Below are 144,179 nucleotides of genomic sequence, written 5' to 3' on the forward strand. Positions count from 1 at the left end.
AACTTTCATATAATAGATCTCATACCCACTCATTAAATTCATTATACTACACATTAAAACACAAATTTCCTGCTAATTAAATTAACAAATTCAAACTCTCCCTTCATAGGTGTGGTCGAAACTTCCCATATAAAAAGCACACATGTTCCTTCAAATTTTCTTCCAAATACTACTTGACCCAACCCTTTTCATGCCAAAAAACATAGTTCTAAAATAAATATTCAATTCAAACATCTCTACATGCAAACTCAAATTCCATATTGCATTTCATTACACAAATCATCTCAATTCTACCAAGATTTTAAGTCAAGCTTTAGGCTAGGATTCTTACCACTTAATCTCTAGAAATCAAGAAGAAATAAACAAGAAAATCAAGCTTTTCCTTCACCTCCTCTTATTCCATTTAACTTTCAAAACCCTTGCTTGAATCTTGTAATGATCCTCTTTAAACTTGTTTTTTTGTATGATTTTCACTTACCCATATTTTAATGCATTAAATCTTACCTTACCCAAGTGTTTTCTCTTTATTTTCTTCAACAATCAGATACAGTGACTTTTTTTGCCATTATAAATGTTCAACTGTTATTATATAAAGGGAGGGGGAGGGTATTTTTTAGTTATTTACAAAAATAGCCCTCACTTGTACCTTTTTAATTTTTTGTTCACATAAACTACCCAACTACTGCTTAAATTGCAACCCCTTCTCAAAGTCAGATTAATCTAAAATTTTAAACCAAGGTAGGATAATAATATGTCAAGAGTCCTCTTGTACAATTTCAACTCAATCCAACTATCAAATTAAAAGTTAAGTGTGATAGAATAGAATTAGTCAGTAGGTGGTTTTATACTAAAAATTTAAATTTTCTTGTTCCATCATTACATCAATATCATCAATTATCCCAATAAATCCATAAAAAACATTTACTTATTTTGAACTATACTTATTTGACCTTTTCACCATTTATTTTATTTATGATTTTTTTACCGTTTCATTTTAACATTACCATTTATTTTTAGTGGTGCTCACACTATTTTTTTTTTTATGTAAGTGCTTACATGGTTGCATATCAGGAATTGATGAGTCAGCCCAAGAACAAGAGTTGTGGTTTGGGAAGGATTATGATTTAATCACCCAAGTACGGTCTATAGATCTAATGTCTTTTAGATGATTTCACAAAAGAAATTAAAGGCATGGAATGAGTAAATTTAAACATATGAGTTGAGTTATATTATTGATAAATAAATGAATATAAGGATCATCAATATGAAGTGTGTGCTAGAATAATAAATGGTTGGAGAAGAGTTAATAGTGATGAGCTAAAAAAATAGATAATATGGTCTAGGAAAGGCCAATAGAGAATGCAAGGAGTTGTGTATTTAATGATAGCAATTATGGAATTAGTTGCAATGAATTGCTAAATGTTGAAATTTATTGCATAGTACTAAATTGCTTCTATAAATTAAATTGATAGCTAATTCAATATATATATGTGTGTGTGTGTGTGTGTGTGTGTGTTTCATACCCATACCATTTGCCATCACAACAATAATGGTGTAGCTACTTTCTTTTGTTATAGCTAGCCAGACTTTATTTCCATCATCTTTTGTTATGTATGTAAAATGTTGTCTTCCTTTATATACTTTTGGGATAGTAATTAATGAATGTATACTTGTAATAGATTTGGACTATTTGTATATAAATCTATAATTATAATAGCTTAGATTTAATTATGCATGCATCATATATATTAGATCTAATATAAAACTTATTATTGCATTGGATGATATAAATCAGAGAAATTATATGGATGTAATGAAGTATGGGTCAAGTTATGCTTGAGGTTACCTATGGAATTTTTAGATGGATTGTTTTACATGGTGATGAGAAATTGTGGTTGTAATGTTGAGTTTTTGCAAGATTAGTGCTCGAACTAAGTTTTGGATAGGAACCGATATCGGAGAAACTCCACATAAATTTTATTGAATCGGATAGATTATTCATTTAACTAAATATTTCATTACTAATATGAAATAGGACCTAGGAAAAATGATAGGGATATTTCCTAAGAAAGAAAAAGAAAAGATGTTTACTAAATGGATAATCCAATACATAAATGTACGTAATCACACTAAGAAAAGATAAATATCATTGATATTTTATCTTGCCAATGTATAATATAAACAATGGAAGTAAATCATCCTAAATGAAAAGTCAAAGAAAAGAAAATCATCATTTTAAGGGTTTACAAAAGAAAAAAAGATTTTATTATGAATACACTATGATTATGAGTAAATTGCAAGTGAGAAATATATTCGGTGATGTACAAAATAGGGCTTATAAAAAAATGGTTCTATTTTTCATAAAAGTGGTTTGATTTTATGTTATAAAACTGCTTGTAAATGTATGGGAGTCACAAATTCCCTTCAAAGATTCATTATCTTCCCTCATCTTCCAATATTGTTATGTTAATTAAAGATCAAAATAATGAAAACAGGCAAACAAGGAAGGAAATTCTTTGCATGAATCTATATGACCACAAGGTTGACCTACAATTAATTCATTGTTTTCTTTTTCCCAATCAAGCTTATGTTTTGTTTATTTGCTTTTGCTTTGTTCCATTCCAAGCCAGGCCTTGCGTTTGTCAATTCTGACCTATTTAGTGGATGATGGTATTGGAGTTGCCCTAAATGCAATAAAAAGTTGGGTGGGACTGAGAAGGAGCCAATTTGCAGGGACCGTGATGCAATTATTGATTTGTATGTTCCTTGGTTAGCGAACTCTTTTAAAACTTTTAATTTGTGTTTTCACTTCACTTAAATGTTTTACCTTTTTTGTTGTTTGTCGCACGTGACCCGCGCGGCGTCTGTTTGGCGATTTTCGTTATGTTTGCTTTATTCGTTGGGAGTCGCCACCTAGTATTTAATTTAGGGCTACTAGGAAACCCGTGTGTGCTGGTCTTGTCAGAGATTCACGGGTAAGGGACTGGTTGTGGTTATGGAAGGTATTAGCACCCCTAACGCACCCTACCTGAGGTAAGCTGCTTCGTGGCTTTGATGTGTTAAAGAATTAAAAATTGTCTTTTCATCGAATATTAGAAATACGACTTACGTATAAGTTCGTAATCCTTTATCGTGAGCAAATCAAAATATTAAATTCTTCTTTTGCCTTTGCGATTTTATCATAAAATAAAATAAAATGAATAAATAAAACATCCATAAAACAAATACAAACACACACCTTCACTTTTACTATATTTTTTCCTCTTTTTCTTTTACATACACACTACAAATTATAAAAATTCAACAACTAAACAAAAATTACATTAAACAATTTAAAAAATTACAAAATAAACCCCCAAAAAATCCATAACAGTGTTGGGAAGCCTTCTGGAACCGCTGGAACAGTGTTGGAACAGTGGCGGCGCGTTGCTCCACGCGCCGCTGCCGATGAAGGCAACAAAACCGGTGGATCGGGAACGTCTTCCTCTTCTCTGTCTCCCTACGCCGGCGGTGACCTGCAAAACAACCAAAAACGCAGCAAGCAGTTGATTTTAGTTTTTTTTCTTTCTTGTTCACGGATCTGTTTGTTTCCGTTTTGGATTTGCTTTTCTCTTGGTTTCGCCTTCTTCTCTATTTAAGGCGGCCGGCTGGCAAATGGGCTTATGTCGACGGTTGCGCAGCTACTGGTGGTCGGTCTGTGCAAAGGAGAGCGGGTCGAGGGAGGCGGGGGTGACAACTCTGTGGTGTGCTGCTGGAGGCTGGTCTGTGGGCACTGTTGAAGCTGGGTTGGCCGAGAGAGGGAAGAACGACGACTGGCCGAGAGAGCAAGAAGAAAAAGGAAAGTCCTGGGAGCAGGGGCCTTAGATGTGGCTGGTGGCTGTGGCTTGGAGGCGATGTCGCTATGTTCGGCGGTGAGAGGAGACGCTGGTGCTGAGGGAGAAAGGAAATGGGGAAACAATGAAGGTCGGTCTGAGGGGGAAAATGAATGGGGACGCCAACCTTTTTTTGTTGGCTGGCTACGGTGGTGTGATGAAAGAGAGATGGTCGGGGGGCTGCTGTTTGAGGGAGAAAAATTCAAGTAGGGGGGTGCGGCTGCAGGATAGGTGGGGGCGGCTGGTTGGGTAGAGATGAATTTTAAGGTTAGGCTTTTTTGTGTTTTTCTCTAAATGTGTAAAATTGCCCCCCCTTCATGTGTTTGTTGTGAAGCTCCTATTTATAGGCAAAAATGTTGTTAGGTCTCAAACTTGGTCCCTTAACTTCTTTTTTGTAAATTTTGATTTTTCTTATTTTTTGTATTTTTCTTATCAACATCGCCTCGAATGAGGAAAATTGGTGATTTTAAAACTAACGCGTTAAAAGTTGAACGCGTTCTAAAACCTTTGAAAATTTAAATTCTTTTGAGACAATGCTAAAAATGCTAAAAATGATGCAAATATATTTAAAAAATGTTTTTTTTTAAATTTTCGTTGTTTTTCGCTATTTTTGGATTTTTCTGAAAATTTATCAAAACATGGGTCAAAAATTGGGTAGCAACAGATGCCTCCTCTTTACAATACTTACGAAGCAAAACTCCTCAATGTTTTGCATAGTAAGCTTTGTAAAGAAAACTTGTCTTCTTGTCTTACTAACTTGTTGAATGATCCCCTCATCTAAAGACCTTACTCATTTCTTTTTCTGTTTATTTTTCTGTTTATTTTTTTTTTCCATTAACCTGAGATCCCATTTGACGACCTCATTTAACCAAAATTTGTGTGTAGCTCGATCAACCTGAAATCCCATCTGGCGATTCCCTTTAACCAAAACTACCTGAGATCCCATTTAGCGACCTCCTTTAACCCGAAACAAAGAATATGTGTAGCTCGGTCAACCTGAAATCCCATCTGGCGATTCCCTTTAACCAAAGCTACCTGAGATCCCTTCTGACGACCTCCTTTAACCAAAACCAAAGAATGTATGTAACTCGGTCAACCTGAAATCCCATTTGGCGATTCCCTTTAACCAAAGCTACCTGAGATCCCTTCTGGCGACCTCCTTTAACTAAAACCAAAGAAAAAATGTAACTCGGTCAACCTGAAGTCCCATCTGGCGATTCCCTTTAACCAAAGCTACCTGAGATCCCTTCTGGCGACCTCCTTTAAGCAAAACCAAAGAATATGTGTAGCTCGGTCAACCTGAAATCTCATTTGGCGATTCCCTTTAACCAAAGCTATATGAGATCCCATCTAGCGACCTCCTTTAACCAAAACCAAAGAAAAAATATAACTCGGTCAACCTAAAATCCCATCTGGCGATTCCTTTTAACCAAAGCTACCTGAGATCCCTTCTAGCGACCTCCTTTAATCACAACGAAAGAATGTGTGTAGCTCGGTCAACCTGAAATCTCATTTGGTGATTCCCTTTAACCAAAGCTACCTTAGATCCCTTGTAGCGACCTCCTTTAACCAAAACCAAAGAAAAAATGTAACTTGGTCAACCTGAAATCCCATATGGCGATTCCCTTTAACCAAAGCTACTTGAGATCCCATCTAGCGACCTCCTTTAATCAAAACCAAAGAAAATGTGTAACTCGGTCAACCTGAAACCCCCTTTGGCGATTCCTTTTAATCAAAGCTACCTGAGATCCCATCTGGTGACCTCCTTTAACCAAAACCAAAAAAAATGTGTAAAAAGTGGTCTCGTTGTAATGGGTGACCTACCTAGGTGGAAAAAATATGAAAAGCGGTCTCTTTGTAATGGGTAACCTACCCAGATGGAAAGAATGTGAAATGCGGTCTCGTTGTAATGGGTGACCTACCCAGATGGAAAGAATGTGAAGTACGACCTCATTATGGAAAAAATATGAAGTGCGGTCTCATTGTAATGAGTGACCTACCTAGATGGAAAAAAAATGTGAAGTATGGTCTCATTGTAATGGGTGACCTACCCAGATGGAAAGAATGTGGAGTGTGGTCTCATTGTAATGGTTGACCTACCCAGATGAAAAGAATGTTAAGTGAAAAATATGAAAAAATAGGACTTACGTGGCGAAGTCCTGAAGAGATGACAGGAGAAAGGCTGCAAAACTTGGTCCTTCTTGATAATTCTTGATCGCAAGGTTTGAAAACTCGATGCTTCCTGATTGCATGCTTGATCTTTTCATTTCTTTGAGATTTTTCTAATGGTAGGGTTCATCTCATCTTCTTTTTATTCCTTGATCAAAACTGATTATTTGTTATCATCAACGCAATGCTTCTTTCTTTTTCCATAATTTTGCTGGACCTCATTGAGGATTTTTCCTGCAACAATTCAAAAACAATTATGCAATGTTTTGAGGTTAGATGACATGCATGCATTCTTACCTGATTTGGAATATAGGTCCCCCTTCTTTGATGTTCCATCGTCATAAGGTGCCTTTGTTTGCATTCCAAAGCCTTCTTTGTCCTTCTGATCTACCGGCTTATCCATGTGCTAGTCATCCACTCAGTTGTAAGTGTCATGCCTATCCTGAGCTTTCCGCGATGATTACTCCTCTCGTTGTTTATCAAGCATAAGTGTGCCCCCAAGTGTGGTGTTGTTTGATTCATCATGAATGAGCTTAACCGATCTTCTGGATTATCCTGAGAATTGTTCTCTCATTGATTATGCGCATCGTGCCAACACCCATCAAGATTGTCAATCAGTTCTGAACTTGCCACAAGTTGAAACAATACTCTTCAAGTATATGTTATCACTAGTCTTTTTGGAAACTATCTAGTCGTCCAAACATGCATCTCATAGCTTGCAGTACAAGGCTCATCGTTGAATGCTCAATGTTCTTCTTAATAGATTCCTCTTATCTTGTCGAATCAGATTGCGAAGAGAAATGTATTGGCCTCATCAATGATGTTCAATTTATCACCCATATTCATGCAGTGAAGTGCGCCTTTGAGCTCCAAAACAGATGGTCTCACAATCAGTCTTGGTGGTGTGCATCCTTTCAATGTTCATTCAAATGCACTCACACGATAACCTCTATCAGGAGTCAGCCATGTTTAAGAGGGTAACCTAAGATGAAGATATGAAGATGTCCTTCAAGTGCAACATTGTTCCACAATCAGTCTTGGTGGTGTGCATCTTTTCAACATTCATTTACATTCAATCGTGTGTCCACATCGGTCGATAACCATGTTTAAGAGGTTAAACCTAGATACAGATGTCCTTCAAGTGCATCACCACTCTCATTTGCTGCTAGAGTTCACTAGATCTTGACTATCTTTGAACAATATTGCCCCCTAGTGTGATCTGAATGTGCTCGTTCATTGATTATCTTTCTTTGAACCACATTGTCCTCCGTTCACCGATTCTTTATTTAGTCATCTTTCTTTGCCCCCCAGCTGATCTGAATACTGCTTATTTTTCCTTTTCAAGGTCCACTGTTTTTCCCCCACGTGCCTCAATTTTTCAAGGAGTGTTGAGAAGAGTTGATGTCATTTCATGTCAAGGATTGCGTAGACTTAATCAATGTTCTTCTTTGTTTGACAATCTTTCTTATTCTAGAATCAAATCTCATACTTCAAAGGTCATGTCTATTCAAGTCTAATTGTTGACATGAAATCAGAGAGATATCAGTTTTGGAAAAGATCTTTTAAAAATCAAGCTTTTTGGTCAAAGACCCAACACACGTCATTCAATGTAGTCCTTTGATTGTCTTGTATTTTGAAAACAGAAATCGACCCGTTGTAAGATTAAAATGGCTTTTTTTTCATGGTTTTTTTTATCCATTTTAAACTCTGATTTTGGGTATATCTTTTGATGATCTGTGATGAGGTGACCTTCTGTGGATTTCAAGAAACAAGATGTTCAAGTCAAAACTTGAGGCTTTATCAAGAAAGATTGTTTCTTTTTCTTAGCACCAATTTTATCAGCATGCATAATAATCAGTAGCTTGATTCATGAAGTCACGACCCTTATGAAATAACTCTTCAAGTTTTGAGATCGCCATTTATCGGTTCAGATTGCTTACTTGATTAAAAAGGGCTTTTTAAAGTATGTAATGCAGGCTATGGTTCATGGCTATGAAAGAAAGGAAAATTTAGGCTCAAAAGGTGTTTGAGGGTTTCAAGAACCTACGATCAACATCAATTATTCATCAATATCTTTTCCTCTCGTTGTCTTTGTAGAGAAAGTGACATATAACCTTGTTAATCTCAAAGATCAGAATTCCCTTAACATAGGTCATAATGCAAATCCAACTTTTTCTTTGATGAATAATCAATCTAATCTTTTTTGAAGACACTAGAGGCTTTATCCTAGACACACCAAAAGACATGAAACTCGATTTTTTTTTTAGTGTTGACTTTTGGCATTTGCTGTGTCTTTTTTCCATTAAAACTTCTTTTGCCCTTCTTAGAATTGATAGGCATTCTAATTCCTTTCCACCTTTTGTTTTTTTTCATAGCCTTCCTCAAAGTTTTCTCACATGCCCAGTCTATGGTTTCTTTCTTTTAGCCCTCTCATAATTGTTGGACTTTTGTTCTAAGCCTTTTTTTTATCCATTGATTCTAATCCGTGTCTTCAAAATATCTCTTATTTGCCCCCAGTGTGGGGTGTGATCCTAGTCAAGGTTTCTTTTGAAAAGAAATATTCTATCAGGCTCAAATTGGATTGCAATGGATATATATCTTTAGAAAGTGAAAGGATGAACAAAGATGACCTTTTCTCATTTCAAGCAAGGACAATTAGAACTGATAAATTTTGATCTCGTCTAGTGTAAGGATTTGGACTTGTAAGAATCATGATTCACGAGTCCATAACTACTGAATCCACTACATGTCATTATGCATACTGCTAAAATTTAGCTACATGGTGTGTGGTTCAATCTCAAGTATGAGTTTAAAATGTGTTTGGTAGCGTTATATTGTTTATCTTGACATTTTAACAAATATCGAGTCATTTCTGCAATCAAAACACTTTTAATCTTTTAGGATTGACTAGCTTTAATTTTGCATGTTGGAGTTTGATCAAAATATTTTGTCAAAAAACCCTTTGAAAAAAGCATCTCTTGATTTCAAAACAATAGAAAGACAAAGGAAAGACATGTTTCGTTCAAGGATGAGATGTGACTCCAAAACAAAATGCAAAATGGCAAAAATCCACAGCAAAATGATTAACATTTCAGCACCATTCTTGGATCAGCTTTTCTGGCAATATTTATGCTTGGCCAAGCATTTTCGATCTTTTGTCAATCTGAGGATGTTCTGGTGACAATATGGTTGATGACATCACCTTTCAAGGCTGTTAGGTAATCTTGGTAGCACGCACCACCACCACTACCGACGCGTGGAATCATGTATTGTCTTTACTATAAGAGAAACTGATGACTCTGAAACTCTTATGTCTCTTTCTTCGATTCCTCATTGGTGGTGCAGCAAACAAGCACCAATAGAGGGAGTTGTGCTATGTTGAAGTTTCAGTCTTCTTCATGTTTTTCAGTCTAGTCACGTCTCTTCTCTCTACTCCTGCGTTTTAATTTGTCACTGGTAGGAGAAAATTGTAGATGATCTGAAACTACTGCATTCCTTCTTGGATTCCCCACTGGTAGCTCCACAAACAAATCTCTGTAGAGAGAGCTCTGCTACGTTGAAGTTCAATGTAAAGTCATGTTTTTTAGACCAACATCCTGTGTTGTTGGACTGGAATGGAGTTCACAACAGATGTGGCTAGAAAGAAGGCCTCTGCTCATGGCGTGAAAGGCTAACAGCTATTGGGTGCCACTGCAAGACGTGGAGGCAGTGAACAATTAACAGTGCAGCTGAACCAAAAGGGAGATTGTCTTTTGTTGATTACTGAAGGCATTGTTGCTGCTACTCATGACTGAGGAGAGGCAGTGCCACTTCAATGTTTTGGCCACTGCTGGTAGAGTGTTGAGAAAAAGAGTTTATTATTTTTCCTTGTGTGGGACATGGACTGACAGTGCTTCCACAAGAGGTTGAGCAGACATTCCCTTTCCACTCTTGAAGTTCAGCGTTTGTTCAAGCAGATCGAGTTTAGCTACCTCACATTTGATGCTCTAAATTTCCTTTTGACAAAGAGCCTTATCGGACCCCATTCTTTATTTCTCAACCTTTTCTCAATCCAGTATAGTAGACCTTGGTTGAGGGAACCTACTTTTCATCCCGGTGCATGCGTGACAAATGTATGAACATGTAATCTATATGATGAACTCACCCTTCGAGGGGTGACATATAGTCGTAACTCTTGTATGATGAAACAAGAATCGTGATTCTTGCCCAAACTCTACAATGAAAATTTTCTGAGGGACGGTCATTGTGTCACCCACAAGTCTTGAGTTCAAGATGCTTCAAGAAGGGTTTGCCCTGATGCAAATAACGATAGCACATATAACCTAAAGACAGGTTCTATTCATTATATGAACATGGGTAGGTTTTCTATCTGGTCTCAAAAGGGTCTCATATCTACCCAGTGACGATCTTCGTAAAGACAGTATAGGGGCGTTGTGAGAAATGGTTAAAGTATGTATACCCACCATTAACAAGCAGACACTCAGATATGAGTTGGGTGTTTTACACATCTGAACCCTGACCAATAGTCATAGGGCAGATCGCTAATTCCCCACCTAACTTAGAAGCTTGTGTGTGCTTTCAAAAATAAAAACATGTGATGCATGAGACAATTCTACAAAATGCATGGAAAATACATTAACAAAAAAGAGACAAAAAGCAAAAACTTAAACACATCAAATACATAAAGCTTAGTCCAATATTGTCAGAAACAGTACCTTTCCCAGTGGAGTTGCCATTCTGTCGCAGATGACCCGCGCGACGTCTGTTTGGCGATTTTCGTTATGTTTGCTTTATTCGTTGGGAGTCGCCACCTAGTATTTAATTGAGGGCTACTAGGAAACCCGTGTGTGCTGGTCTTGTCAGAGATTCACGGGTAAGGGACTGGTTGTGGTTATGGAAGGTATTAGCACCCCTAACGCACCCTACCTGAGGTAAGCTGCTTCGTGGCTTTGATGTGTTAAAGAATTAAAAATTCTGTCTTTTCATCGAATATTAGAAATACGACTTACGTATAAGTTCGTAATCCTTTATCGTGAGCAAATCAAAATATTAAATTCTTCTTTTGCCTTTGCGATTTTATCATAAAATAAAATAAAATGAATAAATAAAACATCCATAAAACAAATACAAACACACACCTTCACTTTTACTATATTTTTTCTTTTTTTTTTCCTTTTTTTCTTTTACATACACACTACAAATTATAAAAATTCAACAACTAAACAAAAATTACATTAAACAATTTAAAAAATTACAAAATAAACCCTCAAAAAATCCATAACAGTGTTGGGAAGCCTTCTGGAACCGCTGGAACAGTGTTGGAACAGTGGCGGCGCGTTGCTCCACGCGCCGCTGCCGATGAAGGCAACAAAACCGGTGGATCGAGAACGTCTTCCTCTTCTCTGTCTCCCTACGCCGACGGTGACCTGCAAAACAACCAAAAACACAGCAAGCAGTTGATTTTAGTTTTTTTTTCTTTCTTGTTCACGGATCTGTTTGTTTCCGTTTTGGATTTGCTTTTCTCTTGGTTTCGCCTTCTTCTCTATTTAAGGCGGCCGGCTGGCAAATGGGCTTATGTCGACGGTTGCGCAGCTACTGGTGGTCGGTCTGTGCAAAGGAGAGCGGGTCGAGGGAGGCGGGGGTGACAGCTCTGTGGTGTGCTGCTGGAGGCTGGTCTGTGGGCACTGTTGAAGCTGGGTTGGCTGAGAGAGGGAAGAACGGCGGCTGGCCGAGAGAGTAAGAAGAAAAGGGAAAGTCCTGAGAGCAGGGGCCTTAGATGTGGCTGGCGGCTGTGGCTTGGAGGCGGTGTCGCTGTGTTCGGCGGTGAGAGGAGACGCTGGTGCTGAGGGAGAAAGGAAATGGGGAAACAATTGAGGTCGGTCTGAGGGGGAAAATGAATGGGGACACCGACCTTTTTTTGTTGGCTGGCTCCGGTGGTGTGACGAAAGAGAGATGGTCGGAGGGCTGCTGTTTGAGGGAGAAAAATTCAAGTAGGGGGGTGCGGCTGCAGGATAGGTGGGGGCGGCTAGTTGGGTAGAGATGAATTTTAAGGTTAGGGTTTTTTGTGTTTTTCTCTAAATGTGTAAAATTGCCCCCCCTTCATGTGTTTGTTGTGAAGCTCCTATTTATAGGCAAAAATATTGTTAGGTCTCAAACTTGGTCCCTTAACTTCTTTTTTGTAAATTTTGATTTTTCTTATTTTTTGTATTTTTTGTATTTTTCTTATCAGCATCGCCTCGAATGAGGAAAATCGGTGATTTTAAAACTAACGCGTTAAAAGTCGAACGCGTTCTAAAACCTTTGAAAATTTAAATTTTTTCGAGACAATGCTAAAAATGATGCAAATATATTTAAAAAACATATTTTTTTGAATTTTCGTTGTTTTTCGCTATTTACGGATTTTTCTAAAAATTTATCAAAACATGGGTCAAAAATTGGATAGCAACATTGTTTATTTGACTATTGTAACATTGACTAGTTTTAGTTTTTAAGCCTTTGTGCTTTGGATTTATGGATTCTACTGCTTTGTTGATTTGTTGTAACATATTTCTTTTCTTAACAACATATTTCTTTTCACTTCTTTATTTTTAACCTAGAACCAAACTGCTCTTTTCTTGGAAGTGCAAACTACTTTTCCTATTTATTTTCCTACCACAGAATAACTTTCTGAGTTGTCATTCCTTTCGATAAATAGTCCTATGGTGATTCTTATAAAAGAACATGTTTATAGTGTTGTTTGTTTCTCTATTTTTTGCTAGAAAAATTATCTTTCTAAAATTTATCTCCATTTTAGATTCCATCCTACATATCCATGGGTGGCTCACTCACTTTTCCAACACTTTGCACTGTCACTGTTTTTCTCCCCCTCTTGTTTTAGCTCATGCACCATTTGCCTCCGTGTTGGACTTGTTTTCTTTCTAATTTTTTTAGATCTCTGCATGCTATTGAATCTCTTTTCATCCTTTTAATTTTTCCTTACCTACCTGAACATTTTGGATGTGTTTGTGTGGCTTTTCAAAGGGAATTAATGGCTTAAACAACCCAGATTCTTGGAAAGCTTTTCCATTCAGTCTCCCTGACTAAAAAGATTAATGGATTGATGAATATAGAGAAAATGAGCAAATAAATTAGTCAATTGTTCTAGATTTGCAGGTCATCTATGCTATATATTTAAGAATTCCACTTTCCTTTTTAATAGAGGAACCTTAACAGATAGGTCTTACCTAAATGCAGCGACCTTCTCTTTTGAACTACATGGATAACCCTCCACTGCTATTCTAAACTCCAATGATTTCATATTTAAAACTCCAGTTATGTCAAGCGCACTACATTGTCGCCTAATTAATTTAATTAATTCAACTTTTGAAACATAGGGTTAACTTCTCTCAAATATTTTTTTGTTAGACATGCATGTGTTGTTGATACATAAGGCTGCCTTCTTAGACTTTAGGTCTGCCCTCTTTTCTACTAGATGGACAACCCTCTTTTGCTATTTTCTTACTGCAATTGTAACATGTCTAAAGTTTTAGTGGTGTAGATTGCCCTACCATGTCATCTAATTAATTAAATTGTTGAAACATAAGGTAATGCTCTTTTAGCCTTTTCATTGCCAACCATGCATGGATTGTTGCATCACAGTATTAGCTTCTTATAAGTTTCTAGCTTTGTGATTTTTTATTTCATTTTAATTTTTCATAGCATGCTTGAGAAGATAGACTTCTCAATTAGTCTTCTTAAAAAAAAACCTTAGCTTAAGGATTCCCATTTTAGTTGTTCATGCTTTAGAGGTTGATATGTGATGTGCTCTTCGCATAGTTGTTTTTTTATTTTTTCATTTAGATGCATGCTTTTTTATAGCATATTTCTTGTATTTTATGTCAAAAAAGCATGATTGCAAGGAATCTACCACTCAACAAATCATAGGAAGATAGGTCTTTTCTTTTTGCATAATTACTACTTGCGCACTGTCAATTTATATTTACGATATTTGTTCAGAACTTCTTTCTCCACCTTATTGTTTTGTACAACACATTCATACCCTTTTCTTGATCAATCTAGAACTAACAATTGAAGAAGAAGAATCTGAACATGACTTTCTCACCTTTTCATTGTTCTTTTGATGCAAGATTAATAGCTTTTAAACTTACACCATATTGTTTAGGACATTGATGTGAATCTCATGGATATAAAGATTTAAAAACCCATAGTTAAATTGATCATTTCCAAGAAAGCTAAATTCATACTTGTGATTGAGCTTGACACAACAATAACCTATATTGAGACACCAAGACTATAGAAACTGAACCCTCCAACGCCTATAAAGAGATTTGAACAAGTAGAAGATGTCGTGAAGCTTGGTTAATTCTTTGATAAGTCATAGTAGTTCAATGAAGAACCAAATTAAGAGAATTTCCTCACATGTATAATAGATTATTCTGAATTCAAAGTCTATAAAAAAATATAAATATATGTTAAATAACTCTATATATAATAGGTAAAAACATCCTAAACAAGTTTGAAAAAAAATAACAAAAAAGTTATAAATAAAATAGAAAAAATAATTATAAATCAACTAGGAAACTAATACAATTCCTGCATAATAGCTTTTGGACCTTATCGCATGGCCTTTCCAATTTCTAGCCACTATGAAATTTTAAATCTATATAAAAGAAGGCCTTTAAAATTATATGAATAAATTTTAGCTTCATTCAACAGTTGGATAAAAAAAATATACTTGTCAATGTAAGACTGTGAATTAATAAATATAAGCCCAAAACACCTCTAGTGTCCTTGAATGATAAGGAAACCTCGTTAACGAGAAAATCTACAAAACAAAAGAAAACACAACTTGTTGACATGGGAACCCTTGCCAAAATAATCTTAATTGTTGTCATCTATATTGTCCTTGTAGAAAAGAAATCCTTACTGAATAAGAAGTGCACAAATCATAAGGAAACAAATAGCAAAACTTGTATAACAACTTTTAGATAGTATCATGATGTCTTTTTTCTAACTTTGATTAACCTAATAATAAAACAAGACCTCTTAAAACTTCTGATGAAATTTCAACTTGATCCAACAATCGAATTGAGAGTTATGCTTATTAAAATAAAACTACACATTAAAAAATATTAAGTCAAAAACCAAATTTGATTGTTCAACCCTTGCATGGATTGTATCATTCCCCTTCTTTTCAAAAGGATTCGTCATTGAATCATCAATTGAAACAATAGTAAGATTAAAAGCAACAGATGCACTCACATCATTAGCCTCTAATGTAAGTCTTTGGAGCTCTTTTTTGCTAATTTTTACCTCCAACGACGGTTTATTAATATAGCAGCTTCTCTATCTCATTTTGCATCCTTTTAGCATGTAACTTCTGTCTCTCATTTTGTATCCATCCACACTAATTTTAGAGGGAGACTAAGATTATTATTTGAATAATGTGTAAATGTATGTTCATATGGTTTTATTAGTATAAGAAATTATTATTGGGATAGGTGTTTAGATAAGGATGTGTGAATTTCATGTTGTGAATGTGTTTTAGAAAAGTAGTGGAATATAGAAATTTATGATATTGAGTAATTAGAAACCAAATTAAAGTAGCATTGTTAGTAAAAAATATAAATGAGCATGATTGGTATATATAGGAATTGGGGATATGTTTGAAATATAGGAGTAAGCATGATTTACATGTATAAAAGTGAAGATTTTATTTCAATTGTATAAATTATTGTTAGATTGGACTCTATGTGTGTGGTATTATATGCTAAGTAAATGTGAAGGTTTAAAAAATAACATTTAGAATAAGGTTGTGGTTATTGGTTAAAGAAAATTGTGTATTTGTACAAAGTCTTGTATTATTAGTTTGTGAATTGTTAATTATTATGACTAGGAAAATTAAAATAGAATTATTAGTTGAGATACGATTGTCATGTGTGGAAGTTTAAAATTTTATAAACAGTAAGCGGAATTGTTGAATTGAATTGTTGTTGTTTCTTGGATATTTCACAATAGGAATTGAATATTTTGCGAAGTAAATGGATCATAATCGTGAAGTGTTATATATGAAAAATTAAATTGACTGCAACGGAAAAATTTAATATGATAAATGAAAATAAACCATAATGAATGTGTGTGTGTGTGTGAGCGTGTGCGCACGAGCGTGCCTTAAATGGACTAACATAAATATTTGAATATAAAAATATATAAATGAATCATAAAATGGCATAATGAATAATTCACGATGAGAATTAGACAAATAAGCCATGAATGAGCATGAGTAATAGGAGGAAATGAAAAATAATATGGATGAGCTTTGATTGAGATATTATATGTGGGAATTGAAAAGTGATACTAACTGTTGCGATGTCGCGGTCGCACAAATTAATTACCCTAGCTTCAAACAACACACAAGATAGTATAGAGCAAGCAAGGGGTTGATCCCACGAGGAAGATTCAAGTCAGATTTTTATGCTAGATGATATGTAATTTGGGGGGGGGTTGGACGTTATCTAGGCTAAAGCAAAAGAAAACAAAAAAATATCAAACAAAATTTAATAAAATCAGAAAATTATCAAGAGAACAAATCTTGGATGCAAGCACACTATCAAACAAAATTTAATAAAATCTCACAGTTCTTGAAATCTGAAGGTTTCCGTGTCCTTGCAACCAAGAAAAGGTGTTTAGCCTTGCATGTTTGTTGAACAACTAATCAAAAAGAAGGAAGAATGCATAATTTCATGTTTCTTAGAGGAGGGGGCGTTTTTCTCCTCTTGGTTGGCTGCCCCCCTTCTCTTCTCTCATTCTTTTTATATCCTAGGAAACCCTAGTCTCTATTTTACAAAATAGTCCTCCCTTAAGTAGACTGTTTACATTTAAGTACTTCAATAACTATTCTCCTAGAAAATGAGAAATAGTCTTGCATGAAATCTTCAAGCTTTGACTTAGAGGAGCTAAATTGCTTAAATAAAAACTTGGATATCGGTTTAGATGCTTCAGAATGTAATTTGGACTCGTTTCTTCACGAAACCTGTTTGCTGGCAGAATTCAGTTGTCATCTTTGAAAAATCATATCTTCCTCATATGACATCTTTTTTTACTGCAATTTGGAGCGTTTATAGACCTTTGCGTCAGGAATCCAACACAATTGAGTTTGCATCAATTGGACTTTGTAGCTCCAGATATTCAAGTCGGAATGGTCAAAGGTCAACACTGGCAGATTGCGAGATTTGACTTTAAAGGCTGTGATTTCCATGCTCTTCCTTATTTTATTTTCTTGCCTTAGATGTCCAGAAAGGCATGGATGTTAGCTTTTTAATGCCACTGGAATCACTTCATTTCAACCTCTAGAGCTCACGTTCTGCACAAAACATCAACTGAAGGTCAAATCTGCCAATTATCTCCAATTTACTCCTTTTTGCATCTTTCATCCAAAAGTACCTTCAAAACATAAAACAAAGAATATCAAGGCATTTTATATATAAAACATAGGCAAAACACTAGTTAAATGTGGGTGAAACTATCGAATAATATGGTTGCATCACTAACAAGCTATAAATGACATGAGGAATATCAAAATATACAAATAGAAGTAAGTGGGTTGGAAACAACACAATGAATGATTAGATTAACATACAAAATCAATTGGTTAAAAAATAATTTATAGACATTGAAATAAGTGAAGCAAATGATGAATCGAGGTAATAACCTTAAATGTTAAGGGTGGTATGATAGTCTAATGAAATAAATGATTAAGTCAAGATGTGATCAGATTAAATAAGGGGAAAATGAGATATGAGATTCTAAACTATTTGGGACAATGAACTAGAAGTATTTGTGATGATTTTATAGAAATAATTGAATTAGATTGTAAGTGAAGATTGTAATAGAAATATTCATGGTATCGACAAGAAATTTTATGAAAGAATACTTGTGTTATATTATTTTTAAAGTTGATAAAGTAATCAATTGAAATGAATATTTGTATATTGAAAATCTTATTTTATGTTCCTATGTGTTCTAAATGTGTTTTTCTATTTGTCCATGGTATCTCGAGATCGTGTTCAAATCTTTAAGGATTATTTTATTTTGAGGAAAAGTTTGTAAAATTAGTTAATATTATATAATAAATTATTGTATGTTTATTAAATAGAAATGATGTATAGATTGTAAAAATAATGAAAATGAATTATGAAAGTGGTACGTGGTAAGCTCAAGGCTACTTTATGATATAGAAAGAAAATCCTCTTTCATGTATATGATAATTGGAAAGATGAAAAATCGCACAAAAAGTTCAGAGTGTTATTGGCTGACATAGAAACCCTTGTCAAAATAATTTCAATTGTTTCCACCTAAATCGTCCTTGTAGAAAAAGAATCCTTGCTAAATATGAAGTACAAAAATCATAAGAAAACAATTAGCAAAACTCATATAGCAACTCTTAGTCTGTATTGTGATGCTTTTCTGAACTTCGATTAACTTGAAATGAACTCAATATAAAATAAGACCTCTAGAATTTTTTGGTGAAATTTCAATCTGATCCAACAATCGAATTGAGAGTTATGCTTGTTAGAGTAAAACTACATATTAGAAAACATTAGGCCAAAAACTAAATTTGATTGTCCAGCCCTTGCATGGATCATGTCATTCTCCCTCTCTTCAAAAGATTCATCCTTAAATCACCAATAGAAACAATGGTAAGATCTGGAGCAACTGTAGCACCCACTTTATTAGAATCTTGTTTAAGCCTTCAGAGCTTCTTTTTTTCAATTTTTACCTCCAACGACACTGTATGAATATGAGAGCTTCTCTCTCTTGTTTTGCTTTCTTTCATCGTGCAACTTCTATTTCTTGTTTTGCATCCTTTCAGCACTAATTTGAAGTTTTTCAATTATCAATAAGTTTCTTTGTTTCACCATTAACATTTGTAGCTTGGAACCTCAGTTTCTCTTACCTCCTAGCATTAGCAACCCTTGGGAATTGTCCCTTTTGCTAAGCATCTCTTTTATTTACTCGTTCAAACCACTTATCAAATCTGATATTAATCCTTTCAAGTTGATATTTTATAGCCTGTAACATAAAAGCTTGGTTTTTCTTCTTTTTCGATGGGGATGTATCATTTTTGAAAGATATCATCAAAATCTAAAAATCAAGTTAGTAATAAAATTTTCTCATATGTTTTCGCTCAATAAAATATCACTCCTTATTTGATTTAAATTTAGTTTTTCAAGATAATATATTCACATTTTCATCTTTTACCTCTTATACTCACTTTTTTAGTTCTTTAAGAAAATAATTACAAGAGATAACGACCTTATTTGTTTTTGCATTTTAAAAGTGTTTTTGAAAAAAATTAAATTTTATTTTTTTATTTAAATTAATATTTTTTAGTGTTTTTAAATTATTTTAATGCGTTGATATCAAAAATAATTTTAAAAAATAAAAAAAAATATTATTTTAATATATTTTTAAATAAAAAATAATTTAAAAAACAACTATAACCTCAGTCCAAAAATACTGCATGCCACACCTACACCTCTAGTTGTTTTTTAAGAATAAAAAGCTGTCAATTGATGTTCATTTCAGTATGGCCACCATTAAACACTGCTGAAAGCATGCCACTTAATTATTCTTATATTTCTTTTTTTCTTTTTTCTGGAAGTTGATGGTTCATGTGACTAGAAGAGAAGCTATAATGAGTATTTGTACTTTTGTTAGAAAAACAAAGAGTGGTCATGATTCCTTGTTGGTACTTTTGCACTTCAAGGAAAGCTGAGCTAAAGCCTAATTCTCTGGGCACGATTATTCGATTGGGATTACATTCAACCTCCCATCTCACGAGAGTTGATTAGCATGGATTCTGATATTAAACTATTATTAGACCTAATCACCACTGAGTCACGGAAAAAAAATAGTTCTAAATTGTGTCCTGTAAAAAAAAAGTCATTATACATGCTTAATATAATAAATTAAAAATATATAAACTAATAAATCATAAACAAATTGTTAACATTAATTAAAAAAAAAAAACTGATTTTCTTTGTAGAAAATAAAAAAATAAATTTATATGGAAATGTTTTTACTAGGCTATCCTTTATATTTTCTTTTTCTTTCTCTTATTTATCTTGAAGGTTACTTTTGATCATGAAGTATATATGATCTTCGTTCTTATAAATGTATCATATGCATGTATAACTTATTAATTTAATATTTAAGAAAAAAAATTCTTTGAATTACTCTTGCAGTAATTAAAAAAAATATTCGCAAAGACTTTAATGATTTAAGTTTTAAGTAAATGTTGTTCTCTTGTCAAAATCCCCTTTTTTTATTTATGAATTTCTTTTTTTATGAAATAATGATTTTCTTATTATCAAAATATTTATCTGAGCAAAAACAAAAACTTAAATCAATTAAAATAAATATTTTTCAAAACCCAAATGATTTAAAATAAGTATGAATAAATGTATTTATATAGCCAAAGCTTCTTCTTTTTTATTTGTTTATTTCTTTTTAGTTTTTTAGGGAACACGGTTTTCGTTTTTATCAAAAGCATGGTTATTCAAAAGAAAATTTATGATGATCTCTAAAGCAATTATAAAGCAAAAAATAATTAAAAAATAATATTTTGATTATTTTTATGCGATAGTATAAAAAATAAAAGAATAATTAATTTGAGAAAATATTATAACACTGGACAATAAAGAACATAATAAAATTTATATTCCATTTTCATTGGATTTTTATGCACAACTCTTTTCACTTGAGGTACACTTTGAATTATGGGTTACATTATACTAGTTACTTAGCTATACTAGAAAGATGTAGACCCTGTTTGGTTACGTAGTAGCGTCCACGTTTCCTGCGTTTTCATTTTGCAAGCTATTTGGTTAACAGCTGACCACAGTTTCAACCGCACGAGGCCAACACAAAATTGTGTTCCAAACACAGGAGTAGGAAAAGCAACTCTGCCTTGCTTTTGTCGTGGCTGCTGTTCAGAAAACACTGCAAACAATAACTTCCTTTACCAAAAAAAATTAATTAGCCCTATCTGTTCTCCTCCACTAGTGTCTCCTCCTCCACATTCGCCTCCCAAGCAAAGCTGCAATCGTATCTCCTCCTCCACAGCTTCCCTCGTCTCGTCGCTTTGTCCTCCTCCCCGCAGCTTCCCTATCTCAACCTCAAACAGACCTCAAACTATTTCCTCCCTGCTGCTTTTCCTCTCTAAGAGCTTCTTGTGCTCTCTCTATTGTGCTTGCCTCTGTAATGCCAAGCTCACCCTAACCTCACACACTCACCTTGACTAGCCGATTCCCTACTCTCTACACTGTTCTTCATGCTCTCACACAGATCGAACCCAGTCACCAGTGTTTGTAGCCGAGTGTAGATCAAGCCCATCTGCCACCGATCTGCTGCCTTTATGAACTCCTTTCGTGGTTGAAGAAGACACGCACTCACCAAGGTAATTATCTTGTCATTGTACCTAAAAAACTGCATATATCATGCCTTATCTGCTGCCACAAACATACAAAACGGCTTGCTCTAACTATAATTTCCTCTTAACACTGTTTTGTTTGCCAGAACCAAAGAGGGCATCGAAATCATTCTCCTGGAAAGATCAAGCACAAGCAGTCTTACCAATCTCTATTTCGGTTGCACAAGTAACTTCAAGGCCAGTTACTCTGTTTCGGTTGCACAAGTACAATTAATGTTTAATTTTCAGTTGCTGTGTGTTTTCTGAGAATTTACATGTGTGTAATTGTTACATTTTATTATGTCTATTTCGGTTGAACATTTAGCATCAATGTCAGTTGCTGTGTGTTTTTTGAATTTACATTTGTGTAATTGTTAGATTTTTTATCTCTGTTTCGGTTCAACAATTAGCATCAATGCCAGTTGCTGTGTGTTTTTAGACTTTACATGTGTGTAATTGTTAGATTTATTATCTCAGTTTAATGGGTATAAACATAAAACCTGTGTGAATATCAAGCTACTGAAAATGGCACTGAAGACATTTATCTACTCTATATCACGTCTGATTATGTAATTAAACACATGAGAAAATTATATCTAAGAAATCTCAGCAGCTAATGTTATATTACATAATTGACAGATTCTGCTTAGGAAATGAAAACATTGGCTTGTAGAAACAGAAATATAAATATACATAGCAATTAAAGTGGTAAGCTGATTATGTTAGGTCTATGTTCTTAAATTGCATGTTTTATTTAAGTTGGTGATTTAATTAAGATAGATTATGCATTCAATGTCCTTTACATTGCCTCTAGGAAATTAACATGTTAATTGTATATTAGACAAAACATTTTAACCGAGAACATGGACGATTCTCAATCACAAGATAAGGCTTCTTGGACTAGAGAGATGTTGCACGCTTTTTGTGACATATCTATTAAAGCAATTGAGCAAGGTATGCGACCCAACACACATTTCGACAAAGCTGGTTGGAAATATGTTATGAATTGCTTTAAGGATCAAACTGGCCATGCATTAACGAAAGCACAATTAAATAATAAGTGGGACGGAATTAAAAAAAGATTGGAGAATATGGAAAAGGTTGATTTCTGAAATAGGAGTAGGCTGGAGTGCTGAACTTGGAACAATTTCGGCACCTGATGAGTGGTGGACAGCTAAAATCAAGGTCTGTTTTTTTTCAGTATGTGTAATGTAATAAACTGTTTAATTGAGTGTTGTTACACTATTTTGTATGCATTTTTATCTTGATTGTCCCTTGTTGTAGGAGATACGCGGAGCAAGAAAGTTTAGGCATGCTGACATCGATCCCACATTGTGTTGTAAATATGATATCATGTTTACAAACATTGTTGCTACCGGTCAGTATGTTTGGGCTCCATCACAGGGTCTGAATTCTAATGAAGATGGTGTCAGTGAAAGGCAAACTAACGCAGTAAATGAGGACCCTCATCTAGAGGAAGGTAGTGGAGATTCTGAGGAGGATAGTCTACCAAATTTTGTTGACGATGTCAGTAATATGGTTGCTGGTTTCACTTTTGCCAACAGCACAAGCAATCCCACTAGTAGTAGTGGGAAGAGAAAAGATGTGCAACAAAGTTCACAAAAAAATAAGAAAAAAAAAGGGGTGTCGGAAGGGGATCGCAATTGTTTTCGCGTTTAGATAAGTTGGTTGATAGTGTATATACCAAGAGTGAATGCACATCAAGTGGTTTGGATAAAAAATGATGTAGCATAGAAGAGGTGATGACGGAGTTTCACTCCATTGAGGAAGTGGTTTTCGGCAGTGAGCTGTATTGTTTTGCAACTGAGTTTTTTATGGTTAGAAGTAGGAGGGAAATGTGGGCAGCAATTGGTGATATGGACCGAAAAGTTCAGTGGCTGAAATTAATGTTCGAACTAAGGGCAAACTACAGACCTTGATGTAAGTGTACATTTGATATAGGGAACACTTACAGTTATGTATATTATATCTACAAGCAAGTAAATTTTATTGTGTGTTATATGTTTTGGTAAGTATTGCATGCATTTCATATTTGAAGTGTTGTTTGAATGTATAACACACTTATCATGTTTGATTTTTATTTCAATGAGCCGTTAACATATTGTATGGTTATGTGTTTTTCACAGTTAAAAGATTACAATACCAATCCTTATGGTAAGGTGCACTGCATGAGGTGTTGTTGTGGTTGTGTTGTTACCAAATGGTTGATGCAAATGGTTCTGTCGTTGCTGTTTTTTCCAGCTTTCTAATTTGTAACGTATGATATGTTGAGCAATTCCTTTGTATTTGTAGCTGTAGGATAATGGGTTATGTTTAAGATGTCTATAACAGCTGTTGTTGTACCTGTTACAAGCTGTAATTTTAGGTTTCATGTTGACTTCTATAGACTTGTTTGAATGGCTGAAAAACTTTATGTTGAGTTTGTTGTTTCAGCCTTGAATTGGATATTGTAATTTCTCGGATTTGATGGTTGTTTCTGAGTTGAATGGCTGCTAATTTGTTGAATGTTAGTTACTGTTGTGAATGATTGTTGCTGACTTGAATGGCTGATACTGCTGTGAATGATTGTTGCTGACTTGAATGGCTGATAATGGTTTGAATAGGGTTTCCTGAGTTGAATGGTTGGTCATGGTTCAAGTTGGGGTTGCTGAGTTGAATGGCAGTAAAGATTAGTGGTTTGTGTTGTGTGTGTGTTTCTATTTAAGCTGCATTCTCATTTCAAAACATTTTCATTGGCTGCCAACAAATATTTCAAGCATTCCTACTTGTATTGCTTTGTTTTGAGAAGGTTTTATTGCTGGTTTGACACTGCCACGTCAAGTGCATTGAATTTAAAGGTTAGTTGTTGATTTGAGGGCTGCTGTTTAGTTAATAAAGCTTGATCCTTATGTTTTGTAAACAAATTATGAGATTAAATCTGATAGGGCTGTTGTCTAGTCAATAAAGCAAGTTCATTTATGTGTGTTTCTATTTATAAGCTGCATTCTCATTTCAAAACAGTTTCATTGGCTGCCAACAAATATTTCAAGCATTCCCACGTGTATTGCTTTGTTTTGAGAATTGAAATTATTGTTGTGTTGTAAAATATTGAATGAGTTACTTATAAGTAAAATATGTTCGATAATTAGGGATTGCTCCAACGTAAATGTTTTGGGTTAAGTTAAGGTCGCCATTAACGTTAAAAATATTCAAAACATATTTTTCCATGAACATGTATTTTTACCGGTACTCTGCAGGTTCAAAGTTGATATTAAGTTATGTTTGTAGATATGGATGCGGATTGGTTTAATGCGCTTTTTGATGACCAGTATGAAAATGTTATGAATAATGTTGTTCGGTATGTGTCTGATGGGTTTGCTGGTACAAGTTCTGGACGTGGTTTTGGAGGTAGTTTCAGTGCTAGTTATGGGAACAATAACAATGAGGTGGAGGACGACGACCAAAATCAACAGGATGACGATGACGTTGGCGATTTATTTTGGCATAGAGAGTGTGATCGCACTAAATTAGTAATATGCACTGCTGAAGCACTGGCTTTGTATCACAATACGTATATTTATAAAGAACCATGTATGGTTTCATACAACACTGGAATGCGATGGTTGATTGAAATTTTAAATGGGCATTGGGTGCGTTGTGTAAACATGTTTCAGATGGATGTAGACACATTGAAGAGTTTGTCTTTTGAGTTGGAAACGATGTACGGGTTGAAACCGTCTAGACGGATGAGTGTTATTGAGAAGGTAGGCATGTTTCTCTACACTTTAGCTCTAGGCGCTTCAAACAGGGAAGTTCAGGAGAGATTTCAACATTCAGGTGTCCAAAAATTTCAACAAAGTTCTTCGTTCTGTGTGCGTGCTAGCTGCTGATTTAATCAGACTAGTAGATCCAGAATTCACAGCAACACCACTGGAAATTGCAATGAATCCCAGATACATGCCCCATTTCAAGGTAAAAAATACTTTTTAGAAGTTGTTAAATATTTCAAAAGGTTACAATCAAATATTTAAGTACAATTAAATTGATTCGGCAATAAATTTTTTTGTTTTTGTAGAATTGTATTGGAGCGATTGATGGAATACATGTACGTGCATGTGTATCACAAGAAAATCAAATCCCATTTATTGGTAGAAAAGGTGTACCGACGCAAAATATAATGGCAGCATGTAGCTTTGACATGCAATTTATATTTATGTTGGGTTGGGTGGGAAGGTAGTGCACACGATACAAGAATATTTTATGAGGCGATTGGAAATACAAACATACAATTTCCGAGGCCACCGGAAGGTATTCACCCGCAAAAAATAGGGTTGTTGTTCAGCTAGTCTATTTTTTTTTTCTATGAAAAAGGAAGTAAACGTTAAACAATAATTAATTCTATGCAGGGAAGTATTATCTTGTTGATTCGGGATATTCGAATGAGTACGGTTACTTGGGTCCATATAGAGGGGAGAGTTATCATCTTCCAGAATTTCATCGACGAGGACAACCGGGAAGTTGGGAGGAACTATTCAACCGAGTTCATTCATCCTTACGATGTGTAATCGAATGCACATTTGGAGTTTGGAAGAAAAGATGGCGAATCTTGCAAAACATTCCTGAGTTTCTTTACGAATCACAGGTTAAAATTGTTGTCGCATCAATGGCGCTGAATAACTACATTCGGCGGAAGTCGGGCCAAGATGTTGCATTCAACGAGTTTGATAGCCATCTTGATTTTGTTCCTCCTGATACTTTTCCCGATGTCGTTACACAATCACAACCACGTGGGCACCAGAGGGCGTCGCGTATGGATTATATTCGTGATGGCATTGCAAATAGTTTGATGGGGCAATAATGTTTATTTTGTAATAACAAATAATGATTTTTTTTTTTTGCCGATATGTATTTGAACAAAATGTTTTATTTCCTCTTAACACAAAGAATTATTTCATTTATGTCCTTTTTAGTCATTTTAGGTATAATATCAACCGCAACCACAGTTTTAACCAAACATGTTTTTACCACAATAAAATCAAACCACACTTTTAACCAAACACACAAAATATATACACAAACCACATAAAAAGTGCTTTTTTTAAAATCACTTTTTTCCAATCGCAACCACAACAACTACAGCAAAAACAAACACTCTCTAGTGATGCAAATTGAATTTCTGATACTAAGGATTTAAAATTCACTAGTGGATATTTACACTCGATGGAGCAACTTTGTAATGGAAATCCTCTATGAAAATGTGTATTATTAGATTCATGATAGAATCAAAGTTTATTTCTCTTGATAAAATTAGTGAAAAAACTGAGTGGTTTCAAAGTTTCTTAGAGGATATTCTATATTAACCAAAATTATTGCCAGCATACAAATTATTGAAAATTATTTTCCAACAAAAGTACTTTAACATAAAATATTAACATAATTAAAATAAATTAAAGGTGAATGAAAAATTAATCTCAAACATTCCACATTGAAAGAATACAAAATTTTATTGTAACATATATAGAGAGAAGTTGAGAAGTTTAAAATAGGCCTATAGAACACCAAAGCTTTTAGAAGGATAAGGCATTAGGCTAAATGGGCTTTGGGTTTAAGCCACATATACGTGATCACTAGACTCGAGCATGGGCACGAGTTTGGCCCCAGGCCCTGGGTCTCGAGACCTACATCTTGAGCCTAGGCTTGGGTTTTTGTTTGAAATTGGGTTTGGGTTTGAATTTGATGTAAAATAATGTTTTGGCTCATAAAGAATTATTTTTTTAGCTTATATTTGGACTCAATTTTAGTTTATATTTAGACTTGAGTTTGGGTTTGCTGTAAATTAATTATTTGGATCATAAAGAATTATTTTTTACTAACCCATTTTATTCCCATAAATAAATAGTCTAAACAATAACCTTCCACCTCGTAAAACAATTTATTTTCATAGGAGAAACTTTAGGTTTTAAGGCAAAAAAGTATCATATTTTTTATTCTTTTTATTACAAATAATTAAGGAAAATAGTGAAAATAAATTCTAGTAATTATCATAAAACGTAGTCGTATCATCATTAGGTAATGGGTAGTAAAGGAGAGACACTTGGACTCTATAAGCAAGACCACATGGTATGGGTCAAAGTCTGAATGGCCAAACACGTGTTTTTTTTTTTTTTCCCTTTCTTCAAGTGGGCAGCACACCTCGAAGAAAAGAAGCTTATTTTCATTTCTTTATTCAAGAGGGTCCAAATTAGGAGATCTGGTTGTGCAATTAGTTTCGACAAGCACGCACTATTAATTGTTTTATAATTAACTCCTTGACAATAGAAAGCAAAAATAAAAATAATTATTAGAAACTAATTCCTCCTACCGACAATTCTCGTGGACAGAATCTTTGAAAATATTGTGAATCTAAATTGGTGTCTGTCTTTAGTTCGGAAGTCCCGACATTTGTCGAAGAATCAATCTCATCTTGCATAGATTTTATCTATTGCTGCAATTATACTTTTTAGTTAAACAACTGTATCAGGTGTGCGATTTAATTAAAAATAACTAAAATATTTAAATAAAAATAAAAAACTAATGCCATGGCATTTTAATGTAGATTGTATCTTAAAACACTCAGGACTGTGATAGATTTTGTTCGAGTTATATAGTTTTTTTTTATTTGGTGCTTTCAAATTTAGTTATTTAATGCTACAGTTAATGATTTTGTTCGGTTAACTTTGCAAGGATTTCTCATGATTTTTAAAAAAGATTTCAGTATTAAATTAATGTTTGATTTTATAAAATTTAATTTAATTTTATTAATTAGATATAATTAAAACTACGAGTAAAACATTTGACTTCCAACAAATTCCTGTATTTTTTTTTTTAGTGTAACTGCGGTGTATTTTTATCATTTTAGTTCCTATACTTATTTTTTCAATTTTAAACCTTGCTTTCTAATGTTTTTATATTTTGATCCAAAACTTTATTTTCTTCATGTTTTGGTCCTTAAGATTGAGAGAGAAAAGAGAGTTATTAAAAAATAATGAAAAAAATAGAGGTCAATTCGTCTCATTTTGACTAAAAAAATAAAAAAAGATGTTGTTTAGTCCAAGTTTTTCTCTTAATGAGAGGAGTGTCATTAAAGTGTTTTTGGGCTTTCTATATGAGCTGAAAAAATAGATCAGGGTAGAAAGAGAGTTTTTCCATTGTTTGATTTTTTGTTTTTGGATTGTTTTTTAGGTTTTTAGGTTGATAAATTGATTTTTTAGTTTCTAGAGGTGTTTATTAGGTGTTTGAAAAAAAAAAGATTAGTTAGTCCGATTTTAATCGAAAAAATAAGAAAACTTGGTGTCGAAGTGTACTTTTTTACAAAAAAAAATATCATTAAGGTGTTTTTGGGTTTCTATATGACCTGAGAAAGTAGATCGGGGTGGATAGAGATGTTTTAACTTGTTTAATGTTGTGTTTGTAGATAGTTTTCTGGATTGATAAATTCATTTTTCGAGGGGTTCTATCGGTGTTTTTTAGATGAAAATTGATTGAAAATAGATTTTAAGACAAAAAAATAAACCTTGACAAGTGTCAAAGTCATGCAAACTCAAACTCTTAAAAGTAATGATTCATAGTATAAAAAGTAAAGATATCATCCCACAAAAATACAAGTATTATAACTTAATTACAAGAAAAATTATTTAAGCTTAAATTAAAGCAAATCAAATACAAATGCAAATTTTAAACCCACAACTATGAAAATACAAATGCAAATTTTAAAATTTTAAACCCCCAAATTTTAAACCAAATACAAATGCAAATTACAACTTAATTACACATTAATTTTGAAAATAACTGAAAATGAGTTTTTATTTTATGATCTAAACTAACTAAAATAGCTTAAAAAATTGAGAGAAGAATTTTTACGTTTATGAGAAGCATTCTTCAAGGATAACCAAGTTTTTTTTTTTTTACTTAATTTTTTTTCAATTTGATCAATCTATATTTAGTTGATTTATGGTTATTGTTGATGATTTGTCTTAGAAAACTTCGCAAAGGTTTCTCATAATATTTATAATATTTGTTTTAATTTTATCCTTTTACATGAGATTTTTGTTAATTGTTCTTATTTTTATTTTAATTTTATTCTCCAGCATTTTGTTAATTGAGAATTATACTATATAATTTATTTGGGCTTGTTTTTTATAGGATTATTATAGTCTTCAACAAATATTCTGATATTAGGTTAGTGTTTAATTTTACAAGTGTTTATTTTTTATCATATAATTAAATAAAAAATAGTTTAAAAGAATATTTATTTGAAAGGTGATCCTAAATTGAGCAGGTCAATCTAATATATTATTGTTTTAATATTTTAAAAACAAAAATAAATATATTCTTAATTTTTCTAAAAAAGACTACCGTTAAAAAAACATTTTCTTTGTACATGTGTCAAGCCACTATCTTAATAAATTATTGCACGTTAAAAGGCAGTCCACGACGGCAATTTATCTAGTTTATGTGCTACTGGTGAGATTCTTGATGCAATTGCAAAGTAATATTAAGAAACTAATTAACGTTGTCATGGGAATTCGTGGAGCATAAACTAATTAACCCCATGTAATTGTTTATATATTTTTTTATTTTTTTTTAATTTCGGATTGATTTTTAGTGACATTGGGGGCAGTGGATTGCAGCATTGCATGTGAGGTGAAGGGAATAAAAAGATTGGACACGGGAAAAAAAGTTGTGGTCACAACTTGTTTGTCCACTGACTAGGAGAGATGTTCATCATTGTGATTGGACTGTCTAATTCTTTTATTAAGCCTTCTTTTTTTAACAAATATTCTATAGTAGCAACGAGATCATTGTATCCTGATCGAGTTGTCTATCTAATTTGATTAGGTAATTAATATTAATTAAAGTTCAAAAGGGTGGAATGGAACCACCTAAATAAACAGATAATCACTATTGATTTAATTTACATGATGTAAGAAACTGAAAAAAATTGAAGCATAGAAATGAGAATTAAATTAATTGTAATGTGATATATTCATTTTTACATATATAATAATTATAGGTTAATCATTCAATAAAAATAGAAACGAGAATCAAAGCAATTTTAATGTGATATGTTAATTTGTACATATAACTTTAGGTTAATGACTTAATCTATATAATAAAATATTTCTTTAATCTATTTATATGTTGAATTGAATTGAATTCTAGATATTATTTATAAGTAAAAAACAAAAAATAAGTGACTTAATAATTTAATGTATGTTTAAATACATACTTATTATTACCTATAAATCACATGACTTATTATAGTGAGTTGGCTTGAAAATCTCGTAATGATAGATATAAAAGATATAAAGAGTAGAAAATTAACTTACATTCAAAGATAAAACTAACTCAATAAAAGATATAAAGAGTAGAAAATTAACTTATATTCAAAGATAAAACTAACTCAATAAAAGATATAAGGATTGATTGAGCTATTAATCCTATAATATATAGATGGAATACTGGATATTATTTTACAAGAATTACTTTTAAGATACTATTTTTTCATATCAATATATAATTATAAGTTAATATTGTATCCCAATTAAAATAATATAATACTTTGATGGAATGTTTCAATATAGAAGTTATGGAATTTGAAATTAAATTTTATATGCATCTATATAAGATATAGAAATAGGATTAATATTTAGTGTGTGATTTTTTTATATATTTAAATGTCTTTGTTTTAAATTTTGTCATTTAAGTGTGCAAGTTTTCAATTGTTTTCTCTGATTAAGTGCTTCCATTAGATTCCATCAAATATCAGGTGGATACATAGGCCATGAGAAAATTTCAATTCATTTCTAATCCATTGCCTATAATTTTATGTTTTTTTTTCTTAAAGTGTATGTATTTTTATTTTTATTTTTATTTTATTTGAGTGTGAAATTTTAAAAATTGATAAATTGACTATTGTTTTTTTTAAAAATCTAACAAATTTTGAATTCACAATATTATGTGAGCCATATTTAACCAAGTCAAATAAAATTAACAAATTAATCATAATAATTTATTCAAATTAAAAGAAAATAAGAATAAAAAGCATCAGTGATGATTTTCTAGGTAAATCACAGTTGATCACTTCAAGTACACATGATGAAGAAGGATACCATAGTTACTTTAGAGATGGTAAATGGACGCTCTCCAAAAATTCTTTGATTGTTGCTAAAAGAAACATGTCACAAGCCAAGGTGATTAAGGGGGAGGTGAATGCAATTGAAGATGTCTCTACTAATTTATGGCATAAGTGGCTTGAACACTTGAGTGAGAGAGGCATTGGCATTCTTGCCAAAAAGTACTACCTTCCTTTAAAAGGTATGAACTTGAAATCTTTCACTTATTTTTTAGCTAGTAAACAACATAAAGTTGCATTTCAAAGATTACCTTTATGTTAAAGACTACATGTTCTCGATTTGGTTCATACTAATATTTGCTCCATTATTGATAAGTCTCTTGAAGGTACTTTGTACTTTGTTAGTTTTATTGATGATTATTCTAGAAAACTTTGGGCTATTTGATTAAAATCAAAAGATCGAGAGTTTGATGTTTTTAAGGATTTCTATGTTATAATTGAAAGGAAACTGGTAAAAAGCCGAAATGTGTTCAAGCTAATAATGGTGGTGAATACAAAAGCTTTTTTTCAGAAGTATTATAGGGAACATGATATTAAACTAGAGAAAACAATTTCAAATACTCCACAACAGAATAGAATGACTGAGAGAATGAATATAATCATTGTTAAAAGAATTAGATGTATGCTTTCTCATGTAAAGCTGCCTTTTTGGTTTAAGGCAACGAAGATTATAGTTGTCATGATCAACTTTTCTCTACCATTCTCTTAACTATGATGTTCTCAAGAGAGTATGGAAAGAAAAAAAAAATGTTTCTTATGCATACATAAGAATGTTTGGTTGCAAAGCATTTTTATATGTTTATATGGATGAAAGGTCTAAGCTTGACAACAAAATAAAACAATGTTTTTTTAATAAGTTCTGAAGATGATAAATTCAGCTATCGGTTATGGGATCTAAAAGAGAAGAAAATTATTAGAAGTATAGATGTTATATTCTTTGAAGATCAAACCATTAAAGACTTTAAATAGAAGTAGAAAATAGAGTTTACTAATTTTATTCATGTTAATTCGGATGCAAGACCTACTCCATAATTACCTTTGATGCCTTTTAATCATATGGGAGATTTACAAAGTGATGATAATGATGATTTGCCTTTTAATCCATCAGTTGATGATCCTCAGCTAGTTAATAAAGATGATGATGTTATTATTTTTAGACAGGTTATTCAAGAAACTCTAAATAGGCCACAGTTGAGGAGGCCCACTGGACCTCGCTAAGCTTCCATTAGATCTCCTCATGAGTATGTGTTGGTTACTTATAGGAGAAAGCAATAATGCTTTAATGAAGCTATGTTACATAAGAAGAAAAATAAATTATTAAAAGCCATGAAAGAAGAGATGAAATCCTTGAATGAAAATCACACTTTTGAGTTAGTAAAGCTTTCTAAAGGGAAGAGAGCACTCAAGAAAAAATATGGTTCATGTTGAAAATTGAAGAAAATTGCTCATAACCAAGATGCAAGGCTTGATTGGTTATGAAAGGTTTTGGATAGATGAAGAATATTGATTGTAAAAAATATCAATTTGATCAATATATCTTCAATCTTATTTGTGTTCGGTTTAGTTGTTGTTTTGAATCTTGAAGTTGAACAACTTGATATGAAAATTGTTTTTTCTCTATGGTGACTTAAATGAGAATATCTACATCAAGTAACTTAAAGAGTTTAAAGTGAAAGGAAGCAAGCTAGTTTGCAAGCTAAAAAAGAGTTTATATGGGTTGAAGGAAGCTTCAAGATAGTGGTTTAAGAAGTCTGATTCTTTCATGGTGGATTTCGGTTATGGTAGGACCATTTATGGTCATTATGTGTTTATAAAAAGGTTTTCTAATAGTAACTTTATTATTCTTTTTCAATATATGAATGATATGTTGATTGTTGGCTATGATGTTAAGAGAATCTAGAGTTTAAAAGAAGAGTTAAGCAAGTCTTTTACAAAGAAAGACTCAGGACCAGAAAAAGATATTCTTGGTATGAAGACTACTCATGATAGGAAAAATGAGGAACTTAGGCTATCTTAAGAGAGATATGTTTAAAAGGTACTTGAGATATTCAACATGAATAGGTCCAAACCTATTTGTTCTCTATTTGCAAACTACTTTAAGATAAGTTATAAACAATATTTTTCAAGTGATGAAGAAAAGAATGAGATGAAAAGGTACCTTATTCATTCGCAATTGGTAGATTGATGTATGTCATGGTTTGCACAAGGTCAGATATAACTCATGTTGTTGGTATGGTTAGTCAGTTCCTCTCCAATCTTGATAAAGAATACTAATTAACAATGAAATAGATACTTAAGTATGTCCAAGGTATTTCTAGTTTTAGTTTATGTTTTGAAAGTAGTGAACCTATGTTGGATGGATAAATAAATGCATAAATGGCTGATGATGTTGATTATAGAAAGTTCACATCTGTGTAATTAATGACCTTTATAGATAGAGCAGTTTCATGGAAATCAAGATTGCAAAAGTGTGTTGCATTATCCTCTATAAAAGCTAAATACATTTCTCTTACTGAATAGGGAAAATAATTGTTTTGGATGAAGAAGTTCTTACATGAACTTGGCCTAGGGCAATAAAATTTTGTGTTGCACTGTAACAGTCAGAGTGCAATCCATCTTAGTATGCATCCAACTTTTCATTATCGATCAAAGCCCATAAAGGTTAAATACCAATGAATTTGTGATGCTATAGAGATGAAGTCTTTTGTTGTTGAAAAAAAACATATTGATGATAATGTATTAGATATGATGACCATACCTTAACGAGAGAGAAGTTTAAATTTTATAGAAGGAAAGCCCAATTGAGTCTAAAGGGGGAGAATTGTTAGGTTTGGTTCTTTTTTTTGCCATAACCCATATAAACTAAGAGAAAAAGGGAAAAGGCTTAAAGTCTTTTAGGTCATATAGATGACTAGGTATAAAAAGCTAATTTTAGTTTATTTTTAAAGTGGTGGATGACATACAAAGAGAAAAAGAGAGAAGAGGGTAGTTTGAATAGTCTTTGTGTAATATTTGATAGGCATTTGATTCACTGTTGGATTGAGCTGAGGGTTTGATAGCAGGTTTAGAACATATAACGCTTCATTCTATATGGTTGGATTGAAGATTGGAGGTGTCTAAGTTAGTTTGTTCTTTACAAAAGTGTGACTGTCAGTTTTGTGAGATTCGTTTCAACTATTTCTCTTTAATGTTGATATATTCTAAGAATATGTTGTTCTTAACTATTTATGTTATGGCATTTAGTTTTACCTAAGGAAGAACAATTATGTATTCATCATTATTATTATTGATAATAAAAGTTTTTAGGTGAACTACAATCCCATGGTTTTTCCCTACATTAGGGTTTTTCATGTAAAAATCTTGGTCTTGATTTTTTGTGATTACTTGTTCAATTTGTTGATTGGTTTACCCTATTTTTAATTGCACAAAAAGAGAAAATAACCGGGACTTATGGATTGTGAATTTTGTTATATTGATGTCTTTTCCCAACACATAATACTAGGATTGTGTTTGTTATGGAATAAAAACAATTAGAGACAAAATGTGAAAATAAAATTTAAAGACAAGACTTAAGAGCATTAAAAAAGCAAGGGATAATTACAAAAAAAAAACTATAAATTTTTTTTCACTTTCCCGTTGTACTTTGAAAAATTACATTTTACATCCTCGTGTTTATATATTAAATAATTGTATAAATCTTCAACTTCACGTGTAAAAAAAAGTTAAAAAAATGTTTGAATACTTACATGTTTATTATTATATTCATTTTAATGACTAAGGAGTCATTATATTAAATATTATAATTTTGCCACTGAATTTTTTAAAAAAAACTATCAACTACCCCCTTTTATTACAATTGTGGTCCTCCTTTTCTTTTCCATTACCATATTAATAATGGGATCTCAACTAGTAGAAGCCTACATCACTCGATCTTTCCTCTCCTTCAACCACCGAACACCTGCCATTATTTTAGCCTAAAACCACAACAACCCACTACAATCACAACCTCTCTTAAAAAAAACCACAAATTATGCCAAACTCTGCCAATTGAAAAAACCTAAAAATCTAGCTTGAAACAACACAAAATAATCCAGAAATCACCAAAAATTGCAGTCTCTTTTAATCCAAAATTTACCTAGAAATCACAGCCCTCTTCCTCTCTAAACAAAGCATAAATCGACCCAAAAAACAACCCATAATCTTTGCCATCAACATGTCTCAAAGTAGACACCTAATGAATATTGCAAGCAACTTATCCTCCCTTATCTCATCCACTAATTTTTCAACATCATCAGTTTTACCTTACAAATTGGAATGCTTGCCTTTTTGTATCAAATCAACCTGGGAAGAGTATGGTAGTGGAGAGAGAAGGTGGTATAGTGGAGAAGGTATTTAACATGGTTGATTAGTTGAGAGAGGGATTGGAATAACTATGAAGAGGAATTTTGAAAATGATTTTTTTTTCTAATAATGCAAGGATATTAAGCAGATAATTTTAGAACTTTTTATAGTTTTACAAGGATCCTTAATAGGTAGCAAAATAGTTTCCAAGTGTGGTAATGATTCCTTTAATGTTCTAAAATTATTTTCCTACATGGATTTCTTATTTATCCTAACTACATAAAAAAAAAAAAGAAGGTTAATGGTATTTAATGGCATAATATTTTGGGAGTTTCCATATTCTACAAAGAAACTAAAGGGTTAAAGCTATTACAATGTTTTCCATGCTTATTTAGGAGAGTTAAAAGTTGATTTTAGACCGATTTGTTTTATATGTTTTACGCTAACAAACATAATTATTTATCCGACCGTTGAATCGAGCTGAACTTTTACAATAAATTTTCAGAGGTCTTTTTTTATATTGGGTTAAAATCTCAGATCAATCAAATATCATGAGGCCTTGTGATAAGGTTTAGAAGTTACTATGTAAAAATTGGTTGATTTAGGATTCTTTTTTCTTTTTTATTTAGAACTCTTTTATTATTTTTTCAGAATTGTTTAAGACGTTTCTACCTAGTATAAATAGGTTTATTTAGCTTGTACTTAGGTTTTTGCTTTTGAGTCATAGTGTTTTTAATAAACTTGTGTTTTGCATGATGTAACACTTTTTTCTTTGTTGGGACAAAAAATAATCAAACTTATCAAAGTATAAATGACTTTATAGTGTTCTTCCTTATACTTTTCATTCATGATTGGCTAATCGTTGGGTGAGGATTCATTACAGTGTTGGTGCTTTGATTCAGGTAATCTTTATGTCACATTTCTTATGAAACTTGATTTTTGGCTTTCCAGGATTATGTCAATCTTGCATGTCGATTACGTGACCATGTGATCACGAGATTCGTTTAAAAAATATTTGGAAACTTTGAATGTTGGATTTTCTAATGGAGCGAGGTCGAGAGTGAATAAAGTGTAATTATATACAAGGGCAGTTTTTTTTTTATCTTTTTTTAAAAAAAATTATTTGACTTAGGATATAAAGTGTAATTTCTCAAAGTACAGCGGGAAAGTGAAAAGACAATCAATTTATAGGAGGTTTTTTGTAATTATCCCAAAAATCAATATATAAAGTGTTAAGAATATTTATACAATAGAATAGAATATGGTTAAATTCAAAAAGGAAGAAGAAGAAACCTAACATTTCACAAGAAAATAAAAGACAACTTTTCCATCTACCTTTTAAAAATTATCTTGAAAAAAATGGGAAAGAATTCAGAAAATGAGATGGATTCCATTAAGAAAATGAGATGGATGCCATTACTATTGAAGTATGCGTAATTTTTTGGTAAACATAGGTTGTTTCTAGCTTTTCTTTTCTTTTCATTATTCTCATTATTTTTTTATTTAAAATTCCAAGAAAAGAGAGTTGCTTAATTCCTTTAAAAGTTATTTTGTATTTGATAAAGAAAACATCAAACTTGTGCTTGTCAGATTAACATGTATTTACCTCATTAATTTTAGTTAGCTATAAAAGACTAGAGAGACAAGAAATGAGGTAATCGAGAGCAAAGCTATGGCGAGGGCCTTTTTATTCTTTACTTTAGTTTACTTAATATCGAGTTGCATAAAACTTCATAAATGACCTCTTTATTCTTTAATTTAGTTTACTTAATATCAAGTTGCATAAAACTTCACAAATCATTAATTTCTTTTAAAACTAAAGGTTAGAATTAAATGGTATAAGATGTTAGGTTTGAGCTACTAAAACATCTGTAAAATAAATTTTTATTAGGCTTAAAAGATTATATTTAAGCGTGATTAAAAATAGTTTTAACTTTGTGTTGTGTGAATGTAAAACTTAAAAGAAAAGGGAGGTTTGTTGCGAATATGATTATATAGAAGATGATTATTGATTAGAACAAGATTATTTATCTTGGAATTCAAGGTTGCTTATATAACTTTGTATCTGAGTAACACAAATGGATGATAATTGATATGCTTATAAATTATAATTTTGGACTATTAGAAGATAAAGATAAAAAAGTGACAAACATTCTTTATAAAAGATGTCTTCATTTTAAGTCCTGTGATATGTATATTGTTGATGATGATAAGATAATCACTCTCTAAAGAACAAATGACTAAAAGATGTGCCATTATTTAATGTGTATGTTCTGCCTCCATAATTGATAGCAAGTAGACCAAAGTTAACCTAAGAGGTAATGTATTTAGGGGTAGCAATTGGCTTCAGGGCTTGCCTGGCCGATCCAGGGTTAGGCCTGCATGAGATCTAAATGTGTTTCTTGTCTAGGGGTATTGTCTTATTAAGGATTATCGACACCCCAAGTCTAACTTAGTGGTAGTTTTTGTGGAGTAGTTGAGTTTTCAAGGATTTCGAGGCTTAAATTGACTATCTTAGTTCCAATAAAGCATTAGGCTATACGATAAGCCCGAACGTGAGCGAATGTGAGCTAATTTAAGCCTTAGGATGATTAGGTGAGTTTCATTGTAAATCCCGGGAAAATAAGGTTGCATAAATTGCAAACTAACTAAATGGAAATAAAGTGAAGAAATTCATGCATAGGGTCAAATAAAAAAAATGGCAATTCAGAAATTTTTGGGATATAAATTTTCGAGTGAAATATTTTGAGACATTATAAATTAACCCGAAAATGTTGAGGATTAGATTAAATTGAGGAAAATAAGCTAAACTAAAAGTTCTGGGTTGGAGTTATAAGAAATGAAAAGAGGTATAGTTTGATTATAAGAAGAAAAAGATGTGGGGGCAAAAATAATACACTTAAAGAAAATGGGGTCTAAGTACAAATAAAAGAAATTATAGAGTATAAATACTCCTCTCCTCACCAAAAACCTGCAGCAACCAAAAGGAAAGAAAAGAGGGAGTTTTTGTATCCATTCTTGCAAAATCAAGAGAGAAACACCAAAATTTTAAGAACTCATCCAAGATTAAGGGTTTATAGATGGAATAAACACTTGTGGGCAAGGGATTAACAAGAAAATTTAAACAAGAAGAGAAAAGGGAGAGTCAACTGTCATTAGAGAAAAAGAAAGGAGGGGGTCAAAAATCTTCAATTGGTTGAAGATCGAAACCTTACTTCTTACCGGGTAAGGTGTTCTAAACATGATCTTATAATTCATTTCAAATTTGATTATGAATTGATGTCTTGATGTTGAATTATAGATTAGGGTTTTTAGAGTTGAATTGAGGAAAAAGTATTAGTTGTTAAAATTAAGTTAATTCATGTGTGGTATATGATTGGGGGCATGAAACCATGATAATTTACCTAGAAAATGTAGTTTGTGGATGTTATGTGTGAATGAAAGGGGGTGATGAATCTGGACATGCTCATCTCCTAACTTTCGGTAAGATTTCGAGTAGAAGGATGGGGGAATTAGAATCAGGTATATTGGTATTACTGTACTTATTACGATATTCATGTTTCAATAATATGTATTTTGTTTCAGGTCCATCGCATGTGAGGCAGGAGTAGATTTTAGCTTTTATTCACCTTTTGTTATGTAGTATAGGGGGGATGACCTTATGTTTTGTAAATATGAAAACGTTTGTATAACTTAATTTTTATAATTAATGTTTCGACTTGATTAGATGAATTTAATTTTGTAGTTCATATAATCATGTTCCATGTATGTATGTTTATATCTTTTATCCATCCATAATGATAATTGTTGTTCAATGTGTATCATAAATATTGTGATTGATATGAATAATGATATTTTGTGGGATTGAGACACAGGATGATTGGGTTGAATTGAGTTAGGAGATGCGAGATATTAGAAGTGTAAACAGGTTGTATGTTGATAACTTGAAACCTCCCGATATAGGGGAGACTGCCGAAATTTTGGTGAAAATTTCGGTAAATTTTAATATGAACACCATATATATATACACTCTGTTTATCAGTGAACATGATATTGTTGTTTTATCCCGGATATGGGGATGTTACATTTATGACCCATCATGACTTTGGGTTTGTGTTTCTTGTATTTCTTACACTTAGAAAGTCTTGTTTGTATATTTAATAACTTCTCTCCTTAAATGGTGTGACAAAAATTATCATAAGACTATAAGTTTGAATGTGAGACAATATTCTTGAGAGACTAGTCATATAACAGATTTGGTGTGTGTTTGGTAATGCGGTGCATGATGCTTTTTAAAAGTGTTTTTCAATTAAAAATATATTAAAATAATGTTTTTTATATATTTTTTTAACATCAACACATGAAAACCATAAAAAAAACACATAAAAATAATTAATTTAATGTTTTTTCATGTAAAAAACAGTTTGGAAAATACTTTAAAAAACAAATTGAACCACATAAACAAACACTCTTGATGTAGCCCAGCTTGATATAACAAGCAAGGTTGTCAATTCCGTTCCGTTTCATCTGGAATGGCCGAAACATTTCATACCAATTAAAAACAAAACAAAACAGAATAATTTTCATCTCATTTCAAATCTCGGTCCATTCCATATTTTTCAGATAAATTTCGGTCGGAATGTTCCAGTTTCATTTCACATGTTCCGTTCCACGCTTGAAAAGCCTTTGAATCAAATTGAACCCGGTTCAATTTGATTAATTAAACCACCCAAGTATAAACTATAAAAAACTCTTTTTCATTACTATTTTCAATAACAATATACTAATAATAATATTGAAAATGATTATTACTATTTTCATTAACAATGGTATTAATTTTTTAAAATTAGATTTATCACTAATATATATATGGTTTATATTCATGTTGTTTTTTTCATGTTTATACTTTGTAGGAATTTGAGCAAAACAATGGATGTTTTAGATCCTATTAGCCTAGATAACATTGACCTATTGAATGAATGGATTTGTGAAGAATCTAGCCTTTTTGATGGAGAATATATAAGTTGGGAGACTATTGAAGCACCTTTGTCTACTTTAACTTTAGAGGATGAAGAGATATGTTTTGATAACAAGAATGAGCTTGGTGGAAATAATCAACTATTGAAATGTTTAATTGGTGACTTTCCCTACATATCACCACAAGATCAAGATCCTTATTTCTATTTTAATGATGAAGATGATGTTTGATTTATGTTTCTTTTGTGTTAAAACATTTTACTTTCATAATATTTTGGTATTTTGTTTAAGTTGAATTATTTTAAGTTAAAGTTCTATTTAATCTTGACTATTTAGGAATATTTTAAATTTTGTAATTATATTTGTTTGACATTGTGTTTGTATTAATTTATAATTAATTTATCTTGAATTTGAATTACGTTTGTTGAATTATATGTGTGTGTGTGTACACACACACATGAACAGTACAACCTCGAAACGGCACGCCGAAACGCTCCAAAATCAAAATATTCCATTTCAATTGAAAAAAACAAAACACTTACCGAAACGGAATTGACAACCTTGATAACAAGTGATTTTAAGTAGTCGGGTGTTGATCTGTCACAACTAGACAATGATCTTTACAAACAGATTATGTGAATGGTGTAGTAGATATATTTATGTACTAATGAGATAAGTCTAGACATAATAAGAGGTATGGTTGCTCCATATCAAAATAATGACAAAAAAAACTATAATTTTTTATCTGACCGTTAGATCATACTCAAATTTTTACAAGAATTTTCATAGACTTTTTTCCTTATAATAGCACCTATAGCGCCATGCGGACGTTGAATCTTCAATTATCAAAATCTCGCCGTAGAACCCTAGTTTGGGCTAATTTTGTCACTTTCTTTATTTTATTTAGATTTTATATGTTGTTTTGGATTTTATAGTTAATTTTTTATATTTTTATTTTATTTTCTAGTTGATACATGATTTTTAATCTAATTAAAGTTTTGTGAATCTTCTAAAAAGATATACTTAATTAATATTATTTTAAAAAATAATAAAATTATGAATTTTAAAGTTTACACGTGAATCTCCCATCTCTTATCAAATATTTGTATTTTATATTTTGGTTGTTGTTTTTAGTTTTCACTGCATGCATTTCCTTAAACCAGCATAAAAATTATGTTCTTTTGACTTCCAAAACTCTTGAATAGAGGACTATGATGGTATTAATTTGATATGTTTTAAAATGAAGGGCATAACTCACTTATAAACTCCATGTACCAGAGGTTTTTATTTTTTAAGACAAAATCCACTGTATTAAATTAGAATCATCATAGTCGTTTACTTTTATTTCCATCCATAAAGTTTGTGCATGTATGCATCACTCGAAAAAATCGAAGAAATGAAGTTGTTTTGCTTTTAAAGTGAAAGAAAGTCTTTTTAATTATGAGTTGTTTTTATTTGGGTGCTTAGCTTAGGTAGGTTTCAAGACATAGGATAGGAGTAGTGAAAAGATACATGAAAAGAAAGATGGCGGGGGCGGTGGTGCTTATTCAAAGCGAGTAAGAGAGAGGGAACATTCTGGGATTTGGCTTTTTATGTGAGTGTGTGGGCAAAGCACGCAGAGGTTGCTGTCAAACATGAGGAACAGCTCATCTTTTTTATGGAAGGTTTTTTGGGTTTTGTTGGGTGCATTTTGTGGTATGTGGGGTTTCTTCCTTTCCTTTTCTTTTCTTTCAGTCTCTCTCATGCACTGACTGTTGTGTGTTTAAGCACTTGTTTTTACCAAGCTTATATTTGATATTTTGATTCTTGTTTTTGGTCCTCGACCACAAGCTAATAAATAAGAAACACGGAAGGTGCATGTATGCTTGTGACAGTTTTTTATTGGGAGATTGGTCTCTAGAGAGACATTTCCCAATATGTAAAAGTGTCGAAAATATGACGTACTCTCATGCTTTGATTCTGCTTTTTTGTGTTGATGATCTTCTCAATCAAGTATTGCTGTTTGTTATTTTTTATATTAAGTTCTTACAAATTTCTTGGTTTGCTTCTTCCTTTTTACGTTTTCCTGTTTGTTTATCCTTTTATGAGCATTAATTGAAGCTGGTTCCCATCAAAATTCTACTGTAATTGAAACAGTTTTTGTTTATATTTAAATTATGAGATATGGTCCTTGTGTTGGGAAGTTTTCAAATTCTTGAAGCTGAATTTATGACTTGTTGTGGTAATTCATGAGGTTTGATTGGTATTTATTTATTTTGGTGTTAAATTATGAACACAGATTCTGTGTCACTTTCTTGACTTGATTCTGAAAACTCTTACGTATTCACCTCCACTTTGAAACAACTTTGTTGGTAGTGATGCTCTCTCTTGTATAATCCAATTCCCCTCAAAATTGATGCTTTTTGTCCACTGTTTTGGTGGCTCCCTGAACTAATACCAAGATATGCTGTCTTCTCGTTGCAGGTGTTGTGTAGCTTAAATTGAAAGGTGACGGTAGGGGATTCAGATTTGTAGAAGAATGTGGATTTTTGGGTTTGGGTCCCGAAATTGAAAGGTGTCTCTTTTTCTAGTGTTTCTGTGGGTGATCTATTGATTATATACTAGGTGGGTGTGTGTGTGTGTGTGTGTATACATAAAAAAAAAAAAAGCAAGCAGAGAGAGAGAGAGAGATTATAAATTAATGAAATAAGACTTAGGACGGTGGTGTCAATTTTGAGCAAGTGGGAGTGTCTCTTCTTTTATTTATCATGTTTGAGAGAGTTTAGAGGCCATGTCTCCTTGATTAACCTTCTCTGCCCGGTGTCCTTGGACTCTGTTACCATTTTCGTTAGCAACCATTTCACTTTGTTACAAAACCACACTATCCCCATTTACTCTCTTTCCCTCCTCGACCTCGTTCTGTGGGCAAGATCCGTTCATACTACGAAGCTCGTCAAAACATTTTATTTTTTTTCTTAGTCTTCCTGGCGATTTTAGCTTGCAAAGTTTTGGATTTCGTGGAGTTTGGGAATTTGAATTTTTGAAGGTGAAACTGAGGGACTTATCTTTATTAGGCAAATATGAAATTTATGAAGCTTGGATCCAAGCCTGATTCGTTTCAGGCCGATGGGGACAACATCAGGTAAGTCTTGATAACCCACTTTAAACTAGATGCTAATTTACATTAGGTTTAATCAATTTACCTCCGCTGAAGACCATTAAAAAAAAATTATGTTGTTTTTTGAGCAATTAACTTCTATCTTAGCTCTGTTATCAGGATTTTAATTTTTCCAAGTTCAGTTGCTCTTTCCCAGTTCAGTTTCTTTTTCATATTTGAAGGGTATTGATTCTATGGAAGAGTACTTGTTTCACTGCTTTTAAAATTTTCTTGGTGGACGCTTAGTTATTATGTATTTCGAGGACATTTTAAAAATAAGTCTTGTCAATATCAACTGATGTGGAACAAACTTGGCTTCTAAGTTGATGGAGAGATCATTTCAATCTGGTGCTGTCAACTATGGTTTTAGATAAAGGTTGTCTGTTTCTAGTGATATGCTTCTGAAGATATACGAGGTCTTTAGACTTTCAACTTTGAAAAGCAACTATTACTTCAATGTTAAACATGTTCTAAGTGCGAGTTTGACATTGCAATAGCTTCTCCAATTGCGTTTTAAAAAAATTATAAGTTCTAGTTTTTAATTAAGCAAGTTTTCAAGAAAGAGTAGGATAAAATTGGGATAAAATACATACTGCGCCACAAAAACAAAAAGACTAAACCTTTTAAGTGAGAGCATGCATGCATCGGTTTCTCATTGAACATAACAAATCGAGCCGAGTAGGAAAAGACTTCCATAAAATACTACTTAGATAACATCTGTGCCGGTACTAAGGGCGTCTTATTCATTGAAATGCAATAGTTTCAACTAAGCTGACTTGAAGTATTGTTTTCCATAACGTTTTTCACATTTTACTATCAAGAAAGCATGTTTTGGTAATGGTGTGGTGCCCATTCTTCTTTGAATGTTAGGTGCTATTTGGCAAATAAGTTGTTCTTGTATGAGCCAAAATCCTTCTGTCGTGGGTTCCACTCTCTCTGTTGTGTCCCTTCAGCTCTTAAGACACTAGATTCTCCCTGTACTGCAATAAAATACAGTGTCTGCTATTCCAACAAAAGTTGAGAAGGCATGATTTATCAAATATTAAAGCCCTCTTCAAAACAGTGCTCAAGTTATTGTGTTAACAGTAGTTTATTTCTTTACTCAAATGATATAACACTTAAATATCTTTTTTACAAGAGGTTTCTCTAATATTCCATTTGAACTCAACCTGAAATCCAGAATTAATCCATTCCCTTTCTGCAAAAGCTCGTTCTTGCTTTTTCATATTTAAAACTAAGAAGACGTTTATATCCATGTTTCTCTGTTTCATCACTAGCTCTAGCATTGTTCTATATGAGTTATACAAATTTGTTTGCAACATGATGAGAGAAACCTCTGTTTTTCAGGTATGTTGCAACTGAGTTGGCAACGGACATAGTGATTGATATTGGGGGTGTGAAATTCTCTCTGCACAAGGTATGAATTATTGGACGATTTTAAGGAATAATAGTTGTACATTGAACTATGAAAAAACGAGTTAATGATAATGATTCAATTTCAAAATCATAGATCTTGCTAGGTAGATTGTTCTGGTACTGACTGCCAGGGTTTATGGGATTTCCTTTCATGTTTCTCTAGTTTCCACTGCTATCCAAGAGTGAACATCTGCAGAAGCTGGTTGCGAGCACAAGTGATGATGGTGATGAAATTCTCATCCAGGAGATTCCTGGTGGACCTGCTGCTTTTGAGATATGTGCAAAGTTCTGTTATGGTATGACTGTCACTCTCAATGCATACAATGTGGTTGCAGCTCGGTGTGCAGCAGAGTACCTTGAGATGTATGAAAGTGTTGAGAAAGGAAACCTTGTCTACAAGATTGATATCTTCCTAAATTCCAGCATCTTTCGCAGCTGGAAAGATTCTATTATCATCCTTCAAACCACAAAATCTCTTCTTCCATGGGCCGAAGAATTAAATTTGGTTAGCCATTGTCTTGATTCCATAGCTTCAAAGGCTTGCATGGATACTACCAAGGTGGAGTGGACATACACCTATAACAGGAAAAAGCTCCCATCTGAGAACGGGAAAGATCCTCTGTGGAATGGTGTAAGAAGACCCCAAGTAGTTCCTAAAGATTGGTGGGTAGAAGATCTTTGTGAACTTCAAATCGATTTGTACAAAAGGGTAATTACAACAATAAAAACAAAAGGAAGAGTCTCCAGTGATTTAATTGGAGAAGCCCTGATTGCATATGCCTTGAGAAGACTGCCAGGTTTTAGCAAGGGAATTGTGCAGAGTGGCGATATTACAAAATACAGGTCATTAGCTGAGACCATTGTCCGGCTGCTGCCCACAGAGAAAGGCAGTGTTCCCTGTGGTTTCATGCTTAGGTTGTTAAGAGCAGCAATATTGTTAGAATGTGAAGAAACGGAAAGGAATGAATTGATGAGAAGAATAAGTCAACAGCTCGATGAGGTTACAGTGGCTGATCTTTTGATTCAATCTTCAACAAGGGAAACAACAATGTATGATGTTGATATTGTGCAAGTCCTAGTAGAGAAGTTTGTGGCTCATGAACAGAATGCTAAGAATGCTCTTCTTGTAGACAGTTACTTCCAGGAGAATAGAAGCCCAAGGTTTGCATCAGATGCTTCCAAAGTGCTCGTGGCAAAGCTGGTCGAGGGTTATCTTGCCGAAATTGCCCGAGATCCCAATTTATCTCTCTCAAAGTTTGTCAATCTTGCTAACACGGTATCAAGCTTTGGAAGATCATCACATGATGGATTGTACCGTGCCGTCGATATGTATATTAAGGTAAGTTCCTAAAATTTCATTTTTTATATAAGCATCACTTATTGATCATTTCCTCACTTCAATATATATATGTTGAGATATGCACATAAGCAGTTATGTCATTATGTGTGTGTGAATGCCTAGGTAGATGCGAGATCACCACTTACACATGATCTCTGGATTTTTAATGTTGGTTTATAAGTGCAAAGACTGATTGTTATTGTTGGTGCTGTGGTGCAGGAACACCCTGGGATCAGCAAGAGTGAGAGAAAGAGAATTTGTAGGTTGATGGATTGCAGGAAGTTGTCAGCAGACGCGTGCATGCATGCTGTGCAAAATGAGCGGTTACCCTTGCGAGTTGTTGTACAGGTTCTCTTCTTTGAGCAGATTAGGCAAGCAACATTATCTGTAGACAACAGCACTCAAGAACTACCTGGGTCTATTAGGGCCTTACTCCCGGGTGGGTCTCATGGGAGCTCAAGATCGACAACCAATACAGAAGAGGACTGGGATGCTGTGCCAACAGCTGAAGATGTCAAGGCTTTGAAAGGAGAACTTGCTGCTCTAAGGCTAGGGGGCAGTGGCAGCGATAGAAATTTGAATGATGGCGCCAAAAATGATGCTGAAAAAGTTGCAGCTGGTAAACTGAAAGGTTTAGTCATGTCAAAGATCTTTTCGAAGCTGTGGTCAAACAAAGAGCGAAATGGTGAGATTAGCAGTTCCGATACATCGGGTTCTGCCACTGCAGAGGAGACAAAATCTACCCCTTCAAGAAGCAGAAGGCATTCAGTATCATTGTCAGAACACCCTTAAGCAAAAAAGTAAAGCATGGGCTTGTTGTTGGGCTTGTAAAATTATCTCAGTAAGTTGACCACTAGGGAATTTTTAGAATTCACTGACGATTGCCAGCGGAATCTCCACTGTGATTTTCCATGTAAAAGATGGCTATTTTTTTATTTTTAGCACATTTAAAAAAAATATTGGCAAAATAACTAGAAATGCAACTTTTATAGCTTGTTGCAACTCGGAATAATGATTTTTTTAAAAAAATATTAAATAGAAAAGAGAAAGATATATCGAAACTCTAATTATAACACCACTAATAGCATAAAAAAGATCTCAATGAGAGTAATCAATAGTGATCTAAGTTGGCCACACTTGCCGTTCAAAGATGGAGGGTGGCCTATTTGTTTTTGACAGCAAGTGTAACTCACTCGGGTAATCATTGATAAACTTGTTTGGTATCGTTAGATTCGTCTCGTCGAGATCTTTCTAACGGTACAATAGTGTCATAATCAAAATTTTGGTGTGTCTTCAAGATCTTTTATTTATTTGTTTTCTCTCCTCTTTAATGCCCATTTAATATTTTTTAAAATGATGTTATTTTAAATAGCGACGGGTTATAAAAGTCATGTTTCCCACTTGCGACACATAAACATTGCTATTTTATCCAAAAAAATTCAATTGTGTTATTCCGCCAATATTTTTAATTAATTATGCTAATTTTGAAAAAAAAATCATAAAAGAGATAATGTTGAAACATATGGGGATGTATTAGAGTTTTCACTATCGGGAAAAAAAAAAGAGGGAATTTCCTTAAGTATCCTCGTTCTAAGAGATTGATGCTTTGAAAATAACCTAGTTTTCATACCTCAGCCGACCACCGATGTCTAGTTTATGTTTGCCAAAGGATTTCACCTCCTACTTTCAGCTTTTTACCACACTTATCATGCGTCATCTTCAACATTGATAGTGTCAACTTTTAAGACTCCCAATATTCTGAATCTAAAAGTTCAAAACTTTGAACCTTTTGAATTTAAAATAAAAGTATTTTTATAGCTTGAATTTTTTTAATATTATAAAGATCATTTAAAATTATATTGATGTGTATGAAATTAAAAGTTATAGGGTAATTATGGGTGAAATTAAAAGCAGTCAAGAGATAAAAGACTAATTTGACTTTTGATCAAATCCCAGTTTTAGAACCCTAATTGACCAAGGGTTATTAAAACGACGCCGTTTCATTTAAATGAAACGGTGTGTTTTGGCCAAAATATTTGGTTTTGGTTCAAAACGATATCGTTTTGATAAGTTCAAAAATTAAAAAAAAAGCCACATGACTTGTCGTCTAGCTACTACAAACCTTCTTCCTCCCTAAAGACCTCGAGAAAGTTGGTTTTGTTGTCACCTCCCAAGCCAAAATCACCCTCATCTCTTCCTCGAACAGAACAATGAACGTACCCCCTTACACCCTGCGTGTTGTACTCCTACCTAGAAAAAAAATAAAAGCCATTTTATAGCCTTGAAGATGGTGCTACAAAAAGCTAAAACCCAATGCCCTAACAAGTCAGGATTGCTAGTGTGCCTATTTTGTTGGCTCTAAAACACTGCAAAGCTTGACCTTCCACCTCAATAAATGGCTTGTATTGATTCTTCTACATCAAAGGGAAGGAATGGTTCAGCTAAGGGCCCCTGAAAGGATCCCAGTGGCCCTTTAAAAACTCATGCAAAAGGCCATGCCAGGGAAAAAAAGGAAAAAAAATAGAAATTACCCTTTGAACCACCGATCCTCACCTTTGTTACCAAGAAAAGGTACCAAGGAGGCAACACCTTTAGATAAGGTAAGCTTTCAACTTTGATAAGGGGGTGTAGCTTAATTAGAACACCTCCCTCCGTTTCCATTTTGTTTTCATTGTTATCTTCTGCATTAAGTGTCCATTGTACCTTCTTTTAAAGCCTTTTGTTAGTTTAAATGCAATGGTTGTTTGCATTTTATGTTTAACCATGTCATGCTTTAGTATGAATATGTGTGTTTAAGTGTTGTTCAAGGTTTAGTTTGGATGTTTAGTTTTGTTTCTGAATTGATAAATGCTAGTTTGAGATGTTTGTTAACATGCTTTGATGTTCAGGATAGTCATTAGAGTCTTTATGATAGCATATTTTGAAGTTTGGTTGTTGTTTTGTTTCTGTTGTTCTTAGATTTTTGTTAGTGTTTTGTTATGCTTGCTTGGGCCAAATGCATGTTGTTGATGGTTACGAATGTGAAGAACAACCTATGAAACAATGTTAGAATATGTTTTTGGCTTGTTATAGAACATAGACTGTGCTTGTTGTTTTGCCTTTACATTTCTTGTTGTTTTAATGGTTAAAGTAAGTTGTTTTTAGTATGATTAAACTTTGTTTGCTAAGTTTAGTATGTTTTCTGGGCTCTTAATGCATTGTTTTTTGTCTGGTTGCATATTTGCCATTTTGAGTCTTCTGGGCATTTCTGTATTTTTTATGGGAAATGTTCTTGAGAAGAACTTTGTCATGGCTTACATAATTTAAACCAGTTTTGGTCCATTTCTTTGAACTAACTACTTCGCATGACAAATCTAGCCAGTAATCTAGACTTCTTTTACCTCAATAACATATTATTCATGATTTTAATTTTAGGGTTTCAGTTTCAAACTGAAACCTTCCCTGACCAAATCATGACGTTTTAGTGATAATCAAAATGAGTAAGTGCTAGATTATTGACTCTTATATGATTTATAATCTTTATGTGCCCTTGGTTTTGCTATATTTGGTCGATTATAAGTGTTATGTTTTTTGGGTTTACAAAGAACATTCATAGTGTTCTTTATTTTATTTTTTGATCTGTTTTTTGTCAAAGAATTTTACCATTTTCATGTTTTCTTTTAGTTGAATTTGTTTTTTTAGGTATTTTACTTTGTTTTAGATTTACTTTCGAGTTAAACCAAAGTTTTAAGTTTGGTTCACGGTCAAACCAATGATTTCAGGTCAAACCGATCGGTTTGGCATCAGGTCAATTAAGTTAGGTCTTATTTGTTTGGCAAGTATTTTGATAAATCTTTTCTTTTACTTGAAGGCGTATTTGGCAAACACATCCTTAGGCCTATTTTGACAGCTGCTTTTAAAGGAAAAATAATTTTTTGCCAAATAGGCCCCAAACATTTTCCAAAAATTCTAAAATTCAAAGATCATTTTAAAATTATTTGTGGTTCCCTCACATATTTTTCCAATCATTTCAACTAATATCGGGGCTGTAGATTTATATTGTAAAATATTAATCCGGTATTAAAAATATCCACTTTTCGCCAAAATTCCAAAAAATTCCAAAAAAATTTAAGAATTTCTTTATTTCAAAAATGAAAAAAAATAAGTTTTATTTTGTGTGCATACGATCAAATTCTAAAATTTCCTTGCATATTTCATATAAAAAACAAAAATTACATTTTCATCATACTTTAAAAATACAAAAAACAAATGGTCAATGGGTATCACAACAAGTTTATGATTATCCATTAGGATTTAACCAAAATTTCAAATAAAATAAAAAAAACCTTTTTTTCTTGGGTTTTAGATCGTTTAGTTTTTAACATGGTAAGACAAAAATCTCCTTACTAATGAGAACTTTTCTTAAACTTTATATAGACTTTTCTGGGGTTTTTTAGAATGGCTAGGTTTTAACCTGATGAGATAAGGATTTCTTTACTAACGAAGACTTTTCTCGAATCTTAGATAGACTAACGAATAGAAACACGACTTAGAACAAACAACAAAGCAACTAACCATAGATAGGGTGCATTAGGGGTAATACATCTTCTCCTTGCACTATTATTCCCCTTACCAGACTCTCGCAGACCATTAGGGTTCCTAGTAACCAAAATACTAGGTGGCCACTCTCATTCCCCTCTATATTGATAAAGAACAAGAATTTTTTGTCCTTTTCACCCATATCATTCATGATAACCCCACTCTAGGAGGATAATCGTTGCATACGTGTAACAATGTTCAAGAGGTGGAAGAGCTGGCACTGGTGGAAGTAGTGGTACTGGCACATCTTCTTCTCAAACCACAACACAAACACAAGTAATTCATCTAAATTTGCATTATGAATTATCATTATTATTCAAAACTCTACATTGACTTATCTATGTCTTTTTTGAAATTTAAAATTTGTTGATACTTTATATTGTTAAGTGTTTTATGATAGATGGAATAATTATGGATCATTTTGGATACTATGTCAAATTTAAATGTTTGTGGATGCTTATTGTGTGCAAGCTTGTTATTTGCTTGTTTTTAAAATTTATAAGTCAATTGTGCATGCTTTTATTGTGTATCCTCCAAAGTTTGTGCATGCTTTTAAATGTTTGATGTTGATGAGTTGGTTGTTGACTCTAAATGGTGTAAATGGAGGTGGAAAATATATGGATCAATTATTTTTATGGTTAAGAATAGTAAGGGAAGTAGTTTGAATTTTATAGAGAGGGAAATGAGAAATGTGATGTTTGTTGTTACTGGAAAAAAGGTGTAGGAAATGGCTAAAATTTATTGGTGACAATGGCTAGAATTATGTGTCGAGAATGGATAAAATTTATTGGTGATAATGGCAGGAATTGATTAGAGTGTGATGTTTATTGTTCTGTAAAAGGTGTGGAAAAAGGCTATATTTGTTGATGAAATTGGGTGTGCTAGTATTGATGAGAGAAAATGGGAGAAAGGTTGTTGAATATATAAATTATGGCATTGTTGTAATTATTGTTAAATAAGTTACAACTATTTTTTTTAATCAAGCAATGATCAATTTGAGTTGCATTTTCAAAAAACAATTGCTTCAAGGTCTTTTTAGTCATTTTCTAAAAAGTAATGGCAACCTTGTAGATAATTAAATATCTTTTAGACTATTTTTGGCACACCTATCAGATGATGTAAAATGTTACATGTGTTTCAAACTATAAGATGTAAAGCATAATATTTCAAACTATAGAGATGAAGTGTAATTCCTACCAAACTTTGAGATGTTAAAGTTAGCTTCTCTTTTTTGAATATATTGAAACCTATATCAAATTGGTAGAATTATGTTAGTAATGAGTGGTTTATTTAATGATAAGATGTAATGGATTTGAATCCTAGTACATTGGTAATTGTTTTTTATACATATTTATGTCATAATTATTTTATTGCACTATTATTTAGGAGGATGTCACTCCCTTCTTCTATTACATCTTCATCCAAGCAATCATAAGTATCAATTACCAAGTTGTTTTTTTCTTTGAGTTGTTTTTCTTTGTTGATGAAGATATATAATGAAGCTAGTTTAGCCTTTACGAGAACAATTTGTTTTGTCAATTGGAAGTTAATGTTATCTTTACAGTTTTTAATCTACAACAATTTGTCATTACTCTTGGATATGTACTAGGGGCGAGCAAAAAAACCGGAAAACCGATTAAATCGAGAAAACAGGAAAAAAATTAACCGAAAAAACCGAACCGAAAAAAAAAAACCGATTAAACCGATTAATTTTTTGAAAAAACCGGCCGGTTCGGTTCGGTTTCGGTTTTATAAACAAAAAACCGAACCGAACCGAAACCGATAAAAAACCGAAAAAAAACCGAGCCAAAACCGAGCCAAACCGAAAAAACCGAGCCAAAACCGAGAAAACCAAGCCAAACCGGTTTGAACCGGTTTTTGCCCTAAAAAAACCGAACCGAACCGAAATCGGTCGGTTTGACCCGGTTTCGGTTCGGTTTCGGTTTTTTTTCAAAAAAAAAATTCGGTTTGGTTACTTTTTTTGATAAAAACCGAACCGAACCGAAAATGATCACCCCTAATATGTACCACCAGTGCTTTTTTAATCAACAATGCAACTGATGAAGTTAAAGTCTGGGTAAGTTATGAGGTTCATGTTTTTTATTCGAGGGTATATAAGACTCAATTTAAGATTTCTTTTAAGATATTTAAAAATAATAATGGCATTAAGGTATGATTATCTTAGACTGGCTTGAAATATAACAGATAAACATGTATTAAATATGATATCCGGATGACTAGTAGTTAAATATAGTTTGACTAGAAATCAAACTACTTCAATGTTTGTGTCATCCATAAGACCTAGGGGCAACATGATCCCCCAACAATATATTATTTTTCATAGTGAAAGTGGCCATCATTTTACTTTTTATAGACTATGATACTAATGCATTTTATAAGAATTGACATGTACTATCAGTGCTCATTTAATTGACAATACAATTGACAAAGTTAAAGTCTAAGTAACTTATGGGGTTTATGTTTTTTTATGTAAGGGTACTTAAGACCCAATTTAAAAGTTTTTTTGAGATATTTAAAAAAACAAATGACACTAAGGTATGACTATCTTGGACTGGCTTGAAATATAACACATAAACATATACTAAATATGATATAGGGATGACTAGTAGTTAAATATAATTCCTTATACCTTTTGACATCCACCTCCTTATTACTTTCATTCTTATCGAGGCTAGTAGTGGTCCTCATTGGCGTTGAACTTTTTCAAAGTGATTCAAATCCAAACATTTTGTGAATCTATTTAGTATACTTGGATTGGTCGATAAACATTCCATTTTCACTTTGATTAATTTTAAGTTTGAGAAAAAACATCATTTCACACATCGTACTCATCTCAAATATAGCTACGTATCATTTTCTTTTATCGAGGTATTTAGGCGTTATATTCTCCTAAACTAGGCCTTGGACACCTATCCTTGTTTCCATCTCCTTTTAAAATCTAGAAGATGCTTGTGGTTTTTGACAAGATCACCATCCTCCCATCACTAGGTTTGGATAATTTCTACTATGACTAATGTTTATGCAAGTCATTATCAACTAGTTTTTTAGGCCTAAATATTTTCTCTTGTTGCTAAGTTATCACCTACTCGATTTTAACCCCAAGTCTTCACCCTTTGGAGAATTATATGGCATATTGCATTTATACACCTCATTTGAGGCCTATCTTGTAATTACCAAACCACCCTTTTTATTTACCACAATTCAACAAACTCTAGTCTTTGTCATGGTTGATCAACCCTCAATAGTTACAGCTATAGTGATAGTGGGGAATGGATCATCATTTCTTTTAATCTTCTTGTAAAAAAAAAATAGATGTGTCTAGATTCAAAAGCCTTCTAAATTTGGTTACTGAAGACTATGCAACTATTAGTGTCATGTTTTTAAAAGTCATGTCATTTACAATATCCCCCCTTAATCTTATTAGTAGTGGGGATAGTATGTCAAAGAACCATCTCAACCCAATAGCTTAAACTGTTAGGTGAGTTTCCAAGATACTGTTAGGTGAGGATCCAATATATTATTTATATTATCTCTAACATAATATGATTTCCAAATAGCTTAATTTTTATCCCACGTATCAACTGGACAAAGAGTTTTTTTAGCTCTTTTCATTTCAAAATAATACCCTTTGTTTTCTTTAATTGCTTTAATAGTCTTTATATCTTTGTTATCAGGTTTAATAGCTTCTTAGGCTTTTTAATATCGTGATCTCAAGTAATATCTTATGTTTTATTTTTATGAGTGATATAAGTTATTATTAGACTTTATCAAACTCGTCATCAAGTTTTAAATTAGTAATGAGTATGCACTCACAAAATTATCAAAATAGCTAACAGGGTATATCTCTTTTAATAGTTTCTTTTCTACAATTTTACTAGCATTTTCTCATAACAATCAACATCATTCATAAGGGTGTAGATATCTAAGTACTTGGTTCTTATGAACCTTTTTTTTTCTTTATATTCCTTCTAATAGTAACTTTATGAACTTTTGCTTAGTTATGGTTATAGTGCACATGATTTTCAATGGCCTAAACCACAAGGCATAACTTTCGATATACTCCTTTAAATTCTAAACTATTGTAGCTAAATCGACCAATGTGACCTTTGGTTTTGTGTTGTAGAAGTGCTCATGGAAATGAGTTTCCATCTCATCCAAATTATTGATTGAATTAAGAGGCAATGTGACAAACCAATGGAAAGTTGTTTTATCAATGATGAATCAAACAACCTTAGTTTTACATAAGGGTTGGCAACACCATCACCATATTAGTTAGTGGATTTGGCAATGTATTCTCTAGTTCATTGGTTATCTTTCCTAAAAAATTATTAAAAATCTATAATCTTTATTCTTTTAGGATTGTAGTGCAGCCTGTCAACCCATTTAGATTATAGATGATTATAAGTAAAACTTATTTTTTATCCATCTTCTATTCTCATATCTCTTTAAGTGTTAGGCTAGCATGACTTTATCGATTCCTCATGTCTATTACAAATCAATAGCAAGAGGTTGTTGTGTAAGGAGATTGAGATTTTCTTCCTATAATATATCATGTAGGGAATAAAATTGCCTAACATCAAATTATAGGAAAGGATGGAAGTTCTACTAATTATGTATCTGAGCCTACTTATCAAATATGGCATGCATGGTTTGATTAACCACCACAATGCTCTTATGGTTGGTCATGTTTACTGTGTTATTTATCTCCTTCTAGAGAGTCCTCACATCAACAATAAAAAGATTTATATGACAATAATAGCATGCTCCCTTATAAGCAATAACCTATTGAAACAAAAGGATTAGATTCTCATAATCCTAGATAGAAATGGGAAGTTTGAAAAGGAATCTTAGAGTTTATAAGATGGGACCTAGATGGTCTTTTAACACCTTTTTTCTTCTCATCAAAGTTATTAAAAAAGATTTTCATTGTTTAGGAAAAAAGAGGGACAAGCATACTTGAAGAGTGCAATACAACTGAGAGTCATATGTTACATTCTAGAAGGATGAATCACTCTAAAAAAGGAATCTATTATTTCTCTCCTAATTGGTTGGACTATATTTGCAATGATTTACTCTATAAGTAAGGTCTTTGGTTCACGCCTAAGATGACCTAGCTTTTCTAAAGAAAAGAATAAAAGAAACATATAACTTCTTTATACGTACTCCACTTGGCTTTGGGTTGGGGATATAACTCAGTTGGTGAAGCTTCACTCTTGTAATTAGGTCATTGTGGTTATAGATTGGATGTTGAATTGTCCAGGTGGTAATGATAATATCTTATACCTGAATCTATAGCTCATATTTTCTAACTAATAGGGAAACATGTCACTAAAAGACTATACTAAGACCAATATAGATTGTTAAGAACATAAAACAAGCAACGTGGGCAGTTGGTTAAATCTAATATGGATCATACATGGATGATAGTTGGAGTCAACGACTCTCCTAAGGTTCCTTTGTTTAGGATCCCTGGGGAAAAGAATCAAGTTAGCCCTTGTGAACAACTTGATTCACTATCATCTTTCAACCCTTAAGTGATATAAAAAAAAAGGAAAATCCATGGATTGATCCCATCGTCTCCACCTTGTAGGAATTATGAGATCTCTTCAAAGATGTCTTTGGTATCTAGGGGTCGTGGACCAACCATAGAACCATATTCAATAAGTGAAACATATTAGTTATTTGCTTTCAAGTTAGGAAACGAAGATTGAAGGGCAATAATTCATTCTTAAAACTAGCATTCATAAGAGCAAAATGGTGGGATGGAAAAGGGGTGAAAGCTCCCTCTTCCTGAGTTTCCTCTAGTTGGATCCTCCAAATCTACAAGAATCATTTTAACTCTCTAAAATCGTGTAATTGATAGACTACTAGGTAAGGGAATTTTTTCTTTCAACTGCTTTTCTTTAAGTTGCCTTTTCTTTTATCTATAATGGTAGAAAACTTTATAGATTCAATAGCAGTAGAGTTGTGAACAAGAGTTGTTCTTATTCTTTTAGCAGGTAAATCCTAAAGGACTTCCAATTTTAAAGGAATTCCTACTTAGATAACGGATCCTGCCATAGTTCAGTTCAATCTCTACTCATGAAATTTATATTATTATTTCTACTAGATGAATAAACCTCGAGTATTGTTTCTAGTCATGAGTTCCCATATGAAAACCTAAAGCTGCTCTTTATCATTTTCTTCGACCATAAGCAAGTTCAACTTCAAAGTAATCATCGTACCTTTTGAACATATACATCCCAGAGTTCAATACACAGATTTGGATGTGGTGCATGCATATAATTAAGATGCAGTGTGAATTATGCATAAACTAGTAATTGTGTCTCTAACTTCTATTTTTATGGAATGTCCACTTGACAGAAATTGCTTTTCATTTTTTTATTTAAAGGTTATATGATAACAAATCACTTAAGCAATCCATCTTGTGTACTTTTTATACATTGTTGGAGTGATTAAAGATGGACACAAAGAAACATTGTCGATTAAATAATGTAATTGACATTTTTTATGACAAGTAACGATTTATATGCAAGACCTATCAAGAGATCCAATAAAAAAGTTTATAAAAAAATAACTCATATATTATTATACTATAATCTTATATGAAGGTAAGTGTTTCTTCTCTCTTATTTTTTGGTGAAAATAGAATAAGCTTCCTCGCATCCTTCTTTCTAACTTTATATATAAGTGTTTCTTCTCTCCTTTTTTTATGAAAATAGAATAAGCTTCCTTATATCCTTCTTTCTAACTTTATATATACATATTGACTTATAAAATGTTTCTCTTTTTCAGTGTCATCATGGGCTTCAATGAGTTACGTCAAATAGTAAGAATCAATATTTTTTGTTTCCTTAACAGCAACCTTTCTACTTTTGGTTCTAATTTAACTAGATTATGATTACCTCTCTTCTACGCATGCCTCCATTGATCTTCATTGGAGGACATGGATGATGATGGATGGTAAAAATAAAAAATAATACCACATCATTTGGGCTCAGGCCCAAATGGTGCCATCACGTTATTTGGGCCTTGACCCAAACGGTGCTCAACACACTGTTTGGGTCGCAACCTAAACAATGCTCACATTGTTCGTGCTATGGCCCAAGCAATAACATCCCTACCAAATACGACCAGATAGGACCTCTTTCAAATAGAATCTTGAAGTACATGTCACACAACACACCAATCAAGTATATTTGTTGCTTGTTCAAAGAAATATATTCCAGTTTGCATGAAACATATTAACACTTAAAAATCTCTTGATTGGCTCCCTCCTCAGCCATAAAATATTCACCAATGAAATAAACAATTTCCATAAATCTAGCCTAAGGTACAACACATTGTTATCAAGATGAAAGAATTATAACACCCATAAAATCCTCAAACGAGCTACGATGAGTAAATTGGGTATAAATATCCCCCGAGGATTTTATCCAATATCCTTTATGGATTGACATTTTTACTAATCATGTACTTTATTACTATATTTAATCTTTGATGAGTTGTAGTGTATCTTGCCATCGTTAACCACCTATTGATATAATAAATTACATTACTAGCCAATTACTCGTACTCTTTACCTTATTAGCGCTTTCTTCTTTCTTAACAAAATATTATTTATCATAAGCTTTATTTTCTAAACAAAAGATTATTATAATATTAAAAGTGTGTTTTTATAAAACAAAATAGTAAATTAATAAATTGTTAATTTTAACATGAATGTATTAAACAATATAACAATAATAATGTTGAATAAGATTATATAAAATATCTACAATAAAAATTTAAAATATATATATTTCATTTGTATTTTAAAAATATGTATATTAGGTTCATACATAACTATTCATAAAGCAATTATTAATATTACCATCAAAGATGCTAATATCATTTAGAAAACAAATGATATAATAAATTGGGTAATTGTATATGTATCATTTAAATAAGTTTATTTAAAAAGTGTGAAAGAGAAAAAAAAAACAATGGGATAAAAAAAATGAAGGGTCAGCCACCAATGGGCCTGACCCAGATGTTTGAGCCTGGCCCGGATAAAACTCAAGCGCACCTGATCTTGGAAACCCAGACCCACACACCTAGTTTTTATTCTTATTTTATTAAGTCGATTATCCTATTTATTTTGTAATACGACAAACGATCATTGCCCACTTGGGCAGATAACATATCATTTGCTTATCACCCTTTCCAGTTGTTGAAGGTGTCTTCAATGATTGAGAGATTAAGTTCCCTAAAAACCTAGATTTGATCCTTTTTTTAGCTAAAAACATAAGGGGTACCTAAACCTCTATAACCCTTTCCAATTGCCTTAAAATCTCAAAATCAAATAAAAAAAACTTTGAGCTCCAATCCAATGTTTTTGGTATTATTGAAGGTGAAACCCACTGACATTAAGTTCCTCTCTTGAAGACAAATTGCCTTGAAATCTCAAAATAATAATAAAAAAACTATGAGCTGTAATCCTTTTTTTTTTTTGTATCATTGAAGGTGAAAACCACCTACATTAAGTTTCTCTCTTGAAGACAAATCCATAGACGCCAAAACTGAAGTTATTAGTGGTTGAAATCCAGCCACCAAGTTTCCTATTTCCTTAAAAGTTTTCGATGACTTTCTCTATCTTATTTCAAGACTTAGGGATATAAATGCAAAAAAAAAGAGAAAAAGTTTGAGATCAAAACAAAATATCTACAATAGAAGGGATAAAAATAAAATAAAAACTAAAATTAAGAGACTAAGTAGATTTACGCATCTTTTAAATAGTAAACAAGGGGAAAAGACTGCCAATTATTATCAATTTCAAATTTAGTTCTTGTTCTTTTAATTTTATCTTTTGTAATAATTTAAAAATTGCCTACGCAAAATCATCATGTAATTAAATTCTGAAATAATTTTTTAGACCACATGCATGCGCAAAAATGAAAGCTAAAGAGAAAGAAAAACATGGGATACAAATAAAAGAATTTTTAAGGACCAAATTGAAAGAATCTGTAACTTGAAGATAAAAAAAAAAAACTTGAGGGACCAAGAAGGAAATCATATGCAAGTATAATGCTATGAATAGAAAATTATGAGAGGATGAGTGGGAAAGCTATAGTAAAAGACTGTTATGTTTTAGTGTCTTTGTTAATAAACCAGTTGGTTTTTGTTTTAGAGTTATTGTCGCTTCTGACATTACGATGAACTAATGAAAAAGTGTGTGGAATGGGTAGAAAGGAAAAGGAGTCCCAACTTAGTATTATGATCATTAAGAAACCTAATTGGTCTTCAAAGATCTAAAGTAAGAGACTAGTTATACTAAAGGAATGATATTATCATTCTAAAACATTATACTTGAGGTAAGTTGAATTACTACTTGTTTTTTATTCTTAATGTTTAGTTGTGCCTAATCTATCAATCGTCTATCTATATGGGTAAGAATGGGTATACTGTAATGAGTTGAACCCTTGATGGATGATTGGTTTTAAGTCTATCTAATCTATAGCCTATGCCATCTTTATCACTCCCAACTTGTTTGGTGAATTGACATTTCAACGTCTATTTACTCCTGATCATGACCTGCAATTGTTAACAATCTATTAAGTCATGTCAATAAATAAATGGGTGGATTTTTATTTGGCTCATTAAACCTTGCCCAAATCATATGATGAGGTGTCACTAAACATTTTGGTTATGCAACAATGGTCTATGGATAATGACTTGTTCAGGTTCATCTATCCTATAGTACCGAGGTTCACTAGTAATGTTTTACTAAATGAAACTTTTCATAACATGGTCCTTAAATATTGAAGCAATAACCATTTTGGGTTGATCTACTTGGAGGTATGATTTAGTGGCACTGACATTCAAAACTTCATTGATGAATATTAGATTGAATGGGGAATTAATACTCTTGATTAACACTAGGGTGTATCGATGAATATTAGACTGAAAAAATTAAAATGAAGACATGCTTAAAAAAAAAAACAAGTTAGCATAGATGTTACTCCATAATAATATTCAAGATAATAGCATGTTATGAGTTTATTTATCTTAATTAATACTAGTAAATATGAAAATATTTATTTTCGATGCAATTTTAAAGAGGAAATTTTTTTTAAAAGGGGTTTTGGGATGTTGGCCTTTTAAAGATGTTTTGATATGGGTCAAACCTCGATGGGTTTTACAAATTAGTCATAAAACCCCAAAATAAATGCATGTGACGTTATATTTTTGCTTTATTTGTTTACAAATGTGAACGTAAAAAAATGCTAAAATGACATCAATAATTAACAAGACATGCATGAATTTCAAAATAGATGCAATGATTATTTTTTATGTATGAGAGTTTTGGCATCTCACACACACCATGGACTATTCCTAAAATGTTCCAAACCTTCTTGACATGGAAAAGCATTGAAATCAACAAAAACATAAAATTTAGAGCAAAATATGAAGACAAGAACATTTGACAAATAAGAATCCTTAGGGGAAACAATTTAAGAATCATTAATCTTGGGGACAAGAGAAGATTCAGTATGTGAATGCCAGCATATGACAAAGACATGATCAAAGGGGGTAACCAATCTTAGGAATCGTCAAATCATGATAGCAATCTAAGTTTTAATATATCGATGAGGGAACTGAGACATCTATTTTAAAGCTAAGTTCAAATAAACAAGTGAGCCTAGTATCGCGACCAGTTACATAATCTAAGGTTTGAGAAAATAGAAAATAGTGTTAAGGAAGAAAATGGAAAATAGTGCTGGAAAAGTTGTTTTTCATAAAACAAGACCATTATAGTGCATGGGTTCCAAGTTGATCCTTTTTTATTTGCATAGATCCCTAGTTAATCCTTCTTCATATAGATCTCAAGTTGATCTCATTTGCATGAATTCCAAGATGATCTGGACCTCAAGATGATTCTTTTATAAATCCAAAGTTGATTTGGATTCCAAAGTGATCCTTTTAATATGGATACCAATCTGATCCTTTTGATATAGATCTAAAGTTGATCATTTCATATGTATGGATTTTGAGTTAATTTTTGTATTTATATGAATCTCAAGTTGATCTCATTTGTATGGATCCCAAGATAATCCTTTCATTCATATGGATCCCAAGTTGACCATTTTATTCTTTATATTAATCTCAAGTTAAATCCATTCATTTTTATAATTTTTTGTGTGGTCTTTCTCTTTCTTTACAAAATTTGCTATACAAAGTCAAAGAAAAATAAATTTTTCCTTGTCTTTACATCGTAAATGTAAATATTGTAAAGAGGTGACATATATCATCACTCATTTTTTATCCTCTTTTTCAACATAATTTTTAAAACTTCAAGAAATACCAAAATTCTAAAAAATATATATATCTATATATATTCGAAGCAATTTGAACAATTTCTTGTCATTTTATAATTTTCAACTATTTTGCTTATTGTTTTTGTATTGACAAGTTTTTCAAAAAAAAAAAAAAAAAAAATCAATCAAATAAAAAGAATTTTTTTTTAGTGAGAAAATGTAATTGAAAAATAAGGACTAGTTTAGAAAAAGTTTTGAAATGCCAAAAAAAAAAATGAGGGAACACATTTGTTTTAAAAGAGAGAGAATATTAAAAAAAAAAAATGGAAGTTAGAAAGTGATAGAAATTTTTAGAGAAATAAAAAAAAATACCAAATGGGTATAGAAAAAATTAGAGATTAGAATATTTTGAGTAGAATAGTTTGATCTTTGATGGTTAGACCCTCACGCCCTCCATCGCTCCACTCATACCTAGGGATAAGTAAAAAAATCAAAAAACTGATTAAATCGGAAAAAAATAACCGAAAAAGCCAAACTGTGAAAAAAAATCGATTAAACCAATTAGAATATTTAAAAAAATTAACCGATTCGGTTCGGTTTTGGTTTCATAAGCCTGAAACTGAAAAACCGAACCGAACCGAAATTAATAACTGAGCCAAACCGGAAAAAACCGAGCCAAACGGTTGGGTTTCGGTTTTTGTTCTAAAATAACCGAATCAAACCAAACCAAACCAAACTGAAACTGGTCAGTTTGAACCAGTTTCTGTTTTAAAAAAAAAATTAAAATTGATTATTTTTTAGATAAAAATCAACCCGAATCGAAAAATAATCGCACCAGCTAAACACTCTCCCAAAATTCCAAAAACTAAGCAACAAAGAGCTAAACACCCATGACTCTCCAGCTCTCGAAGATAACAGAAGTTTAACTTCACTGACGGTAAGCATCACAGCAACCGCGTCCACTTCTTCATCTTCATTCACAATAGCCACGACAGTTCTGGTTTTAGCTGAGAGTAGTGGCACCACCTGTGTCAGTCAGGAGCAACAGCAAGCCTTTCTTTTCAGCCAAGAACAGCCACAGCACCAGCATCGGTCAGGAACAACAACTAAAGTTTTCAGCCGTAAGCAGTAGCCTTTGTCTCAACCGTGAAGAGCAGCACAGTGCTTTCAATTGTGAGTAGTGGTTCTTGTTTCAACTATGAGCAGTAGCAGCACCTTTCCCTTCCAACATCCTTAGTTCTCCTTCGGTCTCCATTGAAGGTCTAACTCTCAAGCTCTCAAAGGATGACCTCTCAAATTTGATTTTTATGAATCATTTTTGTATTTTTATTTTCATGATTTATGTGCTTGATTTGGAAGTGGTGCTCAAAAATATTCGTTTAACATCAAGTTTAATTGTGTGGTTGTGATATTTACCTGAGATAGTTTTCATAAATATTACACAGAATCAAATATTATAAGAGGATTTGATTAAAGATTTGATTGTTGAATGATTAGGTTTATGTACAGTATATGAGGTTGAAATTGTTGATGTTAATTAAGCTGTGTGAACATGATTTTGACAATGATTTGGAAATGAGATGAGTTTTTGAATAGTAATCATGGATTGTGTAAGGAATTGCTGATGAAATTAAAGATTGTTAATGTTGTTTGGTTGTGAATATACGAATATGATCTTGAGATGATGAGAAATTAGATTGATTTTTGAATTTGTTATAGAGATGACCTTGTTATAAGTATTATATAGAAATTTAGATAATGAATAAATACCATTGTTTGATTGTGGTCTTTACTTGTTATCAATTTTCAAAATTATGAACATGTAAGTTTAATTGTTAGATCTAAAGGTGGAGGATATGTGTGTGAGCATAGTTTTCAGACCCGGTCCGGTTCAAGGCCCGGGTTCTGGGTTTGACCAGGGTTTTGACCGGGTCACCGGATCGCCCCGAGCCAATTGTTTTTTTAAATTAAAACAACGTCGTTTTAGTAAAAAAAACCAAAAGTCAACGAGTTGCAACCGGGTTTTTGACCGGATCTTACCAGGTCAACCCGCCGGGTCACACTAGGTTTTTTCTTCTCCTATTTTTTCTTCAACCCGGCCCAGTTCCAGCCTTGGGTCGACCTGCCGGGTCAGTTTTCAAAACTATGTTTGTGAGTTTAAAATAAGAGATTAAGATATGATTTTTTAAATGTATTTGGATAATACGTGTCTTTTAAAAAAAATTATAATTTGTTAATTTTGATTAAATTGGTTATATGGCTTTAGGAGATGTAGTCATGAAAGATGTGTGGGCTATTTTCTTCTTTATTGGTTGGTTGGGTGGATGAAAGTTGTTATGTGACTTTAGAAACCTAAAACCATGAAAGATGTGTGGTTTGTTCTTGGTTAGGTGAATGAGATGACGGTTAGATATAATTATATTATTATATTTTGATTTTCCTTAATTTTGATGGAAAATATTGTAGCGAGCACATTGTAGATACATTATTGTTGAAAATGGATGATGATAATGAAGAAATATACATATAAAAAGACTTTAGTAAAATAATAATAAAATTATATTTATATTGGTTATTCCTATTAATTATTAATTGATACAAGATAGAACGGTTTTATATTAGATCCTGTGTTACGGATGTTGATTATCGATTAATAAGATTAATTAATATATAATTAATGAATTAATTGTTTCAATTAATTATTAATCAATCCAAAATAATATGGTATGATATTGGATCATGTTCTTCAAATATCAATAAATGAATAATGGTATCTATTAATACATAACCTCTAGGACATTAGGTAATAAAAATTTGGGTCATCATATAATCATTTCATCTCACAAATTTTAAAAAAAATCAATATGATGTTTCTATTATTTATTAAATAGCCCATGATGAAATGATTCAATGACACACCCTTTTCTTTGGACATTACTTAATGGAAAACAAGAATTTTTCAAATTATAATAATTCTCATATATTGGTTTTTCCATCATCTACTAAATAACTCAGGATAAAATGGTTTAATATTGAGGTCCCATCGAATGTTGTTGTCTAGTATACAGACCATGACCATAGTTATTCAATTTTATATATTAAACAGTCCTATTATATGTTAAATAACCAAGGATGAAATGGTCCAATGTTAGGGTTACGTTCCTTGAATGTTAATTAAGAGACTATAAGTTTAATTAATATAACCTTTTATTCATCGAAATGACCCCAAAATGATAAGATCTAACATCAGATCCCGTTCTTTGAACGTTATTTAATAAATAATAAAAACATTATCCAAATAGCATATCATTTTAGACAGATTATATAAATATAATTATTATTAAAAATATATAATAATATAACCTATTTTAAATATAATATACAAAATGATGTCTATTTTTTTAATTAAGATCAGTTAAGTTTTTTAGTTATTATAAAATTAGATCCCCCCTCCTAACTTAGCTTGTGCTAAAAATCTAGTAATTATAAAAAAGATTGATTTATAAAATATTAATTGCATGATATCATGTCTGCAAGTGAAAAAAAAAGGGGGGGGCATATCTAAGGCAATAATAACTCCAACAACAACGTACAAGAAAATGATTTTCTCCGGGTGTGAGTACCCGCATAGATTATTAGTTAGGTACCCCATCTCAATCATCATATCTCCCTCCTCTGACTGTGAAGTCCTTCTCTTCACGTGGGATCCGCATGATCAAATCAACTTCAATCCCACACCATTTAAAAGTTTACACCAGCTAAGATTATTCAAAATTGTGATACCAAATGTGATTTAAAGTATTTTATATTTAAAAATATATTAAAATAAAAAAATTTAAAAATTATTTTTAATATCAGCATATTAAAACAATCTGAAACTATATATAAAAAATTTATTTTAAATAAAAACAAAAAATTCATAATTTAAGAGAAAGGGCTCAAATACACCCTAAGTCAAAAGTCAAATCATTTTTATTTAATTGTAAAAAAAAAAACTATAAAGATGTCCTGAAGCTTAAAATCTAATGTATATTAAATGATGTATTTTTAGATATTAAGATTGTGAGATATTATATTATTTTTTTAAAAAATATATATTAAAATAGTAATATATTAGATGAACCGCAGTCAACCCTTATTAATTTGTAAAAAACATCATTCAAGACATGAGACCGTGATAACTTCATAGAACTAAAATTGAAACAGACTAAGAAAATCAATTTTGATAAAAAAATATAAAAGGATAAAAAAATATATATTCAATTTTTTAAAAAAAAGCAAATAAAAAAAGAAAACCTATGTAAACTGTAACAACCCTAATTTTCTTGAATTAATATCAATTATAATGACCTAAATATTTTTATATTATTATTATTATTTCTATCAAAAATCAAATAGAGTTTTCTTTATATTTTCAATATCAAATTATCAATCCAATATATTCACAACCTGCTAGTAGTTTAAATATCATTTGTCCTACCATCTGGGACACCTATAATTTAATTATCACAACAACATTTATTTTCTTCAACATTCATTCAATAAAATTAAAATTAAGTAGTAACAAATTTTAAATTATAACCAAAAGTGAATCTAAAACTTTAATTGATGAACCTTCAGAATTATCACAATTTATATAATGCATTAAAAAAAAACACAACTTCTTTAATTACAACATTCATAATTAAATTTGTTAGGTAAACACAATTTAATTACAAAATTATATTACAATAAAATATAGCATTTCCAAATTACATCTGTTTAATTTTACAAAATATGCATACTATTAGGTGTTATTAGCTTTTTAATCGATAGTTATTTATCATTATTTTTCATATCTAATGTGATGATATATAAAATGTAAAAATACCAAAATACCCTTATAGTCCTCTTAATTACACAAAACACCTATGTGAAAATACCCCTAAAAGCAAAGATTTTTTTTTTTTTTTTTTTTAGGCTAAAAACGTTATTTTACTGTATATGAAATTTGGAAAAACCTGATATACCCTTGTCCAGCAGCTCATTTTTTTTTTATCTTGAGGGTAAAAAAATATTTTTACTGTTACAAATATTATGAAAAGCCAAGAAAATTTCTGGTTAACAATTTTAAATTTTGTTGACTCTAGAAGTAAAAGAATATTTTTTCTATGTTAAAAATTTTGAAAAGACATACACCCAAAAACAATCTTTTAATAATCATTTAAGGGTAGAATAATTTTATCATAACAATCTACAGTAATATATAGTAATATATATATATATATATATATATATAGAGAGAGAGAGAGAGAGAGAGAGAGAGAGAGAGAGAGAGAGAGAGAGAGAGCGCTACAGTGAATCTCCCATGTCTTGTAGCTCTCTTTTTTAATAATAAACAAACGAGTATTTACCATACAAATAATTCATTCATCACATGTCTCGCACAGCATTATTGCGCTTCTCGAACAATTAATTTCGGATTACATTATATTTCCAATTCCAGCAAGGTCACAGCCAGACTTGAAGTTGACCATATTATTTGGTTTGACCAGGCTTGGCTAGTCGAGACTCGAGAGGCTTTTTTTTTTTTTTTTGGGTGCATACACTACACCGACAGCTGGAAACTGTACCAGGACAAGAGGGTAAAACTGATGATTAGATTCCATTATTCCTTGTGTTCTCCATCTGCCAGAGCCTCCAAAGTAAAAATAAGAAGAAGAAGAAAGATTGCCGCAGGCGTTAATTGATAAAATAACATGGCTTAAATAAACAATATATATATATATATATATATATATATATATATATATATATATTTGGAGACAGTGTCCCCTGCTTTCTTCACCTACAGTACTTTCTTTAGAGTTCCCTAATCATAGCCGCACAATCGTGGCTTGTCTGATAATCACGTAAAAAACAACCATCAAATAAAAGGCAACTCTTTTGATTTAGACCCTTTTTTAAAAAAACAAAAAATTAGAGGTATTTTAGAACCTCCTATCCAACCACAAAAATCTTAACGAACATCTAAATTTATTTTAAAATATAAAAAATAAACAAAAAACAAAAAAAATTATATTGATAGGAAATTACACATTTACCACTATTAAATATTTTTTATCAGCACGTTTATCATCTCATTTTTTATTGAATATCATAATATCATCTCTTAATTTTCATCATCCACATAATTACCACGGTATTAGCTAATTAATCAATTTCAAGGATAAGCAAGACGTTGAAAAAACAATAATCGATTTTTATTTGTTTCTTTGGATTTTTAAAATTAAAAAAAATCTTGGTGTAAATAAATAATTTTAAAAATATAAAAAAACTACTTAGTTGTAAATATATTTTTTGGTTTATATTCGAAAACCTATATGGAAATATGTATTTATATATAGAATGTTTATTTATTTATTTTTAAATTTAATATTATATATGCATATTTGAATATTTACTTAATTCACATACATATGCGTAGCATTTACAATTTATAATTTAATCATTTAATATATGCATATCTACTTCAATACACACACATTTTTATTTTATATTAAATAATAAATAATAGTTGAATAATGAATACTTGAAACCCAATAGATAGAATATAAATATTTAAATTTTCTACTCAACAGATAATAAATAGAGTATAGATATAGAAAAACTCAACACGCTATTATCCATCACCATTCTTGATTATAAGATTAATCTCAATAGTTAATAATAAACAAGACAATGAAGAATTTAAATGTATAAAAAAACTTAATATTATATACCTATTGGTAATTAAAATTTTATAAGCTGTTTATAATTAATTTTATATAATAATTAAATTTATTAGAGTATTTAATTTGAATTTAATTGATTAAAAAGTTGAATTCATATGTTTTGAAAAGATATACTATCACTAAATTATTTTATATTACAAAGGAAAAAGTGTTTAAAAAATATGAGCATTTTGAAAAGTCAATTTTAATATATATTTTTTAATATAATAAATCAGGGGTTAATGTTTAATTTAATTTTATACTATTTTTAGAGTTTAAATACCATTTAAAATTTAATTTTTAATATTTCGAACATGAAAATTCGTTAAAAACTCTAAATTAAGATCATGTTAATTTGATTGCTTGAGCATGGGAAGAGGAATTTGATGGGGCCACGTGAAACAATTTGAAGGAGAGTGGTGGGGCTGATGGAGAATGATGGACCTGAGGTGCATAATAAGATTTCTCAAAAAATAAAAAAACAATATGAAATGAGGGGTAGTTGGCACCAAGAAAGATGAGCGTGGAACAGCAAACGAGGTCTGTTAGAATAGTTGGCAAATGTGTCGGTAAAAAGGAAATAAATAAAATAATATATATCAAAGAAGCAAGCAATCTAAGTAGCAAGCAAGCGAAGCTTGGACTTGAAGAGAGGAACCTCTTCCAATCCATTTTTCTTCTCAGAGAAATCATTTACTATTTTTTTTTTGTCTCTATAAAAAGAAAAGTATACTGTGCATGGTTTTTATAATTTTAAAAAATATAATAAAAGAAAAGAAATTATACATAAGATAGAGTATCTATGAATCAAATTTCTTGATATTCATATCTTACTTATTATGAATCAGGTAAAAAATATAGATATCAATAAATTATCTATTGGATTTTGGGTCCATTATTTATTATTATTTATTAATCAATAAAAAATAAATAGTTAATATACATGGTTTGGACGGGTTTTAAGTCGGATTTGACAATATCCATACCTTATTCATTATCTATCGAGTCCAAAAAATAGTCATTCATTCGGGTCGACATCCATTCGGATTAAATTATCTTTCCTATTTCTAAGCCATGTTTATTTATAGGAAAATAATTTTTTTTGAAAATATAGTTTTCATGGAAAGTGAATTATTAAAAAATGAGTTTTTTTTTTTCATGTTTGACAATATCAAAAGAAATGAGTTGGAAAATATTTTTCGGTGTTGGCTATACCATAAAAAATAAGCTGGAAAATAATTTTTCATGCTTTATTTTTTTTCAAGTTTATTAGAAAAATCTAATTTTATATATTATTTTAAATAAAATAAATAGCAATAAAAAATAAAGATCAAATCTGATAGATAAAAAATTAAAAAAGGATGAAATTGAAAAAAAATTAATTTATAAATTATTTATAAATAAAACAAACAAACAAAAATTTAGTCATTTCAATTTTTTTTAAGTTTTGGAAAGTGTTTTTTTTGTTTTAATGCAAAGTGAATTGTTGAAAAGTGAGATATTTTTTATGATTGACAAAATAAAAAAAATAAGTTGGAAAATAATTTTTAGTGTTAGTTATGTAATAAAAAATAAGCTGGAAAATAACTTTTTATTATTTTTTTTTTTGAAGTTTACTAAAAAATAGAGATAAAATTTGAAAGATGAAAATGTTGAAAGAAGATGAAATTGAAAAAAAAATCTAATTTTATATATTATTTTAAATAAAATAAATAATAATAAAAAATAAAAATCAAATATGATAGATAAAAAATTAAAAAAATAATGAAATTGAAAAAAAATTAATTTTATAAATTATTTTAAATAAAAAATAAATAAAAAAGTATTTAGTCATTTCAAATTTTTTTAAAGTTTTGGAAAGTGTTTTTTTTAAATTACTTTCCTTTCTTTAAAACTAATTTTTCATTTTATCATTAATGATTTTTTTTAAGGTTACCAACCATTGAAAAACAGGAAAATGGTTTGGACCAGGTTCTGTAATAATTTAGCAGCAAGAGCAGTTGGGCAGTAGTTAGTAACTTTATTCTTTTAAAATCGTACTTGTCACCTGTTAAACTCGAGCAGGTAACCCAAGAGACTCCCCTCTCTCTTTTACTTTTGTTTTCACACTCTCCGTTTCTATAGCTTCGCAGGTCTCTACATTGCTGTGATCTATAAATAAGGTTGTAATTTGATGCTTCTTTTACTGACTGGAGAAGTGCCCATTTGGTGAATTTTGGTTTTTTCTTGTCTATTTGAAGAAGCATTGGATGCTCTTCAGGGTACTCTCAAATCACCCATTTAGGAGACCGTGAATGAAAATCAGTTAATTTCAGTTCTTGCATGATTCAAGCAGAAATTGATTCTTCTCTGGACACCCATCTGAGAATATTGCGAAAGGGTGTCTGAAAGCGTACCTTTTCTGGGTTCTTGGGGTTGTTTGGTCTTTAATTCTCAAAACTTGGAACTTGTTGTCTTTTCCTTTTTAGGACTTTCTCAAGATACCATTTTGCTTATTCCGAGTTCATTGCTTCAAGTTTTGTGGTGATCATCTTGAATTTAGGTCTTAATTGAAGAGATTCAAGGGTAACAAGATCAATGTATTGGTGCTTAAATGTGTGGAGAAGGTGAAATTTTTTTTCTAGTCCAACTAAAGTGAAAAAAAGGGAATCTGCTTTCCTTTTGATGAGCTGTTTGTTAGCTAATGCCATTGTTTGTCTGTGTCTACTTTATGCTCTGAAAGGTTCACTTTGTTGTCTGTAGGAAGCATTTTCCAATTTTTTTCTCTTGCAAATTAGAGAAGACTTGATCGTAGGGTTCTTTCAAATATTGAAGTATGTAGCTGGTGCTGGGTAGATTTTACGCATGTTACATTGGATATCTCTTTTTTCACTTTGTCTATGGAATGCTGCTGCGTGGGGTTTCTTTTACTTTATAGCACCCTCACAGTTTTATAAAGCTGCCAAGGTTACTTGTTCCTTGCTGAGTCCTCCAAGATATGACCACATATATAGTTCCTTCTGTTATATACATTGATAGATTTAGCACTAGTCTTCGCTGACTGTTGCTTTGGGGTTTCTCCTCAATCACATATATAGGTTATTCTTTAGGCTTTGGGGGTTTTGCTTTTGAGTCCCAGGACATGGATGGTAGCGGTGATAACAATGGTGATTTGGGATATCAAAATAGAGTTGAGAGTGTTATGAAATGTCCATCTTCAGGAATGAACACTAACCCCTTCTATGTTTCTGCTTGGGATCCAGTTGTTTCACTTAGCCAGCTTGGGAATTTTGGTGGTTCATCAACAGGGTCTCAAAGTGAATTTTCCAATTCTCCTTTCCCAATTGTAATGGAAAACCCAGGAATTAGTAACACCTGCCACCTTGTTCATTACCCATCTGATTCAGGCTTTGTTGAGCTGGTGCCAAAGTTTCCTGGCTTTGGAAGTGGGAATTTCTCAGAAATGGTTGGCTCTGTTGGCCTAACTGAGTGTGGCCAGATTGTTAATGCTGGGTGCCCTCCAAATTACAAGGAGGCAAACAATGAGAGCACTGCACATGGTGCACAACGTGAGGAAGATCAGCAATTATCCGAAGAGACAACTATAGGAGCCTTACCAAATGGAAAGAGAAGAAGACTAGTGGCCGAGTCCAATTCTCCTTTTGATCCAAACAAGGTAATTTGAATTAGGTCTACTCTTTTAATTTAGCATGTTAAAGATTCTGCAGCATTGTAATTGTGTGTTTCCAAGTTTGTGAAATCTGGAATCTTTTGTTGTTGAATATAGAATGCTGAAGGAGAGTTTCAAAAGGATCCTTCTGGAGAGAGTTCTGATATTGCAAAAGAACTGGATGAGAAGAAACAAAAAATTGAACAAAACTGTAGTGCTAATTTGCGTGGCAAACAGGTAGCTAAACAAGCTAAAGACAATCCTCAAAGTGGGGAAGCTCCTAAAGATGATTACATTCACGTAAGAGCCAGAAGGGGTCAAGCTACCAATAGCCACAGCCTTGCAGAGAGGGTACCTTCTCATTATTGAGTGTTAACAATCAGAAAATGACCTGGCGCATTTTCATATTGAACATAGAAGTCTTTTTGCAGGTGAGAAGAGAAAAGATTAGTGAGCGGATGAGAATGCTACAAGAACTTGTTCCAGGATGCAATAAGGTACTTAAATGTGGTCTGCCTTTTTTAATGGAAATTATTTATTTGATTTAAAAAAAAAAACAGGATGCTGATTAGTTTGGTGTTGATCATTGTTTTAGATTACTGGCAAGGCGGTGATGCTTGATGAGATCATCAACTATGTGCAATCACTGCAACAGCAGGTTGAGGTATGCTATTCTAAGATTGAGATTATCGTCTATGAAATTGTCATGTGGATTTGTGTTCATCATGTTCACTAGCCACATCATAAGCTTGCTAGTTTGAAATGGAGCTTAGCTCTAACCTCTAGAAAAACACAATAATGCACCTTCAGAGCTGGTGGAAGCAGAATAAATGAAAAGTATATGTTTTTTAGGCTCTGCAAAAGGTCATACTATTTCTGCAGTCTAACTGAGGTGCATGGGATATATTGCCCATGAAGGACAGTGATTTATAATCTGTGATTCCTGTAATCAAATAGATGAGAATCAGCTCTAGCTTCTTTTTTACAAGAATGACATCTGCAAAGTATACTAGATTGAAAGATGTAAACACCAGGAGTTCTACATGATAAATTTAAAATTACTGAAGCCATTTGTGCTTCCACATGCCTATAAGTCACTGATATGTTGCCTGCTATTGCAGTTTTTGTCAATGAAACTAGCAACTGTAAATCCAGAACTGTACAATGATGTTGAGAAGATTCAATCTAAAGATGTAAGCAAGGTTTATGTGGTGAAAGAATTTCAACACAATTTTCATATATGTTTCTTTGAATAAAGTCTAATAGGATTCCCTTCCATCCAGATCCTTCATTCACGTGGTGGCAATGCAGCTATTCTAGGATTCAGTCCTGGGATAAATTCGCACCAGTATTCACATGGGATTTTTCAACCTGGCATACCAGTCATTCTAAATTCCAATCCACAATTTTCTCCAGCACATCATGTAAGTGAAGGATCTTTGCAAATGCTCTGCAGAATCAATTGCTCATCAGAAACTTATCCTTGGAATTGTTTCGATATGTGTAGGCTGTATTAGATAACGAGCTCCAGAGCTTTTTCCAAATGGGATTTGATTCCAGTTCAGCTGTTGACAGTTTAGGACCAAATGGTAATCAGCAGTTCTTATAATCTCAACTAAACAAACTTTTGTTTCCATTTTCCTGACCTGTAGATACTAATGCTTTCAGCAGGGCATTTGAAACCAGAGCTCTGAATGTTGAAGAGAGATAACAAGGCATTGATTCCACCTAACAAAGAAAATCAAGTGGTTCAAGTTGACTTTCATATTGAAAGAAAACAAAAATAGTCAAGAAAATTCTTCTGTTGTATAGGTTTAAGCTCCTAACTGTTCGTTCTTCAATTTTTTTGGAAGAAGATTACGTGCTAGAATCACAGATATATGTATATTTTCCGACTAAGAACTGAGACTTTTGCTGGTGATGTTTGTTGATTTTTGCCTGTTTCATTGGGAATGAATTTGAGCATGTATGAAGCTCTCTCTTGTAGGGTTTACCAAGCTAACAGAATACATGTGCCAGATGTTTGTTTTTGTTGGTACCCATGATATGTTCAAACAGACCAGGTTATATTAATAGCTGCCATGGTGTGATTTTTTTTATTATTTCGGGCATCATTCAAGCTTTGATCTGTTAAGGTTTTAATTTGCGTAGGAGAGGGTAGCTTTCTCTTTTTCCACATCCCATTACTTAGTTTTTACTGGGTAGTACCGAATTTTTTAGGCACGTTAAATTGGATTTAAATTGTTAGTGAGTGGGGATCACCAAATTATTTATGCAATTTGAAGATTATATATTGCATCCATGAGCTTTTTCTCCCAAAAACTCATTTTTGGTTTTCACTCTCAAATTTACTTTTTTCCTTTAAAAAAATAATAAAAACAAAAAATAATAAAATAAAAGTAATACTAACAAGAGGACCGAGGATTTCAAATATGTAGAAGAATCAAGCTGGAGTTTTTGATGAAATTCTGAGCCTAATCATATATCATTGTACCCAAGACTGAAAAGACAATGCAGATTTAAGATTAAATTAAATTATTATTGGATGAATTTGCATAAAAATTAAATTCATAGACTTAATTATACTTGTAATGAGTTAAATTAATTTTATTAGGGATGTAATTGGTGAAAATTAAGTTTGGGAGCCCAATTTAGGCTTAATAAAAAAGATTGGAATTTTAGAGGACCAAACTCAAATTTTACAAGGTCAATTGATTGAAATCAGGGACAAAATTGCAAGAAAATTAAAGTTTACGGTCAATTATGGGTAAATTGAAGAAATTCACAGCTGAAGAGGACCTTTTAGAAAAAGACGTTAAACTTCAAAAACTCAATTTGGTTGAAAACATGGATGAAATTGAAGCAAATTAAAAGTTTAATGGTCAATTGAGGATCAATTTGCATAAATCTAAAACCAATACCAAAATGAAAAGACGCTGAAATTTATAGTTGATATTGGAGTTTGACAAGGGTAAAATTACATAAAATTAAAAGTTTGAAGTCAATTAAGGATGCAATTAAAAAAAATCAAAAACTAAAGGACTAAATTGAATTTTAATAAAATCCTTAATTAAAACTCTAAAGATGTCAAAACGACATCATTTCGTTTAAATGAAACAGTAGGTTTTGACCAACACAGAAACACAAAAAAAAAAAAAGGATACCAGACGACTTGTCGTCTGGCTATTGTTCATTATCTTTAATCTTTTGAACGTGAAAGGTTGCTTGAGTGACTACTTTTCAAGGGATGCCTCATCTCTCAACTAAACAGGACAAACAAGACACCACTCTAATGGCCTGACACCATACTACACCCCAGCATAATTCTTGCTGGCTGGTTGCCGTTATAGCCGTCGCGACGGTGCCCCAAAAAGGTTGACGCGATAAACCTTTAGCAGCCAAATTTCGCAACTTATGATGACGACTTTGGGCTAACGGTTGTGATCCTTCCCGTTTAAATCAAGGTTCAAGATTTATCCCCAATAAAAAACAAGATGTCCCTCTTTCAGCTCCTATAAATAAGGGGTGAATTTCGGGCATTAAAGAAGAAGAAATCAAAGTGAAAAGTGAGCAAAAAACTAGCATTTTCATAGTATTTTTATCTGCCAACCTTGTTCTTCTCCCTTTCCACCGCAACTTCAACCAACTCCTCCACCGTGAACTCCAGCAACTTCAATCTCTACATCGTGACCAACAACAGCCCAACACCCTTACAACTTCATCTCTTGCTTCAGTGGAGAACACTACCCCATCAGCTCCTCCCTTGGCCAAATCACCCACGTTGCCAGCAAAAAGGCTAGACCACCTTTACATCAGATAACTTTCTTTTCTCTTCCCTCATATTATTATCATCTGCATGCATAACGTGAATTTGTTCTACAACAAACGATAATTAACATGGTCAATAGGATGGGGTAGTGACCATATAACGTAAACGGGCTGAACCCATTTAGGCCCAGCCATGTGTCCAGCCCATTTAAAAAAGAGAAGAGATTGTTGGGTCTTTAATTGGCCCAACCCAACTCGGTCGAGTTGGGCTTGGGCCTTGGGCCCAAACAGCCCATCCAAAAAAAAACTAATAAATTTTAGGACCATTTTAAAGTTATTTGTGGGTTCCTTGCATATTTTTCCAACAATTTTATCTAATATCAGGTCGTAGACTTATACTATAAGATACAGACCCAGTATAAAAATATGATTTTTCTATGAAATTTCAAAACAAATAAAGAAAAATTCAAAAATAAACTTTCATTTTAAAAACAAAAAAAATATATTTTGTTTTCATGTATAGGGCCAAATCCTAAAGGTTTTTCATGCATATTTTCTAAAAAGGATAAAATCGCATTTTTATCATGTTTTAAAAATGCAAAATGGATATCGTAACTAGTTTATGATTAGGCATCAGAGTTTGTCCAAAATACCAAAAATCCCATAACAATTAGTTTGTTATTCAGAGCATCAAGATTTAGTTGTAGGCTTTAATATTTGAGAGTATAAAATTATATTGTAAAATATACCCTCATGTATTAAAGATATAAAATAAAAAATAAATGTGATGTTAAATTTGAGCCTTAGAATGGTTGGGATTTAATCCAATAAGGTAGAGACTTCCTCACAAAGAGAAATCTGCCTTGTAATTTAGATGAGACCAACAAATAGAAACATGACCTGAAAAAACAATAAATCAACAATGCAACTTACCTTAGGTAGGGTGTACTGGGGGCAATGCATCTTCTCCTTGCACAACCAATCCCCTTACCCAGACTCTCGCAGATCATTAGGTTCCTAGTGACCATAATATTAGATGGCGACTCATGAACTCTATAATCATAACTTTATGATTAAACCCAAAACTTCCTTTAATTCCAGGAGGCAACTCCGTCATTCGACACAATGCACGTCATGACAATCTATATAATAGGTTGGTGGTTATCTTACATGAATTTATGAGGAATTGATGCAAACCTCTTGATCACGTAGTCAAGCAACTCTCAATAAAGTAGATAACAACCCAAAAATCTAAAAATCAGGTTTGATAGAACCTTGACCCAGAGGTAACCCTATACCTAAGAACCAAAGGTATTGGAAAAAGACTTAAATCCAGAGATAACCTTGTATCTAAGAACCCTAAGTATGCGAATAATACCACAAAGCTAGTTAATCTTCAATAAGTCAATGTACGATATTTATCCCTGCAAAGAAAAATTATTTTACCATAAACAGACAAAAGAAAAACTCACATTTATTCTCCAACTTGCTGCAAAATTTTGCATTTAAAGAAACATAATATAGTATCCTTTAACTAATCCTAATGGACCCTTTTTGGGTTGCAAACTAATGGACCTAAACTAGTAATCAACTAACATAGGTCCAATATGACAGATTTGATAAGATTTATCTAGTAACTTCGACCCTCTAAAATAATATGTTCCCAGACCCTATTTGACCTAAAAATTTACTAAGATAAATTTTTATGTGTCTAGTATCTCCATGTACAATTTCAGCTTGTTCCGATGTATGGTTTGAGAGATATGCTGATCTTGCAAAATTAATCAATAGACATCTTAGTGCCAAATTCGAACCTGACTTGGTTCGTTTTATCCTCCCCTTCCTTAAAAAGATTCAACCTCAAATATGTATCATGAAAAACATCTTCTAAGGTCAACAAATTAGTATCAAGCTGAAGAATAACATCATTATTAACACCAATAAGAACCTTTTAGGAAAGAAGGTCCCCTTGATATATAAGCTCTCTTTTTCAACCATCTTCTCCTTCTTCAATTTTGGTTACTCCTCGTATATTTAATTAGGTGTCAAAGATATAAGAGTTATAGGTTTTTCATTCATCTCAAAGAAATATCTATTTTTCACTCCATCATGCATAACTCTCCTACTATAATGTCATGATCTACCAAGTAACAAGTGACTAATTTATATTGGCACAACATTATATAACACCTCATCACAATATTTACCAATAGAAAAAGCTACCAAAACCTGTTTATTCACTTTTACTTCACCAACATCATTCAACCATTGTAATTTATAACACCTCATTACAATATTTACCAATAGAAAAAGCTACCAAAACCTGTTTATTCACTTTTACTTCACCAACATCATTCAACCATTGTAATTTATAACACCTCATCACAATATTTACCAATAGAAAAAGCAACCAAAACCTACTTATTCACTTTTACTTCACTACCATCATTCAACCACTGTAATTTATAAGGTATGAGATGTTTGGTAGTGTATAAGTTCAACTTTCTCACCAATTCAGTACTAGCTACATTAGTGTAACTTGCATTGGCACAACATCACATAACACATCATCACAATATTTACCAATAAAAAAAAACAACCAATACCTACTTATTCTCTTTAACTTCACCATCATCATTCAACCACTGTAATTTATAAGATATGTGGTGTTTAGTAGTGTACAAGTTCAACTTTCTCACCAATTCAGCACTAGCTATATTAGTGCAACTACCACCATCTATAATTAAGCTACATATCTTATTATAAACATGGCATCTTGTGTGGAATATGTTACCTATGACCTTCTGAATCATCCACATTGACATGCATATTCAGTGTTATTCTCACCACAAGTGCCTCTCCATCAACTGGATACTCAACACAAATATCATCAGCATCCTCTAATGGTGACATCTTTTACTCTTCATCCTTCCAATTGGTCTTAACCTTATTTTTAGCTTTCATAATCATAACTCTTTTGTTTGGACACTATGAAGCAATATGACCAAAACCCAAACAACAAAAGCATTTAATGTCATGGTTACGAGAAGTAAAAGTAACATTGTTACCTTTAACAATGACCGAGGTGTCTTTCTTCTGTCTAGGGTATTCAGTCTTGCTCTCCTTATTTTATTGTGATGGACCATCCCTAGTGTTAGCCTTACAATTGGGTTTCCAAGGTTTTGAAAGGCCTAATGGTTCGCTTTGCCAAATGGTACCCTTCCATTTAAACTATTTCTCCACCTTCACAACCATATGCATCATCTCCTCCAACTCCATTTAATGATACAACTCTATAATATGAGCTATATCATGATTAAGGCCATTCATGAATCTAGTCATAGTAGCCTTCATATCTTTCTCAATATTATCTCGAATCATAATAAGTTTCATCTTCTTGAAGTACTCATATACACTCTTTATACATTGACTCGAACTCTACAACCTTTGATACAATTCTCTTTAATAATGGCTAGGAAAAATTCTCCTCCTTATAAGGGATTTCATCTTATCCCAAGTATTAACTTGTCTCTCATAATTTCTCTTGCGGGTTGTCACTAATTGATTCCACCACACAATGACATAGTCAGTAAAAGCAATCACAACAAGTTTGACTTTCTTGGGCTCTGGATAACTATAACACTAAAAAATTCACTCTACCTTTTCCCATTCTAAATAAACTTTTAGATTATTCTTCCTTTGAAAAGCCAGTATTTTCAGCTTAATTGTACCCAAACCTCCACCTAACTTAACATTATGGTCCTGGTACCTATAATTACTCCTCTGACCAAAATTGTCACCATATTTTTTCCCTACAAACTAACAATTTCGATGCTGCTTAAAATGTTCCTCATGTCTCATGACACATCTTTAAAATCCAAATCACGGATGTCCGCATTATCAGCCACAAACTTATCCACATTAGTGTTAACTTGCCTAACAACCATTCTAACATTAAATTCTCTTCGCTCAGGCCTAATTTTAACCCTACCGTGATCATTAACATGTTGCCTCTCCAACCTATCTCCAAATTCATTGGCCATCTGATCCATCCGTTGATTCATAATGCATAATTGAGTTACAATTTCATTGTCTCCTCTCTGTGGTGCCATGTTATTGCTTGCCTTCGATATCTTTTAATATGAAAATTGGTTAGTTGACAAGAAATATATATTCCTGACTCACTTCCTCATGCGTTTACACTCCTCTTGCATTTCACTTAAATATGTTCGCTACACCTTTTTCCTCTTGTCTCACTTTTCTTTGAATCTTGTGGAATTGAAATCAAGACCAAATATAACAACCTTAACAACATATCCAAATATGTGTATATGACTCAAGAAGCAAGAAAAATATGAAAACAAGCAAAGACAAAACTACGATTACAATTTCACCAGTAACAAACGAATTTATACGAAAAATAGATGTTTTAAAAATAGATGTTTTTTAAGACGTGAAAGAAAAAAGATAAAAATGTTATATAAAAAAATTAAAATGGCACTTAAATATATCAATTATGATGTTATTATGCTGTCATAATTGAAAAATGACAACAACAAAACATGTTTAAATTAATAACACGAATTAGACTTGTTATGACAAGTTCCAATCTTGAATTTAGTTTCTATAGCTAATGAACTCCAAACAACCTTAAGTTTTATATAGGATGTAATTAGAACCTTAAAACCCAGTATAAAAATTCAAGAATTTTCTGAATTTATTTTACCTGACATTCCCTTCCTATAAAAATCTAACCTAGTACGACAAATTTTAATCCCGACCTTGGTTACTATAGCAAACGATCTCTAAATGAGCTCAGATTTTATATGGGGTGCACTTAGGAGCTGAATTGGTTTGGTCCAAATTCTCCTTTGTTTGTGTATTGTGGTAGATTCGATAAAAGTGACTTTTGGATGTTTTTTTTTTATACTTTTTATGCTATTGATATATTTTGAGAAAACAACAAACTAAAATAAGATCCTTTTTTTATAACCCAAGATGCAAACTACTAAGCTCTAGACATAAAATAATAAAATCTAATAAAATACAACGAAAGCCGAGGAAGCTGAAACTAACACAAAGAAAATAAAGGATATAACCTGATTTTTTAAGCCTAGCTTTGATATCAAATGATGCAAACCTCTTGATCTCGTAGTCAAGCAACCCTCAACAAAGTAGATAACAACCTAAAAATCCAAAAATCATGTTCGATAGAACCTTAACCCAGAGGTAACCCTATACCTAAGAACCAAAGATATTGGAAAAAGACTTAGACCTAGAGATAACAATGCATGTAAGAACCTTAAGTATGCGAATACCGCCACAAATCCAATTAATCTTCTATAAGTCAGTGTACAATCTTTATCCTTGCAAAGAAAGATTGTTTTGTCACAAACAAACAAAAACAAAACTCATATTTATTCTCCAACTTGCTGCTGAAATTTGCAGCTAAAGAAACATAATAAAGTCTTCTCTAACTAACCCTAATGGACCCCTTTTGGGTTGCAAGCCAATAGGCCTAAACTAGTAATCAACTAACATTAATCCAACAACGAAATAAACCCCTAAACAATGTTTAATGGGTTAGAATAAATCCAAATTAAAAATAATTATTCAAAAATAAATAAATAAATAAAATAGGATAATAAAATCAAAGTCTTCATGCCAAAATTTCTCCTTGTAGCCTGAATTTCGCACATTCTTAGCAGATTTTCAGTCCTGACTTCAAACACGTCGTTCTTTCTCATCTGAATGAATTATCGGGCCTACTATGTATGGTTGAAATTTTTGAGATGTCTAATTTCCAGCTCAACTTGAATTGCAACAAAATTTCACATGCAGCTCCAAATATATCCCAAATAGTACCTAAAGGTCTATTCTGATAGATTTGACTAGATTTGTCTAGTAATTTCAACCCTATGAAATAATATGTTCTTGAACTTTATTTTCCTGAAATGTTTTCAAAATATAGTTTCATGTGTCTAGTATCTTCATGTAAAATTTCAGCTTGTTCCGATATACGGTTTAAGAAATATATCTGATCTTGCAAAACCAGTCAATAGATATTTTAGGGCTAAATTTGGATATGACTTAGTTCGTATTAGATGGGATAGTGCTTTTTTTTTTTTTTCTAATACATAATTTATTCATACTAGCCATGTCTGCCTTAGCTATATTGAATATAATTTTTGTATTTGTTTCTAGAATATTATAAAAATAATAGATAAAGATTATAATTTAACTCCACATGCTTTTAAGTAATTTTATAATACTCAAAAGTAACTAGTAAAATAATAGTTAATCTTATTAGTAAAATAATAATGATCTTAGATCTTAGGACATAAAGAGAAATTATTTAAATTTACCTCGCAAAAAAAAAAAACATTGCTGGTAGCACGGCATAGCAAAATAAGAGGAGATTTTATATTGCATAAGATGGCAAAATAGTTGATACCTTCGTCTAGCAAATGGATGGATATAAAAGAAGAATACACATACTGAAATAATGGAGAAAAATTAAATTGTGAACAAAAGGATATGAAAAAAAAAGAAAAAAAAAAGAGTAACATGGGATAATCCATGCAACTCTACCTTATTGTGTGTGCGTGTATTTCGTTATATATGGCACCTCCGGGGATTTGAAGCCATCGGAGAATTTATTTTTCAGAGAAGAAATAACATTATAATTAATAACCTGCAATGGGGTTACTAGGATGGGTCATAACAAGTTTATCCAAGGCGTAATTGTTTGACCATCGTATCAATTTTGTATTTGTTGACTTTGTTTATTTCTTTTGAAGGGTATAGATGTTTATTTGATTTTGTTTTAAAAAAAGATGAATGATTTGAAACCAAGCAATGACTCTCGAGAAAGAACAAATCCACCAGCCAACATCAACCGATCACCCATAAAGATCACATGCCCAAACATTGCACTGTAGAAATCCACATGAGAGAGTGTTTTCTATGATTTTCGAAGGTAATTACGCTACATTAGCACTCTGCCCTAGACCCTAAAACTAGTATGCTTCTAGGGTTTAGAATTCAATCGATTGAAATTGCTGAGGAATTTGTTGGCTTTTGAATCTCAATACAATAAAAATGGGAGGCGAGAAGATTAATCAGAGTAAGGATAATCCCTGGCCGTCGTCTACAAACATGCCACCGCCACCACCCTATCAAGGAAAATCCGAAGACATGAAGCTTTGGGGAGTTGTCATCTTCGGCCTGATTGGGGCCACTGCCACCACTTACGCTGTGAGTCGTGTTTCATTTCATGTGGTAGATAAGTAAAATTATTAGATATGTATAATTTATGAAATTCTGGAAAATGTTTTAGTAATTGAGGAATGGATAACACATAAAAATTGGTTCTTTAGATTCTGAGAAAGTAGATTGATTTGGCATGGCAGGTCAGGCAGCTGCGGCGGACTGTGGATGAGCTGTATGCAGAGGTAGACTATTGCAAGTATAAATGCACCGCTTTCCTATGTCGTCCACTTAAATTCGACTTTCTTTTTGGGCAAACTGAACGCACAAGAACAATCTTTATTTATTTATTTATTTTGTAGCTGTGAAGATTTAGCGAAAGGTTTTTGTGTAGGAAAACTCGGTCTTATCGATGTAATGTTGTCTAAAAAAAAAAAGTGATTGATTCTGAGCGTTTAGTCTGCTAAAAAAGGTGAAGTTTTTTAAATTAAAAATTGAGAATTTCACTGCAAATTTTTTCTTGTCTATGCATGCCAATGCCCCACCTGATCATGTCTGTAATTGTACCTGATTAGTTAAGCAGGTCTCAATCAATGTGGAAAGGAGGATCTGGAACTAGCAAGTCATTCCGGACATATTTTCAGGAGGAAGCGTGGAAAAATTATAATCGTCGAATGCAGGAAGCACATGAAGAGGAAATGGAGAGAGTGGTGAGCTTTTTTCTTGTGAATCTTTCCTTCTGGATGTCATATTAGTTATATTTATGGAACCCTGCAGAACATGCTATATCAGTTTTTGGTTATTTGGTTTCTCTGTGTGTACCTGCAGATATTACCCTGTATGTTTTAGATTGCTTTCCATGATATTGTGAAACTAAATCGTCGTTACTTCTAAGAATAACAGTTGGGTTTAGAGTACACAGTTATCCGTCAAGGTAGTTCTAGCACGTCGCTGTGGCGTTTATGCTGCTCTTATTTGTTCACTTTCAGTCATTTAATTGCATCCGCAAGGTGACTCTTCTTAGAAGCAAGGTTTTCAAGACTGTTCAATTGGAGTACCACTCCTTATGCAGTTTGAAGTCAGAAATCTATAATGCTAGTTTAGATGCATAATAGCTTGAATAAGCTTGTTCTTAGCTGGAAATCCAGGTACGAATTCTTAGCAAGTTGGGCTACTTCTGGCTAAACCACTTTTTTTTCTTTTTGGTGGGTTATCTTATAGTTGCATAGTTCAGGAAAAATGTTCTTTGTCTTTTCCTGCTTTGCATTGCCCAGTTGATCTGTGTCTTTCAAAACTTTGTTTTTATGCCTCAAGATTGGACTCAGATGATAGAAACTGAAAGGTGGTCTTTGTATATGGCCTAGCATGGTTCTCTTTACCAGCAAAACTTCTAGATCTTCTAGACCTAAGAAATCTTGTCATCTTATTACTCTCTCTCTCTCTTTCTGTTGGGTCCATTTCAATTTTGTTTATAAATCATGTAGGTTGAATTTCTTTATACGCGCCATATCACAGTGATAAGCCTAGTTCTTTCTCTGAAGCTGTCAAATATCAATTATCTTGCTCTGATTTTGAGGTGTCTAGCAGGCTCTTTTCCTTGATTGTATTTGCATGCAATTATGATGTGCTAATGTTGTATTTTTGTTTGCAGGAGCGTATAAGGCGTATGCAAAGCGTGTTTAACCGTGAAAGAAACAAGTTCAAAAGAGACTACGAGAGGTGGAGGGAAAATGGTCCGGGTGCAGATCATCAACATTTTCAGCGTGATGATTGGTATTGGAAGACTGATTCAGCTTTCAGAGACCAGAGGACTAACTTCAGGAGAACTCCAAGGGACAGTGGAAGCTATCCATTATCACATCACTACTCAGTTTTGGGACTTGACAGGTAATTATCAGAATCTAATGTGGATGGTTCAGTCAAGTGGTATAGCTGTCTTGATTTGTGGAGATTGAAATTTAGCTTTAGGATGAATTTAAGAGGTGTTTGGAATATGATACAATATAATTGAGTGTTTTATTTTTTTTAATCATGAGATTTTCTCAGTTATCTGGACTTTACCGTTAGCAGTTGGGATTGACAGATTGTCCCTGGTTTTTTTGTGACAGGTCTAGAACAGCACCATATACTGAAGCTGAGATTAAGGTATTACTTGTGATTACTATCATCTCTTTGAAATCTATGTTCGGTGACCAGATTTGACGATTGTCATTCGCATCTTATCTGTGTTTTCTAATTTGTGTATCGTCCATGTCTTCATGTTTTCAAATCTGTAAAGCTGACTTGAGCTCCTGATGAAACTTGTTACTTGAAAACTTGGAAAATGTTAGGGGCTGAATATAGTGGATCATGTATACAATACTCAATTCCACTTGGTTTCTTTGGCCTGTCCTGTGTTTTAGTGTTTCAATTCAAGAGCTTCATCTTATAACTGGGTTTATTGTGTTCTTCTGGGATTCCTGCAATTCTAAATGTATTTCTTTTATACATGCAGACAGCATTCAGAACCAAGGCAAAGGAGTTTCACCCAGATCAGAACCAAGATAATAAAGGCTGGCTTTTGTTTTTGATTACTAACTATGATCTTGTACTGTGATGCCACAGCTTTGAAGTGGAACTTAAAGTTGTGTTTTGTGATTTGTTGCAGAGGCTTCCGAGGCAAAGTTCAAAGAGGTGATGATATCCTACGAGGCCATTAAGCAAGAAAGAAAGAACACTAAATTTTAAACTGCCTGACACTGGTAGGGGAGCAGCGTAGACTCAATGCAAAATGTTCCTACATATGTATACTTGGGGAAAATGAATCTAACAACAACTTAATTTTGTTGTGAGAATTTGATATTATATTGATAGGAGGTTGTGTGGAGAGGTAAGCAAATAGTTTTTTTTTTTTTTTAGGGGCTAGATATTAACAAGGCAAGCAATTCATGTGTTGTGCACAACCTTTTGTATGTAATTCCTGAAATTATCTACCTTATCAATTGATTTTGACCACAAACCTATATATTTATATTTATTATTAATAAATATTTTTTTTTATCTTTAATATTTATTTATATTTAATTAATGAATCTAGAATAATGATTTTGTGGTCAACTAATTATTTCTAAATATTTATGTCAATATTCTATTAAGACTAGATATTAATTAGAGCTGTTAAGACCGATATATATTATGTTAATTCTTTTATGAAAGGAAGCAACTGCTTTTATAAATTGAGGTGCAACGGATACTTGAAATTAATATACAGGTGTTTATCAGATGATATCTAACTGAATTAATCCACAAGAGAATTCCATATGAAGAGATCACCTATGTTTTTTAAAAAGGTTGACGTGATAGTAAGTGATTTTTAAACTTGAGATTGCTAAGTTATTTTATATAAAAAATGTTATGTTTTGATCCTGACCATATATTATAATCAAGAATAACAAACGGGTTAATATTGAGTATAACATAAATTATATGAACATATTTGAGTAATCGAGAGAATATTCATCACCCTAGATGAATTAAAAAAAATGTTTAATTTTCTTTCAAATAGTATTGATTGTGAAATCCTTGACCGAGATGAAATGAGATTTTAAAAAAATTCTAGTTTTTATTCAAAGAATCAATGATTATAGTATTGAGAACTAAAATGATTTAACAAATTAAAAATATTTCATGCTATAATATCTAAATCAAAACTTTTTTAATGAAGAGGTAATAATTACACTGAGAAATTAATTATTGAAAGATTAGGTCAAATCACTTATGACTTTATTAATATTTAATGACTTTGTTAATATTTAAAAGATCATAATAAATTGTTAGTAATAATTATTGAATTGATAATAAATTAAATTATTTAATTTATTTAATTTTATTTTATTTAAAATTATAATTTATAATTATACCGAAACTCAATGCCAAGCTTGATATTGACCCTTAAGTCCTCCAAATAGGCGATTGATTCCCCACTTGTATTGCTGGGAATTGATGAAGCTGGCAATCCATCTATAGACCTTTGCTGCAGCAACAAATATAAAAAGCAACCAATACTACCGATAGAGAATGCCAAAGCAGTATTTTCTCCGGTTGAGAAATCTGCTATTGTTGTACCCACAAGAATTAGGCATGGCATCATGGATAACAAAGATAGCTTCAAGTCTGCATACTCTTTCATGCTTTCCTTCCATCAAGAAGTGAAGTAGACAATGAAGGGCTTTTACTCAACAAGGGGAATGGATCAACGCCAGATAATTCAGAAACGAGCCAGCAGAATACGACTCCAAAATCACAGGTATCCTGTGCCAACTTCATAGTAAATATGAGATGCTCGTTTTATAGTATTTTATTTGGTTTGCTTTCAGTCGTTGTTCTTCTATTTGGTTTGCTTTCAGGATCATCGCTCTAACAACGCATGCAACCTTTTTTGTTGTATTTATGTAGCCTTTCACAATGATGTTAAAACATTCTCTGTTAGCCAAAACATTTTCTAGTTATAAAACGGTATCCACAGAGAAGCGAAAATAAGTCTCCAATAAACTTTTCTTTTTTTTTATTTCAAGTATAGTATTAGTAACTTATTTTTTTTATTGTTAATTATTATAAATTTCTTTTATTTGCTTTGTTTATTGATGGGACCGAGCTTATTGAACTATCTAAGTCTTAGATTTTTCTTGATTATTTAAAAACACTTGTGTCACATGAATATTTTTTTATTTCAGAAAAAAATTAACCTCGCAAGCTATCTAGCTAGTTAATATCTTTAGCATGTATTGACTTATATTTAACAAAATATATATTCTTAAAATAAAATAAAGTACTTCAAAAAAAATACAATGGGCAAGTACATTTCAAATAACAATTAAAAAGATTATTTTTTAAAAGTATTTATTTTATGTTTATAAATATAACATTGAGAATAAAATATTTAGTTTATGTTTATAAACCAATTTATTTTATGTTTATACTCCTATTAAAAAATAAATATAAATATAGCAATTGAAAAAATTGAAAATGATTAAATCTTTCCTCCAAAATTATTGTTTAGAGAATATGATGTTTCATGGGACATGTCTTGTAAAATATGAAACAAAACATGAAGCAGTTATTTGTTGTATAATTCATATTATATTTAAAGCTTGTTTGACAGTGTGGTTACGGGTGCTTTTCAAATAACTTTTCGTGTCAAAATACATGCCAATGATGTTTTTTTATTTTTTAAAAATCATTTTTGACATCAGCACATCAAAACGATCCAAAACGTACAAATCATATTAAATTTTAGCAAAAAAAAAAAATTTCAAATTTTTTGGGAACGCAGGTTGAACCGCGTTCCCAAACGTTCCCTAATTGGTCAGAGTTGAAGTTTTATGAACATCCTAGCAACAAAAATCTATAATAATGCACAGTTATTCTTCGAAGCATTCACCCTCACCCAGACGACTTTCAACAAGGGAAGGAGTGGGAACAGAAGTGGCTTACGCTATCTCCACATCTTGCCGAATCAATCTCACTTGACTGGAGGAGCTCTATAATATGCTGGAACAGTTGCAGGGAAGAACATCTGTCTAACTCCTTCTGCCCTAATGATGGGGAAGATGATTCCTGATGCACCCTGCCAAAAAGGGACTTGATCTTTCAGTGTTCAGGAAGAAAAATGTGCATGAAAGTGGGATATTAATCTTGGTAAATAGACTGAAATGGCAATGGAAAGCCCATAGAGAGGGAGGGGTAGATACGCACTGAAATCAATCTAGCTCCAATCCAGATGCGTTTAGGTGAAGGGAATGGCAGTAACAAACGCCCAACCCCGTATATAGCAACCGCAAAGAAGTGGGCAACCAAGCTCAACGGACGGGGGTTTAAGCCTGAGAGCAAAGACACGGGTCCTGCTGAAAAAACGCCTCCAAGACTTAAATAATCAAAGCACGCCTGACGCATTTCCTTCATTGCTTGATCAGGTGAAGCACAAAAAACCTTGTAGAGGGCACCTGCCAGTGTATTGATTGTGGATGCTACAGGCTGCAAAAACATGGGATAAATCTGAGTTTAACTGCAGTACTATGAAGGCATCATCTTCATCATAAAAAATGCTCTGCTAAAAGCTGTCTCTAACTCCAAGTTCGGAGACAGTGTGTTGACTTTTAGATTAAATCCTAGTATCATTCAAAAGGTATTCCAACATCTACAAAACCAGCAAGTGAACAGAAAAAAAACAGACAAGCATAACACCAGATATACAAATCACCTTGCGCAAGGTGTAGAAAGATTCAAGATATTTGCAGAGTGTAGGTGCATCATTAAGGTTGCACAAAGGCCTGAGAAGATTCCGTAAAACAACAATGTCAGACAATGCAACAGTCATTCCTCCCCCGGTAAGAGGATGACGCATGTTGAATGCATCACCCATCAACAATGCACCAGGAGTAGGATAAGGAGCAGCTGGCATGCTTCTGTTTGGCATTGTCCTTATATTTCCTTTATCAACAGCAGCTAGAAAGGCATCATAAACTTCTGGGGGAAGCTGCCAACAGAAATGTCAGAAAGTCAGCTGAAGAAATCACCACGCCAAACATAAATAGGGATTAGTAAAGGCCAAACAAGCAGCTGAGGATGCATGGAAGATTACTATATACCTGAGGTGCCACCACAGTCTTCAAATATTTTGCCATTTCACCACTTGAAATGGAAGGAACCTTCTGACCAGGTACATCAACCAGACAGCGGACCTCGGTACTGCTAATAGGATACATCAAAATCGGAGACGGATCCCCTAAGATAACATGAGCATGATTTGCACATGGAAGCTGGCAATTCTCCAGGACCATGCCAACAAAACAAGAGGGCACATCCACCTGCACAAGATAATTTGACATGCATTTTAATTTTCTAGAAAGAACTTCATTTTGTAATAAGCAAGTGGCGAGACTATTTCTATGGGATTGGTCGTCTTAGACTTGATATTAGAATTGCTACACTGCTACTATCCAACAAATATCAAAGGTTCTAACCTTAGGGTTGCAAAGGGAGCGGCGCAGGTTTGAGAAACAGCCATCACAAACAATTGTCAGAGGTGCAAATGCCTTCAGCTCTTGCCCATCTTTTGTTTTGTACTGCACGCCTCTAATAGTCCCTTTATCTTCAAGTAGAGATATGACAGTTCCTTGCTCCAATTGTACACTAGTAAAATCGAAAACAAAAATATAACTACCAATGAACATAAAGAGATGCTTCTAGATACTATGATGGCATGTTAAACTGGCATAAAATATATTATCAAGAGCAGTGTCCAAGAATTACAACATGCGCACAGCAGACAATCAGATGACCATGGACACTCACTGCGTACCTGAGGATGTCAACCATCTTAAAAATGTGCAGGTACAATGAAAAGAATAATACACAAACACTTAGAAACCATTTTCTTGAATCATTTTAAGAACCATTTAAATTTTCAAAGGACATAGCCACATGCATAGATTTACAATGGAAGAAAAGACATACTTGGGGAGGGACGCAGCTTTGTCCCGCATTCTCTGTATGAAACGCCCATTGTGAAAGCTCCTTCCAGCTACATTTGAGTGGAACTTTTCCAAAGGATAAGAGAGTCGAGTATGTTTTCCATCCTTGAAAAGTGCATAACCAAACACCCTCTGAGCATCAATTTTCTCCACACAATCTGCAGCGAGAAACAAGATAGGGGTTCTATTAGCAACTAAGTTCTCCCATTATTGAGTGGCCACAAATGACATCGATTAATACAAACTTGGGGCATTACAAAATTTAGCAGGTAGTAGCAGAATTCATAGTCACACACCTTCAAGTCCCAATTCAATTAACTTAAGGTAACCCCCTGGCTGTAGAAATTCACCCACAATCCTATCAGGCTCAGTCAAGTCTCTTTCAATGACATGCACTTGACGTCCATCCTGCATTTTAAGATATACATTGGATTTTCTATTGAAATGACTTGCAGTCAAGATATATATATTCCTTCTAAAAGAAACGATCCCATGTAAATTCAATTCAATATGAGAGTCTGCCAAATCATGATGCAAACTAATCGGGATAACAGAGGCAAAAGAAACAAAATACAGTAGGCCCTCGGTTTTAATAACTTTATAGCACAATTTCTATAATTATTACAGAATATTACCAGTAGCAATGTATTAGAATCATGAACATGATTTAAATCCTTATGAATAAATAGAGATCAACTAAAATATAGAAAGATAATTTTCATTTCTAGACCCACAATTTGGGGGTGGTAACAACATGAATTTCATTTGTGCAGTCAATTTCTCATTCCACTAGCTAATAATTAGAAGGAAACAAAAATATAGCATCTAACAACTAATTAATTGAAAGATGACAGATCCTCTGATTATCAGAACAAGTTCATACACACCCGCTTGGCCTCCCGAAGGCCAGTTATCACATAATTATACACTTTGATCCATAAGACAGAACATAAAAGACAGGTCATCTCTCCAAGTTGGTATGGTCCCCGCTTTAATTCATCTTATTATCAATTCTCAACCAACTCTATGAAAGTTCAAAAATAATAATAATAATAATAACAACAGCTACTTATTCATCTTGGTAAAGCACGCGTTTAACGAAGATGCCTTACTTTCACAAGTCTGCAAATATATATGTTTTACTTTTATCTATGTGTTTAATGGAAATATGAAGGGCTGGCCTCCATTAAAAAAAAAAGTGTAAAATCTAAAGAACATAGATTGTATAAATTCAAAAATAAACACATAAGAATCATCAAATCCTGTACGCGGCATTCTGTGTCGTATAATTCAATAAATTAATCAATTCTTCCCCTCGGCCCTCAAAAACTCTTCATTCAATTAGAAAGATTTATTGATCATTTGAGGTGCGTTTTCTTTTTCATTTTTTTTTCTTTTATATAAAATTAGCCAAATAAACAATAAAAAAACCAAGAGTTTGGAATAATCGATTATCCAACGAAAAATAAAATAAAAGTTCGTTTTTCTCCGTTTGATTGCCGAGAAGATGCAGCAAAAGAAAAGAAAATACCTTGCCAAGAGTATGAGCGAGAGCGGCGCCAGCAACACCGGCGCCGACAATGATAACGTCGACATCGGAAACATTACTGGATCTGCATTCTCCACTGGTGGTGGCTATGCTATTAACGGACTCGCTTCTCGCCTCCAACAAATCCTTATTAGCTCTCTGTTCCTTTTTCTTGGTTACCAAATAATAGATAGCAGAGAGACCAAACAGAGTAGCTAAGATCCATCCTGGCATGCACTGATCCGCCATTATTTTTTAAATGCAAAAACGATCAATTAAAGAATGGGAACGACGACGTTAGAGAAGGAAAGATTTCTTTGTCTTGCGCTCTCGTTTAATCCTCTGAAAAAATAAAAATTTGGGAAGGTGGAGGGAGCTTTGCCGGCAATGCCTGTGTATGTGCGTTGTACAGCGAGGCAAGGGGTTCACAGGAACCTTCACGAAGGGATGTATCATTTTATAGGCCATAGGGCCATCACTGCTTAAACGTGGACTTGACGCTAGCGTGCGCCGCGTGGGTGACTTGGTTAAGATGATGCGCCTTTGACCGGTCATTTATTGGTTTTTTCCCCCCAAAAATTGAATATATGACAAACTAGGTGATGACTATGGTTATGAATTTATGAGTATTATCCTATTTGTTTTTGTGTTTTTTTAAGTATTTTTAAAATAATTTAAAATTTTTTTAAAAATTAATTTTTTTATATATTTTTAAATCATTTTGATGTGCTGATATCAAAAATAATTTTAAAAAAATAAAAAAAAATATTATTTTAATACATTTCCCAATGAAAAACACTTTGAAAAGCAACCGCAATCACATTCTCAAACACGTTAATGATTATGATTTTAGATAAATAATTATGGAATTTTCTCTCTCAAGATGAGCATGATTAAGTATATAATTGTGATTTTAGATAAATGATTATGGATTTTTCTCTCTTAGGATGACCATGATTATGGATTTTATATAGCTATAATTCTAACTATTTAATCATCGACTATTCGTATGAAAATTTAACAAATTTGAATAATAGCATATCAATCCAAATATTAAAATTAAAAAATATATTTATAATAAAAATCAAATAGATTTTACACATAAAAATATCTCAAATTATCCATTTATAATAATAATAACAACTACTACTACTGTGTTACAAAATAAATCATGATAAAAGTTTAAAAATAAATATTCTTAAAACATAAAATGAATTACTCATTAAAAAAAATATAAAAAAATATTATTATTTTAGGAATCATTAATTATATATTAATTTAAGTTGTGTTTCGATTTAATTCTCAATCATTCAACAGGTGTCTACTTTGGTGTCGATGACTCTTTTTTTTCTTTCTCTCCCTCTCCTCGATTTTTATGGCTCTTTAAATTTTGAAAGCAACTTTTCAATTTGTTTTTCCTTCAAATTTGGTCTGTGTTCCTTTTATTACTATTTATTTTATTAGGAATAATTTATGAAATTAAAATTGCTTTTTAATTTCATTCCCTTTAATTCTCTTATCTATCAGATTTGGTCTCTATTATTTTTTATTGTTATTTACTTTATTTGAGATGGTTTTTAAGATTGAATATTTTTTATACAATTTCATCCTACTTTTTTATTGTTATTTTTTTACCTTGAATTTATTTTTAAATTGATTTTTTTTCTTTGGTTTTTTTCTTCAATATTAAATTGGTTGGGTATTAAGTTTCTTGATCGAGCTCAAGTGTAGGACTTAATAGATTACAAGTTTGAGAGATTAACTCAGGTTCATGAGGTTCACCTGGTTTGCTTGTTTTTCTTTTTCTTCTTTTAAACATTTGTTTTTTCAATTTCATCGTCCAACATTTATTTAACTGGATGTCAAACTTCATTTTTTTTAAATTCTTTTTCTATGATATTTTCAATAATTTTAAAAATAACATGGGTTATCTTGAGTTTTTTTCTTTATTAAATTTAGCTTTTTGGAAAAAAAAATATTTGAATTAAATTAAACAAATTGATTAAATATAGGCATGAGATGTTTGCTTCATAGTATTTTATTTGGTTTGCTTTCAAAGTTACTGCTCTGACAACATATGTAGCCTCTTTCAATGTATTCGTGTAGCCTTTCGCAGCAACGCTAGAGCCGTCTTTGTTAGCACTTTTTGGTCATGAGATGTTATCCATAGTGGAGCGACAATAAATCTCCAATAAGCTTTTTTTTTTTTCATTCCAGGTATAGTATTGACAAATTTTTTTATTGTTAATTATTGCCAATTTCTTTTATTTGCTTTGTTTGTTGTTAAAACTGAGTTATTGAACTACATAAATCTTAGTTTTTTTTAATTATTTAAAAATACTTGTGTCGCTTGAATATCTTTTTTATTTTTAAAAAACATTAGCCCAGAATGCAAGATAACTTGGGGCATCTATATGCGTTGTATGGCGAGACAAGGTATTCACAAGAACCTTCAGGAAGGGATGCATCATTTTATAGGTCGTAGCAACCATCTTAGCTTAAACATGGACTTGATGCTAGTGTGCGCCGCATGAGTGACTTGGTTAAGACGATGCGCCTTTGACCAGTCATTTATTGGTTTTTTTCCCCTAGAGAATTGAATGTTTGACAAACTGGGTGATGATTATGGTTTTGAATGAGTTAGAATGGATTTTTATCTCTCAAGATGACCATGGTTAAGTATATGATTACGATTTTAGATAAATAATTATGGATTTTTCTCGGTTAAGCATATGATTACGATTTTATATAAATGATTATGGATTTTGTATAGCTATAATCCTAACCATCTAATTATCAGCCACTTGTATTTTTAAAGAAATCTAAATGAACATACAAATTTAACAAATCTGAATAATAACATATCAATCCAAATATTAAAATTAAAAAATATATTTATAACAACAATCAAATAGATTTTACACATTAAAATATCTCAAACTATCCATTTATAATAATAATAATAATAATAATAATAATTGTGTAAGAAAATAAACCATGATAAACGTAAAGCATAAAATGAATTACTCATAAAACAAAATATAAAAATAAATATTATTATTTTAGGAATTATTAATTATATATTAATTTAAGTTGTACTTTGATTTACTTCTCAATCATTCAATCGATAAGTATAGTATGACCAATAGATCTCTTTGTTTTGTCAAAGATTAATTAATTGGAAAGATACCATGTTGACATGACTAGATCAATGTTATACATTTTAAAGTGTCAATCAACACTTGAAGTTTAAGTTTTTAGACTATTCTTAAACTTAAACTCATTGATATTCATAAAATGCAAGTAACCAAACATAAATACTTCAATCAATTTCTTTCTTAATACATTAATCTTCTTTCTTTAATTCTGGTTATTGTACATATGTTTGCATTAGATTGTTTTCTTTATGTAACAATTTCTTTAATTATATTTGTATTATAATGGTGGCGGCATTGATGCTTGTTATTACATCTTAACACCAATGATTCTAAATTAAGTGAAAGGTAACAAATATGATTAATTATATTAACTTATAAATTAATTAAAGCATGGATTACATGAATATAATCACCTATAAATAGATAATGAAGCTAAGGTTGTTAAAAAGAGATAATAACTATAATTAAAATGTTTAATGTTTTGGAAACTTTACAAGCCAAAGAAAGGTGTTAGTGTGACACTCTAGACTCTCTCATTTATACAAGGGCTAAACCACATATGATTAGACTATCGTATCTTAAAAGGTTAAATCATAGAGTGTTTGCTACACTAATTATACATAATATTCTTGCATATTGTCAAAGACTTAAATCTTCTTAAAATAACATGTTTTTATGCCTTATGATGTACTACATTGATTAACTTTGATAATATGTTAAGATATTTTAAGTTCCTGTAACAACACTAACAATTTAAAGAATATTCAAATAAAAAAAATTCTAGTATTTTTCATTGTTATGAAATGTACAATATGATTGGAAAATTTAGGGTTGTTATAACTGGTATCAAAGCATTGGCTTTGGTCCAACAAACTAAAAAATGATAATGATGGATATTAAATTGTTTCATGATGGTTCATACCAGACAAGAAACCAAGACATCTCCGATACGGAGAAGGGATCAAAGTGTTAATATTGGTAAAGATCAAATGGGAGATCCTTTTAACAGATATTACTTCATGCATGCCTTTAGTGTCTGTACAATCAGGGCATAGAGAGTCAGCATGACTCGAGGTTGATCTTATATTATTACAGATAAAGATATTATAGCCTAAGGTAGCATTCAAAGAGGGGCAAGCAATTAGGCCCCCACCTATAAGAGTACATTTACCCTCCATTGATCTTGTTTATCTTGAGGAGATTGTAAGAGCAATAGTAGCTGGAATGTCAAGGGCGACAAGTACAACTCAGGGAGACAATGTTTATACTCTAGTACGTTAAGGAAAAGTATAAGAAAGATAGGGTGTGCGTCTTTTTTAAAAGAAGAGGATGCTGAGATAGCTGAACACTGGTACAAAAGATAGAGAAGCCCCTTAATCAGATTTCAGTGCTGGAAAAGGTGTAAGTATATTATGCTACTTAGTTACTCTTAGACAGTGCCTAATCCTAGTAGGACATGGTGCGAGAGAGGAGATCTAGAGAGGTACCCACTTGGAGGGACTATAAAGTAGAATTTGAAAATAAATACTACTCTAGACAACATCGTAAAACTAAAGAGCAAGAGTTTTTGGCCTTAAGACAGGGCAATATGATTGTACTAGAGTATAAGAGGTGGTTTTAGGACCTCTATATGTTTTCTTCTACATTCCTACCTACCAAGCAACACAAGATAGAAAGGCTACGAGATGAACTTAGGTAGGATTTGAAGAGTGGGTTAATTGCTTTGTAGTTCAGGATTGTGAGAGAATTGATTGAGGCTGCCCAGTCCTTTAAGACAGTAATAGATGAGGATCAATAGGGGATGGCTGAACAAGGGCAGTCGAGAGTTGGAAAAAGGGAAAAACATGTATTTTTTCTTAGTAGACCTCCCCCTCTAAATAAAGGAAATAGTGGATAGTTTGGTCAACTCAAGAAGAAAGGATGGGACTTTAGCTCAAGAGAAGCATCAGGTGGATCCTTTTAGGGTATTAGTAGGGTATCAGTCGGGGACAATCACGCTCGAGAGTCAGTTCAGTAGAAGGATATACAAAGTAGAGGATGCCTACCTATCTATTGTGGATGATATAATTAAAGGCATCTTAGGGATTACTTAGTCGCTCTAGATAGATGTTTTATTTGCCTACATGAAAGGCATAGATGGAAAGAGTGCAAACAGTTAGATATCAAATGTTATTTCTACGGGGAGACAGGGAACTTTAAGAGGAAATGTTCATTTAAGGCCATAATGAAAACTTAGGGATACAGACTCATAGTACAAAGTCAGTAGTATTTTATGACTGTTAATAGATCGAGGAGTCTCATTCAGTCTAAGACCAGTGCCAGTAAGGACAGATTTAGGGTAAAGAAATAGTGGACCCATAAGAGAGTATTTAAGGTTGAATAAATTTATATAAAAATAAAATTGGATGATTATAAAGAATGAATGAAGATATTGTTTAGATAAAAAGTTGATTATTTACTTTACGCATTGAATGAGATATTAACTTGTGACTTAGTGAAATTATTGACTTTGTTACAGATAACTCACAGGCTCGTCAGGAGTAATCTTCGGTTGTTGCTTTTCTATAGATTTAGGAAATTGTGGATTATTAGTTGTAATATCAAACTTGTGGATTGTAATTTTGGATACTCTAGTTTGAAATATAATTTATATATCTTTAGATTAAACTAACAATTACAATCGATTAATTAAGGTGATATAATGTATTTATTGTTTAAAACCTAATAACGATAATGTTTTGCATGATTATCATATTTGTCATTGTAATTTGAGTAGTAACTATATTTATATACTTAATTAGGGTTTGTTGATATGGAGTTTATTGTAAATGTTTTGATATTTTAATTATTATAATGAATATGAAATTAATAAATGTCTTAGTGACATGAATTGATGAAAATGAATTATGAAATGATGGAGATGAGGAGATGAGATCCAAAATGATTGGTTTATAAGTGGGGTGATGAGTTTATGGTGTTTGTGATTATGAAGTGTTATTATATATGATAAGATTTTGGTGTCGACATTTAGGATAATCCCAATACAAAAGAGATTTTGCAGAAATTTTGATAAAATCTTAATGAGTTACAAATATGGATACCTTTAGATTGATCCAGTTGACTAATTAAACTGCCAGATAAATCGATTGATCATTTCATTGATCAGTTAAAAAGAATTTACACTATTTTTAGATTTATTATAAAGGAATGTGTACCTTATATGTTGGGGATGTTACATTTTGATATCAAATTAGGTTTGTGATTTAGTAGACTTATAAATACGAGTGATGAGAAAAGTCATGGTAAAGAAATGTCAATGCTAATGATAGCATGATGATGATAATTATAAAAGTATCGAGTGGTTTAATTAGGTTAAGTCAACCTCGACTAAATGGTTATTGATGTGGTTATTTTGATCAGAATGATAATTGGAAATGGTTACTAAAAATAGAGTAAATTATATGTAAGAACTAAAGCAAAATGATTCAATTTAAGTTTTAGACAATGATGTTTTATATAAATCATTTGAAAGAAATAATAATAATAGTATTAGTTTGATGAATATAAACTATCATTACTCAAATCAAAATATCATTTAACTGTAAAATATTTCTAGCATATCATGCAATGAATAAAGTCATAAACTTAATTTTTTATGTTTTTTTAATACTTAAGTCATTAATGTAAAACATAAACATAAATATATATGTAGACAACATTAATCATATATTTTGTTATCAACAAAATCATAAAGATTGGTGTGCATCCAGACTCATAAAGAGTGTTTTCTACACTAACCAACCTATATTTGTATTTTTATATAAAGAGACATAGTTTAATACTAATGATCTTGAAAAATCTCTTCATAATGGTGTTATTTTTTTGTTGCAAGCATATGGAGATGTGTTCTTTAATAATGTTCCTTGTGATTTACTACCTATTAGAAGAATAAAACATCAAATTGATTTTGTGCCTAGAGATATAAAATCCAGAGGAGATAAAAGATCCTTAAAGGCAAGTTGATAAGCTACTGAATAAATGGTACTTAAGGGAGAGCATGAGTTCATATGTAGTTTCAATACTGCTTGTGTTTAAGAAAGATGGGTTTTAGAGGATTTGTACTGATTACAGGGTTGCCAACAATATTATAATAAAATATAGACATTCAATTTATAGGCTAGATGACATGTTAGATGAGTTACATGGATCATATATCTTTATAAATATTAAATTAAAAAACAATTATCATTAAATTAGGATAAAAGAAAGAGATGAATGAAAATTATCTTTAAGATTAGATATGGACTATATGAGTAGTTGTTTATGCGATTTGATCTCACTAATGCACCAAATACATTTATAAGATTAATGAATCATGTATTGAGTGCATTTATAAGAAGATTTGTTGTAGTCTATTTTGATAATATCTTCATGTACAATGAAATGTTAGAGGAGTATATTAACCATTTAAGTTTTGTGCTTGATGTTTTGAGGAATAAAAAACTATATACCAACTTAGAGAATTATACTTTTTGCATGGATAAAGTTATTTTTCTTGGCTACGTTGTTAGTACAAAAGATATAGAGATGGATGAAAACAAGGTGAAGGCTATCAAAGAATGGCCACCGCCTAAGTCAATTATTGAGGTAAGGAGTTTTCATGGTTTTTTTAGTTTTTATAGGTAATTTGTTAAAGATTTTTATACACTAGTTGCACTACTCACTGATTTTTTAAAGAAATCTATTGATTTTAAATAGGGTAGTGAACAAGAGCACGTATTCAATTTGATTAAAGAAATGTTATGTTTTATGTATTTATTAGCATTGCCTAACTTATTTTAAGAGCATTTAAGATTAAGTGATATATCAGAAATAGGTATTAGAGTTGAGAAGCGACCAATAACCTATTTTAGTGGAAAGCTAAATATGGCAGCGTTGAAGCACCTAACTTATGACAAGAAGCTTTACATGTTAGTTATAACTTTGGAGACTTAACAACATAGTTATGGTTGAAAGAGTTTGTTATCCATACAAAGCATGAATCATTGAAGCACTTGAAAAGACAAGTTCAGTTGAATAGAAAACATGCTCAATTGGTGGAGTTCATTGAGACCTTTTCATGTCATTAAGTAAAAGCAAGGTAAAGATGATATTGTGGTTGATGCTCTATCTAGAAGTCTTGATGTAAATAAAAAGGTTGAAATGATGAAGAAACTCCATAAGAGTGTGTGACATCAAATAGGAAAGAAAAATGAGCAATATGCATTTATAGCCAATAAAAGTCATAGGGATGTTATCTTTGAACCTAGTGATTTGGTTTGGGTGCATATAAAAAAAGAATGATTTACCGCCTATAAGCGATCTAAGCTGCATCATAAAAGGATGGCCCATTCTAAGTCCTTAAACGGATTAATGACAATACAAACACTTTAAAATTTTCAGATGAATTATATTTAATGTTTTTTATCTATTTTTTTTTATAAGTGATAATTCAAAGTCAAATTCTTTTAAAAAAGGAAGAATAATGAGAATCAATAAAAAATACTATATGATCCATTATATCCTGAATAGATTAATTACAAAAATAAAAGTAAATAAGATCAAAGAGTCTTTCAATTGGCTAATTTGAGACTCTTGGTCAAGCACGCTAGTAGAATTGGGCTAAATTATCCATATAGCTTGTAAAGTTGGGTATATTTCGGGTCTATTTTCCACATAGCTTGTGAATTGGGCTTCAATTTATAGCTTTGTATTTTATTTTACCTGTTCTTTTTAGTTAGTTGGTTATTTGGGAACTTTTCAGAACATATCAAGGGGGAAGAGAGAGAAGGCAAAGATCCGTGTCTCTCCAGTCTCGTTTTGGCAAGACCAACCATGAGCAAAGGACCTGGACTCTTCGCCGATATCGGCAAGAAAGCCAAAGGTAATCAATCAATCTATTTCTATATGTGAAAGAAAATCAAAATCAATGATCCGACGATGATTATTTATTCGTGACATGTAGATCTGCTGACCAGGGATTATAATTCTGATCAGAAATTTAGCGTCTCTACTTACAGCGATGCTGGAGTGGTATGTGTTTATGTGATTCTTTGTTGTTATGTCTCACTGATTTTCCTTTCTGGATACTTAATTTTGACGATTCAAAAGTGATGTTTTGATTGGTAATCACGATCAGGGTTTTTCTTTCTTTTATATATTTATACGTTGTGATTTTATCCTTCGAATCGTGATTTGATTCAAATGCTGCTTTCCTGCCATTCGAATCTCAGTCCACTCTTTATCTCTTACTTCCAAGGAATCTAGACGTTTGTATTTTAAAAGAAAACCTAGCTGTTCTTCTGATGTTTGGCTAATTCACTAATCTTTCTCCTTTTATCCCGTCAAAAGGATAATTAGTGTAAAAGTAGAGAAAGGCTTTCCAAACTGTTGCATAGTCTCCATTTTTTGCCTAAAAAAGTTGAGGGAATGTTTGCAACCTTCTCAAAACTAACAACAATTGATGCTGTGTGAAAAGGGTGTTTAACAATAGAAATGATCTTCAGAAGGATGTGTAAGGTAACGAAGAAAGGGAAATATTTTCTCAAAATAAGAATTCAGTGGCCTTGGTCTTCGGCTAAAGGGCTCTAATGCTCTAAGTGGATACTATTTAAAATTTAGAACAACTAGTGATGTTATTCTAAGGCATTTGGTTTAACTTTCCATGTGAGTGGAAACATGTTTTATTCCGTTTCTATCCATTTTTTCACAAGTGTAAAAGCCAATTATATCTTGAAGAGTGATGTAGCTTTCGGAAAATGAAATCTCTAATGCAACTAGCTGTAAGTTTTTTTATGAATCATGTTAATTATTCTTTTCTACAATTGAGTGATGGATGGAGTTCTGGCTACCATATATGGCTACGTGAACGATTTTTTAAACTCAATTGGTTTATGTTTTTGTTTCGAACCTTAACTATTTGGGGCAGTCACTTTTTTTGTTGCCAACTCTGTACCTCCTTAAAAATGCAGTTGGGAAGACTTCCATCACCTGCGCTTTGTGATGTTTGATATGTTTTCTGTTTATCAGGCCCTCACATCAACAGCTGTGAAGAAAGGAGGACTCTTAGCTGGGGATGTTGCTACACTGTACAAGTACAAGAATACTACATTTGATGTTAAAGTTGACACTGAGTCCAACGTATGTTGCTTCTTAAAGTTAAAGAAAACACCACCTGCATGTCGCTTGTTTCAAATAAGCATCTTACTTTCTCATTTCATTCTGACAGATTTCAGCAACCTTGACATTCACCGACTTGCTTCCATCAACAAAGACTGTTGCTTCGATCAAATTACCTGACCATAACTCTGGCAAGGTAGGGAGCTGGGCATCTTTTAAGCTTGAACTCCTCGAAAAGTAAAAAAAAATGAAATAGATGCTGAACTTATGATCAGGGGAGAATTGTTCTTTTTTCTGATAGGAGTGATAATATTGCTTGTGCCTTGATTAGTGGTGGAGCAGGGCTTCGACCCAATCTGACACCTACCTGCTAACTTGAAACTGTTTGTAATGATAGTCTTGGCTTTTTATATTTCTTTCCTGCCCTGTATTTTGCAGTTGGAGTTTCAATATTTCCACGACCATGCAACTTTCACTACTGCTGCTGCTTTGAACCAATCTCCAGCAATTGATGTTACAGCCACCATTGGTACTCCAACAATTGCTTTTGGTGCTGAGGCAGGCTATGATACTACTTCTGGTAGTTTCACGAAGTACACTGCTGGCATCAGTGTAACCAAACCTGATTCTTATGCTTCAATAATTTTGTAAGTCTCTAGCCTCATTGGCATCCCAACTATGCTAGATATTGTATTTAAAATGTGGAATTTAAATATATACACTCGGAAAAGATTGGTGAAATGTATTACACTAATTCTTATTTGCTTTCTTTCTCACAGAGGTGACAAGGGAGATTCTATTAGAGCATCGTATGTGCATCATCTGGATCTGCTGAAAAAGAGTGCTGCTGTTGGGGAGATCACAAGAAGGTTTTCCTCTAATGAGAATACTTTTACTGTTGGAGGGTCATTTGCTGTTGATCACCTGACCGTGGTGAAAGCCAAGCTCAACAATCATGGGAAACTTGGGGCATTGGTGCAGCATGAGGTCATACCAAAGTCAGTGCTGACAATTTCCAGTGAGTTTGACACCAAGGCCTTGGACAAAAATCCCAGGTTTGGGCTGGCAATTGCTCTCAAGCCCTAAAGGTTGTCTGCTATTTGATGAGGCATTGTTTGAATCCAATTCTCATTTGTTATATTTTTTTTCTGGATGGCACTTGGAAAGGAGTGTCAATAAGTAGCTCCACATAAACATGTTTCGAGGATCATGATGACTGTGGATGAATTGATTTGATGTTTAGTTTTACCGTGGTCCTCTACTTGTAGGTTTTGGAGGCATTTGATACTTGCATAGTCTACTCTTTTCCCGCAGAGAACTTTAATTCTGATTTATGGGAATTTTGGCCAATTGCATTTATGACTCGTTCCTCATAATTCAGTGGTGGCTGTTCTTTAAGAGTACTCCAGTTGCCAACTATGTTTAGTTTTTTATTTTTCATGCTTTTCTGCCATGTTAGAATTGCTTTAAGCAATATAGCAATACAGTGATTCTTTCAATTGATCAGTTATACAGCAACGCCCTTATGTCTCCGCGATATCATATCAACAACCTATAATTCTTTTATAGCATAATAACCAGATCTAGACTTATTCTTGAATAGGATTGGGCCTGCCTTCACTTAAACAAAAGTAAATAAATAAATAAATAAAAAGGAACTTCACAATGGTGATAAAGAACATCCACCATCCAGTTGGGTTTTTTTGTTCGATGGAAGGGATTAGATCAATCTGTTTCACTAAAGTTCTCTCTCTGTAAAATGCAGAATCCCATATTACTGTATATGCTTCTCAATCTGTTCTTTCTTGACCAAATCCTCCCTGGTCTTGTGGTTTATGCAACATTGTCCATGGATATTTTCTGTGGTACTGAGATTCACCGGTAATATTTGCTAAGTGACACTTGTGGACCTGAAAATGGATTTAGTGACGTTAAAGTTTCTTTTGGACTTGGTTTTTACAATGATTTTTGTGGGATTCATTTGCCTTTTGGCATGCTATTTAACAATCTGCTTTTTATAATTTAATTTTTTGTTTGTTGCCTCTCATTAGTGTTTGTATACACTAGTGTTATGACTTGTGTATGTATATTCATAACAAGTGGATCATCTTATTTAAATTTATTATTCTTATTATTACCCACTTTTGACCCCATAAAAAATCAAGAAAAAAAATTCAAAATACAAGAGGATATATATGAAGAAAGCCTAGAAGATTGCCCAAGTTGGTGGTGAAGGACTAAAATGACAAGTGAAAAAGTTGGAGGACTAAAATATATAAGATTGGCGACCCAATTCTGATTGATAAAGGGATCCATTGGTGAAAATATTTTTATTTGGCGTAAAGAAATATATTTGGATAGGTAAGGACTCAATGAGAATTCAGGAAGGCTTAATTAATTTTATTAAATACTTAATTGTAAGAAAAATTAATTTTTGAAGTCAATCTAGGTTTTAAGGCTTTAATTGGAAGAAATTAAAGTCTGGGGTTTGATTGCAATTTTAAAAAGTTAATTTGGTCAAATCAGGGGCTTACTTGCATAAATATTGAATTTTGATGAGTAATTAGGGACTTGATTGAAGAAATCCAAACACCAACGATGAAATTGAAAAAGGTGCGTGAATGCAAGGCTTAAAATTGTTTAATTGGGAGTTTGCTGATCAATTGAGGGTCAAAACGCACAATTTCATAACCAAGGACTAAAATGAAATAGGCGATCAACTTTGGAGCTGATGATTGAGTTTGACAGAGGTGAAATTGCATAAAATTAAGAGTTTGGGAGGCAATTACAAATGCAATTAAAAGCAACTGGAAGAACATGGACTAAAGTGAAAATTTTCAAATCCCAAAATAAAAACCCTAATTTCTAGGGTTTAACCTAGACGACGTGTTGTTCAGCTACTTTTTAGTTTCTTCTTGACAGTGTTGACTAATCGAGTAGGCATCTTTAAGCGAATGAATATGGCATCTCTAACCACCTCGAGGATTGTAACTACCACCATTGAACTAAGAAACACCCCATCTACAAAGATCAGTTATTCTCATTAAACGTTTACATCCATTTTCTTCAACGAACTCAATAACATCTTGTCCTGATCAACCATCACTGCATTTTGAGATTCTCAGTTGATCGAGTTGGCACCTTCAAACGAATGAATATGGAGTTACAGACCTCTAAATTGAGTAAAAATGGATCCAATCGAAAGGTATACTTCTCCTCTACCAAGTTCAGGTGGTCTTTAATGGCGTTTACATTAAAGTTGCTCCGACGAAGCCTTAAAATTGGTCAACTCGGTCAACTTTGACTGAGATACCTATTTATGCAAAACCACTCAACTTTTTCGAGTGTTCACACATAAAAATTCCTATAGAGTTATTATCAATGGTCATAAATCTTTCATAAAAAATCAGAAGGTGAGGGATGCATGCCTTTGTCTCCAAGCAAAATAAACCACCTAGGCAAATTTGTTACAAAACCACCATCCCAAAACCATTAAAGGACAGAGGTTCCAGCTTTAACATTTGTCCAGGACTCTATTATTTTGATCAAAGGGCTAAGTTTTGATTAATCTATGTTTGAATCCATCAAGAACCCTAGTAAAACCCTATAAATACCCCTTGGAAAATGAAAAACAAAAAGAGAAAAAAAACATGGAGAAACACATTGTGAAAAGATGTTAATATGAAGATTCAATAACCTAACATAGAGAGTCTAATAAGCTTTGGAAGGAAAAGATAGTTACAGGGAAATAAGGAAAGAAAAGAGAAGAAAAACAGCATACATAGCTAGCAAGCTTGGAGAAGTTATAACCATGTAAAAGTTCAAGGGTGAAGCCTATGTGACCTGCCTATTCATGCTTTCTTAATGTTTAAACCTCTTTTGATGTTGTTTAAGCTTATCTTGCATTTTTTTTGTTTGATTTTGGTGCTAGAATAATCTGATGTTTTTTCAGCAGAGTTTGTTTTGTTTATGTTCTTGCTTTAAGCATGTTTTAGATTTCTCAAGCTTTCATTATAATAATTTTTTTTAGTTTTGGTCAATAATGTGTTAGTGATGCTTGCACCAAAGGCATAATTCTTAGCTTTAATGCTTGTTTGATTCTGTGTTTTCATCTCAATAACATGTCAGTGATGTATTTGAGATATTTTAATTGGTGTTTGAATCTGTTTTATAATAAAACAATAAGATGCATATGTTTGTGGGTTAAAGATTTTGGAAGCATGTTGATCAATTTAATGTTTTTAGTGCAAGTTCATGGTTCATACAAGTATGTTTTGACATATAAATGTTAAAAATATCAAGTTTTGAATCCAAATAGCATGACTATGTTTGTTGTTTAGCTTTGATAGTTTTGAACTTTGAAACTTCATGCATGTTATTGATAATTTAATGTTATTTGTTAGTTCTTTGGAACTTCTTAAATATGTTTAGTGCAAGTTCATGGTTCAAACCATTTGTATAAGTAATAGATAACATCACTACAATCCTCAAGTGGTGGCATTTCATCCTCCTTGGATTTATCACTTTCGGATTCAATATCCTCATGCTCTCTTATAACTATAATCCTTTTATTTGGACATTGTGAAGCTATATGTCCACTCCTCAAACACCTGAAACACTTAATATCATGGTTATAATTAGATAGGATCTCAAATTTACCTTTTATTTTATTGGAAAAATGTTTCCTCCAAGCCTTAGATGATTCGACTTTGTTACCCATGATATTAAACTTTGACATAGTAGCCCCCTCTCTCTTAAATCCAACCTCTAAGATGAAAAGGAATCAAAATTACCTCCTTTACATGTACTCTCATTTCTCTTTAATCGCCTCTCTATCTTGTTAGCCATATGAATCATATCTTCAAGTTTAACATAGTATTGCAACTCAATCACATTAGTTATCTTTTTATTCCATCCACACAAGAACCTTGTCATTATAGCTTCTATATCCTCCATAATATTTGCTCTAAGTATGACAATATCTATTTTCTTGTGGTAATCCTTTACACTCCTAGAATCCTAAGACAAACTCTACAATCTTTGATATATTTTCCTATAATAATGATCAAGAACAAACTTTTTTCTCATGACTACTTTCATCCCATCCCAAGTCTCTATGGGTCTTTCTTCATTCCTCCTCCTTTCTAAGACAAGTTGATCCCACCAAATAATAGCATAGTCAATATACTCAATAACAACAAGTTTTACTTTATTTACCTTAGAGTAATAGTGGCAGTCAAAAATCAACTCCACTTTCTTTTCCCATTCAAAATAAGCTTTCAGATCGTTTTTTCATTTAAAAGCCAAAATGTTCATTTTAATACTGCCCAAATCTTTATTCAAACCATCTCGAAATCCATCATTTATATCTACTCTCCTATGGTTGAATTGCACAAGTGGAAGAACTCCCCCAAGCCTTTGGTTTCTATGTGGCCAAAGCCTACCACCATAGTTTTCATCAAAATTTCTTGGACTTCTCAACTGTATTTTTTGCTATAGATTCTTCTAGGGGTGAATTTTCTCATCTCGCAGACATTCTTCCTTTCAAACCCTTATGGTACGATTCCTTGAAAATTATCCATTTTGGTTCTCAAACCATTAATCTTACTCATTACTTTGGAAAACCTTGTATTCATCAACTCTAATTGTTGTTACATGGCCAAATAACCTTATTCGTAATATTTCTATCTTTTGGTAGTAATGATTTACTCTTAGTTGACATCATCAAGAGTTGAAAATTAAGTTAGTAGCACAAGCAACCCCCCCGGCGCGCGCACTTTATCACATGTTTACATTCAATAGATGTCACTCCTCTCATCTTTCACACAATATCTGGCTTTTGACTCTAATATGTTCACCTTCGCCTTTACCAGTCAATTCTCAATATTTAAGTTCTTTAAAGAACTAATTCACAACAAATAAAAGATTAATATCTTAATAGAGCAATAAAAAAATGTAAAGAATCAAGAAGCAATAAAACTGAAAACTACCAATACAAAACTACAAATACGAAATCATGAATATCAATATGAATTCTTGCAAAATATGAACCATATAAAGAAATGAAATATACTATAGAGACTAAGAAATTAATGATATAAGAGCTAAACGACTCAAAATAGCAAAAACTAATAAAAAAGACAATGATGCAAAAACTACCCTTTTTTTTAATTTTCAATAAAACCATACCAAGTGAACCTAAAGTACCCCAATTCAAAATTTATCTTTAAGAAACCTCAAGAATCAAGGTTTTTTTTTTTCAAATTTAAAGCAAAGGGTTAAACTCTATGTTTCTTTGAATTAAGATTTACGATAAACCCTAAGAATTTATTTTCTTGTGATTTTATTTATTTTCTTATATGACTTTATTTAATCAAGATCGCAAATAATTTCTTTTTTTAACTTGACCCTACAACTAGGTTTTAGAAAAGATAAAGAACTCGATAATAATAGAGTATGCGAAAACTTGAAGATAAAGGGATATAACATGATTTAGAGTCTTTGCTCTGATACCAGCCAATACGAACCTCGTTGATATAAAAATCCAGAAACTCACAGTCAAATCTATTCTTCTCAAAAAGCTAAGATCAAGTTTGAAATTGAGCTTGACACAATAATAACCTGTACCGAGGTATCAAGACTATAAGTAACGGAACCTCCACCCAACACCTATAAAGAGACACAAAAGAGAGGTATAAAAGATACCACAAAGTTTGGTTAATCCTTTTATAAGTCACAGTAGTTCAATAAAAAAACCAAAAAGTATGAGCAAAACCTCACACGTAATAATAATTGCTGAAATTAAAGTCTGCCCCTCAAATAAATCTAAATATAAGCTAAATAACTCCATTTATAATAAGTAAAAACTTCTTAAACAATGCTGCAAAAATAATAAAAGAATTTTAAATAAAATAAAAAAATAAATATTAAATCAACTAGGAAACTAATATAATTCTTGTATAGTAGCTTTTGGACCTTATCATAAGGTCTTCCTGATGTCTAATATCCCTAAAAAATTAGACATGAAAATTATAGTAAACTTTCAACGCAATCCAACTGTCAACATGAAAATTATAATTGTTAGAGTAAAATTATGCATTAGAAAAAATAAGCCTCTAACTGCCAAAATTATTTGGCTCATGAAGTAGATAGATAGGCCCCTCTTGCGCATGAATTGAATTGACTAAGATCTAATATTCTCTTGTTAATGTTGCCTCCTTCAAATTCACCTTGTCTCAAATATTCTAAATAAGCTCATTGAAAGTATCTTTGAGCTTCTTTGTTCTTGATATTGTAATTGATCTAATTGAAACTTGCAATGAATCTTTTGATATAATCATGATCACATCAAAACCTTGAGTTATATTCGAAGGGAATTAGACCATAAATAATTTTACAGCCCTATAAAAAAATAAAAAAAAGTGGGACATGCATACCCTATATAATATTACAATCATTCAATCATCAAAACACACAATCACATTGGCCTTTTAATGTCCATAATTATCTATAAAAAATAAAACACATTAATATGATGAATTAAATACATCGCATGCTTCAATTCAAATTATTGGCTTTATGTATAATTTTAAAATAATATTTTTAACATTTAAAAATACTAAATTAAACTCAATTTGATAATTTCCCAACATTTATAAATTATATTCGATACATATTTTCTTGAAAACCATTTTACTAATAAAACTAATCATATTAATTTTTTTTATTAACTTCCTAAGTTATTTTAATATCAATTAAACAAAATTTTCTTGAAAAAACATCTTAAAGATTTAATAAAAAAAATTAATCATGTTAAGATTCTTATTAATATCTTAAACTATTTTATGTTCAATCAAATAAAATTTTCTAGCTTAAAAATTCTATTTATTCTAGAAAAATTATTTTTCTAAAATATTTTAATTAAACATTTTAATTAAATCCTAATCCAATTAGAATATTACAAAAATAATTAGAAAAGGTAACTGATTGGCTCGGGTCATTTAGGTGTGCATGTCTTTTGTAATTCTCTAGATGGAATTCTACAATTAATTTAATTTAGGTTTTCAAGTTTAATATAAAATTAATATTTTATATGTAAAGGTGTAGAATTGTAATTTTGCCACATATACCAAAATTGTAATTGGGCATAAGATACAGGGATAAAAATGTAATTTTAACCTCAAAAACCCTAAAATTTGTTGCAAAGACAGAATTATAATTTTTCCCCTCATCATCTTTCCCTTATTGCTAACAGTGGACTTGTTACCCACTGCTGGTGATTGTTGTGGTGGCAGCCAACACTGTATCTGGATATGTGAAACATAAAAACAAACAAAATTATATAAAATTTAATTATAAAAACTTGTAAAAACTGCTTCTCAAACTTAATTTTTTAATGAATTTCATAATAAAAAAATATAATTTGATATATTATCAAATAAATACCTTACTATATTTTGTTTCACTACAAACATAAAAACTGCAAGTAAACAAACACAGCCGCAAGCGCAAGGTTGGTGCCGCGCGTTGCGCCGCCCCTAGCGGTAATGAAGTCGAATGGTACTCAGGCGACACCATCAAAAGTTGTACGGTGTCAATAAAAAAAAAATGAGAGATGACGATATATTCTTATATCTGACAGCTCACACGTGAATGCTGAGTATATTTATAAGATTCTTTCGAACAGTACCCTGCTTGGCAAGGAGAACGCCACCCTCCCGGAGGGTCTAATTTTATTTTATTTTATTTTAATTATGTGAGAGCTTTTTCTACCAAAGTTGTTTTACCTGATTTAGACTTTTGTTAACTTTTACCTACGAAAGAGTTAATGACTTGATATCCTTGTTTTCCAATTCTTAATACATTAATTACTATCTCTAATTTTCTTTTAAAAACTGAAAGACAGGGATTGAAGTCCAAGGTGAGCAATTTATTACATTAAGGGATGATGTTTCAAAATCATATAGCCTACAAACTTTTTACATATACTTAGACTATTTATATAACTGAATTCAAGAATGTTAAGTCTAGTACCTAACTAAACTCATATGTACTTGAACTCAGCATTTAACTGAACTCAAGGGTATTGGATCTGACATCTTGTTGAACCCAAAATATTGGGGCTACAAGCAAGTCAAATCCATGTCATTTGAGCTTGGTTTTCTTTCAAGTCTAAATATATTGGGTTATTGCCTTACTTTTGGCTTTTTTAAATATATACTTTTAAGAAAAGAAAAAAAACAAATATATATAAAATAAGTTGATTTTGGCATATTAAGGATGGCACATGTATGGGCCTGTGACCCACTTGCCTTCCGTATTGAAGAAAAGCCCCACAGAAAACAAAAGCCACATGCCCATCAAATTCACAAGGTGTCACAACTCACAACCACACCTTCCTGATGAATACCACTCGTCTGAGGGGCCCCTGACTCCAATATTTAATCACATTATAAACTACAAAAACAAAATTAGTGTAAAAAAATTAAAGATTTTTGTTTCCAATTTCCTGTAATTTAGCCATGCCAAAAAAAATATAGTCAAATTCGAATAGTTTTTGTTACATTGACTAATTTAATAATATAATTATATAAAAAAAAAACACTAGCATTACTAAAAAAAGAGCAACAATAAAAAAAAAACCCAAAAAAATACTCAAGTTATGATTCAAATAGGTTTCATAACCTCGATCAAATATGATAAATGAAAAAATTAGAGGATGAAATTAAAAAAAAAAGTTTTATAAATTATTTCAAATAAAAAAATAGTAATCAAAAGAATAAAGATCAAATCTGAAGTAAAACAAATTGAAAGGTTTGGCGTAAAAATCGAGGAGAAAGAAACTAATAAGAAAAAAGATTATCAACATCAAACCAGAGATCCATTAACCAAACACTTCTTCCATGCATGGAGAGGCTGCTAAGGAGGTTCCAACATCGTCTCGTAATTCGATGTTCGGTTATCGTGTGTTATCTGAAGTGCGCAGACATCACCCATACGCTGATGTTTGCAATGCACGCCTCAACTATTTTTTTTAATAATTATTATATTTATTAGATTACTAAATCATCCCTTAGTCAACTTGATAATAATATAAAAAAAAATAACGAAAAAGATAAAAGAACATGTATGCTGTTAAACAAATTTGGCTTTTTAGGGTATTTTAGTAATTTTGTTATGTTTTGGAAAGTAAAAACCCATAAAATATACATGTATTAAATAAAAATATATTTTATAACTATGTGTTTTTATAAAGATTGATCTTATTATCGTCATCGATATTATTGAAATTACGGAGTCTATGAAACCCAGAATTTATACAACCTCGCAAAGGCTAGCTGTCACTATAAGATCTCTAAGTAGTATAAAATTATAGATGAAAATGACATTAACCACTCTTTCCTTTGCATCCACATAACCACATTGGTTGAAGGCTATATAAAGAAAACGTCAGTTTTCTCCATTACCATTTCTAGCTTAAGAACAAGAGAGTCTCTTCTAAACTCAATAAAAAATAAATAAAATAAAAGCATGTTTTGTAGATGCATGTGCTATTAAATGCAGCATTCTAAACTCTCTAGTCTTGCCACATGTTTTGTGGGGTTTTTCGTGAACCCCGTCGTCTTTCCAGTAACTGGGTGAGGAAGTAGAATTTTGGAAGTGCTTTCAAGGAGAGTAGAAAACGAGTCCATATCACGGCATGGCCCAGCTGCTTCACAGTCAGAAAAAAGGCTAGACACCTTTGAAATGTGCCTGCCAGGCTTAAAAACACGTTCCCGTGTGCATCCCAGTTACTTGATTGATCTCGTGCATATGCTTGGAAAGCAACTTCACCGAATTATTATTAATTTTAGCCTAGCTTAGCTTCACGCGCTTCTTGCACTCGATGATCCAATGAGGATCTCTCTATAATCTTCGATTCTGTACTGATATGCCATAAATTTGAAGATGATTTTGGAAGAAAGTAAACTTGCTTCAGCCTTTCAATCCATAATTATAATAAACAGTAACATACATCTGCCAGGTATCACAGCACCTGAAACCAATATATTGCTCTTGACAATTACAAAGCGCCATCATAAAAGTTGGCTCATTCTTTGAAAATGCTTCTGATCACAAATTCAATTAGATAATTTAGGCAAGTGCTAGGTGATTTGTTAGGTGTCGGTGGTCTGTAGGAAGCAAAATGGCTGCTGGTTTCAGCAGAGCAATTCGAAAGCAGACAGGCAAAATTTACATCGCCATTACTAAAAGGGATTAACCGCTGCTTGAGTATCATCAAGCTGGCATCAATTATAGCCAAGGCAAAGATAAAGTACGATGAACCTTGAAGCTGTAACTTGATGTTTGAACGCAGTTTTTTCTTACAAAAGAATTGACCGAAAAACGAAAGAATAGGAAAAAACAAAGCAGAAAAGTAATAATAAAGAAGAAAAACCTTGCATGTGAAAAGAAGCATGAACACTATCTACCCTATCTTCCATTCCCACCTGCAGTCATTCTTCTGTCCATATAACACAATATTTTCTCATGTTGAGTGGGGAATGTATTGGGGTTCTGGAGGGTTGGAGGCTAATCAAGAAAAGCAGCACCCCCAGCCCAGATCAATTTCCCCATGTAATTTTTCCTTTCAGTGATAATCATATTTGTTGTCCACCCATGTCGCCCATGTTTTTATCAGCATTCTATCTGACAAAACCTATCGTGCTTCCTTCACTGAACCTGCTCGCCTATCAAATCTAGGCCAACAAGCAAGAATGATATCCCTTGAAATAGCAAGAAGTAGAAATGAATCCCCTGAGCAGAAAGCAAACTCCTTGCTGAAGCTGTTAAAAGAAGGAAAGCCAGTGCCAACTCTTTCATATATATTCTATTATGCTTCTTTTTCTTCTTGTCCTTTTGATCTTGTTGCATAATTTCTTCCTTCAATTCTTCAAGATTTGGCTCTGAAGAACCCCTTTGATGCTTTGTCTCTTTCTTCGCCAAGGAAACAAGATCACCCTCAGAAGAGCGGCCAGACTTCTTAGTAACAACCCATTCATAGGCACTTCCAAGCTGGAATAGGCCAGAGATCATAGCATTGAACTTGGTCACTGACATAGTGTTTTCAAACAGAAGGTAAGGGACAATGAAAGGGAAGGATTTGGGGGCTGGGAGAATGTTGAGAAATGACATGGTAGCTGGAATGTAACACACAACCCATGCTGGGAGCTCAGCCTCTGGTATAAACATTGTCATGGGGAGAATTATGCAGAAGAGTGTGAAAGAATAAAATGGTAGGATAAGCTTTCTAAGCAGAAAGAAGAGAAAAACCATGTTGAATTTCTTCCATATGCTAATCTACAAAAGACCAATACAACAAAGTCAGCAAATAGTGCCAGCACAAAAACAGGGAAAAATTGTAATTAGAACAAAGAGTATTTGAAAAAATATATACCTTGGATCGAATAATAGCAGGTAAACAGAGTCTGAACAGCTGCATGGGTCCAGAATGCCATCTGTGTTGTTGCTTTCTATATGCTTCATATGATTCAGGCAATTCACACTGACACTGAACATTTTTTTAAAAAAAAACTACTGTTAAACCACATTAAAACCATTGACTACTACTAGTTTGGTGAGAAACTCACTGAAATCAATGACAAAAACATCCGGTAATATAAAACTAAAAAGAAATATTTATTATACCTCAACATCATTGAGGAAAATGAATTTCCAGCCATGAAGATGGGCACGAACAGCAATGTCCATGTCCTCAACAGTAGTCCTCTCTAACCAACCACCAGAATCTTCCAAAGCTTTTATCCTCCACACCCCAGCAGTCCCATTGAATCCAAAGAAGTTAATGAAAATACCATTCACTTGCTGCTCTACTTCGAAATGAAATGCTAAATTAATGTTCTGCAACCTAGTCAACAAGTTCTCATCCTTGTTCACAAAAGACCACCTTGCCTGGACAAGCCCTAGCTCCTCATTACCCTGTAATGCCACATTCAATTTCAATACTTGGGTCTTTAATTACTAGAATGGTTGAATTAGCTGCTTATCCTATTATGCCACAGAATTTCACATAAATCAACTCAAATTCGATCAAAATAAATTGTATAATAAGGAATCAAAGTGAAGTACCTTGAAGTGAGGGACTGTTCTTTTAAGAAAGTCGGGGGTTGGCTGGAAATCGGCATCGAAAATAGCCACAAATTCATAGTCTTTGACATAGCTACAATTCATAGCAGACTTGAGATTACCAGCTTTATAGCCATCTCTAATTACACGATGCCTATACAAAATGTGGGCACCCTCTTGCTGCCATTTATTAACCTCCTCTTTAATCAACAATTGCGTAGTTGGATCATCAGAATCATCTAGAATTTGTACTAAAATCTTCGATTTCGGCCAGTCTAAATTACACACAGCAGCTATAGATTGTTGGTAAACCTACGAGAAAAAAAAACGAATAAAACACCAAGTAACCAAATAAAATTAAAGAGCTAAAAATGTGAAATTTGAAGTTACCTCTTTCTCATTGCACATGGGAATCTGGACAAGAACCATGGGAAAAAATCCATTTTCACCAGATTCAAGATCAGCAACAGCGTCTTGATTTGGGATTGGTTTAATATTCTTAAACCGGATCCAGAAACAACCCAAACAAAGAACAAGCCTGTCAATACTCTGGACAAGGAAGAGCACGATACACGCATTGGCTAGAAATTGCAAAGGAGGAGCAAGATACTCCACACGAAACAAAACCCACCGTGAATACAAGGAATCAAAGATATCTTGAAACCCAAATGGCATCGCTAATAAGTACTGCAATTGCAGATGTGGAGCTCCGAAATGCCACCCCTTAAAATAAGCAGCAACTTCAAATCCTAACAGCAAAACTGACAGCCAAAGAAAAATCTTGATGAAAGTATAGAATCTAGTTTTCACTGTTGGGTTCTCATTTTCCCGGTCGATGTCGGTGGTTTCGATGTCCGTGCGGCCAGAGTGGATGCGGCGCTTGATAGCGGAGCCGAGAGTGACCATTGCGGTGGCAATGGAGGTCAAGCAACCGGCAGCCTTGTGGGCTTTTAAGAGAAGGACCCATGTAAGTTGTTTAGCGTTTTTGTTACGTGATTTGTCGCGGCCGAGCCGACTCGGTGAGTCAGTGATTAAGAAGTCTTCCTCTGATGGACCTTCAAGCTCCACCATTGACCAGTTTGGGTTCTCCATTTTGACTACAACCGGTGTTCCTCTATGGCTGTCCTTTGCCCACCAGTCAAACAAGGGTGCCATTGTCGTTTATTTGAGATTCTGATCTTTAAAACAAAACAAAGTTTTTTTTTTTAAAAAAAAAAATGGGACTCACAGGGGAAAGGAAGAAAAGCGTCAAAAATCCGATCTTTTTATTTGTTTTGAGGCTAAAAAAAGGGCTATAAATCCTATAACATAATGCGAGACGGAGAACGCGTGGGGAAGGAAGGGGAAAGCAACCAAAGCGAGAGGTCTCTAAATTACGGTGACATGGGGAGACACTTTATAACATAACTATTGTTGAGAGTTTTTCTTAGAAGATGGAGAGGGAGATAAAACAATTTGTTTCTTGAGAGAGGGAGAGAGAGTCAGGAGGGATGGCCGGGGACGAGTCCAAAAGAGCTCTCACTCAATTACAGCTTTCAATGGGATTATAGAGAGAGGGAGAGTGATGTCCAGAGAGATTTGATTAGGGAAAAAGAGAAAAAGGTAACAGCTCAACACGTATTTTTGCTAGAGAATTGAGAGTTTTTGATTCTTTAAAGGGAATCAAATAATTAATTTTATAGATATTTGGTGAAATGTCTAAGTAGATTAGGTGAGGGAGGGAGGGTCTGCAGCCCCTTTGACTGTAGACCACAGAGAGAGATGAATTGGAGCGCAGACACGCACAGAGCACGTCCTGTGTCAATGTCGAGGGAGCTTCCACTTCCAAGCACTGTTATGGAAAGAAATTAACCATAGCCAGGATTAGGGCATGCTCCCGCGTTAATTGCAAACTGATCATTGCATGCTTTTAGACGAGGATCTTGTTTTGCCTAATTCATTCTCTTCTAACAGAAAAAGAAAAGGGATCGCCATTAACATAGAATATCAGAAGAGTTTCCTTTTCTAAGATTTTCGACACGAGATTCATGCGTTTCCTTTCTATAAACCATCTGCTAATTAATGCCTGACAATCTTTTTTTATGTGTTTTCGTCAACCGCTCTTCTTTTTCCTATTCTGCTCCTTCTTTCTTTTTTTATTATATAGAATTTTCTGTCCAGGACAAAATTACAATAATAGTGTATTATATTAATTTAACATTTTATTTTAACAATAAAAAGATATTCTCAAGAAACAAAAAAGAATTATATTCGGCGGACACAGGAGAGAAAATACCTGACAGGACTAATTTGGACCTCAGATAAAGGGGTGTTTGGAGCTGCCGTGTTGTATGCTTTTAAAAAAATTATTTTTTTTATTATTTATCCTTTCACATGTTTCATTATGGATTGTAATGAAATTTTTGAAAGTTTTAAATTTGATTTTTAAATTTTTATTTTTTACATAATTAAACTATTTTGAATCCAAATTAAAGTTCAACTACATGTTTTTCAGGGGATAAGGGTTGAATTAAAATAAAATGGACTAAAATGATAAAAGCTAGTAAAATTAGTGGTAGGTATGCAATTTATTTGAAAAATTTATTTTTATCTCTCATCTTTTTAAGCAATTAGGCATTCAGTCCCTATAATTTTCAAAAAATATATATTTTGATACTAAATTTTATTTTATTTTTTTAGTTTTTTTTAGTTTTTTTAAGAGAGAAGAGGATCACTGAATTTTTACTTAAAAAAAAATTGCAGGAAAGATTTAGCATAGTAAAACATGCATGTTTGGCAGTGTGGTTGCGGGTGCTTTTCAAATAACTTTTCGTGCCAAAATACATGTTAATGATGTTTTTTCATTTTTTAAAAATTATTTTTGATATCAGCATATTAAAATGATTCAAATCATACAAACCATATTAAATTTTAGTAAAAAAAAAAAAATTTCAAATTGTTTTGGGAACGCAGCCGCAGCCGCGTTCCCAAACGTGCTAGTAACAAAATTTGCGTCAAAGGTTCAATATAATGAGTGGGTTAAGATCAAGTGATTACACGTGGCAACAATAGAAACGTCGAGAAAATTCAAAAGGCATGGAATGTGTGCCGAATCATCTAGCAAACAAGCCGGTGCGTACGGGGCAAAAAGTGATAAGGTGAGATATTGTTGTTCTTCACTTTTTGGGTGTTTTTTTTTTTTAATTTTTTTTATTCCTTTAATTGATTTATCATCTAATTCTGTAGAATTAAGTATTATATAAAAAGATATACTGTTTAATGCATGACAATTTTTTATATGTATTTTCATCTACCGGTTTTCCTTTTCTATTCTGCTTCTTCTTTCTTTTTTATTATATAGAATTTTCTGTCCAAGACAAAATTAGAAAAATAGTATATATAATAGTAATTTAATATTTTAGTTTAACGATAAAAAATTATTTGCACCAACACCCCTCAGAGGCAGTATTTTCTTTTTATTTTTGCTACCATTCTTTTAAACATGTCCATATGACCTAGTTAAACCTGGGACCCGATCGACCCTGTAATTGAACCGATCCGGGTTTAATAAAAAACTGGCCGGGGCAAAAGACATTTTAGTTAAGTTTTTTATACTTCTTCTTTCAACATTTTAGTTTAATAATAACACTTTTTTGTTTAAATACTTCAACTTAAATGAATAACATAGTATCTTTTCAATGTGAGATTTAAAGCCCTTTCATGTATATACTCCATGTTTCCAAGAAAAAAGTTGTGTTTTTTCAATGTGGGATTTGAAAGCCATTAGTATATATACTCTATGTTACCAAGAAAAAAACTATGTTTTTTCAATGTGGGATAAAAAAAATTTGGTTTAAATACTTTTTGATTTAAATATTTCAACTTAAATGAATAACATAATATCTTTTCAATGTGTGATTTGAAACCCTTTCGTATATATACTTTATGTTTCCAAGAAAAAAGTTATTTTTTTTCAATGTGGGATTTGAAACTCATTAGTATATTTACTGTATATTTCCAAGAAAAAAGTTATTTTTTCAATGTGGGATAAAAAACTTTTTTGGTTTAAATACTTCAACTTAAAAGTTTAACATAATATCTTTGTAATGTGGGATAAATTTTTTAAAAAAATATTTTTTTAAACTTCAATATTTATAATATGTATAGTCTATATTTACATGGATTTTTTTTCTTAATTTTTTCATATGAAATATTAAAGTTTTAATTTTTTTTTTTAATTTTTTCAGGTTGATCCATAAAACCCAGGATCCAGTCCCTTGACCGGATCAACCCCAGACCGGGTTTAATAACTATACTATATGGTTTAAGGCTGGATCATTCACGCTCCTCTCACTACACAATTTTATTGTGTTAACAAAACATGTCACCATCATCTTCTGTTTGGGATTATCAGCTGGTCATACCCTATCGTAGTTTATTATACTTAAGGACACTTGAATTAAAGTTTTTGTAAACCTATTAGGAGGATTTATTTGTGGTTCATTATCATGTAAAAAATCATCATTAAATAATTTAGTCAATCTTGAGTTGCATAACTACATTGATCTCCGCTTCAATTATTAGATTATAACTAATGCTTTTAAAATAAAATGTTCATATTTGATCACGTTTTCTCATAGATTTAATATTATCTTAATTTTTTTATAATATTGTGGAATTTAATCAAACAGTCGTGTTGAATTTGAATTATATAAAATGAGGATTATATAAAATAAGTATCTGGATTAATTTAATCATGAATCTAAAATTTGATATCTATGTTTAATAAAATAGAATGAGGATTATATACACTAATAAATACTGAAAAGATATCTTATTGCTAACTAAAAAATAAATATTTTTAACCAAACATATTAAATTATTTTTTGTTCAACGTCAATTTCAATCACAGTTTTAACAAAACATATATTTTTTCAAATCAACTTCAACTAAAAGTACTTCATAATTTTTTTCAAATCACAACCACAACAGCTACCACAATACCAAACACACACGTATATTTGAGGTTGTGGTGTATGATAATTTTTAAAATAGTTTTTTAATAATTCAAAATAATTTTTTTTTAATTTTTAATATTAATATATCAAAATTATCATAAAACATTTAAAAAACATGAATTTAATATTTTTAAACTAAAATTATTTTTGAAAATTACAGAAAAGCAGAAGACGAACCACTTTTAAACCCGCCCTTAGCCGAGAACAATTAAATGTCTAAATTATCCTCGTATCAGCGCCACCGACAATTTCTGGGAGAATCAATGTAGTTATTCGCATATGGATAGTTGTGGAATATTCTATGCCAGCAGCAGATAAGGTAATAGTAATGATGGGTTCCATGTGTTCCTGTGGTACAGTACTATATGTAATATGATTAATTTTAAAAAATATACTAAAATAATTTTTAATTTTTTTTTAATATTAGTAAATCAAAACAATTTAAAAAAATAAAAAAATTCAAAAATATTTTTTAACAAAAGAAACAAACACACTCTAAAATATTTTTTAACCAAAGAAACAAACACACTCAACATTCTTCCATGTCGTTTCCTGAATTGATGTGCGGCTATGATCTGTTCTTGTTCCAATTATGTAAACCCTAAGTAAGATACACGAAATTAATTAAAAAATTTCACGTGAGAACTCGTTTCAAAATTCAAAAATCTCACGAGAAAGAAAGATACTACAACAGTAGGCCATAAAGACATGGATAAAGGGGTAAAAAAAACGCCATTTTTCACTGGGAGAAGATCAGTCATTGATGTGGTAAATTTGCTAATTTGAGCGCCGTAAATCTTTGAGCAAGTATTGTTTTTGTAAATATAAATAAATATGCTGATGGGAGATGATGACACGTGGTGTGGCGGTGGTACATGGTCGGTGGTCAGAAGCAGAGACACACATTAATAATAATAGACCAATAATCTTTAATCTCAAACAGCCTGGCCACTACAGCCGGCGAGCCCCTGTCGTGCCCTCAGGTTTTTTTAGGGCAATTTACCTCCTCAACCACGTCTTCACCTAACCCGAATTACATTCTTTTTTTTTTTTTTTTCGTGGCGATAAAATAGTAGGCCCGATTGGACCGAACTTCTAGTATATATAATAAAAAAATAAAAAAATTAGTATACATGTTAATTAATTAAAAGATGTATGGAATTCATTGTTGACCATCTCTTTTCTTCTTTTTTTTCTTTGGAATTTTATTTTTTAAGTCACTGATTTTTTTAATTCTTTTTTATAATCAAGTTTAAAAACTAGGTTGATAGTTTATTTTAATTTTTTTATTATAATAGGTGAAAAAAATATTTCAATATTAAATTAGTGTTTAATTTTCCCTAATAAAATTATTGATTGAAAATTTAAAACTTGAGGATCAAATTCAAAAATAAAATAATTGCATGCTATTTCTCTTCTTAATTACTATACAAGAGGCACATCTTTCAAAACTTCAAATCCAAAATTTTTAAATTTTCAAAGTCAATTCCTATTTTTTGAAGTCTTTATTATATCTTTGCATAAAACTTCATTTGTGTCACATTCTAGTACTTAACTTTTAGAAGAAAAAAAAAGAGATAGTTGCCGCAAAACAGAAGAGGAGAAAGAAAGTGAATAATTGCCCATATCCTGATAATAATAAAAAAATATTTTTAATATTAACAAATTTTATTTGATAAGAGGAGTTTCAAAAAGATTTAACCCCTCATTTTGCTGAAAAAAGCATATCGGGTTAGAGAGAGTTTTTTGTTTTCAATTTGATTTTGTATTTTTAAATCAATTTTTTGTTTTGTAAAGAGATAGTTTTTTTTTCCAGTTTGTTTTTAAGTGAAAATATATTAAAAATTGGGTTCTCAGATAAAAAAACCTAGTATGATTTTCTAATCACTTCTCCTATGGTAAAAAAACTAAGTAGACAAACGATGTATCATCAACCTTTATTTTTTGTTAATTTGTTTTTAAAAAAGTAGGAGAGATGACTTTAAAAGGATAGAAAAAAGATAAGGTCAAACATAAGGGTTTTTTTTCTTCTAACTTTGACTTTAAATTTCTTTTTTATTTAAATCTAAATTAATTAAAATAGATTATGTTTGCATGTGTGAGAGAGAATTGAGATTGATTAAAATAAAATAAAAAAGTTGTGAAATTTTTAAATATAATATCATTTAATTTCTACTTGGTTTTTGAATAAGATTATAATATTATTTTTCTAATATTAGTAGGTGTTTATTTGGTGCATCCCTACATGATATTTGTTTTATGAATTTTATTCAATCATTTTCTTGTGTGTGTCTATTTTCTTTATCACTTGATAAAATAAAATATTAATTCCAAAAAATAAAGTTATTATACATAACCAGGTTCATGATTTGTATTGTGAAATCAAATATTTTGATCAATATCTATCTCTTAACTTTCTAGTTTAGTCTTTAGTTAGCATTAACCACTTTCTAGGTTGGGATAGGTTAGGATGCCCAACCTAGTGGTATTCAAATTGAATTGAGATTGATTAAAATAAAATAAATTAAAAAAATTATGAAATTTTTAAATATAATATCATTTAATTTCTACTTGGTTTTTGAATAAGATTTTAATATTCATTTTTCTAATATTAGTAGGAATTTATTTGGTGCAGCGATTGCAGCCCTACATGATATTTGTTTTTTGAATTTTATTTAATCATTTTCTTGTGTGTGTCTATTTTCTTTATCACTTGATAAAATAAAATATTAGTTTCAAAAAATAAAGTTATTATACACAATCAGGTTCATGATTCGTGTTGTGAGATCACATATCTTGATCTACATCTATCTCTTAACTTTTTAGTTTAGTCTTTAGTTATTAACCAATTTTTTTTTTACATTTATTTACGTATATGATTCTCGATTTATTTAATTGAATATATTTAAAAAACCTTTTGATGTACAATTATTTTTTTATGTCAAACAGATGCATTAAAAACACATGTATATTCATTTTTCTTAAGTTAATTTTTTTTTAAGTCTAACCCACGGTGAATCATAATAATGGTAAATTGCATTTGGAAAACGAGAAAAAGGAAAACAAGAAAAGGGAAACTAGAAGGAAGAGCAAGAAAAGAAACAAAAAAAAAAAGAAATAAGAAAGAAAAAGAAGGAAAATAAGTAGGCTATGTATTGGAGAAAAGATTCGGAGTTACTTACATGAGTGGGGACTCCTAAGATTGAGATGATGGTCAGCTATATGATGAGTGACCAATGTTTTTCTTGCTGGCCACACGAGTAAGGGTATAAATTGATTAGTTTGCCACGAGGTTCAGACAAATGACATCAATGATACTGATGACCAATATAAATTGATTAGTCTACCACGAGGTGGAGACTAATGACATCAACGGTTACTAATGAATCAATATAAATTGATTAGTCTTTCACGAGGTGGAGATTAATGGTGTTAGTGGTTATCGATGACTGGCATAAATTGATTAGTCTATCATGAGGTAAAAACTAATGGCATTAGTGGTACTAATGATGAATAACTGTTTTGATTAGTATGTCACGTGGTAGGGACTAATGGTATCAATTTGTACTAACACCAAGATTTAAATGTTTAGTCGGCCATGAAAGTGGTGGCGAAGGATGTTATCTAATATTGACATCGAGAAATAATTTGATTAGTCTGCAACTGGGTGGAGACTAATGAAAACAATTTATACTGATATCACAATTGTTTGATTTAGTCAGCCATAAAAGGAAAGTTAAGGGTATCAAGACTACTAATATATGGGTAAATGGTTGGTCATGGGAATGAGGGAATATTGGCTATTTTGATGATCATTGTGATATTATTTAAGGGTTTATGAGATTTATTACTGGTGAGTAGTGTGGATTACTGTTAGGCGCTAGATATTTAGACGACTTGTCGTTTATGATAACATAGCCTTGAAACAATTATTTAAAGCTGAAAAGAACATATGATCTTCAGGTATGTAATATTTGTATAAATCCTAAATAGCTCTAGATTTGTCTATAGGGATCAATGAGACCCGAAAAGTTTTAAATTTATCATTTCTGCTGCGTATGTCTTTTGAAAAACCCATCAACACAACCATAATAATAGTAAAGGCATCCCATGAGAGCTAACCATGTTGTTACTCAATCAGACCTTTATTGGTCAGTTGAGAATTGTATTAACTAAGGTTGCCAATTGTATTATGCTTGTCATTCTATTTTCGTACTAGAACGATAAATTTCAGTCTTAGAACATTTTGATATTCCGTTCTGTATATTGTGTGTGCGCAATTCAAAATATTAATTTAATATGCATGATTTTAATTCAAATTTAAAGATAAATTAAATTTAAATTATGCAATATAAATATAATGCAAACATCTAAATCTAATTTTAAAATTTTAAACATTTATAAATCCTAAATCCTAAATAGTCAAGAGTCAAAAGTAACAGGTTGTTTGGAATCATTGGAATTGAATTCAATTCCAATAATTAAATCAATTTTTATGTTTGAAATCCTTCTAAGAATATTGATTTGAATTTCGAATGAGATTAAAAAAAAAAAAATAGACAAAAGCAAATCAGATGAAAACCATCTGATTCGCTAATAACCTTCTTTTTTCCATTTAACTTCTCATTATACAATACTCTAAATGGTGTGGGGGAATCACTGTTCCCCCACACCTAAATCACTGTGGATTACTGGTAATAGTGATTCCCCCACACCTAAATCACTGTGGATTACTGGTAATCCACAATGATTCTTCCTTTTTTTTTTGCTAACTTTTCCTCTTTTTTTTTCTCGTTTTTTTTCTCTTTTTTTTTCAAATTTTTTTTTCAACTTTCCTATTTTTTTTTCAAAATTTTTTTTGTTGATTTTACTTTTTAAATATTGACCTGGTTAAAATTTTTGCTTTGTAATTTTTCTCTTTAAATTACTGTGGATTGCTGCGATGTTTTTCCACATAGTTTTTCTATTTTATTTCTTTATTTTTTAAAATTATATTTGTTGATTTTTTTTAATATTGAGCTGATTGAGAATTTAGTTTTGTAACTTTTTTCTTTAAAACATTGTTGATTGCTACAGTGTTTCTCCGCATGGTTTTTTTTTTATGATTTTCTTCGAAATTATCTTTTTTTTTTTTTTTTAATATTGAGTTGGTTAAAAATTACAGTTACAATATATTAGGAAAACACTGTAACTTTCCTCGAAAATTACTGTTGATTGCTACAATGTTTTTTCCCACATGGTTTTTTTTCTGTTTTTGTTATTTTTTTTCCTAAAATTATCTTTGTCAATATTATGTAAATATTAAGCTGGTTAAGAATTGCAATTACAAGTAAATACAAGTTTTTCCTCACAGAACACTATGGATTAATACAGTTTTTCCTCACATGGTTTTTTTCCAGTTTCTTTTGTGTTTTCTTTTTTTGTAATATTTTTTTCCAAAATCATCTTCGTCGATTTTATTTTTTTAATATTGAGTTGGAAAGAATTTAACTTTGTAATAAATCTTAATCATGTGGAGAAAGCATTGTAGCTTTGCTCATAAAACATTGTGGATTGCTACAGTGTCTCTCCGCATGGTTTTTTTTTGTTATAATTTTTTTCAAATTATCCTTTTCAATTTTATTTTTTTAATATTGAGTTGTTTGTGAATTACAATTACAAGTCATTACAAATAAGGCTAAATCATGTAGGGAAGCACTGTAGCTTTCATCACAAAACATTGTGAATTGCTACAGTGTTTCCAACATGATTTTTTTTCTTTTTTTGGTGTTTGTTTTGTTATTTTTTTTTCTAAAATTGTTTCTGTCGATTTTTTTTTTAATATTGAGCTGATTAAGAATTTATCTTTGTAATTGTTTTTCTTTAAAACACTGTGAATTGTTGCAGTGTTTTCCCATGTGATTTTTTTTATGATTTTTTTCAAAATTATCTTTGTCGATTTTTTTTTGAATATTGAGTTGGTTAAGAATTATAATTACAATAAAGCTAAATTATATGAGGAAAGCGTTGTAGTTTTTCTCACAAAACACTGTGGATTGCTACAATATTTCTCTAAATGGTTTTTTATTTTATTTTATTGGGAAAAACTCTATAGTTTTCCTCACAAAATATTGTCAATTGCTACAACGTTTTTTCTCATGGGTTTTTTTCCTTCCAAAATTATCTTTGTTGGTTTTTTTTTTAAAATATTAAGTTGGTAGAGAATTTAGCTTTGTAATTTTTTTTTATTAACTGAGAAGCTAAATCATGCTGCGAAAGCACTGTATCTTTCCTCACAAAACACTGTATATTGCTACAAATCATTTTGTTCAGTCTCTAAGTTTTTGATCACCAACACAATTTTTTTTTTCGTCATGAAATATTTGCTCCATCATACCTTTAATTTCTATTACTTATCTAGCACTGGTTCACAATTATAACACTATCAAGTGCATTTGTTTTATAAGCCCGCGGCAGCACGCGCAGGGGCGGAAGCAAGGGGGGCAAGCAGGGGCCCGGGCCCCCCTAAAACATTTTAATTTTTTTCATTACCCAGAGATTAAGGTGGCCTTGTTACAATGATTTTACTTTTGATTTCCAATTTACTCTTGACATATTGGCATACATGGAAAGAAAAAAAATATAAAGAAATTGCTCTGTGAAATAAAAAAACAGAGCCAAGTAGCCATCAATTTATCCTAATATAAATCCTGCTGCCGATCAAACAGAGAAATAAAAATATAAATTACGAGCAAAATTTTTCTATAAAAAAATTGAAGCAGAGCCATTAATTAATTTATCTTTTATCAAACAAAACAAAGTAATTTAAATTTAAAATCTATTTTTATTTTGTTTTGAGATGTTTGTTAATAATTTTATGAGGTTTTTTTTTTTTTTATAATTCTACCATTTTTGCTCTTTTTTTTTTCTCAGATGTGCTAGTTCTACCAATTTGTTTTTTGAATTCTTGTTATAATGATTTTTTTAATTAATTAGATATATTTTATTGATTTGTTTTGATTATGCTTGGATTTTTTTTTATGTTTTGTTTTTAGCAGAGCCATCAAAATTATCAATTTTTTCTTACGATATATGTTTTGATCTTAGATTGAACCATGAACAAAATAAGAAGAATTGATTTTTTTTTTGAAAAAAAAAATATTGATGAGTCACAGCCTAGTGAACCAACTCCAATGTGTAATGTTGAAGTTATGGTTGAGCAGCCCCAATGTGCTTCAATTTACAAAGAATCTGTGTTGATTACTAGTGAGTAACCTCTTACCAGAATTGACATTGCTCATTTAATTAGAGATCCAAGTAATCATCCTCAAATTTAGGAATACCCGGTTAATCAACAAGATGGAATTCGAAGGGCATACATTAATCTGGGACCATATCAACCTTTGATGTCTGAATATCTGTTGACTGGTAAAAAACATCATCGTCAATTTCAGTCTCATTGGGTCAAAAGTTATCTGTGGTTTGAATATTCAAAAAAACAAATATTATATCTTATTATATTAATTTTGACCCCTTCTAACAAATAATTCTAGCTCCGCCACTAAGCGCGCGGGCATATCATCTCGTTTGCTACTATATGTCGAAGCAGAAAACAAAATGCAAGGCTAACTTGTATGGTTATTAATAAAATGTTGATGCCTCAATCTAACATTGAATAATTTTTATTTTTATTTTCCCATTTATTGGTTAAAAGTAAAACACAACACTTTCCCCGAAGCCTGCAACATAATTTTAGAGGCAATGCTCTCTAGCTGCTCACATAAGCAGGCGTGCCCACAAATCATATAAATCTCATTGAATAAAGAGTATAAAGGCATGGTGCGAAGAATTTGAAATTGATTATAAAGATTTTTGCTTCCAGTAGAGTTGTGGGAATATAATTTACAACCTTTGTATTAACATGTTGTCTTTTTTATAATATAAAATCTTAAATGATGGTAGGAGGCGCATTTTATCGTATCAAACCTATAAGAATTTAGGGTTTTTTCAAAAAAAAAAAAGAAATTAAAAAAAAACTAGCATGGAGAAAACCAAAATTAAGTTTATATTCTCATGGGTCTCGCAAACCGTCTAAAATCTGCTATTTCATTCTGAAAACAATTTTTAGTCTGTGTTTTGTTAATGCGAGGTACAGTGTTTTTGTAAAAGTATGATTTTAATTTAAAATATTTTTGCAAAAATATATTTTTAATTTAAAATGTTTTTTAGATTTGTTTGAGATTAACGTATTAAAATTATAAAAAAATATTAATTTAATATATTTTTAAATAAAAAAATAATTCACATGTTTGTAGTATGGTTGTGACTGTTTTTTAAAGTGCTTTTCACTCGGAAATGCATCAAAATAATATTTTTTTTATTTTTTTAAAATTATTTTTGATATTAACATATCAAAATGATTTGAAAATATAAAAAAATATTAATTTAAAATAAAAAAATAAAATTTTTTAAATTTTTTGTAAAGTTTTTTTAAAACATAAAAACAAAAAAGTTACGCATAAGTCGGATGTGAATGAATGGAGGACAGGGAAGTCTTAATCAATAATTAGCCCCGAGTGCTTGAGCAACTGGACAGGTTAATTGAGATTTAGAAATCAAATCCGTGTACGGATTTGATTAAACTGTATGATTAGTTGTATGGGGTCCCCTACATTAATGGTGTGGTTTTGTAAGCATATGGGGTCACCGACACATCACTTTTCAAATACTATACCCATCGTTTCTAAATTAAGTTTATTTATTATTATTATTATTTTTCTTAATCGCGAGAGTGGAAAACAGCATTATCAATTAATTAACAAAAACAATTTTAAGGTAGGAGACCCACTTAAAAATAAAGGAAGAAAATAAGAGGTAGAAAAGTGCATTGAATTGTCAAAAAGGGGACTCGTCATTGTTACATGTGCAATGATGAAATGAAAGGAAATTTCCTCATACAACTACAAGCACATGTAAATAATGAAGCTTCTCTCTCTTTATTTTTTTTTTAATTTTATTTTTAAATATTTTTTATCAGTTAACTAGGTTGTTTTGAATTAACCAAATTAATTAAACCATATCAAGATAATTTTTATATAATTTAATTTTAAATTCAGACCAGACAAAAAGACAAATCATATGATTTCGAAATTGACTCTAAGATGAGTTTAATAACAATACTAAATAATTTTTTTTTTATTACTTATATTTTTTTTTTGTTATGTTCAATTTTTTTAACCCAATCTACATCATAACGCGAGCATGTAAAGTAGCATGTTCTAAATTGAAAAAAGAATTGAACATCCATGATTGTTTTTAATTTTCTCTTTATGATCTAATGATACTAAAATATAAAAACATGCAAATCCTTGGTCAAGAGTATGCTTAAGGCTACACACATTTTTTTTTCCTTTCTGTACTAAAAAAAAAAAAATTAAGAGTTAAATCCCTCTCTATATTTTGTTGTATATTTATAATACCACGTATCAATTATAAGTAAGTTTAATTGACAAGGCCACTCCAAAAAAAGATCTGCTATTAATTAAATAGAAATTATTGTCTTGATTATTCACCACTTTAGTAGGTCCATCATTAATGACGGTAGGAATCTTCACTTTATATGTTCGAAGGTGATGGATCAATGTGTTTTATATATGTTATTTTTTCTTGAATTCATGTTTAAAAAGGGCCAAAGATAGGATGATAACCTAATATCATTGGGCTCAGCTACGCGCTGTGCCCGAGTACATGTAGGTCTAGTGAGCTGCCAGACCCAATATCCATAAGCTCGGCATCATGCCAAACCCAAATGATATATAGAACTAACAATCATTCTAGACGCCATATTGGGCCACAAGACTTCATTTATTTGTTCTTGTAACCCTTATCATAAACTGTTAAGGTCAAGAATACTCATCTCTCAACACTTCTAGGTATATAAAAGTCTTTTAAGGACTTACCAATGTTCCATCAATATTAATGATGTGTAAGAGATATTTATCCCTTATTGATAATATCATAAGGAAATCACTTTCCAGTTCCTTCTATTTGTAAAAGGACAAGACTTATAGGCTATAAATACCTCATGAATCCCTCGATCGTAAGAGAGGACATTTAATTCATTCTCAACATTTTCTAGCATATATATTTTCAAAAGTATATCTCTCTAAAATATTATTACGCTTCCTCTCTCTAAAAAGATACTTACTTAAGCATCCGAGAGTTCTAAAATCTATAAAAAAGAACATTTTACAGGTACCAATCACCTTGTCCTACCAAGCACCATGTACAAGCTACTAGCCATCTTGGCTAAAGAGAATGGATTAGATTACTAGTACCAAAAAATTAACTAGTTATCCAACACATAAGCCTTGCTTTTAAGTTATTTGGATTTTTTAAGACATTATCGATTAGCGTTGTTTGTGGAAACTGATAAAAAAGCCATCTACTATTCTTTTATAACTAGTTTGTGAAATCCTTAACTACTATCAATGATAGACGATCATGATATGTCTGAGATGAAACGTATCACAAACCTCCCTATAACTGCTGACATAACTACTCTATCAAAACATTAACAACTTTTCAAACATGTCAGATTCCTCATTGAACCAATATATTAATCAAGAGAAGCTTCGCAAGGCTATAACACCACTCAACCAGGATAATTGTGTGCATTTTTATGATCCCGTTGATGGTACCAATAAAGTTCCTTTAGCAGGAAAGACTACTTTAATGATCAATAATGTTCCAAATTAGCTTGGAAGGCTTGATATACTGTGAATACTGAATGTGCATTGTTTATAAGAGAATCGAAAGGCTAAGCAACATTTTTATTGCTTTAAAGTTAGAACATGATTTCCCTTTTTTACCCCGGGACTTGGTGAGACAAATAAATTTGGGATATTTTTTTTGTCAATATTCACTAATGTCATCAAAACCTCGAAAGACTAAAAGCTTTCAACATGTATAAATAAAGTGTTGGTTCAAATCGTAAAACATGTGAAGTTTTTTTGACAACTGCCCATGGAAAATTGAGATAAATACTCAGAAAACATCTACTAGAAAAACTTTATTCTCTCCTCATATATGGAATTGAGACCATAATACTAGCAGAAATTGGAAACCCAAGTCATGGAGTCAACTATATCTCAGAGGGAAATAAAAATATAACATAGTCAATGACTAAAAATGTTAGTTTTTTTTTTCTATATGGATGATTTATTTAGAATGACAATGTTTTTTTTTTTTTTAATTTTCTCCAGGTGATGTTATAAGCCTTTAATTAACTCACCAAGGATGAGATTGACTCGGTCTATTTAGTGCGATTGCATAACTCACCTTGGCAAGGATTGACTCAGTCTCCCTAGTGCGATTGCACTCCTTACCTTGGTAGTGATCAACATGGTTTTCCTAGTACGATTGCACAACTTACCAAGGATGAGACTTACTTAGTCTTTCTAATGTGACAACTCATCTTAGCAGGGATTGACATGATATCCCTAAGGCAATAACCCCAACCTACCAAGGATATGAGTGACTCGGTCTTCCTAGTGCAATTGCATAACTTACCTTGAAAGGAATTAACATGATATCCCTAAGGAAATAAACCCAACTCACCAAAGATGAGATTGACTTGGTTTTTTTATTGTGATTGCATAACTTACTTTGGCAGGGATCAACATGGTTTTCCTAGTATGATTTCATAACCTACTAAGGATGAAATTGACTCGGTCTTCCTAGTCCGATTGCATAACTCATCTTTGCAGGTATTGATATGATATCCCTAGGGCAATGACCCCAATTCACCAAGGATATGAATGAATTGGTATTTCTAGTACGACTGAACAACTCACCTTGGTAGGAATTGACATAATATCCCCAAGGAAATAGCCCCAACTCACCAAGGATAGGATTGCTTTTGTTTTATTAGTGCTATTTCATAACTCACATTGACAGGGATTGACATGATATCCTCAAGGTAATAGCCCTAACTCATTAAGGATATGATTGACTTGGTCTCCATAATGTGATTGCATAACTTTGGTAGGGATTAACATGGTCTCTATATTGCAATTACACAACTATATTGGTAGGGTTTGACATGATATCCCCAGAGCAATAGCCCTAACTCATCAAGGATGAGATTGACTCAGTCTCTTTAATGAGATTGCACAACCTACTTTGACAGATATCAACATGGTCTTTCTAGTGCGATTGCACAACTCATCAAGAATGAGATTGACTTCGTCTCTCTAGTGTGATTGCACAACTCACCTTGGTAGGGATTAACACGATATCCTTAGGGCAATAACCTTAAACTCTTTAAAGGATTTTAGTCGATCTCCCTAATGCAACCACACCAATCGCCATAAAAAGCCTATGGGCATCTCATTAACTCAATGAGGATTTATTCAACCAGATAAATATATACCTGCCACCTAGATTTTCCTCTCGGTTCTAGACATAGAGTGAATCCTACTAAGGTTAGGTAAAGTTTAAAATTCAATTCAAGTTTAAAGAATCATTCTTACCAAAATTTTAAATTTTAAATATTTTACCAAGTTTAGGCATTGACTCATATAGATTTTTAAAAATTTTTCTATAAAAGAGAATTAGATCTTGCATGGAATTCTTACTATGGACGTTAGATCTATATAGACTCTACAAGTTAATATAGAAATAAAATAAAAGGATGTAATTTATAAAATAATAAGCATTACATAAACATAAACCCTACAAGACTGAGATTTTTTACATGGCTAAGTAGAGATTGAGGGTTAGGGCTTAGACATCTAGGCTAAGCTCCTCGGCTAGATATTCCCCATGTTGGGCGGCTACAACCCTAATAGAAAACATGTCAGCAAAGTCTGATATGGGGAATGAATGAAAAGCAACATTAAAATCCATATGTATTCCTCTTAATTAATTAAAGAAGTATATATTGAACATTGCAAGAAAGATTTTATCCTCAATCATCTTGGACAAAGCTGCAGACCCTAAAAACAACTCCTTAGGAGAATTCTTCAAAGCCTCCAGCTGCATTCGAGAGCTATGGACTTCTTTCTTAGCAACAAGTACCGTAGTCTTTAAAACATCCTGAGTGGCCTTTTCCTTTAGGACCCTCTGTTTTAAGGCATCAATTTCATTATAAGTCGTTTGAAGCTTTTTTTTGACAAAGCCCAACTGAAGACCAACACCTTGAAGGCTCTTCTTTAATAAGTCATAAGCCATTTTGAGGCTTCTTATTTCAGCCTCCACAACAACTTTCTCTTCTTAACCATTGAAGGGCAGTCTGATCTGCTTTATATTTGGTAATGACCTTTTTTACATGGTTTCTTTCGATCATCTAATACCTCTTGAAATAGGTGTATATCATTAAAGTTTGTCATAAACAAGATTGTTAAGAATAATGGTCTTAAACCACACTTAGAAGTTCAAACGGGGGATTTCTTTACATTAAAAGCCATATATACTGTAAGGGCTAGAAGACAGTTATAGCTCTCATAAGACATCATTAAGATGCTTGAAGGAATGATGAGAATCCTCTCCACCTGCCTTACCACTTCGAGGTCATCCTCTTCAAGTACCAACATTAAACTTCATGACCTGCCTCTCCTCCTCGATCAGGGTTGGGAAACTGAAGGGAGCTCGACTAAGAACGAGGTTGGAAAAAACATCTTTAAATCTCTGTTTAATGTCCTCAAGAACTTTTGAGGTAGAGGACCCAATAATTGTTGCCTCTACAGCCAAGATTGGGGGTGGAGGCAGAAGAATTGTTGTCATAAGAGCATCTATAAACAAGGTTGAAATAGCAATCTTCATAGGGATGAAGATCCTTTTTCTCTTAAAACAAATAACAATGCATACAATTACTTTAAGAGGAGTTAGATATGCTTGACCCTTAACTTCCTTTTCATTGGGAGTCTTGGCTCCCGCCATTGTTTCCTCAGGAATAGTGTCCTCGAGAATAAAGGGTTTATTTACAATGATAGGGTTATCTTCCATCACTTTTCTAGTCTTGCCTCTACTCAAGTCAAGAGATGAAAACCGCTTTATTGAACTCTCATCTACAAACCTTGTCAAAGTTTCTCCTTCTCATTCAGCTGTTAATCTTACATAAGAAAAAGTCAGTAATGAATGTAAATGTATAAAAAACAAGGGATGAAAGAGTTGTATACTTTGCAACATGGCCTATTAATTCTCATTGACCATCCTATTGATGTGGTACTCAATTGAGGCTGATGCTAACGTAACACATATTTTCTCTTCATCTGAGTTCAGATGAGGCTTACTATTCACATCAAGGGGAGTTACCTTCCAATAATAAAAATAACCCCAGATCTGTTGCATCCCATCTCTGGCGCTGACTAGTCTAATATGCCTTATTATCAACCACCTTCCCTTCTATTTCTTGACATGCACATGCTTACCCTTCAAGATTCCTTGCATGGTTCCTATGGTTCTGTTGGTGAAGGTATAAAACCAATATATGTCATTGCCATCATCGATGCTACGACCAGATGATAATATGCCTTATTATCAACCACCTCCCTTTCTTATCAAAGATTTTCTTTTTTAAAAAGCACCACTTCATAATGGTTTGACAAGTCTCCTTTTTATAAGGACACAATATCAAGATCTTGCCAAAGACAAATATCTTTTCTAGGGGTCAATGAAAAAAAATTATGAATTACCGAAACACAAAGTCTTCTTTTAAAAAGGACAAATGTCAAAATTGATTTTTTTATGAATAACCAAATCGACGAGTCTCTTATTTTTAGGAACTGACATCAAATTTTCCATAAAACAATTATATGTTCAAATTGAATTAGTATAATTACGGCAATCACAAGATAAATTTAGATAAAAACACAGTAAAAATATTTTTTTCATAAGAAAAAAATATAGGAAGGATGTCATCATTTTTTCTCAATGTATTAATGACTCCTTACCTGAATTTCTAGAACTAGATCAACTATTATTCTTATTCATGGTGTTAAATGACCAAACTGGTCGAGCAACCTTCTTTTTTAAATGGAAACCTCTTTTTTGTTTTTTTAGAATCAGGTATCCTAAAAAAGTGCCTTTTTTGCCACAATAATTCAAAAGGCAATGCCATTAAAACTTCCTCGTCTTCCTTCTTTCATTTTTTTTACGCCACTCCTCCGAATAACACATTGTGCTCTTTGGGGGTTTGTAGAAATTCCGGTTTGTGTTTAAATTAAGGCTGGTTGTTTGCATTCGAGAGAAAGAAAGATGGATAGGTTAATGAGTCAGGATTTTTAGGTGAAAGCCAAGCATTCATCAGAGGAAGCACTGCAGAAAGGAAGGAAGTTATGCGGAGTGGTGAAAAATCCTAAAAGAAGGTTCATTTCATTGACAATCTTTGGTATTAATTGTTAGAGATAAACCTTCTTTCTATTAGCTTTGATTAGTAACAAATAAGATCATGTTTTTCTCAAAGATAAAGATGTATGTTTAACTTCTTATCTTATTGTATTCATATCTTAGATTGTTGTATATCACCTATAAATACAATGTATACTAAGTTGATATCCGTAGTAAGCTTTTCCATAATTCATTTCAGTTTCTAACTTGGTATCAAAGCTTCAAAGCTCACGCTCTTTCTTCTTTTTCTTTTTCTCCCGATCCATTATAGCCGCTTTCTCTGCATCACCTTCATTTTTCATTCATAATATCACCTCTTTTGTGTCTGTCAAACTAGAAGGACATAATTATCTAAACTGGACAACTTAGTTCATACCAACCTTGAAAAGCTATGACCTCTTGAGCATTGTTGATGGCTCTGAAGCTTGTCCTTCTCAATTCCTTGCTGACTCAACTGGCAAACCAACCTCTGATTTTAATCCAACATATCTAGTTTAGCAGAAGAAGGATCAATGTATTTTGGCATGGTTAAATGCCACCCTAGATGAGAAAATTCTTTTTACTGTGTATGGAATTACTACATCTATATAAGTTTGGAATGGTTTTGCTACCATATTTGCTCCTCAATCTCATTCAAGAATCATTCATCTTAAAAGACAACTCCAAACTCTGCAGCAAGGTAACAAATGTTGTTCTGATCATTTGCTAATAGCAAAACATTTATCTGACCAACTTTCTGTTGTAGCAAAATCAGTTGATAATGAAGATCTTATCTCATATATTGTTGGTGGATTAAATCCCATTTTCACCTCTTTCATCACCTCTCTCAACTTTGCTACCCAAGATCAACCAATCTCCTTTAATGCCTTTCAATCTGAACTACTTAACTACGAGCAACCCCTTGAAGCACAAAATAAACCCAGTTATCTGATATTACTCAGTTGGCCTTTTTCACCCCTAAACACAAACCAACTAATAAGAAACCAAGATTTCCTACCCAGAAAAGTCACCACCAGCCAAGATCCATCCTAATCCAATCTTCTCTACCCCTTACTCCAAACCACAATCCACTCGAGTTTCCAAATAATTTTATGGGTGGAATGATAGAGATGATAATCTGGAAAGTGCTTTGGTTTGAAAGAGTTCGTCTGAGATCTTGTTATAATATGTGATGAAGGAGTCAAAGTAAAGGTGAGGGTTGGCTGTTGGTTAGGATTATTAGAAACTGAGGATGACTCTAGGTTAGAGTCTGTAGATAGATGATCAAGTATGGGTGTAGTGTTGATCTGACGAGGTAAGGTAAGTTGTGAGGGTCTAAGATGATTGTCTGAATCAGGTAGATTAGTAGAAAAATTAGGTAAAGTAGCTTGAATAAGAGACAAGGTGTTTGAGACAGTACCTGACCGAGTGGACTTTGAAAACTGAGGAGAATTCTGCTGCAAGGGAGGAGTAATATCGGTTGTAGTAAGTGTATCTTGAGTAGGAAAGTTCAACTCATCAAAGACCACATGTCCGGATATGTAAACTCTGTTTGTTTGTGGATCAAAACATCAATAACCTTTATAATTAGAGCTATATCCAAGAAATACACATTTTTTTACTTCTGAAAGCAAGTTTATGTGCATTATAAGACCTAAGTAATGGAAAACATAAACACCTGAATGTTTTTAGTAATGAATAGTTTGGTTGTTTGTTTAATAAAGAGAAATATGGAGATTTATTTGATGGGACAGGTGCAGGGAGTCTGTTTATGAGGTAACTGGCCGTGAAGAATGCATCCACCCAATACCTGAAAGACAAATTTGATTAAGCCAAAAGGGTAAGACCAATGTTGGTGATATGTCTATGCTTTCTTTCAGAGACTCCATTTTGTTCTGAAGTGTAGAGACATGTGAGTTTAAGAAGAATTCTATTTTGTGAGAGGTATTCCTGGATAACAGTAGATAAATACTCACCACCATTGCCTGTTAATAGCTGCTTGATAGAACTGGAAAATTGGTTTTCAACTAAGCTTTTAAAACGAACAAAGCAGTCAAACACCTCTGATTTTTGTTTAAATGGGAACAACCATGTAAATCTGGAAAAATCATCAATAAATATCACATAAAATTTACAACCACTAACTAACATGACATGAGAAGTCCATACACCCGAATGAATCAATTCAAGGGGATGACTAGACCTATTATTGGACTCAAGGAAATGAATTTTATGACTCTTAACTACCTGCAAGGACTCACATAAGGTTTGAGTTTTTTTTTAATCCAGAAACAGGTATGAACAAGTTTTTCACTAAACTAGAAACCATGGTGTCTGACAGATGACCCAACCGTGAATGCTAGACTTGAAAAGGAGTAGTAACACCTAAAAGTGTAGTAAAAGGAGAAAGCATAGCAGTTTTGGGAGTTGACTTGTTGAATTTGAGTTGCTGCAGGAACATTGGATATAAACCAGCTTTACTCGGCCCTTGAAGGAGAATTTCCTTGGTCTGCAGATCCTTCACAAAGAAATGAGTTGTTGTGAGTATAAAATAACAGTTGTTATCAAAGCAAAAACATTGAATAGATAATAGATTTAATGAGGAAGATAGATAATGAAGAATATTGGTTAAAAGAAATTTTGATGTAGGTGTAGCAAATATAGAAGAACCAGTATTGGTGATATGTAAACCTCCTCTATTGCCAACAATTACTTTGTCATTTCTATGAAATGGTTGCCGATGCAAGGTTAAATTCTGGAATTTAGAAGTGATGTGATTATTTGCACCACTGTCAAGATACTATGGCTATTCAGGTCCCTGTTCCTCTTGAGTATGAGTTGCCATTGCTGCTCACTGAGCAAGAGAATGCCTGCCTTGATAAGAAAAATCCATGCAGTGGTAATAATCAAGGGCCTAATGATTTGTCTTCCCACAAATCTGGCAAGAAGAAACCAAGATTTCCTACCCAGAAAAGTCACCACTAGTCAAGATCCAATCCTAATCCAATCTTCTCTACCCCTGACTCCAAACCACTAGAGTTTCCAAACAATTTTCTTCTTACCATCACGGATTGTTTTTTAGCAGTCCAAAAGATCAGACATGAGCCTAGATAAATGCAGTATCCTGAGGTAGATCTTCGATCATCCGGATTACCACCCCAATAATCCTCTCTAAGCTCTTTTCACTCACACGTTACCATCTGAACTAACAACCTTTAAACAAGCTGCAAGGAATCAAGATTGGTTGAATGCAATGACTGCTGAATATAATGCATTGCTGACTAACAAAACTTGGTCACTTTGTCCATGACCAAGACATAAACAGGTTGTGAGGAACAAATAGGTTTTCAAAATAAAACAACATGCTGATGGCATTATTGACAAGTATAAGGCAAGATTGGTGGCGAAAGGATTTGATCAAGTTGATGGTCTTGATTTTATTGAGACTTTTAGTCTAGTTATTAAACCTGTTACTATTCAGTTAGCCCTTGCTTTGTCAGTACATTCTAATTGGTAAATCATACAACTTGATATTTCTAATGCCTTTCTCCATGGGTATCTTAAAGAGGAGATTTATATGGAGCAACCTTAAGGTTTTGAAGACTCAAATTTACCTGATCATGTATGCCTTATGCATAAATCAATATATGGCCTTAGAACTTGGTTCTTAAGGTTGTCTCAGGCTCTCTTGGAACTTGGATTCACTGCCTCAACTGTGGACACTTCTTTATTTACTTACCATCATAACAATGTGTGTGTTTTTGTGCTCATTTATGTCGATGTCATTATTGTCACCAGTAATGCTGTTACGACCATTGATAGTCTTATCTATAATCTCAGCTTTAAATTTGCTATCAATGATCTTGGGTCACTATCTTATTTCTTAGGCATTCACGTAACCAAGACAAAAAATGACTTGCATCTTCACCAAGGTAAATATGTTGTTGACCTTCTACATCGCATGAAAATGACTAGTGCTAAACTTGCACCAACACCATGCATAGCAGGTGCCAAACTCTCAAAATTCTCAAGAGATCCTCTTAGTGACCCTATTGAATACATAAGCATGGTGGAAGCTCTTAAGTATTTGACATTAACCAGACCTGATATATCCTACAATGTCAATTTCTCTATTATCCTACAAATATTCATTTCACTGTTGCCAAAAGGGTGTTAAAATATCTTAAAGGCACTCTACAATTTGGTTTTCAATTTAATAAGGGTTCACTTCAACTCAATGGTTTTTATGACTCTAATTAAACTGATAATCTGGATGATCGGAGATCTGGTTAGAATACTGCATTTATCTAGGTTCATATGATCTCTTGGATTGCTAAGAAACAATATGTGGTGGCAAGATCAAGCACTGAAGTTGAATATCAATCAATGGCATATACAGTAGCTGAACTTTACTGGTTGAGAATGCTCTTCAAAGAACTTCATATATCTTTACCAGTTGCACCTTGTATTTGGGTTAACAATATCAGTTCTTTAACACTATCTTCAAACCCTGTTGTTTTTCATGCAAGAACAAATCGAGATGGACTACCATTATAGAAGATCTTTAACAAAGATATACAAGTTAAATACATCTCCATCTAACCTTCAGACATCTTCACTAAAGGTCTCTCCTCCTCATGTTTTCTTTCTTTTATAGACAAATAACTAATGTTTCACAATCTTCCCATCAGTTTGAAGGAGGCTGATAGAGATAAACCTTCTTGATTAGTAACAAATGAGATCGTGTTTATCTTAAAAATAAATATATATGTTTAGCTTCTTATCTCATTGTATTCCTATCTTAAATTGCTGTATATCATCTATATTAAGCTGATATCTGCAATCAGTTTTTCCGCAATTCATTTCAGTTTCTAACTTTAATTTGTGTGATCAGACCAACCATAATCGATTTCCATTGGTATCATAAATTCCTTACTGCATGTAATACGTTGGCATTTAATACAAATTAATTTGCTTGGCTAATCTGACGTTGCATCCTTCACCAGTTCATAATTTACGTTATTTGACCTCTTAGTTTCTTTCTTCTTACGGTGATGCACTGCTATTTCTGCCTTGCCCAATACAATAATGTATAAAGCCTGCCAGAATACATTTTGTTTTTATGAGAGAACACATATAATACCTGGTGATTGCGGCGGAAGCTTACTTTTCTTTGTGTGTGTGTGTGTGTTTTAATATTGCAGGAGAAATTAAGGATTGCTGTTCTGGTTTCCAAAGCTGCATTTCAATCTATCCAAGGTGAGGTTGTTTCGAATTTAGTTAATTAAGCTTAGATAGTTCTACAGCCTCTTCGTAACTGATAAATGATAATTATAGAAATGGAATGTTTTCAGGTTTCTCCCCAAGCGACTATACCACACCTGCACAAGTCAAGGCTGCAGGTTTTGACAATATGCGCTGATGAGTTAGGATCAATTGTCGAAGGCCACGATGAGAAGAAGCTTAAATTTTACGGTGGGGTAAATGGTGTTGCAGAAAAGCTCTGCACTTCAATGACTGATGGGCTAACCACCACGAATAGTGTGATCTACTGAATCACAGACAAGAGACTTATGGGATCAATAAGTTTGCTGCGAGCCAAGTTAGGAGTTTCTGGATTTTTGTTTGGGAAGCACTTCAGGATATGACTCTAATGATACTTGGGGTGTGTGCTTTTGTGTCTTTAATTGTTGGCATAGCAACAGAAGGCTGGCCGAATGGAGCTCATGATGGCCTCGGAATTGTTGCAAGTATCTTGTCAGTCGTGTTTGTGACAGCTGTAAGTGATTATCGTCAATCGTTACAATTCAGGGATTTGGACAAAGAGAAAAGGAAGATCACCATTCAGGTCACGAGTAATGGATTTAGGCAGAAATTGTCCATATATGATTTGCTTCCTGGTGATATAGTGCATCTTGCTATTGGAGATCAAGTACCTGCAGATGGGCTTTTTGTTTCAGGCTTTTCTGTATTAATTGATGAGTCGAGTTTAACTGGTGAAAGTGAGCCAGTAATGGTAAATTCTGAAAATCCTTGTATGCTTTCTGGAACTGAGGTTCAAGATGGATCATGCAAGATGATGGTTGCCACTGTTGGGATGAGAACCCAATGTGATAAATTGATGGCAACTCTAAGTGAAGGAGGAGATGATGAAACTCCACTGCAGGTAAAATTGAATGGAGTGGCAATCATTATTGGGAAGATAGGCCTTTTCTTTGCTGTAGTGAGTTTTGCAGTTCTGATCCAAGGATTATTTAGCCGTAAATGGCAAGCAGGGACTTACTTTAGCTGGTCTGGAGATGATGCATTGGAGATGCTGGAATACTTTGCAATTGCAGTTACAATTGTTGTTGTTCAGTTCCGAGGGGCTACCACTGGCTGTGACGTTAAGCCTTGCCTTTTCCATGAAGAAGATGATGAATGATAAAGCACTTGTCCGTCATCTGGCAGCATGTGAGACTATGGGGTCAGCCACAAATATCTGCAGTGACAACAGGGACACTAATAACTACGAATCATATGACTGTTGTGTAATCATGCATTTGCATGAATGTCAAGGAAGTTGACCTACCTACTAAGGCTTCTAGCTTGTTCTCTGAAATCCCTGCTTCTTCTGGAAAACTTCTCTTGCAGACATTATTTAACAACACTGGGGGTGAAGTCATTGTTAACAAATATGGAAAATGCGAAATTTTAGGACCACCCACTGAGACTTCTTTGTTGGAGTTTGGCCTATCTCTTGGTGGAGATTTCCAGGCAGAGCGACAAGCAGTGAAACTTGTTAGAGTTGAGCCTTTCAATTCCACGAAGAATCAAACGGGTGTAGTGGTGGAGCTTCCTGAAGGTGGTTTGCGAGCCCACACCAAAGATGCTTCAGAAATAGTTTTGGCTGCTTGTAACAAGGTGATCAATTCAAATGGTGACGTTATTCCCCTGGATGAAGAATCCATAAACAACCTTAAGGCTACAATTGATCAGTTTGCTAGTGAGGCTCTTAGAACTCTCTGTCTTGCGTATATGGTGCTGGAAAGTGGGTTCTCCCTGATAATCCTTTACCACATTCCGGGCACACTTGTATAGGGATAGCGGGTATCAAAGATCCTGTTCGTCCAGGCGTCAAGGAGTCTGTTGCAGTTTGCCGTTCAGTGGGTATTCCTGTAAGAATGTTTACAGGAGACAATATA

General features: G+C 32.3%; 6 protein-coding genes and 2 pseudogenes across 15 annotated transcripts; 6 read left to right on the top strand and 2 right to left on the bottom strand.

Moving 5' to 3' along the window:
* The first annotated feature begins 22,376 nt into the window (after positions 1–22,376).
* Positions 22,377–23,453, top strand: LOC127905337 (L10-interacting MYB domain-containing protein-like; annotated as a pseudogene).
* Positions 23,454–42,571: 19,118 nt separating this feature from the next.
* On the top strand, positions 42,572–47,898 carry LOC7489767 (BTB/POZ domain-containing protein NPY4). Of its 7 annotated transcripts, XM_024602241.2 has the most exons (6): positions 42,766–42,997; positions 43,469–43,582; positions 43,661–44,126; positions 45,489–45,558; positions 45,721–46,896; positions 47,116–47,898. In XM_024602241.2, exons 3-6 carry the CDS (start codon positions 44,065–44,067, stop codon positions 47,686–47,688), a joined length of 1,881 nt encoding a protein of 626 aa, XP_024458009.1. In that variant the 5' UTR covers positions 42,766–42,997; positions 43,469–43,582; positions 43,661–44,064; the 3' UTR covers positions 47,689–47,898. The 7 variants fall into 7 exon arrangements, with proteins under 7 accessions (XP_024458010.1, XP_052309313.1, XP_024458009.1 ...); XM_024602242.2 differs by lacking the exon at positions 42,766–42,997 and adding an exon at positions 42,572–42,700 and having other exon boundaries at positions 43,469–44,126; XM_052453353.1 differs by lacking the exon at positions 42,766–42,997 and adding an exon at positions 42,576–42,704 and having other exon boundaries at positions 43,469–44,126.
* Positions 47,899–71,576: 23,678 nt separating this feature from the next.
* LOC7489769 (transcription factor bHLH74) lies at positions 71,577–75,231 on the top strand. Of its 3 annotated transcripts, none has more exons than XM_024602374.2 (8): positions 71,577–73,199; positions 73,311–73,544; positions 73,625–73,690; positions 73,789–73,857; positions 74,315–74,386; positions 74,477–74,617; positions 74,701–74,782; positions 74,880–75,231. In XM_024602374.2, exons 1-8 carry the CDS (start codon positions 72,666–72,668, stop codon positions 74,885–74,887), a joined length of 1,206 nt encoding a protein of 401 aa, XP_024458142.1. In that variant the 5' UTR covers positions 71,577–72,665; the 3' UTR covers positions 74,888–75,231. The 3 variants fall into 3 exon arrangements, with proteins under 3 accessions (XP_024458142.1, XP_024458141.1, XP_002306505.1); XM_024602373.2 differs by having other exon boundaries at positions 71,578–73,199; positions 74,865–75,231; XM_002306469.4 differs by having other exon boundaries at positions 71,579–73,199; positions 74,862–75,231.
* An 8,358-nt stretch (positions 75,232–83,589) lies between these two features.
* LOC7489770 (uncharacterized) lies at positions 83,590–87,168 on the top strand. 2 transcript variants are annotated; one of them, XM_002306470.4, is made up of 7 exons: positions 83,599–84,218; positions 84,374–84,415; positions 84,746–84,880; positions 85,822–86,057; positions 86,279–86,315; positions 86,665–86,722; positions 86,818–87,168. In XM_002306470.4, the coding sequence occupies exons 1-7, from the start codon at positions 84,063–84,065 to the stop codon at positions 86,895–86,897; spliced, it is 744 nt and encodes a 247-aa protein (XP_002306506.2). In that variant the 5' UTR covers positions 83,599–84,062; the 3' UTR covers positions 86,898–87,168. The 2 variants fall into 2 exon arrangements, with proteins under 2 accessions (XP_024456368.1, XP_002306506.2); XM_024600600.2 differs by lacking the exon at positions 84,374–84,415 and having other exon boundaries at positions 83,590–84,218.
* Positions 87,169–89,642: 2,474 nt separating this feature from the next.
* LOC18099572 (squalene monooxygenase SE1-like) lies at positions 89,643–93,657 on the bottom strand. Its single transcript, XM_052453423.1, has 8 exons — positions 93,213–93,657; positions 91,978–92,089; positions 91,665–91,839; positions 91,172–91,340; positions 90,797–91,015; positions 90,409–90,684; positions 89,904–90,182; positions 89,643–89,775 (listed from the first exon to the last, which is right to left on the bottom strand). Exons 1-8 carry the CDS (start codon positions 93,456–93,458, stop codon positions 89,671–89,673), a joined length of 1,581 nt encoding a protein of 526 aa, XP_052309383.1. The 5' UTR covers positions 93,459–93,657; the 3' UTR covers positions 89,643–89,670.
* Positions 93,658–102,098: 8,441 nt separating this feature from the next.
* Positions 102,099–104,884, top strand: LOC7476423 (mitochondrial outer membrane protein porin 2). Its single transcript, XM_024600375.2, has 6 exons — positions 102,099–102,290; positions 102,372–102,439; positions 103,436–103,546; positions 103,635–103,721; positions 103,964–104,172; positions 104,305–104,884. Exons 1-6 carry the CDS (start codon positions 102,242–102,244, stop codon positions 104,609–104,611), a joined length of 831 nt encoding a protein of 276 aa, XP_024456143.1. The 5' UTR covers positions 102,099–102,241; the 3' UTR covers positions 104,612–104,884.
* A 9,861-nt stretch (positions 104,885–114,745) lies between these two features.
* Positions 114,746–118,326, bottom strand: LOC7489772 (probable xyloglucan glycosyltransferase 12). The gene is made up of 5 exons (XM_002307265.4): positions 117,041–118,326; positions 116,654–116,962; positions 116,213–116,503; positions 115,962–116,075; positions 114,746–115,864 (listed from the first exon to the last, which is right to left on the bottom strand). Exons 1-5 carry the CDS (start codon positions 117,803–117,805, stop codon positions 115,238–115,240), a joined length of 2,106 nt encoding a protein of 701 aa, XP_002307301.1. The 5' UTR covers positions 117,806–118,326; the 3' UTR covers positions 114,746–115,237.
* Positions 118,327–136,884: 18,558 nt separating this feature from the next.
* Positions 136,885–144,179, top strand: part of LOC18099573 (calcium-transporting ATPase 2, plasma membrane-type-like) — a 7,694-nt pseudogene continuing 399 nt past the window's right edge.

This window comes from Populus trichocarpa, chromosome 5, assembly GCF_000002775.5.
Source record: "Populus trichocarpa isolate Nisqually-1 chromosome 5, P.trichocarpa_v4.1, whole genome shotgun sequence".
In the NCBI taxonomy this organism is placed as follows: Eukaryota; Viridiplantae; Streptophyta; class Magnoliopsida; order Malpighiales; family Salicaceae; genus Populus; species Populus trichocarpa.

Bases quoted from the DNA above. Each gene is read 5' to 3' on its own strand.
- LOC7489767 (XM_024602242.2), top strand. From the start codon at position 44,065: ATGAAATTTATGAAGCTTGGATCCAAGCCTGATTCGTTTCAGGCCGAT. The intron at 44,127-45,488 runs GTAAGTCTTGAT...TCTGTTTTTCAG, and splicing joins GCCGATGGGGACAACATCAG to GTATGTTGCAACTGAGTTGG. The intron at 46,897-47,115 runs GTAAGTTCCTAA...GCTGTGGTGCAG, and splicing joins CCGTCGATATGTATATTAAG to GAACACCCTGGGATCAGCAA.
- LOC7489769 (XM_002306469.4), top strand. From the start codon at position 72,666: ATGGATGGTAGCGGTGATAACAATGGTGATTTGGGATATCAAAATAGA. The intron at 73,691-73,788 runs GTACTTAAATGT...TCATTGTTTTAG, and splicing joins TTGTTCCAGGATGCAATAAG to ATTACTGGCAAGGCGGTGAT. The intron at 74,387-74,476 runs GTAAGCAAGGTT...CCTTCCATCCAG, and splicing joins AGAAGATTCAATCTAAAGAT to ATCCTTCATTCACGTGGTGG.
- LOC7489770 (XM_002306470.4), top strand. From the start codon at position 84,063: ATGGGAGGCGAGAAGATTAATCAGAGTAAGGATAATCCCTGGCCGTCG. The intron at 84,416-84,745 runs GTAGACTATTGC...GTACCTGATTAG, and splicing joins TGGATGAGCTGTATGCAGAG to TTAAGCAGGTCTCAATCAAT. The intron at 84,881-85,821 runs GTGAGCTTTTTT...TTTTGTTTGCAG, and splicing joins AAGAGGAAATGGAGAGAGTG to GAGCGTATAAGGCGTATGCA.
- LOC18099572 (XM_052453423.1), bottom strand. From the start codon at position 93,458: ATGGCGGATCAGTGCATGCCAGGATGGATCTTAGCTACTCTGTTTGGT. The intron at 92,090-93,212 runs GTATTTTCTTTT...CTTAAAATGCAG, and splicing joins TCGCTCATACTCTTGGCAAG to GATGGACGTCAAGTGCATGT. The intron at 91,341-91,664 runs GTATGTCTTTTC...CGATTTTACTAG, and splicing joins AAAGCTGCGTCCCTCCCCAA to TGTACAATTGGAGCAAGGAA.
- LOC7476423 (XM_024600375.2), top strand. From the start codon at position 102,242: ATGAGCAAAGGACCTGGACTCTTCGCCGATATCGGCAAGAAAGCCAAA. The intron at 103,722-103,963 runs GTAGGGAGCTGG...TGTATTTTGCAG, and splicing joins CTGACCATAACTCTGGCAAG to TTGGAGTTTCAATATTTCCA. The intron at 104,173-104,304 runs GTAAGTCTCTAG...TCTTTCTCACAG, and splicing joins TCTTATGCTTCAATAATTTT to AGGTGACAAGGGAGATTCTA.
- LOC7489772 (XM_002307265.4), bottom strand. From the start codon at position 117,805: ATGGCACCCTTGTTTGACTGGTGGGCAAAGGACAGCCATAGAGGAACA. The intron at 116,963-117,040 runs GTAACTTCAAAT...TTTTTCTCGTAG, and splicing joins CCATGTGCAATGAGAAAGAG to GTTTACCAACAATCTATAGC. The intron at 116,076-116,212 runs GTATAATAAATA...AAAAATGTTCAG, and splicing joins TTTTCCTCAATGATGTTGAG to TGTCAGTGTGAATTGCCTGA.